Source organism: Neoarius graeffei, chromosome 6 (genome assembly GCF_027579695.1).
Source record: "Neoarius graeffei isolate fNeoGra1 chromosome 6, fNeoGra1.pri, whole genome shotgun sequence".
NCBI lineage: Eukaryota > Metazoa > Chordata > Actinopteri > Siluriformes > Ariidae > Neoarius > Neoarius graeffei.
The window spans coordinates 81,424,794-81,568,972 of NC_083574.1; the positions used below are offsets into that span (position 1 = coordinate 81,424,794).

Here is a 144,179-nt window from a genome sequence, read left to right on the forward strand (position 1 = left end):
TCTTACTCTTAAATGTCTTGATAACAATCAACATATAAAGCCTTTCTGTATAATAACAATCAATTTAAAACAAATCGAAATATTTTTATAAAGTGTCTTGTATATTTGACATGTAATGTGAACTGTTTCTAGATACTGCAGTATGTCTTACGAATGTCATGAAACACAATGTAAATTTTTCTTTCACATACTTTTAAACTTTGTATAATGTTTTTACATGAACTGCTATTGTTAGGTAACCTACATTTTGAGAAGTAAAGCATTATACAATCTTTATAAAAATAAGAGGGTAAATGTGTTTGTGAAGAAGACTCTCCAAAGGAGGAAAAGAACAAGTCTATGAAACATAAATCAATCAGTCAATGAAACATTGATACCTACAAATAGGGCTGAACGATCTATCATTTTCGACCGAAAATCGCGATCTCAGACAACACGATTTTGGGACCATCAAAGCTGCGGTTTTTCTCAGTGCTCCTAAACTGACCCATGTTTTGTTTCGTCAATAAATTGTCCTCATTTTTTAGACTACAGACAAAAAAATTACATCTATGTGTTCAGGAAAGCCTTGTGGCACTCAATGTGAAAGAATTTTGTGAATATCTCCTTCCGTTTTCGTGTAAATCCCCGTTGTTTGGAGGGAGCACTCTGAGGAAAATCTGCCCCTTGTCAGTGTGTTTACATGCACATCCAAATCGAGCTACTGTCGGTAATCGAGCTAAGGGTCCCAGCAGGGGTGCCAGAGAAATCCAATCCTACATGCACATAAGGAAATCGAGCTATTGTGTGAGGTACACACTGCAAAAACCCGGCTTACAAAAACAAGAAAAAAAAGTAATAAAATTAGGAATATTTTACTTAAAATAAGCAAAATTATCTGCCAACAGAACAAGAAAATTTGACTTGGCAAGATTTTTAAAAACAAGTAAATATATCTAGCTTTAGAAACCCCACAGATGTCTTAAAACTAGTGTATTTATACTAAAAACAAGTAAAGTTGTACTACTCATTTTAACATGCTAGATACTTTGTCCTCCAACCAACAGTTTGACTATTTCATCTGGGCATACTGGTGTGCTCTGTTTAAGTAAGTGTTTATACCAACTGAGACCGCCAAATAAATCAAAACAACAAACCAATCCATTTTATAGCCTATTTTTGTTGCCAGATTGACAATACAACAATTCATTTAATTTAGTTATCTGTTTTGTGTTAAGAGATTAAAAGAAAGGATAAGATGCTTGAAATAAGAAATTCTGACTTTGACAAACTTGTCATGGTTAATATAACACCGATGAAATTATGGTAATTCTCATTTTAAGACAGAACTTACTCATAACCAGTAATCTCAATAACTAGTTATAATACCTTATTAAGATAATTGAGGGAAAAAATGCTTAAAGTAAGTGAAATACTCTTACACAAAACCTGCCTGGAAAGGAGAATTATCTTGGCAGACAAATAACAAGCATATTTTGTCTTGATTTAAGATATTTAATCTTGGTTAGATTTTACTTTTTGCAGTGCATTGTGCACCCGAGCCACAGGTGGCGCTACACGCCCCATCGTGTTGGTACACTTCTGGTTGTCATCATGAAGAAGAGCTATTCAAGAGTATAAACAAAGTTATCAGCAGTGTTTCCAGATACTGCTGACGTTTTCCAGCCCAAAACATGTTCAAATCCACCAAAATGCACTTAAAACCGCCCAATCTGGCAACACTGGCAGTTCCGTGTTCACAAGTTCCGTGCTCAAGCTGTTAGGCTTGCTCTAACAGACTGTATGGCTACAAACTGTCCTGCGCAGACCACTGTTTTGTAAGACAACTTATTTTGCACAATTGTATATTTTTCTAAAGTCCATTTTTTGCTTACAAAAAAATATTTTTTTTTGCTTACAATTTAACTTATGTCTTAATAAACACACAAAAAGTTCAATTGTTTTGTTTTTATTGACATTCTTCAGATGTTGGATATATATATATATATATATATATATACACACACACATATTGGAGATATATATAATATCAACATGTATATGTACACACACACACACACACACACACACACACACACAAATACACTGACTTGTTTATGTACACAATTCACAGCTATGCAACAGCTGTACAGATGTATTTGGTGGTACAGTAAGTGAGCTAAATTTTAACAGTGCAAACAATGCCACAAAAAGAAAAGATTCATGCCGTTGTCATGATTCGTTGTCATGCCGACCGAGGCTGTTGTGTTTCCCGCTTGTGGTCTCGTCACTCATCACTTCCGGAAGGGGCAGTGCTGAAGTAAGTAGCTCGACTACATAGCTCGATAGGGTTTACATGCACTAAGTAGCTCATCAGAAATCGCATAATCTAGGTCGTGTAGCTCGATTCCGAGAAATCAAGTTCGGTTCAATTTCAGCCGAATTAAGGTGTATGCATGGCATTTTGAACTTCGATTTCAGTCGAGCAACGGCAGAAATTCGATTCTCTCTATGCGCATGTAAACGCACTGTGTGTCTCTGTGCTCAGCGTGCGGGTGGGGGAGGGGCTGCTCGCTCTCTCTCACACACACACACACAGGAGGGAGGGGCTGCTCCCTATCAGAGAGACACAGGCTTGTAGCTTCATGGCAAGTCACACATTCACACAGTTCAGTGCACCTGCTGCAATAGCGACTGCTACGCGCACTGCATTACTCTCACAATTTCCCACAGGGAATTGTTGGCTCTAGTTATAATTTATAATGCTTATGTACATTCTTTTACAAAAGTGCAATATTTTGATGCTGCTGAGCCATTGATCAACCTTTTTTTTTATGTCTGATATGTTGTAGATGGGAAAAGTAAAAGAAGCAAAAGTTTACTTAAGAAAGATGGCTCTCTATTTTTATTTTAAGTTATTATAACTTGTTCCTCAGGCACTCAATGTTAATAAACAGGCCTACATTTGAAATCTGTTGACCTCAGTTTTCATTCTTGCATTAGCTTTATGGAATTTTTTGTATTAATTAATTTGCACTGAAACTCGATTTAAAGAAAAAAAATTGTGGTTGAAATTGCAATATCTGCCAGAAAAATCGCAATTCAATTTTTTCTTAAAATCATTCAGCCCTACCTACAAACTATGCTTACGTTAGAAGAAGGTTCTTCAGTGACTGAATTTTTGGCTTTAAGGATTTGTGTCCTATTGAGAGCATCACTGTCTGAATAAAATTGAAGGTGTTCCTGAGCTGTGGGGGATACTCTAAATTTAAGGCATATATCAGTCCAAAAATTAGGCACATAGCTTTTGGAAGGTCAAGGCGGTCATCATCCATGGTGACTGCTCCTTCCAAGATGATTGCTGTGGTGGAGGCCTCCAGGTGAAGCGAGTTGGGACAGACCGGTGTGTCTTCAGGTATGACTGTTAAAATCCCAATGGGCACATCAGAAATACCCTGGCAGTCATCACAATCCTAAAAAATAAATAAATAAATAGCAATTGGTTAGAACTCTAAATGGGTTTGTTGGGTTGAGTTTGTTTCATGTGCCTGTGGTAAAACCAATAATATTATGTAGTGGATTCCCCCATTATTTGCCTTTTTGGTTGTTCCCTCCAGGATTCTGTGGCTTTTTATTTTCTTATTTAATGTTTTACATTGTTCTGACTGGTTTGAATTTTAGTGTTTGATTTTCAAAACGAAGATGTTACTGTTTACCACCTCTAGATGGCAGTATAAGACCATGAATAATCCTATGGTAGCCTATGTTAGTGGTAAAACAGAAGTGAAGCAGTAGCTAACATTGAACAAAGAAATGCAGTAGTTACGGCAGAACAGAAGTGTAAATCAAGGCAAATGTGTATAAAACAAAAATTACTCTGTATACGGCTGAAGCTCTTTATCCAAATGTGCAACAATTACATGCTAAAACCAGAGGACAATAGGTGTGTAAAGCAGAGTCTTATACAGATATGGGAGTAGATTTAGGCTACGTTTACATTAGACCGTATCTGTCTCGTTTTCTTCGCGGATGCACTGTCCGTTTACATTAACCCCCCTGGAAAAGCGGGGAAACGGGAATCCGCCAGCGTCCACGTATTCAATCCAGATCGTATCAGCTCCGGTGCTGTGTAAACATTCAGAATACGCGGATACGCTGTGCTGAGCTCTAGCTGGCGTCTCATTGGACAACGTCACTGTGACATCCACCTTCCTGATTCGCTGGCGTTGGTCATGTGACGCGACTGCTGAAAAACGGCGCGGACTTCCGCCTTGTATCACCTTTCATTAAAGAGTATAAAAGTGTGAAAATACTGCAAATACTGATGCAAATACTGCCCACTGTGTAGTTATGATTGTCTTTAGGCTTGCCATCCTTCCACTTGCAAGTAGTAAGTGATATGCGCTGGGATCACACACACAGCGGCTCAGTCCCGAATCGTGGCTTGTTCACTTCACTCGCGCACTCTGTGAGCTGCGCAGGGCCGGAGTGCACACCCTCCAGAGGGCACTCGCTGTTCAGGGTGGAGTGATTTGGAGCGCAGGATGCCTGCGGAGCCGAGCGTATCCGCGTATTGGTGTTGCTGTGTGCACGGCTAACGGTTTTAGTGTAAACGCGAATCATTTTAAGAACGTTAATCTGATGATCCGCTGATTCGACGTAATGTAAACGTAGCCTTAGTTGATTCAATCAGTAGCCTAAATTTAAAAACTGTAGTAAAAGGCTAAGAAGCATGACTTACAGTGAGACTAACTGTGAAACAAAATAAATGTACAGAAATTAAGGAAATTATGAAGGAAATAAAGAGGAAATCTGATTGTTATACAACCAACAGGTTACAGTTATGCACAATTAAATTAACAGGATAGGTTCACCACGTAAATAGAATGAGATACTTACCAAACATGTCTTAAAAAAGTCTGCACTGTCATCTCCAAGGAGGACTGGAAGGCCACGAAGAACCACTGTGTGCCTACCAGTGATGTCTGAGACCTGAAAAGTAATTTAAAAATTAAAGAAGGAAAAAATAATAGAAAAAAGCAAACAAATATACAATCCTTATTATGTATTAAATGCCTGCCTCTGTTTTGAGTTGCTTTAGAAACTCCGAAAGTGTTTGACCAACTATTCCACGCTTTGACTTGAAAATATCAAGGAAGCGTTGAGTATGCTGATCAAGGGCTGTGAAGAATTCTTGCTTCAGATTTTTGCTTGAGATTTGATTGAACTCTGTGAGAATCTAAAAATGATAATGGGACAAAGGAGTTAATAATGTTAGAAACCAAATTTTGTGATGAATTAAGTGCAATACATTTTGATACATGACAAGTTTTAACAGACATGCACCTGAACAGACTAAAAATTACCTGAGACTCTGTGAAGAGAGCAGGTCACCTTTCCATGGTCTCACTCACTGGAGGTTCAGAGTGTACCAACTCCTTTCTTCGCAATGCGAATGTAGAGTCCATCAGCTGAGATATCAGAGTAACACTTGGCCAACGTTTTTTCATCTCATCTACAAGCTCCTTACGTTTATACTCCAAAGTATTCTCATCCTCACCTTGAGGGAAATTGGAAAGAAAATTAATTTCAAAATGCTTGGGTCTTCTGAGACTTTTCAAAGAGTCTTCTTTTCCCCTCTTTGCACCAGATATGGCTACATCTGAACATCCAGCACGGCAGAGTTTGGTACGATAATTGCCCATTTTGAACTTTAGGCTGTTTTTCCAGCCATTCACAGAGCCTGGTTCAGTGAGACATGGGTGTTTCTTGATGAGCGCAGATGCAACATCACTGAAGTCTTCATCCTTGGGATATGCTTTGAAGCTGTACATTGTCTCTGCGAGTTTTTGTAGAATTTCATGCTTCATGTCCCTTGACACTTGGAAGTATGTTTGATCTCTCATGTAGATTAGGTTTCCCTGCCGTAATCTGTACTCTATGTCAACGGGAAAATTGGGAATCTCAAAAGTCTCTGGCCATGGAGATTGTCGAGCAAGTGGTGTTCGATCTTGAGAGGACAAAGACAAAATTTCTGTGTCTGCTGTACTTTGTGTGGGGGATGTCACAAGGGAGATAATTTTCAAGGTAGGTTTCTGAGGCGTCTATATTAGTAAGGTTGACAAGGGCGTTGTCAAAATCCGGGTCCTCATACTGAAGAGAAAACTTGTATTGTAGCCCTAACTTTTCTTCAAGTTGCTGTTCCAATGTGTCTGGCTTGTCAGGGAGTGTAATTTTCCATACGTCATTTTCGTGTAAAATTACCCTAAGGACAGTTCTTGTCTCCATTGTGATTTGCAATCTGTGAAAATATAAAGAACTGTCAGTGTAATCACCAGGATGAAGTAACAGTAGACCACCACTCATCCAACCATCCTTTTTAGCACATTATGTAATGTCTAAGGGTAACAAACATTCTGCCACTAATTCTGTACGCAAATAGAGGATAAGGGTCATTCAAATCAGAGGGCTTCATGACTGATCTAGACGGGACATAACTGCATAGTTCATAAGAGTGTAGATGCTCTGCATACCATGCTGTCTGCTGTTTGCAGACAAAAAAACCCATCAGTGTTAATGACAATTATTTTCTCAATTTGTTTGAATTCAGGAAGACCTGAGCAAGTGCCAGCAGAAACCACCATATCTGGACTGTACATGATGCTATCAATGCAGACAGATGAGGCAGTAAGCACATACAGTAATTTTGGTTGGCATACCGTATGTCTGTTTTATAAAGCCCTGAACACTCTGAGGGAAAGTGGAGACCAATGTACTCCTCACCTTCTCCATCTGAATTGATGGCTTGAAAAATGAGGAGGAATCGAGATGGTATGCATTCATTCTTTGATGTCGAACAGCCAAAGTCATTGGAACATTTTTGAAGTTTTTAGTGTGACGAATTACTTGTTTAAAAAACTTGTGCTTTCCTTCAAAGCGCATCGTCCAAACATCTCTGAGTGGTCCATACAGCTTTATGAGCTGCGAATAGTGTTCCACATAGTGACTTAGGACGCAATGTAAAATGAGGAAACACAGCTAAAAGTAATCGTCTATGCTCTGAGATCTTTGCATCAAGAAAGTCAAGCGATTCATCTGTGAATCTGAATGACACTGCCAGTTCCAGGATGTCTTTTCTAAGCATTAATATCTCCCGTGCTTGGTCATTCTCTGGAATTTCAAAACCAATTAACAGTGGGAGGCGGCACGGTGGTGTAGTGGTTAGCGCTGTTGCCTCACAGCAAGAAGGTCCGGGTTCGAGCCCCGTGGCCAGCGAGGACCTTTCTGTGCGGAGTTTGCATGTTCTCCCCATGTCCGCGTGGGTTTCCTCCGGGTGCTCCGGTTTCCCCAACAGTCCAAAGACATGCAGGTTAGGTTAACTGGTGACTCTAAATTGACCGTAGGTGTGAATGGTTGTCTGTGTCTATGTGTCAGCCCTGTGATGACTTGGCGACTTGTCCAGGGTGTACCCTGCCTTTTGCCCGTAGTCAGCTGGGATAGGCTCCAGCTTGCCTGCGACCCTGTAGAACAGGATAAAGCGGCTAGAAATAATGAGATGAGATTAACAGTGGGAGCAGTCTTATGAATGCCCAGTTCTCATGAGCATTGCCACCAATTGTTCCTCTAGCAGCAAAGGTGGCTGGAATGCTCTGGGGCCGATCAGTTTTGTCACTGAATTTATATGGAAACTCTTTGATGGCTTTGTTCAAGGCAAGGCAAGTTTATTTATATAGCACATTTCATACACAGTGGCAGTTCAATGTGCTTTACAGAAGTAAAAGCAAAACAGTAAACAATAGAAAATAAAATTACATAAAATAAATGGGGAAAAAATAAGAAGAATTAAACAATAGTAGAAATAAAATAATAAAATGAAGTAAAAGTTCAGTAAAAAAACAGCAGAATAAAATAGAATAAAAGTTAAAGTTTAAAACATGCAGAGACTGTAAAAGTTAAGAAAGTTTAAAACATGTAAAGATGACAATATTAATCAGTTAGCAGAAAGCATCTGAGAACAGCTTGGTCTTTAGTCTAGATTTGAAGCTGCCAACAGCAGGAGCATTTTTAATGTCCTCTGGGAGTTGGTTCCATAGCTGTACTGCATATTAGCTAAAAGCTGCTTCACCACACTTTGTTTTAACAACAGGTTTTACCAGTAAATTTTGCTGCTGCGATCTGGTAGATCTGATTGGGTTAGGCCGCTGCAACATATCAGAGAGGTAATTGGGCCCTGTACCATTTAGAGATTTGTACACCAGCAGCAATGCTTTAAAGTCAATTCTGTAGCTTACTGGAAGCCAGTGAAGGGACCTTAGAATTGGAGTAATGTGCTCTATTCTTTTTGTTCGTGTGAAAACCCTAGCTGCTGCATTTTGAATCACCTGAAGTCGTTTGATGGTCTTTTTTGGCAGGCCTGTGAAAAGGCCATTGCAGTGGTCAACCCTACTAGAGATGAAGGCATGTATAAGTTTTTCCAGATCATTTTTTGACATAAGTCCTCTTAGTTTGGAAATGTTTTTTAGGTGATAAAATGCTGATTTAATGATTGCTTTCATGTGACTGTCAAAGTTTAGCTTGCTGTCAATGAAAACACCAAGATTTTTAACCATATCTTTTGTTTTAATCCCCTTTGTGTCAAGAATAGTGGTAATCCTGAGTCTTTCATCTTTTTTCCCCAAATAGAATTACTTCTGTTTTATCTGTGTTCAGCTGAAGAAAATTTTGTGACATCCAGTTGTTGAATTGGTCGATACACTGGTAGAGACATCAAGGGGGGCATAATCATTAGGTGATAGAGCAAAATAAATTTGGGTGTCATCTGCATAGCAGTGATACAAAATTGAGTTGTTCTTGATAACTTGTCCAAGTGGGAGCATATAAAGTTTGAATAGTAATGGTCCAAGAATCGACCCCTGGGGGACACCACAGGTCAAGGACATTGATGTTGAGGTACAATTTCCCATGGTAACAAAGAAGCTTCTATCTTTTAAGTATGATTTTAACCAATTGATAACTTTACCAATCAACCCAACCCAGTGTTCAAGTCGATATAGCAGTATGTTGTGATCAACAGTATCAAAAGCTGCACTGAGGTCCAGTAACACCAGGACCGATGTTTTGCCTGCATCAGTATTAAGACGTATGTAATTTATAACTTTAATCAGCGCTGTTTCAGTGCTGTGATTGGCACAAAATCCTGACTGAAAGTTATCAAAACAGCTGTTTGATATCAAGAAGGCAGTTAATTGATTGAAGACAATTTTTTCAAGGATTTTCCCGATTAATGGTAGATTTGATATTGGCCTGTAGTTGTTTAATACTGAAGCATCCAGATTATTCTTTTTAAGTAGGGGCTTTACAACGGCTTTTTTCAGGGACACAGGAACAATGCCAGTCTCTAGGGATGCATTTATGATCTGAAGCACATCTGTAATTATGAGGTGAAGAACAGACTTAAAAAAGTTGGTGGGCAGAATGTCCAATTCAGATGTTGAGGAACTGAGATTTTGTACAGTTTTTTCAAGAGTCTCGTAATCAATTAAACAAAATTCTGACATTGTGTTGAAGTTGTCTGTCTGTGTCACTGGTGATTGCAGCTTTTCAATTTTTTGCAACGGAGATATATTATGAGCAATGTTCTGCTGTATTTTATCAATTTTACCTTTGAAGAAAGATGCAAACTCATTGCATTTATTACCTGAGAGAAATTCAGGTACTAATTGTGGTGGGGGATTAGTTAGCTTCTCTACTGTTGAAAATAGCACACGGGCATTGTTCATATTCCTGTTGATGATGTTGGAGAAGAAAGACTGTCTTGCTTTACGAATTTCATGATTATATTTACAAAGCATCTCTTCATGGATTTGATAATGGATGTGAAGTTTAGATTTGTGCCATTTTCTTTCAGTCTTTCTACATTGTCTCTTTAGCAATTTAACAGCTGGGTATTGGTTCCATGGTGCTTTCTGCTTGTCATTGACTCTTGATTTTGAATGGAGCAATATCATCCATAATTTGGGTCATATTTAAATTAAAAATTTCCAGTAAATCATCTACAGAGTCTGACATTTTGGTTGAGATCTGAGAGAGAGCTTGCTCAAAGAGAACACGTGTTGTCGTTTATGACTCTCCTACCCATAGTCGTTGAGCTGTTCTGAATGTGAGGAGACATAGAAACATCAGAGAAAACACAGAAATGATCAGATAAGGCCAGGTCAACAACAGTAGTAGAAACAGTAAGACCCTTTGTGATGACGAGGTCAAGGGTATGACCACGAGAGTGGGTCGGCCCCTGTACATGTTGTACTAGGTTGAAGTTGTCAATAAGTGCAAATAGTTCTCTGCATACCTGTCAACCCTCCCGTTTTTCCTGGGAAATCCCTCATTTTGACTTATTTCCCACTGTCTTCCCGTTTTTTTATTTTCCCGAAAATATCCCATATTTTCTATACATTATATAAAAGTCGGTAGGTCCAGAATTCATGACGCGCCTCTGACAGGAGTTTACAGCAGGAAGTCGGGCCATGAATTCACGTCCCCGCCCTCTCCAGTACAGCAGGTGGCAGTCTAGTAATTACACATTGATTTTAATTGCATGTCTGTGAAGAAGACTGTCAGAACCATAGCGCTAGTCTGACCCATTTACATAGAAGACTAGATTCCTCACCGCACACGGCGGCCATCTTACCACAGACAAGGGGTATGAACATAGACATCCTATGGGTATGAAGACTTACGCAAGCACAGCCCAGCACTCACATTATGATTTACAGGAAATCAAAGTACTGACTTTGATGACAAGCTGATGTGTGTCTGTTTTAATTGTAGATGTTTATATCAGTATGTTTAGTTTTATTTTAACTGCACATTGGAGCCTAGTCAAATGAAATTTCAATCTTCTGTGCTAACATATATTGACTTTGACATGATAATCAGCTTTGAATGTTCTTTTTGTAAATGTAAAGATATCTTTTTATCCTTGAAAGTATAACCACGTGATTAATTAAATGCTTTTTTTGGTCACAAACTACCGTGAGTCGCTGTCACTGTTTTATACTATTACTTACTCGGGCAGTGCATTTGTTATTATGCGATGATGTGAGTTTACATTTGTTATTATGCGATGATGCGAGTTTACATTTGTTATTATGCTATGATGTGAGTGCATTAGGTTTTTGAGGTGGATGAAGTATTTCTGAAGTTTCAGAAGTGAGTAAGCTGTTTATTTAACTTTAGCTTCCCCTACGGCCCTATCACATGTAAAAATATTTTCACTAAAAATTGGAAATAAATTGTATGGTTATTTGTCCTAAGACCGCAGTTATCCATAAGTATGCAGTGTTAGGCTTCTCACAGCATAGGAATTTCAGCATGCATCCTGTCTTACGGTCTGTAGTAGACTGAAATATTTTCGCCAAGCTATGCGTATTTTTTTTAAACATAAAATGATTATTCATCATTAATATCATAAATACATACTTCCATTTTTTTTTTATATAACAAACCAAACCGTTTGAATATTGATTGAAATTTGAGGAAGTTACGGTCATCTGAAAAGTACATATCGCTACCAACACAATGTAATGGATAAGCCAGCTGTCTGAGGTAAGATGGCCGCCATGTGCGGACGTTCGACTTCGTTGACGGGTAACGGGGACGAGGCATCTAGTCTTCTATGTAAATCTATGGTCTGACCAAGGTCACTGCTCGGAACTTCTCACAAAACTGAAAGATGGTCGTAATTCTTTCCTCAGGGAGCGAGTTTCAGTAGACGGCGAGACTAGAGACATGAATAAAGAAAGGAGCGAGGCAAAACCAAAAAAGGTGTATTGCCACTACTTGCCCAAATGGCAGGACGAATTTAATTTTGTGAAGAAAAGTCAGTTTGATTACCGACTTTCTGAAATTTTCGGAAAGTTCGACTTTCCAAAATTTTCCCTTATTTTGAGTTAAAATCTGGGAAATATCCCTTTTTTTCAAACCTCAAAGTTGACAGGTATGGTTCTCTGGCTTAAGTGTTTTCAGGATTATCTACATGCAAGTTAAAATCTCATCTCATTATCTCTAGCTGCTTTTCCTGTTCTACAGGGTTGCAGGCAAGCTGGAGCCTATCCCAGCTGACTACGGGCGAAAGGCGGGGTACACCCTGGACAAGTCGCCAGGTCATCACAGGGCTGACACAAAGACACAGACAACCATTCACACTCACATTCACACCTACGGTCAATTTAGAGTCACCAGTTAACCTAAACTGCATGTCTTTGGACTGTGGGGGAAACCGGAGCACCCGGAGGAAACCCACGCGGACACGGGGAGAACATGCAAACTCCACACAGAAAGGCCCTTGTCGGCCACAGGGCTCGAACCCAGGACCTTCTTGCTGTGAGGCGACAGCGCTAACCACTACACCACCGTGCCGCCCGCAAGTTAAAATCCCCAGATATAATAAGACAGTCAAACTCTAAGCAAATGACTGACAACAGTTCACCAAACTCTTCCAGAAAAACTTTGGCTGAATGTCTCGGAGGCCTGTAAATAGTTAATAACAGTATGTTAGAAGAGCATGTAACAAGTGCACATACCATAAGTGTTCAAAGGATGTAAAATCACCAAGTGAGGATTGTTTCCATTGAAAAGAGGCTTTGAATATATTTGCGATCCCTCCATCTTTCCCCTGTCGGGTAGCATTCATGAAATTAAAATTTTGGGGAGCTGCTTCAATAAGGGTGGTAGCACTATTTGCTTGATCCAGCCAAGTTTCAGTTAGAAGCAAAAAATCAAGATTGTGTTTGCAGATAAGATCATTAATTAAAAATTACTTGTTTGAAAGTGATCTAACGTTCAGAAGAGCTAGCTTTATAGAAAGTCTAGAAGTAATATCCGCTTGGGCACTCTGATGATGTTTTGAAACAGGAAGGAGACTAGACTGGTTTATCCCCTGGGTTAAATATGCTCTACAGTATGTTTTCTATTTCTTATCAACACAGGAATAGAGAATGGCATAGGCATACTGGGTCCCAGCTTGTTTTCAAAACTACACCCAATGCAGGGACCCACAGCACATCATACAAGACTCTCTGTATGTTCCATGAGGTTGGGAGGGGGAAGGATTGGAGATGTCATGTATTTTTTTTTTAGATGGTGAAAAAGATTGGTAGCCAGCTGAAAGTCCTGGGCGAACACAATTCAGTCTGTTGGTTGATTTTTGATGAACTGGGTACACTGTTTGTCGCGAATGATTTGGGCTGGAAAAAGAGAGTGCAGCCATTGGCAGCAGTCTCTGCATACCTTTAGGGAAATCCATGCAGGGGGGAGACGGAGATGGTACAATAAAGTCAGAAGAGCGAGACTGAGATTGGGACTTTGGTGAGGTCTTTGTGAGTGTCTCCATGACTGTCTCTGTGATACTTGCATGGGGTCGAGATGTGGATGATGCAGCCTTGGCATGATTGTCTTTGGTTAGGTCCTCAATCTGGATGGGCGATGTAGATATCTGTGGCTGCCCATTGTTCACAACATGCTCACATTCTCCATGTGATTGTTGATGTCCTTGGCAGTCTGCCCCAGATGGTCCTTGGCAGTCTGCCCCAGATGGCTGTGTGTCTTTGTTGAAGCATCTCTGCTGTGCTTGCATGGGTAGTTGTTTTGGCTTTGCAGAGGTTTTGTTGATATCTGTAACTGGGTCAGTCTGTGAGCACTTATCAGCAGTTCTGCCCAATGTTGGCTGAGAAAAGAATGCATGCTGGAGAGAAAGGCTGTAGTGATCAGCCAAAACTTTGGTCCCAATCCGGCTGAGTTCAGTGCTATTTGGCCTGAAGAATTCTCTGCGATTCTAGAAAAGGTTAAAATTGTCTATGAAGTTCATACCAAATGAAAAACAAATTTTTCCAAGCCAGGTGTTAAGACTGAAGAGTCTCGTAAATGCAAAACTTCCCCTTGCAGGGAGTGGGCCACTGATAAAAGATTGTATTCTAGTCTTATAGAGGTCAGAAAAAAGTTTTCTGAAATCATCTTGGACAAACAGCTTGTAACGTTTCTGTGTTGGTGAGTGGAGCACAGAGGACGGCAGGACAGAGATAAGGTTTGACAGCCTGTTTTATTTTCACTTTTCAGTGCAAATATTTTCTACTCTCAGCCACACACGCGCACACATTCCAGTCATCTGGTTGTGGAGAGAGCCCCTTCCGCTCTCCCTCTTGATATAGGGCGCGGTCACTGGGAAGACACACAAACACAGGTTAATTGCTCTCAGGTGTAGTGATTCTGCCACTTACCTTCCCTGACTCCGCCCTCCTGTCACAGACCGGCGCTTGACCACGCCCCCGCTGCCACATACCCCCAGCCGACTCCCCCCCCCCCCGACAGGAGAGGAAGTCCACCACGACCATCTGCGCCCCCGGCCTGTGGACCACCTTGAAATTAAAGGGTTGGAGCGCCAGATACCAACGGGTGATCCGCGTGTTGGCATCTTTCATGCGGTGGAGCCACTGGAGGGGCGCGTGGTCCGAACAGAGGGTGAAAGGGCGCCCCAGCAGGTAGTACTGGAGGGCGAGAACCGCCCACTTGATGGCCAAACACTCTTTCTCTATGGTGCTGTAACGCCCCTCATGCACCGACAGCTTCCTGCTGATATACAGGACAGGGTGGTCCTCCCCCTCCACCTCCTGGGACAAAACCACCCCCAGCCCTCTGTCCGACGCATCGGTCTGCAACATAAAGGGGAGAGAAAAGTCAGGGGAGTGTAGAAGTGGCCCTCCACACAGTGCAGCCTTTACCCCAGAAAAAGCCCACTGGCATTGCTCCGTCCACTGGACCGGATCTGGTGCCCCCTTTTTAGTGAGATCAGTCAGCGGGCTGGTGACGTCCGAATAATTAGGTATAAACCTACGATAATAGCCAGCCAGCCCCATGAACTGTCTCACCCCCTTTTTGGTCTTGGGCCTCGGGCAGGCTGCAATTGCTGCTGTCTTATTAATTTGGGGACGCACCTGCCCGTTGCCCAAGTGGAAGCCCAGATACCGTACTTCCACCTGCCCAATCGCACACTTCTTTGGGTTGGCTGTGAGCCCCACTCGCCTCAGCGACCTAAGGATGGCCCTCAGATGTTCGAGGTGCTGCTGCCAGTCATTACTATAGATAATGATGTCATCTAAATACGCGGCCACATAAGTGGCGTGAGGGCGGAGGACTCTGTCCATCAGCCGCTGAAATGTAGCGGGCACCCCAAACAGCCCAAACGGAAGGGTGACGAATTGGTGTAAACCAAACGGTGTGGAAAAGGCCGTTTTTTTCTCGGGATAGTGGAGTCAAGGGGATCTGCCAATATCCCTTCGTCAAATCCAGTGTCGAATAAAAGCGAGCAGTGCTGAGTCGATCGAGCAACTCATCAATACGAGGCATTGGGTATGCGTCTAATTTAGATACCGCGTTGACTTTTCTATAGTCCACACAGAAACCGGACCGACCCGTCGGCCTTGGGTACCAAGACCACCGGGCTGCTCCAGTCACTGTGGGACTCCTTGACGATGCCCATTTTGAGAATGGTCTGAAGTTCTTCCCGAACCACCTTTTTTTTGTGTTCGGGTAGCCTGTAAGGGCGGCTACGCACTACCACCCCTGGGGGCATCTCTATGTGGTGCTCTATGAGGTTAGTGCGACCGGGCAGGGGCGAGAACACATCCGAAAACTCGGTCTGCAACTGGGCGACCTCCGTGAGTTGGGTCGGGGAGAGGTGGTCTCCACAGGGGAACGGAGAGGTACGTGATGCCAATGTCCCTTTTTGAACCTCCGGCCCCAGCTCCGCCTTCTCCGGAACCACTGACACCAACGCCACGGGGACCTCCTCGTTCCAGAGCTTAAGCAGATTGAGGTGGTAAATCTGTAGCGCCCCACCCCTGTCCGTTTGCCTGACCTCATAGTCGACGTCCCCGACTCGCCGTGTGACCTCAAAGGGTCCTTGCCACTTGGCGATCAATTTGGAGCTCGACATGGGCAACAGTACGAGTACCTTATCTCCCGGTGTGAACTCTCTAAGGCACGTACCCTTGTTGTACAGGCGGGCTTGCCGTTCCTGGGCCTGCCGCAAATTCTCCTGAGTTAGGTGGGTGAGTGTGTGGAGTTTTGCACGCAGGTCCATAACGTACTGAATTTCGTTCTTGCTTTGCGAAGGTCCCTCCTCCCAATTTTCCCACAGCACGTCCAGGCTGCCGCGCGGCTTACGCCCATATAATAATTCGAACGGGGAGAACCCCGTGGAGGCTTGGGGGATCTCTCGCACTGAGAACAACAAGGGTTCAAGCCACTTATCCCAATTACGTGCGTCCTCACTTACGAATTTTTTAATAATATTTTTGAGGGTGCAGTTGAACCGTTCCACTAAACCGTCGGTTTGTGGGTGATGCATGCTGGTGCGGATCGGCTTAATCCCCAATAACCCATACAGTTCGCGCAGTGTTCATGACATAAAGGTAGTGCCTTGATCGGTGAGAATCTCTTTCAGGATTCCAACTCGGGAGATGACGCGGAAGAGCGCCTCTGCAATACTGCGTGCTGAGATATTGCATAGAGGCACTGCTTCCGGGTATCGCGTTGCATAGTCCACTAGAACTAATATAAAGCGGTACCCTCGTGCTGACCGATCTAATGGCCCGACGAGATCCATCCCAATTCTCTCAAATGGGGTCTCAATTAATGGAAGAGGGCGCAAAGGTGCTTTTGGAATGGCTGCTGGATTTACTAACTGGCATTCGCAGCATGCCGTACACCACCTACGGACATCGCCGCGAATCCCCGGCCAATAGAATCGGGCCATTATTCGGGCTAGTGTTTTATCCTGCCCCAAGTGTCCAGCCATGGGATTAAAGTGAGCTGCCTGGAATACCAATTCCCGGCAGCTCTTTGGAATTAAAAGTTGCGTGACTCGCTCTTTAGTTTGAGTGTCCTGCGTCACTCGGTATAATCTATCCTTCATAATCGCGAAGTAGGGGAAGGATGGGGTGGCATTCGGCTGGAGCATTTGACCATCGATTACTCTCACTTGGTCAAACGCATGCCTCAGAGTCTCGTCTCGCGACTGCTCTAATGGGAAATCCGCGAGGGATTCCCCAATAGAGAGAGGAGGAGCCGGCGGCTCCTCGCTCTGACGTGGAAATGATGTAGACGGCTCTGTGACAGCTGCTCCCGCCAAAGCGACACCGGGACCTCCCCCTGTCAAATGGCAGGACCCACTCTTTACTAGGCGTGTCATTAAACCCCAAAATCCCGGCCAATCAGTCCCCAAAATTAAAGAGTGGGTAAGGCGAGGATTAACCGCCGCCTTCACTATAAATTTTTCCCCTCTGAAAATAATGTGGACCGACACCAAAGGATAGCGGTGAACATCCCCATGCACACACAACACCTTCACCCCTTGTGCTCCCCTCAATGCCTCGTTTTGAACCAGGCTTTGGCGAATTGAGGTCTGATTACAACCAGAATCCACCAATGCCTGATATGTAGCCCCTTGGATACTCACCGGTATGCGATACGCTCCGGCCCGACCGAGGGCGGCCTCTGGCACATCGGGGATCCGAACCACCGCGCCCACTTCCATGGCCATGCACTGCTGTTGAAGGTGGCCCGGCTCCCCGCAGCGCCAGCAAACTGGCCCGGGCTTTCCCTCTGCACCGGTGATCTGGGGCTCACTCACCTGAGGTGGGGGAGAGACAGACACAGAAGGGAGAAACGGGAGGGTACCGCGGGTGCGGCGGGCCGGCTGGGGTGGCGCCGGCCCCCGCCTCCGCGGTGGGGGAATGGGGCGAGGACGGGACACAGGAGGAGGGGGAGAGAGAGAGAGAGAAGAGGAAAGAAGAGAAGATGCCATCTGCTGTCCTGCCGCCGGGACAGCCGCCAAATGGTCCTCCGCCAGCTCGACTGCCTGATCCAGCGACACCGGGCGGTGGCACTGGACCCACTCCGCGGTTCCGGCTGGCAAGCGCGCGATGAACTGCTCCAGCACCACCTGATTGATGATCTCCTCGGCGTCGCGGTTGTCGGCCCTCAACCACCGCCAGCAGGCGTCCCGGAGTTGCTGGCCAAACGCGAACGGCCGGCCGACTTCCTCCAAGCGCAACGCATGGAAGCGCTGGCGCTGCTGTTCTGGTGTGCACCCCACGCGCTGGAGGACAGCCCGGCGGAGGTCCCTGTAGGCCAGCCGGCGGTCGGCAGGGAGCTGTAGCGCGGCCAGCTGTGCCTCTCCCGTTAGCAGGGGGAGGAGGCGTGCCGCGTGCTGCTCCGTCGGCCACCCCGAGGCTTCGGCGACTTGCTCGAAGAGCGTGATGAACGCCTCGGGGTCGTCCTGTGGGCCCATCTTGGTGACGGTGAGGGGAGACGGGCCCACGGTAGGAGCACTGGTGGACCCCGCCGACGCGAGGAGGTGCCGGAATGCCTCTCGATCTTCCTGTTGAGCCAGCGCCAGGGCCTCGAATCGCTGTTCTTGCTCCTTTCGGAGGGTGAGTAGCGCCTGGTGCTGGCTTTGCTGGGCCGTGGCGAGGGCGTGGACCAGTTCAGCGAACGGGGAGGACTCCATGGGGCTGTTCGGCTGCTGTGATCCAGATCCCGGGTTTCGGCAACACTGTAACGTTTCTGTGTTGGTGGGTGGAGCACAGAGGACGGCAGGACAGAGATAAGGTTTGACAGCCTGTTTTATTTTCACTTTTCAGTGCAAATATTTTCTACTCTCAGCCACACATGCACACACATTCCAGTCATCTGGTTGTGGAGAGAGCCCCGTCCGCTCTCCCTCCTGATATAGGGCGCGGTCACTGGGAAGACACACAAACACAGGTTAATTGCTCTCAGGTGTAGTGATTCTGCCACTTACCTTCCCTGACTCCGCCCTCCTGTCACAGACCGGCGCTTGACCACGCCCCCATTGCCACACAGCTGTTCTCTGAAAACATAATTTGCTCCCACATGCACAACAATACGTTTGATAGTTTTATGCCCGGACACGAGTTTCAAAATGCTGTCTTTGGTGTCAGAGATGGATGCATTTGGAAGGCAGCAAATAATCATCTCATGTCCTTTTAAATGTCTTACAGTGGAATCACCAAGAACAAGGGTTGTGGGATCAGGTGGTGTTACGAGCTGCTTTTTGCCTCTTCCCACAGCTCTTCGGTTGTGGTGCAATCTCTTTCTATGATGTGCTTGTCCACCTGAAAATTCCGCTTCCACATCCCTGAGGCATTCAAATTTGTTCTGAAGCCTTATGGGCTGTGGATTTTCCATAGGACTGTAAATCCTATTGTAGTTTGTAGACCTGGCTCTATTTCTAATAGCATGACTGTGGAGCATGGGTTGCATAGTATCAGAACGAACTGGTGTTGAGGTAATTACTCTTCTGTTTTTATTTTTGGGCCTGCCACCCATCGTGTGCCAGTTTTCTGTACTCACATTTTGCTCTGTTAGATCGATGTATTCATCCACTCGATCTGCAATGCCATCGGCCTGTTGGGGTGCAATCTCTGCATTCTCAGCCACCGTTTCTGTACTCCTTTCGTGAGATATCCCTCTTAGTTCATCCGTCTTTGGCAGGGCATCAATCTTTGATTCCAGGATAGAAATCCTGTTCTAGTTCTGTGCATTTTCTGCAGGATCTCCTGGATTTCTTGCCCCCTGGCGTTTTGTTTTAAAAGCTAACTTATCTTGTAAAGGTGAAAAATAAAATGAAGAAATAGTAGAAATTAAGTGAAAAAGTAAAAAAATAAAGATCAAGCAGGAGCAAAGCAAAGAAGCATCCTACTCGCTTCACACAAGTCCTAAAAGTAGATAAAGAGAACCCAGTTAAACAAATGAGACAAAAATATCATACTTGGTCATTTATTTATTGAGGAAAATTATTCAATATTACATATCTGTGAGTGGCAAAAGTATATGAAATTAGAAAGTGAAATTAGAGTCAGGTGTTTTCAATCAATGGGATGACAATCAGGTGTGAGTGGGCACCCTGTTTTATTTAATGAACAGGGATCTATCAAAGTCTGATCTTCACAACACATGTTTGTGGAAGTGTATCATGGCATGAACAAAGGAGATTTCTGAGGACCTCAGAAAAAGCATTGTTGATGCTCATCAGGCTGGAAAAGGTTAAAAAACCATGTCTAAAGAGTTTGGACTCCACCAAGCCACAGTCAGATTGATTGTGTAAAAATGGAGGAAATTCAAGACCATTGTTACCCTCCCCAGGAGTGGTCGACCAACAAAGATCACTCTAAAAGCAAGGCGTGTAATAGTCGGCGAGGTCACAAAGGACCCCAGGGTAGGCCTCTCTCACATTGGTTAATGTTCATGAGTCCACCATCTGGACAACACTGAACAACAATGGTATGCATGGCAGGGTTGCAAGGAGAAAGCCACTGCTCTCCAAAAAGAACATTGCTGCTCATCTGCAGTTTGCTAAAGATCACGTGAACAAGCCAGAAGGCTATTGGAAAAATATTTTGATGACAGATGAGAACAAAATAGAAAATTTTGGTTTAAATGAGAAGCGTTATGTTTGGAGAAAGGAAAACACTGCATTCCAGCATAAGAACCTTATCCCATCTGTGAAACATGGTGGTGGTAGTATCATGGTTTGGGCCTGTTTTGCTGCATCTGGGTCAGGACGGCTTGCCAACATTGATGGAACAATGAATTTTGAATTATACCAGTGAATTCTAAAGGAAAATGTCAGGACATCTGTCCATGAACTGAATCTCAAGAGAAGGTGGGTCATGCAGCAAGACAATGACCCTAAGCACACAAGCCGTTCTACGTTACCAAAGAATGGTTAAAGAAGAATAAAGTTAATGTTTTGGAATGGCCAAGTCAAAGTCCTGACCTTAATCCAATTGAAATGTTGTGGAAGGACCTGAAGTGAGCAGTTCATGTGAGGAAACCCACCAGCATCCCAGAGTTGAGGCTGTTCTGTATGGAGGAATGGGCTAAAATTCCTCCAAGCCAGTGTGCAGGACTGATCAACAGTCACCGGAAAAGTTTAGTTGCAGTTATTGCTGCACAAGGGGGTCACACCAGATACTGAAAGCAAAGGTTCATATACTTTTGCTACTCACAGATATGTAATATTGGATCGTTTTCCTCAATAAATAAATGACCAAGTATAATATTTTTGTCTCATTTGTTTAATTGGGTTCTCTTTATCTACCTTTAGGACTTGTGTGAAAATCTGATGTTTTAGGTTATATTTATGCAGAAATATAGACAATTCTAAAGGGTTCACAAACTTTCAAGCACCATTGTGTGCGTGTGTGTGTGTGTGTGTGTGTGTGTGTGTGTGTGTGTAACAGCATGGCTCACTGAATTTTTCTTCCCCAACACATCCATAATTCTCAGATGGTGAGACGACACCTGCCTATCCCAAAGTGTGTGTTCTTTCTTTTTTTTTAAGTTTTGTAACTTCAAAGATGTCATTATTTTGTCTCACAGTCTGATCTACGTTTTCATTTGTCATTCTGTCTTGCAGGGTGGTATGTACGTGTTTCAGCTGTTTGATTACTATGCCTGTAATGGAGCCTGCATCTTCTTCCTTTCTGTGTCTCAGAGCCTGGCTGTGGGCTGGGCCTTTGGTGGGTCACAAACACTTCACATAGTAGCTGTGCTCTCGTTCATTTGTAATTGGTCAAATAGTCAGACTCTGCTTATACATAGTCCATACATTTTAGGAGACGATAATTAATTGGATATTTAGCTACTCATTTTTACCACACATCAATGTGCTTTTTTTTAAAATTGCGGTTATCAGGGTTCCCGCGGGGTCTAAAAAAGTCTAAAATTCAGAAAGTTAAATTTTAGGCCTTAAAATGTCTAAAAAACACACATTTTCATCCCAGGTCTAAAATTTAATTTATCCAAGTCTAAAATTCTTACATCCGCTCAGTCCGTTCCTAGAAGTGCCTGCAAAACATTAATAAAAAATGTGCCGGTTGCGTTGTTGTCTGCCTGCTAAAAAAACTTCAATCACTGACGATCGCGGCAAGTATGCAACGGTCCAGTTTGTCCACTACGCCTACCGTAGTTCTACCTTCTAAGTTCCTGCAGAGTTTATGCAGTCTGTGGCAGTCAGAGAAGGTTAGCGGTTGTGTTGGCAGTGCGATGAAGAGTGTGGATAGCGCGTCGAATAATAGTGAGTAAAGAGGTTCACATACTTTTGCCACTCACAGATATGTAATACTGGATCATTTTCCTCAATAAATAAATGACCAAGTATAATATTTTTGTCTCATTTGTTTAACTGGGTTCGCTTTATCTACTTTTCGGACTTATGTGAAAATCTGATGTTTTAGGTCATATTTATGCAGAAATATAGAAAATTCTAAAGGGTTCACAAACTTTCAAGCACCGCCGTAAGTATGAAAAATGAGAATGTTCTGCGAGCAATAGGCTGAAGCACACGATCGCTAAAAGGAGCTGTGTTGGGCTGGAACGGTGGGTTAAATAGCCGCTCACATTAGCGCGGAGAGCTTTCACACTGTCAGCGGTCTCAAAAGTAGCCGGTCACCGGTGGCAAATCGCCGTCTGTGGCTTGTTATGCCGCCGGCTATTGTCAGTCGAGTCACAAAATTTAATATTAAATATTTCTGACGGCAAAAAAAGTTGTGAACGTAAATTACATCCACTATGTCATGTATGTCCGTTGCCACGTCAACTTTGTTTACATCCTCGACATGAATGCAGTCATTACTGCCCTGTGTTGCCAGATTGGGCGGTTTCCCGCCCAATTGGGCAGTTTTAAGTGCATTTTGGCGGGTTTTGAACATATTTTGGGCTGTAAAACGTCAGCAGTATCTGGCAACATATTTTTTTTACTTAATACAAGAAATTAATGGATGCCAACGTTTTTGCCAAAATGGTATTTTATTTTCCATTGTTTAGGCAGCTTCAGCATCATACTGTGAGATTCTGTTCAAATTGTTTTTTTTCTTCTATGAAGCCTGAGCCATTTATTTTATTAGTTTATAATTATTGTTTAATTTAGTCTTCAGGAGAGACTGCCTGCACACAGTACTAGTATTAATAGTTTTTTTCTTCCATGAAAGCTGAGGCATTTATATTATATTTTAAGTTAACTTCATGTTGTGCTGTGAGGTTCTCTGCACTTTAACTTTTGAACCAACAGGTGCATTTGTATAAGTAAAGCCTATTTTTCTACATTTTTGTAGTCCTGGTAATCTTTTATATTGGTAAAGTTGTTTATAGGACCATTTCTCAGTGTCTTTGTTTTTTTTAATCAATAGTTTTTCAGTAATAACTTAATATTTAACATATCACTCAATTTTAAACAACCCCCCCCCCCCCCCCCCCCCCATGGGCTGCCCCCATAGTCTCCAAAATTTCTGTGGGAAACACTGGCGTGCGTAACAACGCTAATCAAGCTTAAGCTAGACGACCCACCTCAAATACCCGTCCCGGGTAAATGTTATCCCAATTTTAGACGACCTGTTCCAAACTATCCCGCCCCATGAAAAATTCGTACTTGCATCTCTCTCTCTCTCTCTCTCTGTCTCATATATCCCTGCATGCTTTGCGTGCATTATGTCTGCCGCTGGCAGACATTTTACCATTTTGCACCCTGCTGTAAATTATTTGTACCCTGCTATTCTCCCAAACTTTGAAGCCCCTGCACTGTAGACAATCTTAGCATGCACATTACATGTCGTCAACATTACCATGACATGGAGCGCATGAGTCCAGTCAGCGTATTCAGCTTTCTAACAGTGCTTTTTTTTAAAATATATTATTCTCTCCCCAATGGTGTGTCTTTCCTGGCTTTATTATTTAGTATTTATTAATTTTGCATTCATATTTTGCAATGATTTTACACCTCTGTCTCAAATGGCCCCTGTTTGCTCCGCTACTGCTTAAAAACCAGCTGTCTCCCTTGTATACCTCTCGCAAGGTATGACTTGATTTCATTGGTAAATCGCTGCCGCCTTGCGTGAGTTTGCTGTTTAACTGGAAGCAAGTGTGCTACGGGGCTACTACGTATGTTTTAACTATTAGTTTTAAAATATGTGTATGCATTTTTACTGTTAATATGGTTGAAATGGTTGCTACAGCAAGTGGAGGTCTGCGATGCTGTGGTTTGCAGCATGGGGTTCACATGAGCAATCAAGAAAGTCATCATCTGAAAACAGCGCATTATATAATAACACTGTTTTATTACCAGAACACCACTAATCAAAAGTTTAAATCAGTTCTGTTGCAGTTAGGGGAAAAAAACCAAACCCCTACAGACTGCATTTACTGCACAAATGCCCTTTATCACTCTATTGTCTTGTACTTTTGTTGCTATGTGACATAATGTACTAATGTTGCCATATGACATAAATAAGCACACAATCAGTTTGTATCCCTGATAGTCAGTTTACCAATACAAATGACTTTGTTTTGAGAATTGAACTCGATTGTCTTTTTTTGGGAAGGGCAGGGGTAGGGCAGGTTGTAATGCTTCGTGTTGGTCTAAAAAATTTTTCATAATGGTCTTAAAAAGTCTAAAAAAGGTCTAAAATTTAACTTACTGAATCCTGCAAGAACCCTGGGTTAAACAGGAAATGAGCATAAACATCAAAGAAGGGGTTCAAAACTCAGGAGAGGGTGTCCACTGATGGTATGAAGTGGGAATGTCGAGGCTGGTTATTGCAGTTGTACTGAACATGATCAGTTTAATTTGGATCATTTTGATTTGTCCCAATATTTGTCCCTGAGTTAAGAGCACTATGTATAAAATTGGCTGTGAGTCCATTGATTCAAACGGTTTAGTTACAAATTCCTTTAAAATGCTGGCGTACAGAATCAAAAACAAAATCTTCTCTTGTATACTGTAGCTTACTTATTCACATATTGCACTATAAATACAGCACCAGTCCTCACATTGAGAAGTGGAGACAAATGAAGTATACGGCTTTATGCCTGGGATCCTTTGCTAAATGTACAGTTACTGTAAATGTAAAACTGTTTCCACAGGTAAATACAGTATCAGTCAAAAGTCTGGACACCTTCTAATTAATTGGGGTCTTCTTTTGTTTTATTAATTAAGACGCTTCGTGTCTTAAAGTAATGATGGACTGTCGTTTCTCTTTACTGAGCTGAGCGTTTTGTTACAAAATATAGATTACTACAGTTGTGGAATAGGGCTATTTACTGTATTTTTATTCTTGACTATTTACTGTTTGATCTCAAACACATTTAAGAAGGCAGGAAATTGTACTAATTAACTTTTGATGAGGCACACCTGTTAATTGAAAAGCATTCCAGGTGACTACCACATGAAGCTGGTTAAGATAATGCCAATAGTGTGCAAAGCGTCTATGAATGAGCAGGGGTGTCCAAACTTTTGATTGCTACTTTAGGAAACCCATTCAATTTTCATTAAAGACCCCATTAAAACTTTAATACATGCCTGCATTCACCCCATTTATATGCTGTGACTCTTTTCAGGGGCTGAACGAATGTCTAAAATCATTGAAGACATGACAGGGTCATACCCGCATGTCATCTTTAGGCTGTGCTGGAAATACATTACCCCATTTCTTTTATGGTAAGCTTCTGTTTGGCTGTTACACTCTCTTCTTTAACTAAAAGAAGCTTACTCTTAACAGATTAATATTTCATAATACCTCAAACAACCAGTAGATAAAGTAATTTCAGATAATCTGAATAATGCAACTAATAACTTATTTAATTATTAGAGAAGAAGCCACACAATGATTGGATATCCCCGGTCTCACAGTATTTTCTCCACATATCAGTTACAGAGCTCATTTTTACATCCTTCCCTGGTCAATGAAAATTTTTTGCTCTTCAAACAAATACAACATTGCTGCTACCTGCTCCCATTTGTGGACTTTACTGTTGACTACTTATCTCTCTTCCTTTAACCCAAGATATCTTTCATATATTCCATGGTGGAGTACCAGCCTCTGACGTTTAACCGCTGGTATGTGTACCCAGCCTGGGCATATGGGTTGGGCTGGCTGATGGCCCTCTCCTCCATCGTGATGGTTCCTGCATGGGCATTGGGCCGCTTATGGAAAGCAGAGGGTAACCTCAAACAGGTGAGAATAGCCACATAACTTCTCTTCCCTTCATTACATGTTGCTCACCACTTGAATTTTGCACTTTCCTGAGGCCCGTAAAGTTCAAGCAATTTACACTTTTACCCTGTTTGGCACTGACTATTTTGATAAGGGAAAAAAAAATCAATTTTTACAGGCCTGGAGAAAATTCTCACTCTTACACTGTAATTTTACCCAGAATTATTTGGTGCAACTTTAAATATTGCATACCCCATTGTCAGCAGTGAAACACAGCATCTATATCACAATTATACCTTGATAAGTATGGTATGATGCTTTTTGCTTTCACACTGTAGTTCACATCAGTTTAATTATATATGGTATATCATAGTGTTGCTGTCTCAGTTTTGTCTATTTTGTTGTTCTCTGGGTTCTCTAGCTTTCTTCCACCTCCAAAAAAACATCCCAGTAGGTAAATTGGCTAGAATAAATTCCTCCAAGCTGTGAATGTGTGTTACTGTGTGTATGTGCATGTTGCCCAGCAGTGGAGTAACATCCCCTCCAGGCTGTATTCCTGAATTTTGTCCAGTTTTCCTGGGATAAGCTCCAGATCTACCATAACAGTAATCAGGAGAAAGAGGTTAACAAATAAATAAACTCTGGTGCAGGGATGTAATCAGTTGGTCAAAAAGAAGAAGAAACTATATTCAATGAAACTTAGGTTAATTTTATTTTTAGATAGAGACAAAAGTGTGTGTGTTGCTTGCATGAGTGATGCATGATTCTTGGTTGAGTAGGTATGCAGGTCTTTTAGCAAGGGTTATTTATTACGCTGTAATTTTTTTTCCTGGAATGATATCGTCAATTAGTATAGAAATCGATAAAAAATAAACAACTTGTTTTTTCCACAGCGTTGGTGTCAACTGTGCAGTCTGAAGAGCAACTTACCTTTGACCCGTAACCAGAGACCTAACAGGGAAATGACATCAGCTGTTTGACAAAGCCATCAACACTAAGGAACATAAACTACACAATATTGAACAAATAGTGCCATTGTCTTTTCACATACAAATGGAAAAATGACATTTGCTCATCTCATCTCATTATCTCTAGCTGCTTTATCCTGTTCTACAGGGTTGCAGGCAAGCTGGAGCCTATCACAGCTGACTACGGGCAAAAGGCGGGGTACGTCCTGGACAAGTCGCCAGGTCATCACAGGGCCGACACATAGACACAGACAACCATTCACACTTACATTCACACCTACGGTCAATTTAGAGTCACCAGTTAACCTAACCTGCATGTCTTTGGACTGTGGGGGAAACCGGAGCACCCGAAGGAAACCCACGCAGACACGGGGAGAACATGAACTCAGCACAGAAAGGCCCTCACCGTCCAAGGGGCTTGAACCCGGACCTTCTTGCTGTGAGGCGACAGCGCTAACCACTAACCACCATGCCGCCCCCACTCATTTCATTTCAGATATAAAATAAAAAGTTCTGCAAGTCACCACCTCTGCCTCCTGTGTCTCTTTTTCATAATCAAGAGTGTTAATGTGGTGTTAAACCAGGGGAAATACTGGTTCTGTGTGAAAGAAAGGGGGGAAAAAGCTCAATATGGTGTGTAAATTTGACAGTTATATCATGCCTCACATTGAAGAACAACCCAATCAGCAGGGTACAACCATTTTTTTAGACACTGAATTTAACACGGAAGGGAATCATCCAGTATCTTAGTGACCCCCCAAAATTCATAACTCCCCCACTTTTTTTTTTTTTGAAACATCTTTCATGAGCTACATCAAATTGGAAAATTTCCTTTGGTTTATAGTGACCGTTGCCATGTTTTAGTAACCCAGACATTACTTCCCAATCATATTTCACTCTTGCACATGTTGACTCTGTACACTGTCCTGAATCATTGAGACAGGTAGGATTCATAGTTTAACAACAACAATAATAATATCTCATCTCATTATCTCAAGCCGCTTTATCCTTCTACAGGGTCGCAGGCAAGCTGGAGCCTATCCCAGCTGACTACGGGCGAAAGGCGGGGTACACCCTGGACAAGTCGCCAGGTCATCACAGGGCTGACACATAGACACAGACAACCATTCACATTCACACCTACGGTCAATTTAGAGTCACCAGTTAACCTAACCTGCATGTCTTTGGACTGTGGGGGAAACCGGAGCACCCGAAGGAAACCTATGCAGACACGGGGAGAACATGAACTCAGCACAGAAAGGCCCTCACCGGCCACGGGGCTCGAACCCGGACCTTCTTGCTGTGAGGTGACAGCGCTAACCACTAACCACCATGCCGCCCCCACTCATTTCATTTCAGATATAAAAAAGTTCTGCAAGTCACCACCTCTGCCTCCTGTGTCTCTTTTTCATAATCAAGAGTGTTAATGTAGTGTTAAACCAGGAGAAAAACTGGTTCTGTGTGAAAGAAAGGCGGGGAAAAAGCTCAATATGGTGTGTAAATTTGACAGTTATATCATGCCTCACATTGAAGAACAACCCAATCAGCAGGGTACAACCATTTTTTTTAGACACTGAATTTAACACGGAAGGGAATCATCCAGTATCCTAGTGACCCCCCAAAATTCATAACTCCCCCACTTTTTTTTTTTGAAACATCTTTCATGAGCTACATCAAATTGGAAAATTTCCTTTGGTTTATAGTGACCTTTGCCATGTTTCAGTAACCCAGACATTACTTCCCAATCATATTTCACTCTTGCACATGTTGACTCTGTACACTGTCCTGAATCATTGAGACAGGTAGGATTCATAGTTTAACAACAACAACAACAATAATAATAATTATTATTTATTTATTTATTTATTTATTTTTGCTGTCTCTGACCATCTACTTGATAATATATGTAGTGGCATCCATTTGAAACTTTCGATATTTATAATACCAAGTGATGTATGAAAAAAGTTGATTCAATGTAAATGAGACTGAAATTTTAAATTAACAACTGATGAATGATGAGTGAGCAGTATAACTGGCACTGGTCTCATTATAAGGATTTGATTACTGTTTATTCCCAATTTTGTTTGATGAATGCTACGACATGATATTTGATGTCCCAAACTACAAAATAAAGAGTCATGTTCATTCACAAATGCACAATATCCAACATTGAGCCACAAGATGGTCCTGAGGCCTTCTTGGAGCTCAGAAGAGTAGTGAGTGGCATGGCTACTCCCACTCCTGTCGAGGAGCCCAACTCATGGCACAGCAGCTGCCCACTGACATGTAACCGGACCTGAAACAAGCCATCTTGCAACGTGTCTGCCGCACCCTAAAGCAACATGGTTCCACATTCTGACCATGGAGGGGGTCAGCCGGCTGGTTTCAGTCACCCAGCAGCTACTGGCGGTGGCTGATGGCAGAAGAGCATGACGCCAAGAAGCTCACTGATGCAGTGGTGCTAGGGCAGTTCATTGCCTGGTTGCTGAGAGGAACAGCAGAGTGGGCCCAGTGTGACTGTCCAGCATCAATGAAGGATGTGATCTGCTTGGCTGAGAACCTTCGGGAGTCTTTCTGGTGGCAGGCAGTCATCCTGCCCCGTCTCTCTCTCTCCCCCATGTCTTTCTTGTCTCTCCCCTTCTCCTCACACCCCAGATCCCTGTACCACAGAAGCAGGGATCAACTCCCCCACAACCAGTTTAGCGAATGCCTGTTTTCCCTTCCCCCTTCCCTTTATATCTTTGTTTTTTCTCCCTCCTGGGTGAGTGATCCCCGAGCTGTGGGTGAGGAAGTGAATCCTTTGTTGGCACTGTGGGGAACCTGGGCACTTCCAGGACCAGTGCCACATGTTGGAGGTGGGCATATTGGTCAGGATCACTGATGCACCACAGACCGTGGCCCATTGAGTTGGGACATATCTCATCCCTTATCTGGGGGGACAACACCTACCACACATTGGTGGATTCAAATTGTAACCAGACCTCCATCTGCCAAAGTTTGGTTCAAGGCTAGGCATTAGGGGCAGCATATGTGAGGAAGGTCCAGTGTGTGCATGGGGCTATTCAGGAATACCCTGAGGTGTCTGTCAGGATCCAATTTTGGGGAGAAAATCAGTGTCAAGTTGGTGGTTTGTCCCCACCTAACGCATCCACCCATTTTTGGAACAAATTTGCTGGGGTTTAAAATGCTCATGTAGTGCCTGTTTGTGGATGGCTCCAGTGGTAGTCAGACATGGTGTGGGCTGTGTGTAGCTTTAGCTGGGGAGATGATTCCAGGGACCTTCATGTCAGCTCTGTGTAAGGGGGAAATGGAGGGTGGGGAGGGCCCTGCCCCTCCACCCTCCCTTGGGATTCCCCTCAGGGATTTCTCAGTGGAGCAGTCAGAGACTTTGAAACACGCTTTTGACAAAGTGAGAGTAATTGATGGTCAAAAGGTCCAGCCTATCTTTGCTTTTTCCAGTCCTTACTTTTCATTTATTAAGCTGTATCAGCTGTATCGAGTGACAATGGATGCTCAGACACAGGAAGAGACTACTCAGCTGTTCATCCCAATGAGCCATAGGAAACTCCTGTTCCATGTGGCTCTCCATAACCCAATGGCTGGACACTTAGGGCAGGATAATACACTGAGCTGCCTTATGGCTCACCTATATTGGCCAAGCATTTGCTGTGACGTTTGCAGGTCTTATGCGATGTGCTGTGAATGTCAGCCAGTAAATCTACTGGTCACCCCAAAAGTTCCTCTACCACACATCAAGATCCTCTTTGAATGAACTGATATGCATCTCATTGGGCCCTTAGATCAGGATGCATGAGGGCATCACTTAATTTTATTTTAGTCCCCATGGATTATGCAAAGTGATACCTGAAAGCCATGCCACTGTGGATCATTTCCACATGCAATGTTGCAGAGGCACTGTTTTGGATTACAGTATCTCCTGAGTATCGATTCCAAAAGAAATTCTGACTGACCAGGGCACCACAATTATGTCAAGACAAGTTAAGTCAAGTTTATTTGTATCGCGCTTTTAACAATAAGCATGGTCACAAAGCAGCTTTACAGAATTTGAACGACTTAAAACATGAGCTAATTTTATCCCTAATCTATCCCCAATTAACAAGCCTGTGGCGATGGTAGTAAGGAAAAAATCCCTCAGATGACATGAGGAAGAAACCTCAAGAGGAACCAGACTCAAAAGGGAACCCATCCTCATTTGGGCAACAACAGACAACATTAACAGTTTTAACATGAAGTCAGTTTCCTTGATGTTATAAACTCTTCATTGATGGAAATTTGAGTGCAAAACTGTTCATGACAACTGCAGTCCTCAGCCATAAAAGCATTACTGTAGGTGTCCAGAGCATCCTCCTGGTGTGACTTTCAACTGTGCACATGGGCTGTCCTCCACAGGAGCGATGCAATGAGACTTCAAGCAGACACAGGGCACCAGAATGGATCAGGCAGGTCCGATGAGCAGAAGAGGTCAGCATCTCGATCCCAGGACTGACATGTAACTCAGAGGGACAGGCTTGGGGGGCGGGGGGGGGGGGGGGGGGAGGAGAAAACACAGGTTGTTAGGTATGCCCAATGTCACCTGAATAAGTAGGAACAGTATACATATTGCACCAAGTACAAGCAGGGACTCCGGCAACTAACTATGACAGCATAACTAAAAGGGGAGAGCATGGAGGCATGAAGGAGCCCCGGGACATTAAGCAGCCAGCCACTACACCGTCAACAAACTCAAGTGAGCAAGCGAGTGGGGGACTGACAGCATCCATACATCCCAGTTTACCAAAACACTCTATGTCTTAGGACCCTCCAGATCTACTCCTTTACCTCATAAACACCATTAACAAAAGGCTTGACAAAACAGATATGTTTTCAGCCTAGACTTAAACACTGAGACTGTGTCTGATTCCCGAACATTACTTGGAAGGCTGTGTCATAACTGTGAGGCTTTGTAAGAAAAGGCTCTGCCCCCTGATGTAGCCTTCACTATATGATGTACCAGCAAATAGCCTGCACCTTTTGATCCAAGTAGGCGTGGTGGGTCATAGAGGACCATTACAGAAGTTCACTCAGGAACTGTGGTGTGAGACCATTCAGTGCTTTCAAGGTCAATAGTAGTATTTTATAATCAATACGAAATTTGATTGGGAGCCAGTGCAGTGTGGATAAGACAGGGGTGATGTGGTCATATTTTCTAGTTCTTGTAAGGACTCTTGCTGATGCATTTTGAACTAACTGGAACTTGTTTATGCACTTATTGGAACATCCAGACAGTAAGACATTACATAATCCAACCTGGAGTTAACAAAAGCATGAACTAGTTTTTCTGCATCATGTAGTGACATTAAATTTCTTATCTTAGCAATATTTCTGAGATGAAAGAAAGCTATCCGGGTAATATTATCAATGTGAGTTTTCAATGAAAGACTGGAGTCAATAATCACTCCAAGGTATTTTACTGCTGCATGTGAAAAAACAGAAAGGCCATCCAGAGTTACTGTGTAATCAGAAAACTTACAACCCCAATTCCAAAAAAGTTGGGACAAAGTACAAATTGTAAATAAAATGGAATGCAATAATTTACAAATCTCAAAAACTGATATTGTATTCACAATAGAACATAGACAACATATCAAATGTTGAAAGTAAGACATTTTGAAATTTCATGCCAAATATTGGCTCATTTGAAATTTCATGACAGCAACACATCTCAAAAAAGTTGGGACAGGGGCAATAAGAGGCTGGAAAAGTTAAAGGTACAAAAAAGGAACAGCAGGAGGACCAAATTGCAACTCATTAGGTCAATTGGCAATAGGTCATTAACATGACTGGGTATAAAAAGAGCATCTTGGAGTGACAGCGGCTCTCAGAAGTAAAGATGGGAAGAGGATCACCAATCCCCCTAATTCTGCGCCGACAAATAGTGGAGCAATATCAGAAAGGAGTTTGACAGTGTAAAATTGCAAAGAGTTTGAACATATCATCATCTACAGTGCATAATATCATCAAAAGATTCAGAGAATCTGGAAGAATCTCTGTGCGTAAGGGTCAAGGCCGGAAAACCATACTGGGTGCCCGTGATCTTCGGGCCCTTAGACGGCACTGCATCACATACAGGCATGCTTCTGTATTGGAAATCATAAAATGGGCTCAGGAATATTTCCAGAGAACATTATCTGTGAACACAATTCACCGTGCCATCCAACGTTGCCAGCTAAAACTCTATAGTTCAAAGAAGAAGCCATATCTAAACATGATCCAGAAGCGCAGACATCTTCTCTGGGCCAAGGCTCATTTAAAATGGACTGTGGCAAAGTGGAAAACTGTTCTGTGGTCAGACGAATCAAAATTTGAAGTTCTTTATGGAAATCAGGGACACCGTGTCATTCGGACTAAAGAGGAGAAGGACGACCCAAGTTGTTATCAGCGCTCAGTTCAGAAGCCTGCATCTCTGATGGTATGGGGTTGCATTAGTGTATGTGGCATGGGCAGCTTACACATCTGGAAAGACACCATCAATGCTGAAAGGTATATCCAGGTTCTAGAGCAACATATGCTCCCATCCAGATGACGTCTCTTTCAGGGAAGACCTTGCATTTTCCAACATGACAATGCCAAACCACACACTGCATCAATTACAGCATTATGGCTGCGTAGAAGAAGGGTCCGGGTACTGAACTGGCCAGCCTGCAGTCCAGATCTTTCACCCATAGAAAACATTTGCCACATCATAAAACGGAAGATACGACAAAAAAAGACCTAAGACAGTTGAGCAACTAGAATCCTACATTAGACAAGAATGGGTTAACCTTCCTATCCCTAAACTTGAGCAACTTGTCTCCTCAGTCCCCAGACATTTACAGACTGTTGTAAAGAGAAAAGGGGATGTCTCACAGTGGTAAACATGGCCTTGTCCCAACTTTTTTGAGATGTGTTGTCATGAAATTTAAAATCACCTAATTTTTCTCTTTAAATGATACATTTTCTCAGTTTAAACATTTGATATATCATCTATGTTCTATTCTGAATAAAATATGGAATTTTGAAACTTCCACATCATTGCATTCCGTTTTTATTTACAATTTGTACTTTGTCCCAACTTTTTTGGAATCGGGGTTGTACTTCTAGCTGCATGTGGTCCTAGTACAAGTACTTCAGTCTTGTCAGAGTTAAGCAGAAGGAAGTTAATAAGCATCCAGTGTCTAATGTCCTTTACACATTCCTCAGTTCTATTAAGCTGGTGTCTCTCATCAGGTTTTGCAGAAACATACAACTGTGTGTCATCAGCATAACAGTGGAAACTAATACAATGTTTACGAATAATATCACCCAGAGGTAACATATATAGAGAAAAAAGCAGTGGACCCAAGACAGAACCTTGTGGAACACCAAACTTTACCTCAGTATGTCTAGAAAAATCACCATTTACATCAACATACTGATAGCGATCAGTTAAATAAGACCTGAGCCAGGAGAGGGCCATTCCCTTTTATGGGACAATTATGTCATGTACACTTCACAAACTGTGAATTATTGGGATTAAGTCAATCCATACTAGAGCTTCTGACCCACCCAAAGGCAGCCTTTCCCTCTCTGTTCAACTTACAACAATTCATCACCCTTGCAAGGATTACTTGGGGCCCCTGTGATGTTTCAGTGGCTGATGGACCAAATCCTCTGCCTGCATACTGCCTACACCATGTCCTATCAAGATGACAATCATTTATACTAGTGATTGGCAGCAGCACTTTCAACATCTGAGGGCTGTTTTGAAGTTGTTGAGACATTCAGGGCTTATGGAGAACCCAAAGAAGTGTGCAATTTGGAAGGGGGAAGTATAGTAGCTGGGCTTCCATTTGGGTCATGGGCAGTTGCATCCCCAAATTGATAAGACTGCAGCGATTATGGCCTGCTCGATACCTAAGACCAAAGAGGAGGTGAGACAATTTCTGGGGCTGGTTGGCTATTATCACAGGTGCATGCCTCACTATTTGAATGACCCCAGCCTGGTGACTGATCTCACTAAAAAGTGAGCAGCAGATCCAGACCAGTGGACAGAGCCATGCCCCCAGTCTTTCATTCACATAAAAGCTGCATTGTGTATTGGGTCACTGTTACACTTTTCTCTCCCTTTTGTTTTACAGACTGACACATCAGACAGAGAGCTGGGAGCTGTTTTGTCCCAGGTGCTAGAGGGAGAGAAGTGCCCAGTGCTGTACATCAGACAGAAGCTCTCAGTGCAAGAGACTAAGCACAGCACCATCAAGAAGGAGTGTCTAGTCTTCAAGTGAGTGGTCTTCACCCTCAGGTTCTACTTTCGCTGGTACTTGTGACTAGTGACAATAAAGGGCATCATCATCATCATCATCATCATCAGATAGCTGCAGGAGATTTCTTCTCCCACTATGAGGGTGTTCGGTTGCAGATGAGAGTTGTGGTCAATTTCTGAATGGAGGGCAAGACTGTGGGAGGTGAGTGGCAAAGCAATTGTGTGTGTGTGTGTCTAATGTATGTATTTCAGCTGCTTGACTGCTATACCTGTAATAGAATATACGTTGTCTTCACTTGTGCTTCAGTGCCTGGCAGTGGGCTGGAACTTTGGTGGGTTTAAAAACACCTATTTTTAAAATTACTTCAACAATGTTATATCTAATTTCTAGAACATTGGCCATTTTCTTGTATGGCTGAGTTACCAGCACAGTGACTTTAAACTATAAAATGATGATGGCATTCAGTATTTCACTTTAAGTTATTTTTAGCTCGAGTTATTTAGCCCTTTAAAACCAACTTCTGCATGCAGTATACACAAGACAATTACGTACATGCCACAGGGGACTGCATAACAGTTAAACACTTCTAGACTAAAATCCGGAAAGAACTATCTCATTTTCGAAATCAGAACATCCCAGTATGCCCTTCACAATGCTTACTCAGAGATACCTCTGGAATCAACATCACAAAAGAAAACAGCAAAAAAGAGAAATAAACAGTCTTTCCATTTGTGGAGACCATACAAATGACTGGATATCTATTTAGTCACTAATTTTCATTTTTTTAGTTGAAGCTCTAGATTCACAGTTCATAATAACATTTGCATTTATACATGTAAATGTGTGAAAAAGTACAACATTTGTATAAAAATTTACAAACATTAGGGTTAGGCTTGAATTTGTGATCATAGTGCTCCAATAAATTTTGCATAAGATAATTTTCCTCAACTAACACAAAAGCCATGAGAATCATGCAATATGTGACAAAATTCCTCTTCATAGTAATGGGAAAAGTCTTCCCAAGAGTAAAGGGAAACGTCTTGTGGGCATAAGATAAAAGAAAAGAAAAAATATCTAGTGAATATGGATTTCATTTGCTGAAGCAAGACCAGAGCAGCAAGCTTAAAAAAATAAATAAATAAATAAATTAAAATAAAATTAGAACCTTTCAGTCTGAGAGGCATAAAGAAAAATATCCAGTGTTAGGTTATGAATGTGTCGAAAAACTGCACAAATTATGCAGAGCACTCTAGTTTACACATTGTGTCAATATTAAATAAAATTATTTTGGAAGAGTTCAGATTTTTATACATAGTTCTGTGTAGTTTGAAAATAAAAACAGCCTGGGAACTGATTCATAACATTCAACACAGTATGTGTAGACTGATCTGCTCTCCACAAACTCAGTATCAGTATTTTTAATACATGAGTATGTTATTTAGCTGAATAGCAGCCATCTGTAGTCTGATAATGACATCGACTTGACATTTTCAATTTATTGTAGTCTGTTGTACATAAAATATCATATTTTATATTAGAATCACTTCACTGTCTACAGTTATGGTCAGAAGTTTATATACAGTTACATGAATGTCATCTTGGATATGAATTTCATGGCAGTATTTGGGCTTTCAGTAATTTCTTTGAACTGTTCTTTCTGTGACAGAATGTACAGCATACATATTGAATGAAAAAAACACTTGAATTTGGTGTACAAGTTTTCATTTTCTTTGGATTTTCTGAAATCATCACAGGGTCAAAATGATACATACTGGGTAAAAATTTACGTACACTCACTTAGATTATTAATCCAGAGGTGCTGAAACCTCCAAAATGTCTCTTATCTTGCCAAAGGCCGAGGTCTCTGAACTTCCTGTTGGTGATCATGATTGACTACAGCTGGTAGCTTCGATGTGCCTTCATAAGAAATGTTTGTTTACAGCACTCATTGGATTGACCAACACACAGTAAAATGGGAAAGTCCAAGGAGCTCAGTGCAGATCTGAGAAAGAGGATCACAGATATACACCACTCCGGAATGTCTCTTGGAGCCATTTCTAAACAACTGCAAATTTCAATATCAGTTCAAACAATTGTATCCAAGTTACTGTGAGGTGTAGTCACTTTGCCAAGCCACTTTGCTTCAAGAAAACCCAAACTGTCATCCTTAGTTGAAATGAAATTGGTTTGGATGGTCAGGAACCACCATGGCACAGCCCAGCCATGAACTGGAAGCTGATGGATCACTGTCTATAGTTCAGATCACCATGGACTAAGAGGCTGCTATCCAAGAAATAACCCCCTGCTCCAAAATTGACACCTTCAAGCTTAACTAAAGTTTGAAGTTGTCCACACGGACAAAGAAAAAGCCTTCTGGAGGATAGCTGTATGGTCAGATGAGACAAAGACTGAGTTGTTTGGCCACAATGCCCACCATGTACAGAGGGACACTGCACCAGCTGGTGGTGGTGGTAGGATCATCATGTTCTGGGACTGTTTTGCTGCCAGTGGAACTGGTTCATTGCACAAAGTGGATGGCATAATGAAGGAGGACTACCTTGGAATTCTTCAGCATAAACCATTAGTAACTTGAACATGTTTTGGGACTTGGGAGTTACAACAGGACAATGAACCCAAACACCCATCAGAGCTGGTTGTGGAGGATAAAGCAGACTAATATTAAGCTAAAAACAAGCCCTGATTTCAACCCTATTGAAAATATATGGACCATGCTTATAAGCTGAGTCCATGCCAAGAAAAAAAAAATAATTGAACAACTCTACCAATTCTACCATGAAGAGTCATGAAATATCCAACCAGAATTCTGCCAGAAGCTTGTTCATGGTAAACAAAAAATGTTTGGCCAAGGTGACTCTTGTGAAGAGACATTTTACCTCAATATTAGGTGTGCTGTATGCATATTTTTGACACTGTATGCATAATTTTGACCCTGTGTTGAGTTCAGAAAATCCAAAGAAAATTAAAACTTGTGCACCAAGTTCTAGTGTTTTTTAATTTTTTAAAACATTTTTTATATTTAATTATTATTATTTTTTAAATTAAAGATGTATGCTGTAAGCCCAGCGATGACCTGGCAACTTGTTCAGAGTGTACCCCACCTCTCACCCATAATCATCTGGGATAGGCTCCAGCTTGCCTGCAACCCTGTACAGGACAAGTGGCTACAGATAGTGGATGGATGTCTACTGTACATTCTGCCACAGAAAAAGCACAGTTCAAAGAAATTACTGAAAGCCCAGGAGAGAACAGGACAGCCTCCACGTGGCCTCCCCTGCAAGTAGTAAGAAATGGTGCAAGACCAACTCATGAAACTAACGTCACTGAAGAATCATCCAGCTGGCAGACCAAGATACAATCCAATGTCAAGACTAAGGCAGAGAACATCCTCCTTAGGATGGGTGGATACCCCCACCATCGAAAACCAAGGCCTGTCAGTGCTCCAACTCAACGTCGAGGGCCTTACCATCACCAAACTCAAAGTCATCAGACATCTCACCGATTCCAATAAAGTGGTACCAGTAGGTGTTCTCCTGCAAGAGACACACTGGGTTTCTGACGACAACCTCAAGCTGCCTGGGTTCCTCCTCGCTGGGTCCATCCTCAGCAAGACGCATGGAATGGCAACCTTTGTCCGGGAAGGATTAAGTTGGTCAGCCACCAGCCACTCTCCACCTGGCTGCAACATTAAGTGGCTGGTCACCAAAATCCAAGAAACATCTGTTGTGAATGTATACAAGCCCCCACCAACAGCGCTAACTGTATCATCACTTTCACATGTGCCTGCTCCCGCCATCTATGCAGGTGACTTCAACTGCCAACATACAGATTGGGGTTACAACCACACATCACATGATGGTGAAGTGCTGAGTGAGTGGGCTTCTAACATTGAAGCACTGCTGCTCATTGATCCAAAAGAGCCCCCAAGCTTCTTTTCTGCACGCTGGAACTCTTACACCAACCCAGACCTGGCCTTCACCGTATGCTGCAGTAACGACCCGAAACTGGAGAGACGTGCCTTGGACAGGTTCCCTCGTTCACACCACCAACCATCCATCATCAAAGTACCATCGTTGGTACAGCCAGTAGCTGGCAAACTGCTTAGGAGATGGAATTTCAAGAAGGCAAACTGGCAGTTGTTTATGGCAGAAACGGAAAGAAAAACTGCTGGCCTGCTGGACCCAGAAGCAGCCGATGTGGATGCTGCATATGCCGCTAACTGTAAAGTCCTCCTAAGGGCAGCAAAGCACAACATCCCACGTGGCTACAACAAGAGCTACGTCCTGGGCTGGGATGAGGAGTGCAGCTGCCTGCTGCACCAACAGCAGCAGGCGAGCACCAGGGAAGAAATGGACACAACAGCAACAACCTTACTGCAGAAGCTGGATGACACCCAAAGGACTAGGTAGACTGAAGTAGTGGAATCTATCGACTTCACCCACTCTAGCCAGAAGGCATAGCAGACAATCGACCTGCTCTCAGGGAGAAAAACAACACCCCGCAGGTGTCAAGTGACAGCAGATGCCATTGCTTCCCAGCTCCTGAAAAATGGCCACTTCCCAGATGCAGACAAAAACTTCACACAACTGATCTCATATGAGGTATCGTCTCTCTCCAGGGCAGCCAGCATTGATGCCAACCTCTCAGGAGACTTCACAGCAGCTGAACTAAGTGCAGCAATTAACAAACTGAAGCCGGGCAAGTCACCAGGTTGAGACAATATCCACCCAGAGTTTGTCATACACCACCAAAGTGAAAGAACATCTTGCTGGCTATGCTTGTTCTTCTCAGCATGCTTCCGGAGGTCCAAGCTTCCAAAGACCTGGTGCCGTGCTTCCATCATAGCCTTGCGAAAGCTGAACAAACCCTCTGAAGATCCGAAGTCCTACAGGCTCATCTCTCTGTTCTGTGTCCGATATAAGATCCTGGAGAGGCTGATTCACAGCTGCATTGAGCCAGTGGTGGACCCACAACTCCCACCGGAACAAGCTGGCTTCCGCTGAGGCAGGTCAACAGTGGATCAGGTAATCCTACTCACTCAGGACATCGAAGACAGCTTTCAGGATAACGAGAAAGCTGGAGTAGTATTCCTGGACCTGACAACCACCTATGACACAGTGGGGCACCGTAGACTACATTTGAAACTGTTGAGGACAATCCCGGACTGGCACATGGTGAGGTTCATCATGGAGATACTATCGAACCATAGCTTTATCCTACAGACCAGCGATGGCCAGACCAGCAGGCTCCAAAGGCTGAAGAATAGTGTCCTGCAAGGCTCTGTCCTCTCACCAATGTTGTTCAACATCTAAATTCATGACCTGCCGGATATAATATCTACCAAGTATGGCTATGCGGACGATTTGGCCAACATGGAAGGCGATGGAAGATGGTCTCAGCCAAGACATTGGCAACCTGGCAGACTACCTCCAGAAGTGGCACCTTCAGCTCAGCATGGGCAAGACAGTGTCTGCAGCATATCATCTCAACAATCGGGAAGCAAGAAGGGAACTGGACATGTATGTTGGCAACAACTGCCTGGAGTTCCAGCAAGCCCCTGAGTACCTTGGTGTACGCTTGGATTGGACACTGTCCTATAAGCAACACCTGGATGAAGTGAAGGCCAAGGTAACAACAAGGGTCTTGCTCATCCACCGTCTGGCGGGTTGGACTTGGGGAGCTTCCCCCCAGACCCTTCGCATATCCACGCAAGCCCTTGTCCTACCCATAGCCAAATACTGTGCCCCTGCCTGGAGCAGAAGTCCACACGTGAACAAGGTAGATACTGCCATCAACAGCGCCCTCAGGATAGTAACTGGTTATCTGAAACCCACCCCTGTGTCCCACCTGCCAGTCCTTGCTGGAATCGCCCCAGCCAGTCTCCGATGGGATGCAGCTACCCTCACCCTGGCAAGAAAAGCCCGGAAGTACGACTGGCACAACCTGCACAAAGCAACAATAACCCCGGCTCCACCAGGCAGGCTCAAGTCTCATCATCCCTACAACAAGGCAACACAAGAGATGCTACAGTCGATCCCTGAGGACTTGTCCAGAGATGCCTGGCTGGCAGCATCCTGGAAACAGACGTGGGAGATGGCTGGGCCCTCCCGCATCCAACGATACATCAGGGACCCAGGAGGCGGTGTAAAAGGAGAGGACTTGCCATGCCACCTGTGGACCTCGCTGAACCGTCTATGCACTGGGGTCGGCCGCTTCAAGTCATCTCTGAAGAAGTGGGGCCTATCGGACAGTGCAGCATGTGAGTGTGGCGAACCTGAACAGACTGCCGAACACATAATCACCGGCTGCCCCCTATACAGCCCACCCTCAGAAGCTGGTTTCTTCGACTTAGGACCAGAGACGAGGGCATGGCTGCACGACACTGAGTTGGCCATCTGATGATATATGAAAGAGAGAGAGAGAGAGAGAGAGAGAGAGAGAGAGGCTGAAAGCCCAAATATTGCCATGACATTTATTTCCAAGATGACATTCATGTCACGGTATGGAAACTGCTGACCACAACTGTAAATACTGTGAGCTGGTCTAGTGGTTACTGTGTCTGCCTCTCGACTGGGAGATTGTGAGTTCTACTTGTGGTCGGGTCATACTAAAGACAGTTGTCAAAATGGGCCGGGTTAGTACTAGAACAGGAGACTGCCTGGGGAGATCATGTCCGGGCATGGGGAAGGGACTTTGAACTTTTTCACCATGTAAATTGCTAAATAAATAAATAAATGCAGTTCAGTGGTCATTGAATACCTCTGAACACCCTCCTCCTTTCCCAGAGATGTGTGTAACAATGCTACTAACACCAGCATTTAACAACTCATCAGTACTTACTACTTGCAACATAATACACCAGCCCTTTGTGAATAAAATTCAAGACTCCTGATTACAGTACAACCCCCTGGAAATCAGTGGAACGATAGTAATTCAGCTGAGGGATTTTGGTGGGGGAATTTCAACTAATAGGGTTACTCAAGAAGTGTTACATTAAAACTAGCTTTCTCCATCTTCAGGTTGAATAACATTCTCTTCCTACTTATGCTCTTGAAGTGGCTAAAGGATGGTTTATGTTGTAATTACAGTAGTAGTTAATTGGTTTTGTTTGGCAAGTGTGTGTTTCATGCATGAGGTCATCAGGCAATGCTAACTTCCAGTGACATTGGCCAGAGTGCGTGATAAGCATCGTGGGATTTGTCTAATGTAGAAACTACTGTTTTGATGGGGAGAAGATTCATGCTGGTGACAGAGCAACATTCTTGAGGTAATTTAAGTACTGTAACTCAGGGCTGTTTTACTGGCAAAAGGAAGTTACTTACTTAGAAACTTTAATGTCCTTAAAAAGGCAATTTGTCTTACAGCACAACACAAGACGAGACACCAACCACCATCATATCAAACATCCCAACACAAACACACATAAAAAAAAACCACAGTAATAAATAAAATAATTTATACAATAAAAATATGTGCCAGTTATCTTGTAATGTTAGGTGTGTGTTTCCCACATCTTATTCAATTGTGTAATTGCCATAGGAATGAATGAATTCTTTGCTCTATTAGTTCTGATGTTGGGGTATCTATATCTGCGACCAGAAGGAAGTGTCTGGAACTTCACTGAGAGTGGGTGGGTAATGTCAGTACAAATTTTGTCTGCTTTCTGGGTCAGCCTGGACAGGTAGACATGATAAAGATCAGTCTGCTGACACCCAATTATTTTCCCACTTGTTTTAACAATTTTTCCCAGCTTACTTTTGTGTGTCACCTTAGAATGTCCATACCAGCATACAATGCCATAACAAAGAATACTTTCAATAAAAGACTTATAAAACAAAGTCATAATTGTGTTATCTACATTAAACAATTTAATCTTCCTGAGGAAATATAAACGTTGTTGGCCCTTTTTAAAAATCGCATCTACAAATCTATCCCACGATAATTTGTTATCTATAATAAGGCCAAGATATTTATATTCTGTCACCACTTCAATCTCCTCTCCTCCAATAAGTGAGGGGGGAGCTTGCAAGGATTTTTGCCTGAAATCAAAAACCATCTCTTTCGTCTTGGATATGTTGAGGTACAGGTTAGAGACTTTACACCAATCAACAAATTCATCCAACACTGGACCATGTTTGACTTCATCATGATTCAGTAAGCTAACCAGGGCAGTATCATCGGCATATTTAATTATATGACGATCAGAATAGCTACTACGACAGCCGTCTGTATATAAAATAAAAAGCAAGGGTGATAAGACACTCCCTTGTGGAGTGCCAATAGATGTAAAACGCACATCCGACAAGATGTTTCCTACCTTCGCCTGCTGTGCTCTGCCCTGTAAAAAGTCCAAAATCCATGCAATTAATTTAAAATCAAAACAGAAGTCTTGTCTGAGTCTTTCAGCCAAGATGTTGTACTAAATGTCTTAAAAAGTATTAAATGCAGAGGTGCCAATGATAGTGGCATATATGTTTTTGTTAAAAATAATTATTTCTTGATGAGGGATTTGTTTTTCTCTGAATAAATTCATTTCAATAAAGGTTGCATTTTTCTTTTCTTTTTTTTTCAGTGTAAGATAAAGCTTCTTCACCAAAAGGTGGATTTTTTTTTCTAACCCTTTTTACTAATCTTTACAAGGGATGTCAATAATTGTGGAGGGCACTGTATATATGAAGTCCACTCTCAGCATTCCCTAAAATCAATTATGTATGTGCGTCTTAATTATAAATATAACACATCTCACCTGTTCTCTCTCCCACTTTGTCTTTTCAGTTCAGTTTTGACCACACCCCTTCACAGTTTAGCCAAGGTGACCTGTGGGCATAAATATGGACAATTGTTTGCCCCTCCGCCCCTTTTTTTTAAAGTCTGGGAGAAGTACAGACAACAGCTCAAAGTGTCAAACTGGGCTGTGGAGCCAGGAATCAAAGAGACAGCAGTTCAGCATAGCAGGAGACAGCACTTCATTAAGAGATGTTGAAAAATAGAAAATTAGAAGCGAGGGGACTCTGGGACAGTAAAATTGAATTCCTTCTGGCTGTAGCAGGAGACATCGTGGGTCTGGGCAATGTTTGGAGATTCCCCTACCTCTGCTACAGGAATGGAGGAGGTAAGAGCACTGAAAGGGGTATTATGTTGTCTATTGGCTCTTTTTATACTGTATGTTGTATTAATGATTCATCATGCTTTCTCTGACTTAAAAATTTTATAAAACATTCAACTACAAGAACAGGATTTTAGTATGTACAAATATTTTGTAACTAATTTGGAGGTCGGCATGGTTTGCATGTTATTAGGGGTGTTTTTGGTGCCCTACTTGGTGTTTGCTGTGACCTGTGGTTTGCCCCTCTTCCTTCTGGAAACTGCTGTGGGACAGTACACACAAGAGGGGGGCATCACATGCTGGCAACATATCTGCCCACTGGCTGAGGGTAAGTGACACAAGGGTGCATTGTACTCATTACATTATCATTACATTATATTAATGGCATTTAGTAGATGCTCTTATCCAGAGCAATGTACAACATACCCAGAGCAGCCTGAGGAGCAGTTGCGGGTTAGGGTGCTCAAGGGCACTTCAGCCATTCCTGCTGGTCCAGGGAATCGAACTGGTGACCTTTTGGTCTCAAAACTGCTTCTCTAACCTTGAGGCCATGGCTTCCCTCAGTAGTCATAGACCCTGTTTACACGTAGCCGGGTATCTGTAAAAACGGATATTTATTTATGCGGTTGCACCCATCATTTACACGTAAACGGAGGTTTCAGTCACTGAAAATGGCTGCTTTCGAAATCTCCAGGTAAAGTGGAGATTTATGAAAACTCCATTTTCATGCCTGCGTGTAAATAGTGGAAAACGGACTTTTCTCCGTGCTATAGGGAAAACGGAGTTTTAGCATTGTGATCTGATGGTCCCTCCTCCTTGGCTTTCAGATCTCTGGTTGGCTTTCTATTAGTTTGACATGTTTTTGACAGCCTTCCCTGGCTGTTTTTGAGTATTGTGTAAACGGAATTACTTTCTAGTACGGGGGAGGAGACTATACCCATTTTCATAAATACCCAGCTACGTGTAAACAAAGTAATAAACTACCTCATGGATCTGTGTTCAAGTTCAACTTGTGACATATTAATTATGCAGCCATCAACTTGTGTGTGTGTGTGTGTGTCTTGAACTTCATCTTTTTGTGCCTCAGTTAGACATGCAGAAGGGTGATCATGTGAGCCACTCAAAGTCCTTACACTTGTAGAAGGAATGTGTAGAAAAACTACATAAATTATGTATGGCACTCTAGTTTACACATTGTCAATATTAAATAAAACTCTGCTGGAAGAATTCAGTTTTTTACACGGTTATGTATAGGTTTTGAAAATTAACCCAACTTGTGAATTTGTGCACAATATTCAAAACAGTATGTGTTGACTGATCTGCTCTACACATACTCAGGATCAGAGGGTTTTTTTTTTTTTTTGGTTTGGTTTTAAATGCATGCACTATTTGATTTAGCCAAACAGCCTGCACATAGTCTGATCATGACATTGATTTGACACTTTTTTCATTTCATTGTATACTCTTGTACATAAAATATCAGATTTTATATTACAATCTCTTCACTATGTGAATCACTCAAAAAATAAACAAAAATGTCTGCAGCTCAGTGGTCACTGAACACCTCTGAACATCCTCTCAATTTCTAGAGATTATATGAATAAAACTGCTAATGCCAGCCATTGAGAAACTTATCATTATTTATTGCTCACAGTATAATACACCAGCCCTCTGCAGATAAAATTGAAGACCTCTGATTACAACCTCCTGGAAATCAGTAGCATGATAGTAACTCAAGTGAGGGATTTCACTGGGGGAATTTTAACTAATAGGCCATTTGCAGGAATTGGTCACGTGTCAATTTTCCCCATAGCAACAAGCCCGTGGTGGGCAAGCTAACTTGACATTCCTTAACAACCATAAGAATTTGACTGGCGATGCGAAGCAATCCATTTCTATAATAGCTGTTTTTACCTTTTCTACTGTCTTTTTTGACCCAAATTTTCATGTGTACTTGGAAAACGTTTGTGGTTTTAACTTCTGTCGTAAGTTAAAGCGAATCATTGGCCGTATTGGCCGAATCATTTAGTTTTTTGGACTCAAGTTGGTTGCTGCTGAAAGTGTAGGATCTCATGGTCAAAAAACCTGGACAGGGTGCAAACTACAGTAAGCAAATGATAAAGATAGAAAAGGAGAAATTATAAGTTATAAACATACCTGAGAAATCCACCATTTCGCACGTGAATTTCTTTCGGCAGCGACCAACTTAAGTCCAAAAAATTCTCTTTTATGTTCAATTATTCACTTTAACTTATGACAGAAGTTAAAACCACAAACTTTTTCCAAGTACACATGAAAATTCGGGTCAAAAAAGACAGTAGAAAAGGTAAAAACAGCTATTATAGAAATGGATTGCTTCGCACCGCCAGTCAAACTCTTATGGTTGTCAAGGAATGTCAAGTTAGCTTGCCCACCACAGGTTTGTTGCTATGGGGAAAATTGACATGTGACCAATTCCTGCAAATGGCCTATGGGGTTACTCAAGTATGTTACACTGTAAGTCTTACTCTAAGTAGTGTTACATTAATGCAAGCTCTCTCTATTTTCAACTTGAATAACATTTACCTTCCTACTTGTTTTTCATCTCATCTCATCTCATTATCTGTAGCCGCTTTATCCTTCTACAGGGTCGCAGGCAAGCTGGAGCCTATCCCAGCTGACTACGGGCGAAAGGCGGGGTACACCCTGGACAAGTCACCAGGTCATCACAGGGCTGACACATAGACACAGACAACCATTCACACTCACATTCACACCTACGGTCAATTTAGAGTCACCAGTTAACCTAACCTGCATGTCTTTGGACTGTGGGAGAAACCGGAGCACCTGGAGGAAACCCACGCGGACACGGGGAGAACATGCAAACTCCGCACAGAAAGGCCCTCGCCGGCCCCAGGGCTCGAACCCAGGACCTTCTTGCTGTGAGGCGACAGCGCTAACCACTACACCACCGTGCCGCCCTCCTACTTGTTTTTAACAACTATATTCAAAGTGCTCTTGAAGTGGGTAAAGGCTGGTTTATGTTGTAAATACAGTAGTAGTTAATTGGCTTTGGTTGGCAAGTGTGCGTTTCATGCATTATGACACTGGGTAATGCTAAATTCCTGTGACTTTGGCCAGCATGTGTGATAAGCATCATGGAACTTGTACAAGTTCGAAACTACCATTTTGACAATGAGAGGATTCGTGCTGGTGACAGCTAGAGTAAAATTATTGAGGTAACTTGTCACTGAAATTGTTTCCTAAAATATTTTTACATGCAAAAATGATATCTTCTGTTGTTATTTTTGTCCCCCACCCAAATGAAGCTTGGCAGGGGATATAGAAACAGGTTCTGGCTGTCCGTCCATCCAATCACGTTTTCGTTTCTGGGCCATATCTTTAAAACTACTGAAGATATCTTCATGAAACTTTGTATACATATCAAGCAACATGTGAACTGGTGCCTTTTGATATATTGGATTTAAAAAAAAGTATCTTCAAATTTTTACATAAAAATTAGATTTTGATTTAGTTTCTAAGAGCAATGTTCGTTGCCGGAGCATATATCCAAAAGTATTCATGATACGGATTTGAAACTTGGTATACATGTTAACAAGGTGATGTAGATGTACCTTTACTAAGAAATTTGAGAAAATTTTGACTAAGAAATTTGAGAATTGTATTTTTCATGTTTCTATGGAAACAATTTCAGACTTATGCCGCTTTTCCACTACCAACATGGCTGAGTTGGGCTGAGTCGAGCTGAGTGGGGCTGTTGGAGTTGCATTTCGACTACAACCACGCTGAACTGTGCTGGCTGGAAGTGGGTGGACACATTGGGTGGAGTTAGCGAAAGTGGGTGGACGTCACGTGATGTTGTTAGGCGGCGCAAACAGTGACATCAATGATCTTTTAAGCGGTAGTCTCACGACCCGGATAGTAAACAATAAACATGGAGTCGTTAGTGTTGCTAGTCTTGGTGCTGTGGCTTGTTGTCGCCGACAACGCCAACAGACACTGGCAAGAGCGTATAGATGAGGCGAGGCACATAAGGCTTCAGAAATTCTCGTAATTCGTAATTATTCTTCTTCCGGGTTTACGGTGTTTACAGATCCCAGCGTGCTCGCGGGGCGTGTGTGGGCATGTGAGGACACTCCTCCTCACCAATCAGTGCACAGGGGAGTGTCTCCTCACGCCCCTAGCCCCACTCGGCTCGGTTTGGCTCACTTCAGCCCTACTCCAAAACTGTGTGAGTTTTGGGTGCTAAGCAGGGCTGAAGCGAGCTGAGTTGTGCTGCTCTAAGGTAGTCGAAATGCGAGCCGTGTCGGGCTAAAGTGAGCTGAAGCGAGCTGAAGTGAGCTGAAAAAGGGTAGTGGAAAAGGGCCATTAGTCTCTCAGGTTACTCTTAGGGGTAGGTTTTGTTTCGGGAGCAGAAGTTGAAAACTATGAGTGGTATGGTCTTGAAAGTTGGTATGTGTTGATTATGTAATGTATGTGTGCCTTTTGATACTAAGAAATGTGAGAAATTTAAATTTTTATCTCAACTTGACCAAAGGTCTGGTGGGCTTATGCCATGGGCTGCTGAGGTCAGTGTAGAGAGGCAGGGTTGGTTTCCTGGAGCAGAACTTGAAAAATGTGATGAATAATATCTTGAAACTTGGTATATAGTTGGTGTGTATATAGGGCGGGGGATATAGGTGACTGTCTTCTTGTTAATTCTGGTTTGGTTTCTAAAAGAACTGCTAGACTGAATTTTACTTGATATCAATATTTGATGTTTAGACAAATTTGCTAACTTTGATATCAAAATGCCACAGGCAGCTAAATTACATGGCAAAAATTGAGTGGGCAGATTTTTTTAAGATGCAAATTTAACTTGAGATATTTTATGTAGTGTGCCATTTTTAATTGCATTTACTTTGTACTTTATTATTAAAGAACCTGGCTAATATTATCTAACATAACGTAAGTGAGAGGTGGGGTACACCCTGGGCAGGTCGCCAATCTAATGTTGTGAGCTAGTCATGTCTGTTTGATAATGCAAAATAGTAATTTGGCTAGTGGGCTTTGACCTTGCCCCTTGGGTGCTTTGGAGAAATGCAATCCCAGATATAGTAGAGGCAAAATTTTAAAACTCGTTTTATGTGGTTCCAGAACTCATGGAATAACACACAGGCAACACTCTCATAATTTAACAACATCGGGTGAGTTTGTTTTAATCAGAACTTTTCAGCTATCTTTAATACCACACACACCAGCACTGTGCTGGTTCTCTCTCTGGCAAGCCACACATTAGTGGATAGCCCCGGTTCCTGTTCTAGCACACGAAAAAATAAAAAATAAATAAATAAATAAATAAATAAACGCACATTAGTGGATTGTTAGTGATTTTATACGTGAGATTCTTCATGTGTTACCATCTGGTTCTACCTGACTCCTCTCTGTCCACAGCCAACAATCACACCCCGCTGAAACAACATATTAATACAGACTACATGTCAGTGCTTCAAAAGAACATCAAAACACATTCAATGAATCTTTATGCACTCAAAAATCATCAGTTGTTTGGCATAAACATACTTATTAGATTAGGCCTAGGACAGGATACATTCACATGATTTAAAATACTGATTAGTCTACCCTTTAGATGGGCACACACACATAAAACACACTAGTCTGGCAATAAATTGATTCTTAAAGAACTTTTCTCTTACTAAGGAGCATCCCCTGTGTTCTGCCCACATGTGTATGTGTGCATTTCCTGAATGTTTCATTGTTTCAGTTTGCATAAACATTCATTTGTACCGGTAGCAAAGATTTTTTTTCAACAGCACCAATAACATACTGAGGATTTTTTTTTTTTTTTTGGGGGGGGAGACTTTAAGCGGTCAGTTCATAACATTTTCATTGTTCTTAGTTCCAAGGAAGACTCCTTTTCTTGGGAATCTGTTTAAGGTCAGTCAAAGGTAAACCATTGTGTCTTAGGGGTCAGATGCTCAGCAAGGTGCCAGGCACACTGGGTTTAACATAAACATCTTGTCCATTTTACCAGTTTCCCAGGGTTGTATGATCACCTTGGTAGAGATAATGAAACAACAGTAATCTGTGTAGTGTTTGAAACTCCTTTAAGTTACCAATTTGCTGTGTCCAAATATGACTGAAAATAAAATAATCTGAAGTTTTGTGGGTGGCTGTTGATAAAATAAACATTCCTGATTATTTCACCATGGCTGGGTTTTGATCCTACATATCTATGACCAGAATATTTCTGTTTATCTGAGACTCTGGAATGTTTGTATTAATTCACAAGATACAGTGGAGCAAGACCATTAAGGCATTTAAAAATGAGTAAACGTCTTAAATTTAAATCTAAAAGACACCGGTTTCCAATGTAGCTGTTTAAAAACCACTGTGAGCTCACATTCTTGTACATGTCACGATTCATGCAGTAGCATTTTTCATTTTCTGTAAACCAGATAAGAGTCTTGCAGTAATCCAAATGAGTTGACAAAAATGGACGTGTAGGTTTCTTACTATCAGGAGTTGAGAGAATGTAACAGACCTTGAATATGTTTTTGAAAGTGATAGAATGCTGTTTTGCAGACAGTACTTATGTGGGTCCTAAAACTGAGGTTGCTATTAACAAAAAACACCCAGCTTTTTTACTCAGTGTTTCGCCTTTACAGACAGGGACATCAACTCACCCAGGATGTTGGTTTTATCATTATTTAACTGCAGAAACATGACACCCCCAGGATTGACATTCAACACATCACATATTGCTCTTCTATCCTCTAACACAACAAATTTCTCAAGGGCTTTGAGAATCAGCCAGTTGTAGCTTCTAGACAATTGTATGTTTCCAACTCTGGGGGCACAGTTTAAGGAAGGCACACGTATGTGTTTAAATTTCAGGTGTTCATATACTTGAGGTCATACAGTGCTTTCCCTTTGCAGTGTTTGGAACCTTATTCCCTGTGGTCTGTAACTTACTGGCTCTACTGTATGTCCTCTTTCAGGTGTTGGCTATGCAGGCCAAGTGATTGAACTGTATAGCTGCATGTGTTACATCATGATCCTGGCCTGGGCACTGCTCTATTTGATCTTCTCCTTCAAGTACCAGCTTCCCTGGGCCAGTTGTGACAACATCTGGAACACAAGTACGTGCTCATACAAATATGAAATGCTATCAAAAGTGTCTTAAATTGATGAAGCTGATCATCTGCTAGCCTAGCTATATAAGCAATGTGACACTTATTTACATTTTTCTATTTTCTTAAACAGCTTTTTTTTTCTGCTTGAGGCTACCTTGGGCCCTGTGATGACCTGGCGACTTGTCCAGGGTGTACCCCGCCTTTCGCCCGTGGTCAGCTGGGATGGGCTCCAGCTTGCCTGCGACCCTGTAGAAGGATAAAGCGGCTAGAGATAATGAGATGAGAATGAGATGAGAGGCTACCTTGAAGACTAGTTCAGGAAAGCCAACTGAGCAAAAATAAGTGTTGCCAGGCAAAAAAACCTCACCCAGCAGCACTTATTTTATACCTATATGTTGATAATGGTAATATTTTTCAACCATCAGCTGTCAGGTTATAGTCCTATGAAAGTCCATGACCTTGAGTTTGACATTTCAAAGTCATTCAAGTTCAAAGGTCATGGCAGCAACTGAAGGTTCATATGGGACTTCTTATATGTTGATAATGGTAAACATCTGGCTATCACGAACCATTTTAAAGTTATAGCCCTTTGAAAACCCACGACCTTCAGTTGGACCTTTCAGGGTCACTCAAGGGCAAAGATAATGGTGCCAAATAAAAGCCCATATGGCACTCCTTATAAGTTGATAATGTTAAATATCTGTCTACCATCAACTGTTTTCAAGTTACAGCCCTCTGAAAATCAGTGACCTTGAGTTTGACCTTTCAAGGTCACTCAAGGTCAAAGATCATGTTGCCAAATTAAAGACCATATAGGAGTTCCTATATGCTCATAATATTAAACATCTCTCTATCGGCAACCATTTTTGAGTTATAATGGAAAATGTTATTTTGACTGAAATGTTGACCTTTCTAGTGACCTTGACCTTCACCTTGACCCGATTACCCCCAAAATGTAATCAAGTAATCTACAGACCATTGCCGACCTACCCTGAAAATTTGAAGTCAATCGGTGCAAGTGTCTGGACACTACATTGTTAACAGTCACACAAACAAACAAACCGCACTGATTTACGATACCTTGCCCCACTTATTCCATTGTGGGTGAGGTAATAATGCTGCATGTTTTAATGATGCCCTTTATTGTCACTAGTCACATGTACCAGAGAAATTAGCCGTCAAGCTGTCCGTACATATACAACATACAATTGACATAGGGTAGACAGGACAGGAAGACAGGGAAGAAGATAAAAAGGAAACACAACATGAGGAGAGATAAGGAAAAAATACCCCCCCACTATGCTCCTGTCAGGAGTAGAGTGTGGGAACATTTAAAAAAACTTTGCACATAAGCACACAACAACACAAGTACACTTTAAACATGGGACTTGAGGGGGGGAATCAGGGGTAGGGGGGGAGGGGGGAGGGGAGGAGGTAATCCAGCGCAAGCAAGCATCCGTCTGCTCCTGCAGCCATGAAGGTGCTGGTCACGCACCCGCTTGTCACACTGGGGGTAAAAATGGCGACCACGGAAAGTTAGAGAAGGAATGCGAGAGTGTCTCCCGGCAGTGACCTTCAGGGGGAAATGTTTCCTCAGCAACGGCCTGAACTGAGGCCGGTGCTGTCTCAGGGAGCCGAATGTTGATAAGATATAAATTGTTTGGTCTTTCCAGACGCAGTCTTTGCACGTCCACACCACTCGTCCATATCTGTCCATTCCGTCCATTCTATTCAAATTCAAATTGATCTCCGAAAAACGTATTCCTTGCAAAGCTGAAAGCTGCTCCGAGATAACCATTTTGTGGTTAAAGTTCTGAATGTCCACAATCCGAGTGCCAACAGCTTTGCCCACCACTCCAATCATATCGGGCAGCTTTGTGGGGCTTTGAACAGCTGTCACCGTTGTCTGATTTCCTCGATATACCAGGGCAATGCCTAATCCAATCAGCAAAAGTCCTGTAATCATGGTTCCGAATAGGTAGGTATCTTCAATGTCCTCCACAGAAAGAATTGCCAGGCACACGACCCGCCACCGCTCCCACATGTCCATCGTGTAACCAGCCGCAAATGTTCCGGCAGGACAGACGGGTTCCCCCGAACCCAGGCTTCTCGTCGAGAAAACTGTGTCAATTTCATTAGGAGACCAGTTTATCAATTCCATGCTTTTTTTAGTTTAGAAAGTAATGCAGGGAGAGTCTCTTCAAAAAGTACAGCAAATGAGACAAGACACAGAAGCACAAACAGAAAAAAAAGGACGGAGAGGGAGAGCAGAATGCGACCGCCTTCCGTGGAAGCACAGAGAGAAAAAGAGGCTCAGGTGGCACAGTCTAAGGTTTTACACTAAACATGGGTTACTGTCTGTGTGGATGTACTTCCTATGTGTGTAGGTATTCTTTTAACATTAGTTTTCTCCCCCCATTCAAAAACATTTTAGTAAGTGGATTAACTGCTCTAAAGTGTGCACTGGTGTGAATGAGCATACACGTGGTTGTGTATGTGATTCCCAGTAATTGATGGGAGTTGTATCCAGGTTACCTTGCATCAATGTTCCCAAGACAGGCTCTGAATTGACTGCCATCCTATCCAGGATAAATTTGTATTTCATATGAATTCAAATTTTCTTGTTAATTCTCTATGAAATCTGTTGATTATAGCAGAAAAAAAATCAGAGTTATTTATGATGCAACACTTAAAGCATATACGCAGAGCCATGGCCTCACTTTTGTTTATAAATGCCTTGAGACCTCAAGAATGGCACAGGAATAGTTTTAAGTGTGAACAATAAATCTAATATAGTAATTTTTACGATTAAAGTGATTTATATAGGTAGCAGTCTAAATGAATGACCTTGATGTCTGTAACGTGACAGCAGGAAGTCTATTGGTCTCATCGCCATTTCTGCTATACTAAGTAGAAGCACAGGTAAGGACTACCTGCATGGCGTTACTGCCTGATGCACCTCCGACGGTAACAATGGGGTAACTGCAGGGTCATCAGCCGGAAGCCACCCTTCATTGATGTTTTGCTCCATTATTCCCGGAACATCTCACGGTGGTGGAGCAATGACAGGGATGTCTCCCTGCCGCCCCCTGCAGCCACCCCAGGACCCCTCTTTCCCCCACAACATGTCCTTCCTTCTCAGCCACAGCCAGAAACTGGCTCTTTCCGCCTCTTCTGCCAAGTCCCTGGATGCTCTCTTCAGCTTTGTTCCGGTCACTCCAATCTTCCTGAGGAGGCGCTGGATGGATGTTCCAATGAACCCCCTGCAGCCAACCTCCACAGGGTAGATAATGGTCGACCATCCAGCTTCTCGGCACTCGGCTACCAGCTCGGTGTATTTGTCCCTCTTCCTTTCAAAAGCAGCCTCCATTCCTCCTTCCCAAGGGACGGTTAGCTCTACCAGGATTGCTGTCTTGACTGCAGGGGACCACAGGATGATGTCTGGTCTCAGAGAGGTGGTGGTTATCTCTGGTGGAAACTTGAGCTGCCGATCAAGGTCCACCCTTAAGTTCCAGTCACGTCCAGGTGTTAACAGTGGTGATCTCTCCCTCTGGCTGATGTTCTGAGCTCCAGCCCCTTGTCCAATGAAGCAGATCAGCGTCCATGTCTTGGAAGGAGGGTCTTTGGCTGCTTCCATCCTCTGCACCTCAAGGACTTCCGTGAGCTTCCGCAGGACCAGATCGTGCCGCCACCTGTACCTACCCTGAGCCAGGGCTATCTTGCAACTGGACAGGATATGTTGTAAACTTGGGTTTAGGGCGTTGCAGAGCTGACAACTTTCCTCTGAGCCGTACCACTGACTCAGATTGCTTGGGCTGGGGAGGGTGTCATAGGTGGCCCGAATGAGGAAACTAAGCCTTGCTTGAGGCATCTTCCACACGTCGGGCCACTTGATGGTCCTATTGACGACTCCTTCCCAGGTTGTCCATCGCCCTTGCTGTGGTTGGCTGAGTGCCTTGATCTTATATTGCTCTTCCTCGTGCCTGACCACCTCTTCAATCACCAGCTCTTTCCTCTCCTTTCTTGTAGCCTTGGACCAAAACTTGGCTGTTCCCCACCCCAAACCAGCTCTCCCTGACTGTGTCCTGCCCACAACTTTGGTGTGCATAAGCCTGCTGATGGCCTGGTTGACAGCCTCCTCTGCCTTCCATTTGCGTCCTGTTCGGACCGGTGCCTTGGTGTTTCTTACAAACGGGTCAGTTGAGTCTCTCAGCTCTAGCACGAGCCTTGCCTTCTCCTGTCTGTAGCCTAGGTTAATGGACTTCAGTGGCAACTGAAGTGTGGTTTTCCCAAATAGGCCTATGTTGGAAAGGCTTCGGGGTAAACCAAGCCACTTGCGGATGAAACTGTTGGCTTTAGCATCCATCTTCATTACTGTGGATGAGGTGATCTCACACAACTTCAGGGGCCACATCAGGCGCTGATAGAGGGTGACTTGATAACACCAGACTTTGAGCTTCCCTGGGAGGTGGCACTTGTCAATCTTCTCCAGCCCATCCGTAAGCTGATGCATAATGGTGGCAGGCATATGGGTGTCAGACAGCTCAGCTGTATACAGCCTTCCCAAGCTTCGGACTGGTTGTTCAGCCAACAATGGGATCCTTTCTCCATCCACTATGAAGGAGATGAGGTCATTTCTGGCTCCCTTCCGGATCGACAAACTGCGGGACTTTGATGGTTTGATTCTCATTCTGGCCCATCCAAGGAGTTCTTCAAACCTCTTTAAGACCCTGGCAGTACACGGCGCTGTTTGTAGCAGGCTTGTTACATCATCCATGTAACTCCGCAAGGCTGGTAGTCGCTGGCCTGACTGTGATCTTATTCCTGGCCCCATCTACCTACTGCCAATCAGAATCACCTCGAAGGCTGCCGTAAAGATGATGGGAGAAATTGAGCAGCCCATTGCGATGCCTTTCTCAAGTTGGTGCCAGCTGGTGGTAATGTCCTGTGTGGAGTAGCAAACTTGAAAACTGTTAAAGTAGTTGGATACCAGCCTCTGAATGCAGGTTGGCATGTGGAAGAATTCTAAGGCAAAGGTGATGAGCTGGTGAGGGACAGAACCATAGGCGTTTTCCAGATCCAGCCATACAACATGCAGGTCGGACTTCTCACACTTGGCTGTCTGAATCTGGTTCCAAATCATTGTTGAATGTTCCACACAGCCTGGGAATCCTGGGATGCCTGCCTTTTGGCAGCTGGTGTCGATGTACTTGTTCTCTAGGAGATAGCTAGTCACTCTCTTCGCCACCACTGAGAAGAAAATCTTCCCTTCCACATTCAGTAGGGCAATTCCTCTGAACTGGTTGATGTTATGGGAATCCTGTTCTTTTGGGATGAAGGTGGTTATTGCCTTGGTCTACTCAGATGGGATGGCTTGGGTCTTCCAGACGACTCTCATCAGTTTCCAAAGGAACTTCAATACCATAGGGCAGCTCTTGTATACCCTATAAAGCACACCATTCAGGCCTGGTGCTGAGGCAGATCTTGCTTTTTCTACCACTTGCCTGATCTCCGCCCACCTTGGTGGTGTTGTATCGAACTGGGATTCAGGCTCGGCAGGACGGGGCACATATCCTGGTGAACCAAGAGGAATGTTCCTCTCCTGATCACTTAGCTGGCTTTTCATGTGCTCTTCAAGCTCCTGTGGTGTGGCTTCCAGCCTCCCATTCTTTTTCTCCTCAAGGAGACCCCTGGCAAACTTGAAGGGGTCCTGGAAGAACTTCACCCTCTCTTTCTCTTTCCTACTTCTCCATCTTCAAATCCGCTCCACCCTCCGCAAGGTTGCAAGCCTCCCTCTGATTTGGACCCAGAGTGCCTTGAATCCTTCCTTCTCATTGTCTTCAGCCTTCCTCCAGGCCTTCCTGAGGGACCTCCTCTCCTTCACGAGATTGTATATCTCCTTCTCTCGGCTCCCTGGCCGTGGTCTTCCTCCGGACCATTTCCCCAAACCTCTCCTTACCTTCATATATGATGTTACCAAAGAGGTTCAGCTTGGTGGTTACGTTGCCTTGCAGCGACTTCCCAAGGATGACATGCAGATCATGATCGAAACTTCTCCATGCCTCTTTGTCACTGGCTTTGGGCCACCTGACTTTAGGTTGTCGAACAGGCTTCTCCCTCCTTATTCGTGTCAGGGGTTCACTGCTAGGGGTCTCCTCCTGCTGCTCATTGTGTAGGGTGGGCACTAGATGTTGTCTGTGCTCCTGCTGCTGGGAAAGGTGCTCTTCTTCCCTCTGGCCATCTGCAATATTGGAAACAGTAGCACTGTGGTGCTCAACCAGGCTCTGTCTCCTACTTGTCTGATCTGCTAGGGCAGCGCAAGATTGCATCTGGCTTACTCCACCACACTTTGTCTTCCCCTGATGGATGCGCAGGCCCCTATGAGTTGTCACGTTCGCCCAACTGCAGCTACATTTTCTCAGGGCCCTTTGCTCATTAGTAATTGCCGTTCCAGTTCATACCATGTTTGGTCCATCTTCCATCCCACCTCTCGGTGGACCTTCAGGCTGTTTTTCCTTTCTTGTGCTCATAGTTACAGTAGTTAGGCTGTCCAAAGTCATCTTGATAAGGACTTGTGGAGTGGGTAACTAGCCCGTCCACACCCGGTGCAGTCTTTCCTGCTGCCAGTCAGTCTTCCCTGACCACCCTCCAGTCTTTCCTGGATGCCAACTGCTCTATTCGCAGTAGTCACTGGTAATCCAGAAAAACTAGATAGAAGCAGAGCTAAAACACAGAGCTGACTGTAACTCTGATCCTCCAGTTTGAGCTAATTTATCACCATGCCACGTACTGTAGATGTGTTTTTGGCCAGTGCAGCAACACAACAGGTGGATTGATGTTGCATTCATGACTCCAACTCTCATTTGGATAAAAAAACAACAAAAACAACACATTGTTTACCTGCATTTAGCTTAATACATGTAACTTGTATTGTGTGTTTAAGTTACCAGTATAAGATTATTTAATTTGCTTCAGAATGTGATTGTCTTAGTTCATTTGATTTTATTTAATTAGCCTTTTATGTTTCATCAGTGAAAATGCATGCATGTACATGTATGTTGCATAAGTTATAACACTTATCCTGTTTTAATGAGTCAACCCACAATCAGTGAAGTCAAAGCAGTCTCAGTTGAGCAAGTCGGTAACGGTATTTCTTACTTTCACCATAAATTTTTATTTATATGACTTTGGTCTATAGCTGTAAAAGGCCTCAGCCTTAAAGGACATGGGACATGAAACATAAATGCACGCTATATCAGTTTCTTTCCATTAAAAATATGAAATAATTGCATCAACAAACACAAAATTATCTATTAAATTCAGCAAAATCGTTATATTCGTGATGATTATATGGCATTTCTGCTCGAGCTCTGATATGCATATTTTACAACCGGAAGAGCCGCTGTCACGTGATCATACGTCACAAAAACTTTCGGGTACAGCACAAGCGGGTAGATGAATATGGAGAAGTGTGAATCATGATGACGAATGTGACAAAATAGTTTTTGTGTCTTGGATGACAAGAAAATTGTTTCGTTTTTAGAGTGTTTAACGTACATTGAACATCATGGTGTATTGCGACCTCCCAGTCAGTCAGACGCGCTGTTACTCCTGTTAGCAATGTAGCTAGGCTCAGCATGACCAATGGTATTTTTTGGGGCTGTAGTTAGATGCGACCAAACTCTTCCACGTTTTTCCTGTTTACATAGGTTTATATGACCAGTGACATGAAACAAAGTTCAGTTACACAAATTGAAACGTGGTGATTTTCTGTGCTATGGAAAGTCCGCACTATAATGACAGGCGTACTAACACCTTCTGCGTGCTTCGACAGCGCATTGATACCTTCACTCGGAGTTGTACCATTATTTTTTTAGACAGGGCATTCGCCCGCCTGGCCGTGCCCGACGAGGAGTGCTCTCGGCCGGCTTGGGAGGCAGACGGCAGCCCCTCCTGGAAGTGTGGTTTTACCATGGGCCTCATGCGGTAAGGATTAGTATTATAATTTTGGGTGTATCAATTATTGATTATCATAATTCTGACTCGTTTCACCATTTTGAATGTTTTCATCTCGGACTCTGGAAGCATTGTATCTCAATCAATCTCGAAAAATATCAGCAAAAAAAACCTAGCTTGCAACGGACTTTAGCTAGATCTATGATGAACTTTCAATGTATGATACAAAAATAATACTTCTTTCAACAGATCATTAGCCTTTGAGCAGAATTGTTTTTAACTTACCAGGAAGTGTTATCGAGCCGACTGCTTTCAGTTTCATGGGGATTGAATGAACTCTCACTCTCAGAATCATCTGACCCGTCAGAGTAAAGACAAGATCCATGTTCATGTGAATTTCCAGCTATCGGTTCGAATTGATAGGGTCTAACTTCACATCTCTGTGAAACATCAGGAATGTCACTGTCGATGGTGTCCATTTCGGTAACCTGTTTACATTAGATACCCAAGCGCTGGCTCCTTGAAAAGTTTGTGACGTTACGGGTCACGTGACCGCTTAGCTAATTAACGAATCATTGTTTTACGCTGATGTATAAAAAAGTTGAATAATGTGATGATTTTCACATTTTTGACGCCCTGCAGTGATTTAGATGGCATTTCTTATGTCCTTTATACATAATTATACCCAGAAAAAAATCCATGTCCCATGTCCTTTAAAACCGGTTACCGCAGTGACGTCATGCGCTCAGGGCTGGCTGGCTCAGCGGGGCAGCTCGAATGCCAAATTTGTGGTCAATGATGGAGATACTATCCACTCAGAAATTTATTTAAAAATAAAGGTCCTGCGTATCTGCTTTAAGATATGTTTATTGTCACTGTACAAGTACAATGAGATCATTGACCAGCAGCTGTTACAGGACTTGCACTGTGATTTCTTCAGGTTCCTCATGAAAAACTTCTGAAGAACATTTTTGGCCATCAATGTCCTGTTGAAGGACCATGACAGGTCTTGGCTGATATCGACTCCAAGGAACCCGGAGCTCTGAATCATTGATGCTGAGGGTGGTGACTGATTTGTTTGAGTCTCCTGAAGTCTCAGATGATTTAGTTTTCCTTGAATAGAGGTTTTTTTTTGTCTCGATTCCAGCTTTTCAGGTTCTCAAACACTTCCCTGTAGCCTGACTCATTGTTGGAGATCATGGTGTCATCTGCCAAACTTTATGATATTGGAATCATAGAGAAGGTTGCAGTCATATGTGAAGAGGGAGTATAGGACAGCACACAGCCCTGGGGTGCTCCACTGTTCAGTGTTATGGGGGAAGAGGATTGCTTACCCATGCCACTGTCTTGTGGTCTTGTTTAGTTAATGGCCAGCTTGTTGGGGGCATGGTGTTAAATGCTGAGCTGTAATCAATGAACAGCATCTTGACATAGCTGTCCCACTGTCCCAAGTGTGAATTGCCAATTAGACAGTGTCCTCAGTTGACCTATTTGCCCTGCAAGCAAATTGGGATTTGTCTAGGGAAGGGGGATGTTACTTTTTAATGTTTTAAGGGAAGTCGTTCAAAACTCTTCATAATTAAGGGGGGCAAAGCCTCTGGGCAATAGTCATTCAGGGACCTGACCGCTGCTTGTTTGGAATAGGGATACATAGTCCATTTGTAACATTGTTCATTTAACCAGTGCTAATTTAGTATTAGCTGGCGGGAGGGCGGCGGCACGGTGGTGTAGTGGTTAGCGCTGTCGCCTCACAGCAAGAAGGTCCTGGGTTCGAGCCCCGGGGCCGGCGAGGGCCTTTCTGTGTGGAGTTTGCATGTTCTCCCCGTGTCCGCGTGGGTTTCCTCCGGGTGCTCCGGTTTCCCCCACAGTCCAAAGACATGCAGGTTAGGTTAACTGGTGACTCTAAATTGACCGTAGGTGTGAATGTGAGTGTGAATGGTTGTCTGTGTCTATGTGTCAGCCCTGTGATGACCTGGCGACTTGTCCAGGGTGTACCCCGCCTTTCGCCCGTAGTCAGCTGGGATAGGCTCCAGCTTGCCTGCGACCCTGTAGAAGGATAAAGCGGCTAGAGATAATGAGTGAGAGTGAATGAGTGGTGGGAGGGCACACACTCCCCAGCCACTTTATTAGGAATGTCCATACACCTGCTGTTTTATGCAGTTATCTAATCAGCCAATCCCTTGACAGCAGCACAATGCATAAAATCATGCAGATACAAATCAAGAGCTTCGGTTAATGTTTACTTCAAATATCAGAATGGGGAAAAATCGTGATCTCTGTGACTTTCACTGTGGCATGGGTGTTGGTTTGAGCCAGATGGACAGGTTTGAGTATTTCAGAAACTGCTGACCTCCTGGGGTTTTCACACAAAACAGTCTCTAGAATTTACACAGAATGGTGTGAAAAAAAGTGAGCAACATTTCTGTGGGTCGAAAAGCCTTGTTGATAAGAGAGGTCAGAGGAAAATGGCCTGATTAGTTTGAGTTTCCAGGAATGATGTAAAAACTCATAGCAACTCTTTACAACTATGGTGAGCAGAAAAGTATCTCAGCATGCAACAGCAGAAGACCACATTGGGTTCCACTCCTGCAGCCAACAACAGGAATCTTAGCATCAAGAACAAATTCCTATTAAAGTGACCAGTGAGTGTATACTGTAGTGAGAAACACTACCGTAAATTTCCATTGTGGATGGAGAGATCTATACTTCAGTGTTATCAATTCTAAGTCTGGAGAGGACATTTGTTCAGTAATGTCTGTGAAGGTGCACCAAGCATTGCTGAAATATATGCGCACACTGCGGCCTTTGTCCTTTCTGGATTCAGTGGTCTGGTTTGATCACTAAATAGACTGACCTGCTAACTCAATAGCCACATTGGGGATGTTAGCATTTAGCCAGGTTTTGGTAAAAAAAAATGAGGTGCAGCTTTTCATTGCATGTGAAGAAATCCATAGTCTCAGCTTCATGGTTTTGTTGACTGTGGACTAGGTGTTTGTGATGAACAGGCTGGGTAGACTTGGTTTCTTCTCAAGCTGTTTAGCCGGATGTGAATGCCTGCTTGCTTGCCCTGGGTCTTCTCTTGTTTTGTCCTGTGCTATCTCCTCAGCAGGGTGGTAATCCAGAAAGGTAACAATGTGCAGAGTAGCTTGTCTGGATTGTTGGGAGGTGGAGGTAGAATAAAACCTTTTCCTCCAAGATCTAGCCTTTCTTGTAGACTGTATGTTATGTGAGCTCATCCTGACTAAACTGGCTTAGTGAGGAGAGCCCCAGGCCACTACGTCCATGCTCACCTCCATCTTGGAATCACATCATGATGGTAGCAACAGAATGATTTCAGAAGTCTACAGAAACATTCGGTGTGGCAATTGACAGAGGAATGCATCCAATCTAATCTTCATACAGCAAGATGATGACCCAGCACACACTGCCAACACAAAAGAAGAATTCAATAAGGGGAGTAGAAGGTTTTAGACTGGCCAAAATCAGTCACCAGACCTTAGCCCAGTTGAGCATTTTACCTCTTGAAGAGAAAACTGAAGAGAAAACCCACCACCCCACCCCCAAAACAAACAACTAAAAGAAGCTGCAGGACAAGCCTGGAAAAGCTTCACAAATGAAGAATGCAACAGTTTAACAGTCAAGCTCCAGTTAGTTCAAAATACAGTAGCAAGAGTCCTTACTAGAACTAGAAAATATGACCACATCACCCCTGTCTTATCCACACTACATTGACTCCCAATCAAATTTCTTATTGATTATAAAATACTACTATTGACCTTCAAAGCATTGAATGGTCTCACACCACAGTACCTGAGTGAACTTCCAGTCCTTTATGACCTGCCATGCCTACATAGATCAAAAGGTGCAGGCTATCTCCTGGTACCTCGTATAGTGAAGGCTACATCAGGGGGCAGAGCCTTTTCTTACAAAGCCCCACAGTTATGGAACAGCCTTCCAAGTAGTGTTTGGGACTTGGACACAGTCTCAGCGTTTAACTCTAGGCTGAAAACATATTTGCTTAGTCAAGCCTTTTGTTAATGGTGTTTATGAAGTAAAGGTGTAGATCTGGAGGGTCCTCAGATATAGAGTGTTTTGGTAAACTGGGATGTATGGATGCTGTCAGTCCCCTACTCGCTTGCTCACTCGAGTTTGTTGACCGTGTAGTGGCTGGCTGCTTTGTCATGGGGCTCCCTTATGCCAGTGTTTACCTTCTGGCTCTCTCCTTTTAGTTATGCTGTCATGGTTAGTTTTGACGGAGTCCCTGCTTGTACTCAACGCAAAATGTATACTGTACCTATTTATTCAGGTGACATTGGGCATACCGAGCAACCTGTGTTTTCTCTCTCCCCCCGCCCAATCTGTCCCTCTGAGTTACATGTCAATCCTGGGATCAAGGTGCTGACCTCTTCTGCTCCTCGGACCTGCCTGATCCATCCTAATGCCCTATGTCTGGCTGGAGTCTCATCACATCGCTCCTGTGGAGGACGGCCCCATATGGACAGTTGAAAGTCACACTTGGAAGACACTCTGGACACTTACAGTAATGCTTTTGTGGCTGAGGACTACAGTTGGCTTGCTAACTTTGGAACTGCAGTTGTCATGAACAGTTTTGCACTCAAGTTTCCATTAATGAAGAGTTATAACATCAATGAAACCGACTTCATGTTAAAACTGTGAATGTTATAGTCATGTTGTCTGTTGTTGTCCAGGTGAGGATTGGGTCACTTTTAGGTCTGGTTCCTCTCAAGGTTTCTTCCTCATGTCATCTGGGGGAGTTTTTCCTTGCAACTGTTGCCACGGGCTTGCTCACTGGGGATAGATTAAGGATAAAAATTGCCCGTGTCTTGGGTTATTCAGATTCTGTAAAGCTGCTTTGGGACAATGTCTATTGTTAAAAGCGCTATACAAATAGACTTGACTTGACAGTTTGGTGATGGCACAGGTTCACCAGCTTGATGCAGTTATTGTAAGCAAGGGATTTGCGGCCAAATATTAAGCATTATTTACTTTAATTTAAGGCAATGTTTTCAAATACTTTTTCTCAAGTACAAAATGTCAAACTTTAAGTTGTAACCAGTGTTGTGTGTAACGCATTACAAAGTAATGCGTTACAGTAATGTAACTACTTTTTTCGGGTGAAAAGTAGTGTAACGCACTACCACCGAAAATTTGGTAATGAAATGTAGTTCCTTTTCCAATTCGGCAAAACGTTACTTTCCGTAGGGACATATTTGACGGCAACACCGCTTCTCAGCTTCACGCTTGCGCAATAGTCTCTCATTTCACACAGCTCTCATTTCACACAGTAGGGCATAAGTAGAGGCTGATGGCATGATGAAGACAGCAAGCAGCGAGAAGCAGCCAGCAATAACTTTTGAGGGATGGAAGTATTCTCATTACTTTGAACTCATTGAAACAAAGGGGAGGAATGTGAGTGTTAGGTGTAAACTCTGCCCTGGCCAGAAAGTTTTATCCACTGCCATTGATTCAACTGCTGACCTTTCTAAGCATTTGAAAGGAAAACATGCTAACATGAAGCTTGTAGCTCAGGATCCCCAGGGAAATGATGATGGGCCAAGCCCAAATAAGCAGCTAAAACTTCATTTTCACGAGGTAACTAAACAACAGTTGGACAAACTTGTCGCTTCATTCATCATTGAAGAAATGTTGCCCATCAATACTTATTATTAAAAAAACAAGATGGCTTCCACTGCATGTGCAGGTGCTGCAGGCAGAAGCAAAATTCGAATAAAACCTAAAATCTATCGCACAGATTCAGGAGAGGTCATTGTGGAAGATGAGTTTTTAAACTTTCTTTTTATTAAGATCAAAACTGTGAAACAGGATGAGATTGTTTTGATGGCTGTGGACCATTTTGGATCAGAATGGATTACAAATTCTACCAAACTGCTCTTTGAGTTATGCCCTGGTACCACTCGCAAGTTTGTGGCCCACAATGGGCCACAAAAAGATTCAAAGAATGTTAGGAGTTGCCTTAAGCTCCTTAATGAAGCTGGTGAAAACGTTCCTCGGTTTGTTTCCCACCATCTTGATGAATTACCACCTGTGACTTTTAGCAGCCTTGATGTTTCGTGTCTGCTTGGTAAGATTGAACAACTGAGTGCAGATATTAACACCATGAAACAGGCTGTGTCCTTGCAGACTAACATCTGCAATGATCTGCGAATTATCACTGCAGACATAAACCAACGTCTGGACATTATTGAACAGCCTAGAGCAAATCAGGACAGAGGGCCTACTTTCCAAACCAACAAGTCTGGAACAAGTCAGAGAGTGTCTATTCATCAAGTCTGTGAGAAGACCCAAGATGGTATGGAGTGCCAGATCAGTGAGGAAGACTCAAGCCAGAAGGTGGAGAATTCTGCCTCGAGCCTGGATGGACCAATCTGCACTGCAAAGGTACATCATAATGTGGCATGGAGTGAAGTGGCTGCTACCTCACCCTGGATCCTGGTCCAGGGCACTAGGAGCAACAACCGACGTAAACAGGTTCCTGTAAATGCTGCTGTTAACACCAAGCCTTGCCTGAATCATCCCAAAGGAAAGAAGACTGGTGGTATTGTTGGGACTGGTACTGGTGGAGATATTCAAGTCATAAAGTCTAAGCTGGTGAGTGTGTTTGCAACAAAATTTTCACCTGGTGTAGACTCTGAGACTTTGACTAGTTATAGGGAAAATAAACTTGGACGCCAGGTAACCTGTCAAAAGTTAGAAACTGTGCAAAGTTGATTCAGTTCCTTTAAAATAACTGCAGAATGTAAAGACGTGAGTGAAATGTATAACCCAGAGCTGTGGCCTGAAGGCACTTTTGTGCGTCGATTCTATGAGGCACGTAAACCCAAGCCCACAGTGGGGCTACAGGCAGTGATGAATGTGCCTTCAATGGGGGCTGGGGTGTATGATGCCCAGTGTTAGCTACAGTGATGGTGATCAGAGTGGTGTCTTACAACTCACGAGGCTTACGCCTAGGACAGTCTGCTGGGGACAGAGCACATCGTGCTGTTGTTGACCAGCTACTGGAGACCACTGACATTCTCTGTTTGCAAGAGACATTTTTAGCCAAACAGGACCTTGATAAACTTAATTCTGTAAACAGTGACTTTCATGGAGTAGGAGAGTCCACAACAGATCTGAGCAGTCAAGTGCTGCTCGGTAGAATTCCTGGTGGTGTGGCCATTTTGTGGCGCAAGAACTATGATCCAATGATTAGTGTTATTAGATTAGAGGTGGACTGGTGTATCGCAATTAAAATTGTGCATGATATGAATGTTTTTATTATTTTAAATGTTTATACCCCATATGACTGCTATAAAAATGATGATGAATATATGAATAGATTGGCATTTTTAAATTCTTATATTAAGGAGTGTACATGTGCAAATGTTTTTGTGATGGGTGATTTTAATGCAGATATTTCTGATGAGAAATCTCTCTTTGGTCGGCATTTGATGCAGTTTTGTCATGACAGTAAACTGTTTTTTTTCCAGTATGAAATTACTCCCTGTAGATAGTTTTACTTATATCAGTGAAGCATGGCACACAACGTCCTGGCTGGATCATGTAGTCTGTACAGCTGATGCTCATGAAAGTTTGGAAAAAGTAGAAATTTTGTATGGGCTCACTACCACTGATCACTTGCCTGTCTCTATGATGATAAATGTTGATAACTTATCTGACTACAGCAGTTTAACACAAGATGGCGCCAACGGGACCAAAGTAAATTGGGCTAAACTATCCAAAGAGGATGTTTTATATTATTGTTGGAGGTCAGATGTTCTCTTAAGGGAGTTACAGCTGCCAATGAATGCTGTTTTATGTTCAGATATTAACTGTGATGTCACTCATTGTAATGATCTTTGTAAAATGTACAACAGCATAGTGAGTGCTATACACGAGTCCAGTAGACCTCTACATACTCACCCCAAAAGGGCTAACAACATCAAGCCTGGTTGGAAAAAGTATGTGGCTGACCATCAAGAAGCTGCTAAGATGGCTCATAGGGCCTGGGTTATAGCTGGTAGGCCTAAACATGGACCAGACTTGGAGCATAAGAAACTTGCCAATGCTAGATATAAATATGCAGTGCGCTTTGTTGAGAAGTATGAGCAAGCCTTAAGAGCTCACTCTATGGCCCAAAACCTGCTTGGTAACAATGTCATTGAGTTCTGGAAAGAGGTAAAAATTACAAATAGAGCTAAAGCAGTACTATCATGCCACATTGAAGGTGTATCTGGTGCAGATAATATAGCAAAGCGGTGGAGACAACAATATGCAGCTTTGTTTAATTGCATCAAAAGTGAACCCTATTGTGTAGGTAAGCTAAATGAGGAAGTGATTCACTTTACACCTAATGAAGTTTCTCATGCTATAAAGCAACTAGCCGATAATAAATCTAGTGGCAATGATAATATCACTGCTGAACATCTTAAATTAGCCAGCCCCAGAATTGCAGCATTGTTGTCTATTTGCTTCACAGGACTGATGACACATGGGGTGCTACCTGACACTATGCTCACAGTTACATTAGTGCCAGTTATAAAGGACAAGGCAGGTAAAATAGGTAGTTTGGACAACTACAGGCCCATTGCCTTAGCCAGCATTCTTCCCAAGGTTTTAGAGAAGATGCTGCTAGACAGACTGTGTGAGTTTATCTATACCACAGAAAATCAATTTGGTTTTAAGCCTATGCACAGTACAGATCTCTGTATATATGCCTTGAAAGAAACTGTTGAATCCTATAGGAAAAATGGCTCAACAGTATTTCTGGGGTTTATTGATGCTTCTAAGGCATTCGACAGAGTGAATCACCATAAGCTCTTCACTAAACTCATGCTTAGAGGTGTACCTGGATGCATCATATGTATTCTGGTTTATTGGTACGGTAGACAACATATGCAGGTGAAATGGGGAAATAGTCTATCCTCTCCCTTCAGTGTCGGTAATGGAGTGAGACAAGGGGGACTTCTATCCCCTGCTCTGTTCAACCTTTACATGGACAGTTTGTCCAAACAACTGGGTATGTGTAAGACAGGATGCCTGATGGGGAATACTGTCTTAAACCATCTGATGTATGCAGATGATCTGGCTATTATGTCACCCAGCACTGTTGGGTTCCAGCAGCTCCTGAATATATGCTCTGAGTATGGTGTTGAGTTTGATGTACAGTATAATGCAAAAAAGAGTGTTGTGCTGATATGTAGGACCAAGGAGGATCATAAAGTGTCCTTTCCAACGTTTTACCTTTCAGGACAATTATTATGTGTATCAAGCTGTATAAAATATCTTGGGCACATCATCACTGACAAGTTGGAAGATGATGATATGTATAGGCAGAGATGAATGTTGTATGTTCAAGCAAACATGTTAGTAAGAAAATTTCACTATTGTTCTGATGATGTGAAAATAATCTTGTTTCGTGCCTATTGTACCCCTATGTATGCAGACCCATTATGGGCCAGTTACAAAAAAGAGACTCTTCGTAAACTCCAGGTAGCATATAATGACTGTCTGAGGATATTGCTGAAAAAGCCCAGGAGTTGCAGTGCTAGTAAACTGTTTTGTGATTCAGGTCTAAGCTCTTTACAGGCTCTCTTGAGGAACCTAATGTTTAAGTTCATGTTTCGGCTGGATAAGTCTCAAAACTGTATTATAATGACTCTCACAAGCCCCAGATGCAGCTCTGTCAGATATCAGTCATATTTGCGGAAACATTGGTATGGATGCCTGTTAAGACCGTCATGATTGATAATATGTTTGTATGTATCTGTGTTTTTTTTTATGTATGTGTATGTCTTGTTATTGGGCCTAGAGCCTGTAATAAAGTTTATAATAATACTGTTGAATCTCCCAGTTTCAGAAAGATACTTAGCAAGATACCACTAACAGGAGACAGACACCCATGGTCAGATCGTAAAACTTTTACACACTATCTGGATGAATGTTATCTGAAAATGGAGACTGAATTAAAGACATCTTTCGAGAGTTTGCAGTATGTGTCAACCACAGTGGATATATGGAGTAGCCGTAACAGAAGCTTTTTGGGAATCACTGTGCACTGGATCAATCCACAAAACTTTAATTGTGAGAAAGCTGCCATCGCTTGCAGAAGAATTAAGGGAAGACATACATATGATGTTATAGGCTTTGAATTGGAACAAATTCACTCAGCGTTTGGCCTTTCACATAGGATCACCGCCACCGTTACAGACAATGGGTCGAATTTTGTTAAAGCTTTTAAGATGTATGCACCCCCCCCGAGCCTGACGAGGAGGAAGATGAAGAGCAATGTGTAGTTTTCACAGATATGGAAGAGTTGCTTGGCACCACAGAGGGTCAGTTTTCTCTTCCTCCGCATTTTAGGTGTGTCTCGCATACACTCAGCTTGATCTCATGCAATGACATCGACAAATGACGGTCATCAAACAGTGACTCAAAAATTGTGTACAGGAGTGCCACGGCGAAGTGCACTGCTCTTTGGACAAAGGCAAGCCATTCTACCGTGGCCTCTGAGACTGTCGATGAAATATGTGGGAAAAAAATTGTGCCTACATCAACAAGGTGGAATTCATACCACGATGCCTTGTCCCGTATCATTGAAATACCGGCCCAGGATTTGAATACGCTTTGTACGAGACTGGACTGCAGAGCCCCAACAGAGCGCGAACATCTATTTCTAAAAGAATACTGCACTGTTTTGAAACCGCTGACAATAGCACTTGACATCTTGCAAGGCGAAGATAACTGTTACTATGGGAGTCTTCTACCAACCCTGGAGATCCTGATGACCAGGATGCTGGCTCTTCAAAATGGACTGTCGAGGATGACCACAGGCCAACCGGGGGTAATTGTACAGGTAAGCCAATTCTTAATATTCTAACTTAAAGTTAGTATCCTAGACATATGCTTATCCATAACGTGCATTTCTTCGTAAATATTCTAAATTTTGATACATGCATTAATTACGCTTCGATAGAGTGAGTCATGAGCCTGAAAATAGGCTTAGGCTACAGTATGTCTTTTCATTTTGCCCTAGGCCATCAAGATACAATTTGCACCAGTGTTGGAGAGCAGCGAAGCTTTATTGGCTGCCTTGACGTTGCCGAAATTTAAAGTATGATGGATAGGGGCAGCGGAGTGGAGACAAGAAGCACGTGCGCTTCTCGTCGCGGAGTGTCGCACTATACCACAGGATGCAGAGCCAGCTGAGAATAAAAACCGAGAAGTTGCCGCACACAGCAGTGCCAATGAGAAGGACTTTTTTTCTTTTGATGATGAGGAGGATGAAATCATGTCCTTTTAGCGCAGATGCAGAGGTACTTGAGTACATGAGATCAGGCTCAGAGTTAGGAGTCCTCAACCGTTTCCCCAGAGTGAAAGCTGTGTTCATGAAATACAACACTGCCACACCATCCAGTGCACCAGTGGAAAGGCTGTTCAGCCTGGGAGGTTTTGTGCTGACCCCCAGAAGAAACAGACTTTCCGATAAACATTTTGAAAGACTACTCCTGATGAGGTATAATCACACATTTTGTGCTGATCTAGAATAAGTTGACTGCCACCCATGCTATAGCTTTGGCCTTTGCACAATACTTTTTTTTCTATCTTTTTCTTGCCATGATCACACTGTGAAGAAGGGTAAGCAGTAACCTTTTTTAATGTTGGGGCTAGTTTTGTGTTAAGTTGTAGGCCTATTATGCCATTTTATTTGATTTACTCAAGCCATCAACATCAAACTATTTTGAGGTTATTCTATTTTTCTGTTGGATTTATATGAGGCATGTTTTATTTTGAGACATATGAGTCATTTTGAAGTTGTCATCACGTTCCTAAGGAGCCTATATTGAGGCTGTTATTTGCTGCTGTTTCACAGGGCTTTGGTGGTGAAGCCTGTAGCCAAATATGTTCATGTCAAGTGCAGAATAAAGAGCATAAAAGAAATGCCTGTTATGTCATCAATAGAACTTTCTGTAGGCGGTCTACAGTAGGCCTACACATTTAGGAACAATGTGGAGTACTGCCCAGACTCAAGCAACACAAAAGTAACGTAAAAAGTTACTTTACATAGAAGGTAACCAAGTAAAGCAACGGATTACTTTTTAAAGAAGTAACGAGTTAAGAGCAAACACTACTTTTTAAAAGTAACTTCCCCAACACTGGTTGTAACACATCTAGATGTGAATATCATGAAATAAAGCAGGATTTTTTTTAATCTTCTTTTTCTTTTGGCTGTTCCCGATTAGGGGTCGCCACAGCGGATCTTTCATCTCCATTGCTCCTTGTCTTCCGCATCCTTCTCTACCACACCTGCCACTTTCATGTCCTCTCTCACCACATCCATGTATCTCCTCTTTGGCCTTCCTCGTTTTTGTTTGCCTGGCAGCTCCATCCTCAAAATTCTCCTTCCCACATGCTCTGCATCTCTCCTCAGGATGTGCCCTTACCATCTCAGTCTCATCTCTCTTAGCTTAATTCCCAAGCTCGCCACACGTGCTGTCCCTCATCCTGTCCAACCTCGTCACTCCCATCGCAAACTTTAACATCCTCAACTCCACCACCTCCAACTTTGCCTCCTGCCTCTTCGTTAAGGGCACAGTCTCCAATCCATACATCACAGCTGGTCTCACTACTGTCTTATACAGTACATCTTACCTTTCACTTTTGCTGGGACTTTCCTATCACAAATGACTCCCAAAATCCTTCTCCAACTGCTCCACCCTGCCTGGACTTTATTTCTCACCTCACTATCGCAGCCCCCATATTTTTCTGCACAGTTGACCCCAAGGTACTTGAATTCACCAACTTTCTTTACGTCTACTCCTTGCATCTTCACTACACTCTCATCCCCATTCTCATTAATGCACATGTATTCTGTTTTGCTACTGCTCACCTTCATTCCTCTTTGTTCCAATGCATACCTCCATCTCTCCAAACCCAACTCGACCTCCTTTCTACTTTCACCACATATCACAATATCATCCGCAAACATCATGTTCCATGGTGACTCTTACCTTATTTTGTCCGTCAAGCTATCCATCACAATGGCAAACAAAAAAGGACTCAAAGCAGATCCTTGATGGAGTCCCACATTCACCTTGAACCATTCAGTTGTTCCAACTGCACACCTCACTGCTGTTTCACTGTTCTCATACATGTCTTGCACCACTCTAATATACTTTTCATTCACTCCACTCTTTCTCATACAATACCATAACTCATCTCTTGGCACTCTATCGTATGCCTTCTCCAGGTCTACAAACACACAATGTAGCTTTCTCTGGCCTTCTTTGTACTTCTCCATTAACATTCTTAAAGCAAAAATTGCATCCGACATGCTCTTCCTTGGCATAAACCCGTACTGCTGTTCACAGATTGCTACCTCTCTTCTCAATCTTGCCTCCAATACCCTTTCCCATAGCTTCAAGGCGTGGCTCATCAATTTTATTCCTCTGTAATTACTGCAGCTCTGTACAACCCTGATTCCAAAAAAGTTGGGACAAAGTACAAATTGTAAATAAAAACGGAATGCAATAATTTACAAATCTCAAACTGATATTGTATTCACAGTAGAACATAGACAACATATCAAATGTCGAAAGTGAGACATTTTGAAATTTCATGCCAAATATTGGCTCATTTGAAATTTCATGACAGCAACAAATCTCAAAAAAGTTGGGACAGGGGCAATAAGAGGCTGGAAAAGTTAAAGGTACAAAAAAGGAACAGCTGGAGGACCGAATTACAACTCATTAGGTCAATTGGCAATAGGTCATTAACGTGACTGGGTTTAAAAAGAGCATCTTGGAGTGGCAGCGGCTCTCAGAAGTAAAGATGGGAAGAGGATCACCAATCCCCCTAATTCTGTGCCGACAAATAGTGGAGCAATATCAGAAAGGAGTTCGACAGTGTAAAATTGCAGATTATAGTGCAGATTATAATTCAGAATTCATTGTTCCATCAATGATGGCAAGCTGTCCTGGCCCAAATGCAGCAAAACAGGCCCAAACCATGATACTACCACCACCACCATGTTTCACAGATGGGATAAAGTTCTTATGCTGGAATGCAGTGTTTTCCTTTCTCCAAACATAACGCTTCTCATTTAAACCAAAAAGTTCTATTTTGGTCTCATCCGTCCACAAAACATTTTTCCAATAGCCTTACGGCTTGTCCACGTGATCTTTAGCAAACTGCAGCTGAGCAGGAATGTTCTTTTTGGAGAGCAGTGGCTTTCTCCTTGCAACCCTGCCATGCATACCATTGTTATTCAGTGTTCTCCTGATGGTGGACTCATGAATATTAGCCAATTTGAGAGAGGCCTTCAGTTGCTTAGAAGTTACCCTGGGGTCCTTTGTGACCTCGCTGACTATTACATGCCTTGCTCTTGGAGTGATCTTTGTTGGTCGACCACTCCTGGGGAGGGTAACAGTGGTCTTGAATTTCCTCCATTTGTACACAATCTGTCTGACTCTGGACTGGTGGAGTCCAAACTCTTTAGAGATGGTTTTGTAACCTTTTCCAGCCTGATGAGCGTTAACAACCCTTTTTCTGAGGTTCTCAGAAATCTTTGTTTGTGCCATGATACACTTCCAGAAACATGTGTTGTGAAGATCAGACTTTGGTAGATCCCTGTTCTTTAAATAAAACATGGTGCCCACTCAGACCTGATTGTCATCCCATTGATTTGAAAACACCTGACTCTAATTTCACCTTCAAATTAACTGCGACTCCTAGAGGTTCACATACTTTTGCCACTCACAGATATGTAATATTGGATCATTTCCCTCAATAAATAAATGACCAAGTATAATATTTTTGTCTCATTTGTTTATCTGGGTTCTCTTTATCTACTTTTAGGACTTGCGTGAAAATCTGATGATGTTTTAGGTCATATTTATGGAGAAATATAGAAAATTCTAAAGGCTTCACAAACTTTCAAGCACCACTGTAATAAGCATATCTTTTTATGGTGGTGTAGTGGTTAGAACCATTGCCTCACAGCAAGAAAGTCCTGGGTTCGAGCCCAGCAGCCGAGGACAGCCTTTCTGTGTGGAGTTTGCATTTTCTCCCTGTGTCTGCATGGGTTTCCTCTGGGTGCTCCGGCTTCCCCCACAGTCCAAAGACATGCAGGTTAGGCTAATTGGTGGCTCTAAATTGACCGTAGGTGTGAATGTGAGTGTGATTGGTTGTTTGTCTCTGTGTCAGCCCTGTGATGATCTGGCAACTTATCCAGGGTGTACCCCGCCTCTCACCCATAGTCAGCTGGGATAGGCTCCAGCTTGCCTCTGACCCTGGCCAGGATAAGTGGTTACAGATAATGGATGGATATCTTTATTTTTAAGCTCATCACAACCTCCCCCATTTTTACTACTTTGACATAACCTGGAGACTATCTCTCCCCATACCCTGTAATCCTTCTCTGCTGGGTAACTTAAGAGTATAGCCTGCTACAATTTACAAAATGTTTTAATATATTTTAAAGGCAAAATTCACACACACACACACAAAAAAAATTTATATATATATATATATATATATATATATATATATACACACACACACACACACACACACACACACACGTACATACAGGTGCTGGTCATATAATTAGAATATCATGAAAAAGTTGATTTATTTCAGTAATTCCATTCAAAAAGTGAAACTTGTACAGTATATTATATTCATTCATTACACACAGACTGATATATTTCAAGTGTTTTTTTATTTTATTTTAATGATTATAACGGACAACTAATGAAAACCCCAAATTCTGTATCTCAGAAAATTAGAATATTGTGAAAAGGTTCAATATTGAAGACACCTGGTTCCACACTCTAATCAGCTAATTAACTCAGAACACCTGCAAAGGCCTTTAAATGGTCTCTCAGTCTAGTTCTGTAGGCTACACAATCATGGGAAAGACTGCTGACTTGACAGTTGTCCAAAAGACGACCACTGACACCTTGCACAAGGAGGGCAAGACACAAAAGGTCATTGCTAAAGAGGCTGGCTGTTCACAGAGCTCTGTGTCCAAGCACATTAATAGAGAGGTGAAGGGAAGGAAAAGATCTCATCTCATTACCTGTAGCCGCTTTATCCTGTTCTACAGGGTCGCAGGCAAGCTGGAGCCTATCCCAGTTGACTACGGGTGAAAGGCGGGGTACACCCTGGACAAGTTGCCAGGTCATCACAGGGCTGACACATGGACACAGACAACCATTCACACTCACATTCACACCTACGGTCAATTTAGAGTCACCAGTTAACCTAACCTGCATGTCTTTGGACTGTGGGGGAAACCGGAGCACCCGGAGGAAACCCACACGGACACAGGCAGAACATGCAAACTCCGCACAGAAAGGCCCTCGCTGGCCACGGGGCTCGAACCCGGACCTTCTTGCTGTGAGGCGACAGCGCTAACCACTACACCACCGTGCCACCCCGGAAGGAAAAGATGTGGTAGAAAAAAGTGTACAAGCAATAGAGATAACCGCACCCTGGAGAGGATTGTGAAACAAAACCCATTCAAAAATGTGGGGGAGATTCACAAAGAGTGGACTGCAGCTGGAGTCAGTGCTTCAAGAACTACCACGCACAGATGTATGCAAGACATGGGTTTCAGCTGTTGCATTCCTTGTGTCAAGCCACTCTTGAACAAGAGACAGCATCAGAAGCGTCTCGCCTGGGCTAAAGATAAAAAGGACTGTACTGCTGCTGAGTGGTCCAAAGTTATGTTCTCTGATGAAAGTAAAGTTTGCATTTCCTTTGGAAATCAAGGTCCCAGAGTCTGGAGGAAGAGAGCAGAGGCACAGAATCCACATTGCTTGAGGTCCAGTGTAAAGTTTCCACAGTCAGTGATGGTTTAGGGTGCCATGTCATCTGCTGGTGTTGGTCCACTGTGTTTTCTGAGGTCCAAGGTCAACACAGCCGTGTACCAGGAAGTTTTAGAGCACTTCATGCTTCCTGCTGCTGACCAACTTTATGGAGATGCAGATTTCATTTTCCAACAGGACTTGGCACCTGCACACAGTGCCAAAGCTACCAGTACCTGGTTTAAGGACCATCGTATCCCTGTTCTTAGTTGGCCAGCAAACTCGCCTGACCTTAACCCCATAGAAAATCTCTGGGGTATTGTGAAGAGGAAGATGTGATACACCAGACCCAACAATGCAGAAGAGCTGAAGGCCACTATCAGAGCAACCTGGGCTCTCATAACACCTGAGCAGTGCCACAGACTGATCGACTCCATGCCACGCCGCATTGCTGCAGTAATTCAGGCAAAAGGAGCCACAACTAAGTATTGAGTGCTGTACATGCTCATACTTTTCATGTTCATACTTTTCAGTTGGCCAACATTTCTAAAAATCCTTTTTTTGTATTGGTCTTAAGTAATATTCTAATTTTCTGAGATACTGAATTTGGGATTTTCATTAGTTGTCAGTTATAATCATCAAAATTAGAAGAAATAAACATTTGAAATATATCAGTCTGGGTGTAATGAATGAATATAATATACAAGTTTCACTTTCTGAATGGAATTACTGAAATAAATCAACTTTTTCATGATATTCTAATTATATGACCAGCACGTGTGCGTGTGTGTGTATATAAACATGAACTATGAACACTAATGGAGTATACAGACATTAACATGATAATTTGTGTATATTCCGTTCTCTCTTCCTCAGACAGCTGTATTACTGTTGTAAATAATGCCAACTGGACCAGACGGGTCAACTCAACATCAGCAGCCACTGAGTTTTGGGAGTAAGTGTCATATACATGCAAATGTAGTAAAGCTTTTAATCAACATCATTTCAGCAGTTCCAAAATTTAGCTGAGATGGACTATGTATTAAATCCATACTGAGTTACACAAGTTACAGAGAATATTATGCTATCATTTATTTCCATGATATTACTGTACAGGCGAAGAGTGCTTTCTATCTCTAAAGGTATTGATGAAGTAGGTAACATCAACTGGGAGATTCTGCTGTGTCTAATTGCAGTGTGGATCATATGCTATTTCTCTATATGGAAAGGAGTCAAGTCCACTGGGAAGGTGAATGTGTGCTTAGGTTCCATTATTGGCTATTCAAATAAATATGTTACCATTAAAACCATATCAGTTTCTGAATTCATTTTTTCTACTTTGTTCTAGTTCAGTTTCTATTGCATTTTTTAGTCAATAATCATGATTAAGTCATAAACACTTAAAAAAAATTCAACAATGGAACTCATTTTACATGACATTACTTAATGTGTTTTCCGTCCACTGTTCTGAGGTGGTGTATTTCACAGCCACATTCCCCTATGTAATGTTGCTGGTGTTGCTGATTCGTGGACTGACTCTCCCTGGAGCCATGCAGGGTGTTATTTTCTACCTCTATCCTGACTTCCAGCGACTGTTGGAGCCTCAGGTGCTGTAAGCGCACAACACACAAATAGACACAGGACTAACAATTTACACAGTGTTACTTTTACAGACCTTGATTATTAAAATACTTTACCACTCTTATAATGGAATGATTTGAGTTGTCTGTTCTTTAAAAAAAACAAACAAACAAACAACAAAATCTGTCAGTATTTAAAAAAAAAAAATTCTTGTTTACTTTTAAAAGTTTGGCTTGACTGCAAAATTTGACAAAACCAAATTTATGATTGATAACTGTTAATAATAAAGTGACTTTCAAGCCCATTAACAAAGTAATTGTTTCTCACTGCCTTCAAAATTTTGTTTGTGTGGGTGTGCAGGTATGGATGGAGGCAGCCAGTCAAATTATCTTCTCTTATAGTATAGGTGTGGGAATATTGACTGTGCTAAGCAGCTACAACCAATACAACAACAACTGCTACAGGTGACCTGAATGTTGTGTAACCTAACATTTCTCTCCCATTCACTAATAATAATAATAATAATAATAATAATAATAAAATGTTTTCCACATTAACTTTTACAGGACTAAAAACAAGTGTTGCCAGGCAAAACAAACCTTACCTGGTAGCACTTCTGATGAATATGAAGGAAGATATCATGCAAAAAAAAAAAAAAAAAGAAGGTACCCTATGGGTACATGTGGCTACTGCTTATAAATAAAATTGTTTTCGGATACCATGTCCATACAGTAAATATAGCTGTATGTTTACTCTACGAGGCAGTAGCCACAAAAATGAAGTGTAATCCAAAAATGAACAATTTAAAAATCACAGAAGTAAAATATACCAAGTGTCTGTTCTTTATATTATTCTACTCTTACCCCTTACAGTTTTCAAAACTGAAACCTCAGAACCGAGGCTGACATACACACTCTATCGCCATGACCCAAACTCTTATTTCCAGGAAATGGCCCAGCGCTAGAGCTCAGTGGAACTCACTTTCCCTCTGTAATAAGCATAAACATGTCTGAAAGCGATTTCTTTAGTCTAGTCCATTTATTTCAAATGGTGAACCGAATTGTCGACACTCACCGGCCATTTTAATCGGAGCATGCGCAGTGTGCGACTGTTACACTCTTACATTCTTACAGCATGATGACATAGTGGCTAGCGCCTCTATGAGGCAGTAGACACACACACAAAAGAAATTGACCTTTTTGTTGACCTTGACCATATGACCCTCAAAATATTGGAGGCTCTATTTGAGAACAATGCTCATCTATCCTGAAAGTTTAATGAAGATTGATCCAGCCATTTTCCCATAATATTGTTAACAAAAAAAAACAAAGAAACCCGACTGAAAAAAAAAATACCTCGCCCCGCTTACTCCGTAGCCAGCGAGGTAATAAGGCACCATAAATCTCATCTCATTATCTCTAGCCGCTTTATCCTTCTACAGGGTCGCAGGCAAGCTGGAGCCTATCCCAGGTGACTACGGGCGAAAGGCGGGGTACACCCTGGACAAGTCGCCAGGTCATCACAGGGCTGACACATAGACACAGACAACCATTCACACTCACATTCACACCTACGGTCAGTTTAGAGTCACCAGTTAACCTAACCTGCATGTCTTTGGACTGTGGGGGAAACCGGAGCACCCGGAGGAAACCCACGCGGACACGGGGAGAACATGCAAACTCCACACAGAAAGGCCCTCGTCGGCCCCAGGGCTCGAACCCAGGACCTTCTTGCTGTGAGGCGACAGTGCTAACCACTACACCACCGTGCCGCCGCACCATAAATTAACCTGAATAAATTTGCAACATGTTATTGAATGGAGATAATAAGGTCATTGGTATAAATACTGAAACTTGAATAAATTAGCCACCATATACTGATTAATTTAATGATGCATCATAATGCAGGTGGCTTACTTATATTATTGTTGTTTTTTTTTAAACAGTGATTCGTGTGTTAAGGCTAAAGCCGATGGTTTAAGGTTAAGTAATGCAGTTAATCTTAGTTCCCTGTACCTTAATGTAAAGCATGATATTATTATTATTATTATTATTATTATTATACACAGTTCCTTTCTGAGACACAAGCATTCAGCTGTAAGGCATCTTGATTTCAGCCATGCACAGTAGAATAACAATGTGATGATACTTGACCGCAGTTCCTTGCTCAGTGTAGTACATTTGTCTTGAAAATCATCCCTTTGTTAAAAACTCCAGCAACACAAAGTGCTACTGTGATTGTGGGGAGGGACTGTCTAGTCATCAGAACTTTTTCAGCCTCGCTGGCTCATCACTGGTCATAAAACTACTAGTAAAAGTAATCACTTAAAGAATTTTGATCGTGATATGATCTAAAAAAGGCCTGATAGTCACAGTTGTGAATAATAAAATATATTAGCAAGAATATCATAGATATTATGCCTCACTGACTGTAATATAATTGTTTATCTGTGTTTTAGGGACTGCTTTTGGCTGTGTCTGCTAAACAGTGGTACCAGTATTGTAGCAGGCTTTGCAGTGTTCTCAGTTCTGGGCTTCATGGCTCATGTGCAAGGTGTTCCTATAGATGATGTGGCAGAGTCAGGTATTACTTGTGTGAAGAAAAAAAAAAAAAGTATAAATTGTGTGTGCACTCACTGACCATTTTATTAGGAACACTCATACCCCTGCTGTTTTATGCAGTTGTCTAATCAGCCAATTCCTTGACAGCAGCACAGTGCATAAAATCATGCAGATACAAATCAATCACTTCAGTTAATGTTCACTTCAAACATCAGAATGGCAAAAATTGTGATCTCTGTGACTTCATTGTGGCATAGCCGCTGGTGTCCGATGAAACTGCTGATCTCCTGGGGCTTTCACACCCAACAGGCTGTACAGTTTACACAGAATGGTGCAAAAAGAGAACAAAACCTTGAGTGAGCAACAGTTCTATGAGTGGAAATGCCTTGTTGAAAGAGGTCAGAGGAAAATGGCCTGGCTGGTTCGAGCTGCCAGGAAGGACATAGTAACTCATAGAAATCACTCTTTACAACTGCAGTGAGCAGAAAAGTATCTCAGCATGCAACAGCAGAAGATGATATTGGGTTCCACTCCTGCCAGCCAAGAACAGGAATTTTAGAATCAAGAACAAGTTCTTATTAAAGTGGCGTGTGTGTATCTCTCTCTCTCTCTCTCTCTCTCTCTCTGTGTGCATACACACACACACGCGCACACACACACACACACACAGTGGGGCAAAAAAAGTATTTAGTCAGTCACCAATTGTGCAAGTTCTCCCACTTAAAAAGATGAGAGAGCCCTGTAATTTTCATCATACGTATAACTCAACTATGAGAGACAAAATGAGAAAAAAAAAATCCAGAAAATCACATTTTCTGATTTTTAAATAATTTATTTGCAAATTATGGTGGAAAATAAGTATTTGGTCAATAACAAAAGTTCATCTCAATACTTTGTTATATACCCTTTGTTGGCAATGACAGAGGTCAAACGGTTTCTGTAAGTCTTCACAAGGTTTTCACACACTGTTGCTGGTATTTTGGCCCATTCCTCCATGCAGATCTCCTCTAGAGCAGTCAGTACGTTTACATGCACATCCAAATCGAGCTGCTGTCGGTAATTGAGCAAAGGGTCCCAGCAGGGGTGCCAGAGAAATCCAATCCTACATGCACAAGTGAAATCGGGCTATTGTGCAAGGTGCATTGTGCACCCGAGCCACACGTGGCGCTACACGCCCCATCGTGTTGGTACACTTCCGGTTGTCGTCATGAAGAAGAGCTATAGTGTTGCCAGATACTGCTGACGTGTTCCAGTCCAAAACATGTTCAAATCTGCTAAAATGCACTTAAAACCCCCAATCTGGCAACACTAGCCGTGTTCAAGCTGTTAGGCTTGCTCTAACAGACTATGGCTATAAACTGTCCGGCGCAGACCACTGTTTTGTAAGACAACTTATTTTGCACAATAATATTTTTCTAAAGTCCATTTTTTGCTTACAAAAAAATATTTTTTTTTGCTTAAAATTTAACTTATGTCTTAATAAACACACAAAAAGTTCAATTGTTTTGTTTTTATTGACATTCTTCAGATGTTGGACACACACACACACACACACACATATATATATATATATACACACACACACACACACACACACACACAAATACAATGACTTGTTTATGTACACAATTCACAGCTATGCAACAGCTGTACAGATGTATTTGGTGATACAGTAAGTGAGCTAAATTTTAACAGTGCAAACAATGCCACAAAAAGAAAAGATTCATGCCGTTGTCATGATTCGTTGTCATGCCGACCGAGGCTGTTGTGTTTCCCGCTTGTGGTCTCGTCACTCGTCACTTCCGGAAGTAGCTCGACAAGTAGCTCGATAGGGTATACATGCACAAAGTAGCTCGGCAGAAATCGCATAAACTAGGTCGTGTAGCTCGATTCCGAGAAATCAAGTTCGGTTCAATTTCAGCCGAATTAAGGTGTATACATGGCATTTTGAACTTCAATTTCAGTCGAGCAACGGCAGAAATTCGATTCTCTCTATGTGCATGTAAACGTAGTGAGTGATGTTTTGGGGCTGTCACTGGGCAACATGGACTTTCAACTCCCTCCAAACATTTTCTATGGGGTTGAGATCTGGAGACTGGCTAGGCCACTCCAAGACCTTGAAATGCTTCTTACGAAGCCACTCCTTCGTTGCCCGGGCAGTGTGTTTGGGATCATTGTCATGCTGAAAGACCCAGCCACGTTTCATCTTCAATGCCCTTGCTGATGGAAGGAGGTTTTCACTCAAAATCTCATGATACATGGCCTCATTCATTCTTTCCTTTAAACAGATCAGTCATCCTGGTCCCTTTGCAAAAAAACAGCCCCAAAGCATGATGTTTCCACCCCCATGCTTCACAGTAGGTATGGTGTTCTTTGGATGCAACTCCGCATTCTTTCACCTCCAAACACGACAAGTTGAGTTTTTACAAAAAGTTCTATTTTGGTTTCATCTGACATTCTCCCAATCCTCTTCTGGATCATGCAAATGCTCTCTAGCAAACTTCAGATGGGCCTGGACATGTACTGGCTTAAGCAGGGGGACACGTCTGGCACTGCAGGATTTGAGTCGCTGGCGGCGTAGTGTGTTACTGATGGTAGCCTTTGTTACCTTGGTCCCAGCTCTCTGCAGGTCATTCACTAGGTCCTCCCATGTGGTTCTGGGATTTTTGCTCACCGTTCTTGTGATCATTTTGACCCCACGGGGTGAGATCTTGCATGGAGCCCCAGATCGAGGGAGATTATCAGTGGTCTTGCATGTCTTCCATTTTCTAATAATTGCTCCAACAGTTGATTTCTTCACACCAAGCTGCTTAGCAGATTCAGTCTTCCCAGCCTGGTGCAGGTCTACAATTTTGTTTCTGGTGTCCTTTGATAGCTCTTTGGTCTTGGCCATAGTGGAGTTTGGAGTGTGACTGTTTGAGGTAGTGGACAGGTGTCTTTTTATACTGATAACGAATTCAGACAGGTGCCATTAATACAGGTAATGAGTGGAGGACAGAGGAGCCTCTTAAAGAAGAAGTTACAGGTCTGTGAGAGCCAGAAATCTTGCTTGTTTGTAGGTGACCAAATACTTATTTTACCGAGGAATTTACCAATTAATTCATTAAAAATCCTATAATGTGATTTCCTGGATTCTTTCCCCCCATTCTGTCCCTCATAGTTGAAGTGTACCTATGGTGAAAATTACAGGCCTCTCTCATCTTTTTAAGTAGGAGAACTTGCACAATTGGTGGCTGACTAAATACTTTTTTGCCCCTCTGTGTGTGTGTGTGTGTGTGTGTGTGTGTGTGTATATAATTATATATATATATATATATATATATATATATATATATATATATATATATATATATATATATATATATACACACACAGTATATTTTTTATATATTTTGTGATATCACAAGAGGTTGACTGGCTCTCAGCGGGACCCTTCAATTAGTGCAAGGACACAAAGGTTAGAATAAATAATGTTATGCCAGGGGATCAAACAGAAAAGGTATCTCAAAGTCCAATGTTCAAACGAGGATGGATTCCCAAAAGTCAAACTCAATGTCTCTGGCTTTAGAACAACAAAATTATAGGCATGTTTCCTTCAGTCCAATATCCTTTTCACAGAACAAACAAAATCTTCTGCCTTACTTTGAGTCCAATCAACAATCCCTGTAGTCTTCAGCCTGGTGGCAGCCCAGTAGCAGGCGTTCATAACACAGGTAAGTATTTCAGTGCAAAAATCCCTCAGGTAAGAATTCCAGATAAGAATTTCAATGAATACTCTGCCCAGCAGGATCCACTCAGCAAGAGAGTCCATGAACCTCGCTCCTCTCTCCTCCACCTTCACACAGAGTTTTGAGCTCCCACAAAGCCCTCTTGCTCATTAGGCCCTCATTGGCCACAGGTGTGTTACCGTATTGGGTGCTGGGGGGTGAAGTTCCTAACTCCACCACCAGATGGAGTTATAGCTGCCAGTGGTTGGAGCCATCTGTGTGGAATATAGCGCCCCCCAAGACGCAGCCTCTCGGGATAATACACATCCCCCCCCCCCCCCCCTCAGGACTGACGTCCTCGTTGGGCTGAAGGTCGCGAAGAGGGCATCTCACCGGGACAGGGCATCCGCATTGCCATGGCGCCTGCCAGCCCTGTGGACAACAGAGAAGTTAAACGCTTGCAAGCTTAAAAACCATCTGGTAACCCTACTGTTTGTCTCCTTGTTCTTGGCCATCCACTGCAGAGGGGCGTGGCCAGAGATCACCATGAAACGCCAGCCCAGGAGGTAATATCGTAGGGACTCCAGGGCCCAGGTAATGGCAAAACGCTCCTTTTCAACTGTTGAATAGTTCTTCTCTCTTGGGAGTAGTTTTCTGCTTAGATATAGGATGGGATGTTCCTCACCTTCATGCACTTAAGCGAGTACAGCCCCCAGCCCCACCTCTGAAGCGTCTGTCTGAACAACGAACTCCCTCTTGAAGTTTGGTGCCACCAGAACCAGACTGTAACAGAGGGCCTGCTTCAGGTTGATGAAGGCCGCCTCTGCCACGGGATTCCACTTCACCATTCTTGAGTGCCGTTTGGTTGTCAGATCTGTCAGGGGTGCAGCAATGGAGGCAAAATTGGCAATAAAACGCTGGTAGTAGGCCCAAAAACGACCTCACCTGCTTCTTTGTGAGGGGTCGCGGCCAGTCCTGTATGGCCCGCAGCTTCGCTTCCTGTGACTTGACCAGTCCCCAGCCCATGGTGTACCCCAGGTAATTGGTTTCACTGAAGGCCAGCCTGCATTTTTTCAGGTTTGCCGTCAGACCTGCATCTTCTTCTGTAGCTGCAACTCCTCTGGCTTCAGTTGGTTGGCTTTCCTTTGTTCCTCCAGGAGGGCTGCACTCACCTGCATTTGGGCTTGCTGCCCTGCAATAAGGGCCTTCAAAATTTCTTCCATCTTCTTATGCGGTGGGCCTATGGCTAACTGGGAAAATTGAGCAATCAAATGTTCAGTGTCCTCCATGCACTATTATTGATGATTGAAGTGCCCGCATCCTCCACCATATGTGATATCACGAGAGGTTGACTGGCTCTTAGCGGGACCCTTCAATTAGTGCGAGGACACAAAGGTTAGAATAAATCAAGATTTTTTAATGTTATGCCAGGGGATCAAACAGAAAAGGTATCTCAAAGTCCAATGTTCAAACGAGGATGGATTCCCAAAAGTCAAACTCAAACAATGTCTCTGGCTTTAGAACAACAAAATTATAGGCAGGTTTCCTTCAGTCCAATATCCTTTTCACAGAACAAACAAAATCTTCTGCCTTACTTTGAGTCCAGTCAACAATCCCTGTAGTCTTCAGCCCGGTGGCAGCCCAGTAGCAGGCATTCGTAACACAGGTAAGTATTTCAGTGCAAAAATCCCTCAGGTAAGAATTCCAGATAAGAATTTCAATGAATGATCCACTCAGCAAGAGAGTCCATGAACCTCACTCCTCCACCTTCATACTGAGAGTTTTGAGCTCTCACAAAGCCTTCTTGCTCATTAGGCCCTCATTGGCCACAGGTGTGTTGCCATGGTGGGTGCTGGGGGTGAAGTTCCTAACTCCACCACCAGATGGAGTTATAGCTGCCAGTGGTTGGCGCCATCTGCGTGGAATATAGCGTCCCTCCAAGACGCAGCCTCTCGGGATGTCACAAAATATAAATATATATATATATATATATATATATATATATATATATATATATATACACACTGACCAAAACTTCCAACACAATACTCAGGTTTATTATGATACATGCCATTTTCTCATGATAGATTTAACAATACACAATAAATATCAAGGTTTAACTCAAATACACAATTTTTGAGTCATGAACGAAAAAACAATTAGTCCTGGTTTGAAATTCATAACATCAAATCAAACTTTGATTCTGGATCATCAAAGTCAGTATCTTGTATGGCCTCCTCTAGTGTCACACACAGCCTGAATTCTCAGATGCACTGAGTTGATCAGTTGCCAGATTTCAGCATGTGTGATTTGTTCCCATTCCTCTCGAAGTGCCTGGCACAACTGTAGGATTGTGTAGGGTTCTGGATCACGCCTTCTCACTCGACGATCCAGAATATCCCATAGGTGCTTTATAGGGTTTAAATCTGGGGAAAACTTGGGCCAATCAAGACACTGAACATTGTTCTGCTTCAGGTATTCCTGACAGATTCTGGTGACATGTGGTCTTGCATGTCCTGTTGCAGCATTAAGCAGTAGCGAGTCACCAGTGAAACTGCGACAGGGGCCAAAATGTCATCATGGTAATGTGCCGCATTGAGGTTTCCATAGATGAAAACAAGCTCAGTCTTGTCTGCTAATTATTCCAGCCCAAACCATGACAGCTGGTCCACCCCAGCGGTCATGCTCCAGGACATTAGCGTCAGCATAATGTTCCTGTCACCTACACCTAACATGCACTCTGCCATCAGTAACACTCAACTTGAACCTTGATTCATCAGAAAACAGGACCCTGTTCCACCTGAGCACATTCCAGCCCAAATGTGCCCTTGCCCATTCCAGATGGACATGGCGACAAGCGGGAGTCAACACCAGACCACGACTGGGACATCGGTTGTGCAGCCCGGTTTCACGTAAGTGATTGCTTATTGTTTGGTCACTGATCCTGCTCTGGTGACAACCTCTGGTCTGTGCAGCGGTGACTGTGGCTGGCAGGAAGCGATTGTGAAGTTGCTGGAGACTAATATGGCGGTCCTGCTGAGGGGTGGTGACATGTGGTCTGGGAGTGCATGGTCAGTCGTCAGTGCTTTCTGTGTCATCATACCAGCTCCAGAGACACGAAATGGTCAACACATTGATGCCCAGAGCCCTTGCAACCCGTCTTTGTGACATTCCGCCAACAAGTATACTGAAGGCTCTTTTGGCTAATTTTGACATAGTCGTGCCATGGTCAAACATTGCACCAGTACAATGCCAATGAGTATTTAAATTGCCCATTGCTGTGGCTATTTATTGACCAAGTTCAAGGAGGATTGGTCAATGAGTTCTACTCAACCTGAGTGAAGTCGCAAACTTCTAAACAATGTGCATTCAAGTGGAACGAACTGCCCATACAACAAAATAAAAACAATCTCATGAGTTTTTAAGATGTACTTTAGGCATCATTACCCAAAACCATGATCTTATTCTGCGTACACAAAATATTTCAAAATTTGAAGAAGTGTTGTGTTGGAAGTTTTGGTCAGTACGTGTGTGTGTGTGTGTGTGTGTGTATATATATATATATATATATATATATATAAATCTCCTTCTCACCCCCGGCGGGGGGGTGGTATCCATGTCATCCTCAAGCTCGGGTCCTCTACCAGAGGCCTGGGAGTTTGAGGGTTCTGCGCAGTATCTTCGATGTTCCTAGGACTGCACTCTTCTGGACTGAGGCTTCAGATGTTGTTCCTGGGATTTGCTGGAGCCACTCTCCCAGTTTGGGGGTTACTGCCCCAAGTGCCCCCACTACCACAGGGACCACGCAACCCTTGACCTTCCACATCCATTCCAGCTGCTCTTTCAACCCTTGATACTTCTCAAGTTTCTCATGTTCCTTCTTCCTGATGTTGGCGTCAGCTGGGATCGCCACATCTATCACCACCACCCTCTTCTGCTCTTTGTCCACCACCACTATGTCCGGTTGGTTAGCCAGGATCTGTTTGTCAGTCTGGAAGCTGAAGTCCCACAGAACCTTGGCCCTGTTGTTCTCAGCCACCTTCTGTGGTATGGCCCATTGGGACTTGGGTACTTCTATTCCATACTGGTTGCAGATGTTCCTGTATACTATATGCCACTGTGGCCTGTGGCCACTGGGTTGTGCCTCTCCATGTACACTGATCCAGCTAGCATCTTACACCCTGCTACTATGTGCTGGACTGTTTCAGGGGCTTCTTTGCACAGTCCGCATCTTGGGTCTGATCTACTCTGGTAGATCCTGGCCTCTATGGCTCTTGTGCTTATGGCCTGTTCTTGTGCTGCCATGATTAGTGCCTCTGTGCTGTCTGTCAGTCCTGCATGATCCAGCCACTGGTAGGATTTATTGATATCAGCCACTTCCTCTATCTGACGGTGGTACATGCCATGTAGGGGTTTGTCTCTCCAGGTTGTCTGTTCCTCCTCCTCCTCCTCTGCACTCTCATCAGGGTTCTGCTGCCTGAGACATTCACTTAGCAGTTCATCCTTTGGGGCCATCTTTCTGATGTATTCTCGGATTTTCGATGTTTCATCCTGGACCGTGGTCTTGACGCTCACTAGCCCTCGGCCTCCCTCTTTCTGCTTAGTGTATAGTCTCAGGGTGCTGGACTTGGGGTGGAACCCTCCATGCATGGTGAGGAGCTTTCTAGTCTTGATATCTGTGGCTTCTATCTCCTCCTTTGGCCAGTTTATGATACCAGCGGGGTATCTGATGACTGGTAGTGCGTACATGTTGATGGCTCAGACCTTGTTCTTACCATTCAGCTGACTTTTCAGGACCTGCCTTACTCTCTGGAGGTATTTGGCTGTGGTTGACTTCCTTGTGGCCTCTTCATGGTTTCCATTAGCCTGTGGAATGCCAAGGTACTTGTAGCTGTCTTGGATATCACCTATGTTGCCCTCTGGTAGGTCAGTCCCCTCAGTCCGGATGATCTTGCCTCTCTTTGAGACCATCCGGCCACACTTGTCCAATCCGAATGACATCCCTATGTCATCGCTATAGATCCGGGTGGTGTGGATCAGCGAGTCTATTTCTTGCTCGTTCCTGGCATACAGCTTGATGTCATCCATGTAGAGCAGGTGGCTGATTGTTGCCCCACTACAGAATCGGTACCCGTAGCCGCTCTTCGTGATGATCCGACTGAGGGGGTTCAGGCCTATGCAGAACAGCAGTGGTGATAGCGCATCTCCTTGGTATATGCCGCACTTGATGTTGACTTGGGCAATGGGTTTTGAGTTGGCCTCTAGGGTTGTCTTCCACATTTCCATTGAGTTCTGGATGAAGGTCCTTAGGTTCCTGTTGATCTTGTACAGTTCCAGACATTCCAGTATCCATGTGTGTGGCATTGAGTCGTAGGCTTTCTTGTAGTCAATCCAGGCAGTGCACAGGTTGGTCTGTCTCTTCTTACAGTCTCGGGCGACTGTTCTATCGACCAGTAGCTGGTGCTTGGCTCCTCTGGTGTTACTGCCAATTCCTTTCTGTGCCTCGCTCATGTATTGAGCCACATGCTTACTCATTTTTGCCGCAATGATGCCTGACAGGGCCTTCCATGTTGTGCAGAGACAGGTAATTGGCCGGTAGTTGGATGGGATGGGTCCCTTCTGGGGGTCCTTCATGATTAGGACTGTCCTGCCTTGGGTTAGCCATTCTGGGTGGGTTCCATCCCTCAGCAGCTGGTTCATCTGTGCTGCTAGGCGTTCATGGAGTGCAGTTAGCTTCTTCAGCCAGTACATATGGATCATATCGGGGCCTGGTGCTGTCCAGCTCTTCATCTTTGACACTCTTTCTTGGATGTCTGCCATTGAGATGGTTACTGGTTCCTGTTCTGGGAGGTTGCTGTGGTCAGCTCTTAGGTCCACTAACCATTGGGCATCGGTGTTGTGTGATGCCTTTCTTTCCCATATGGCTTTCCAGTATTTTTCCATCTCAGCTCTTGGTGGGTCTGACTGGTTGTTGTTCCCCTGCCACTGAGAGTACACCTTGGCTGGTTCAGTGGAGAACAGCTTGTTTATTCTCCTGGCCTCTCCCTCCTTGGTGTATCTCTTCAACTGGGTGGCCAGAGCTGTTAGTCGCTGTTTGGCAGTTTCGAGTGCCTCTGGTATGGAGAGTGAGTTGTACTTCCTGGGTGCCCCTTTATTCACCATGTTCCCTTTCTGTAATTCAGCTAGCTGGCTAACTTCTCTCCATGCTGCCTTTATCTTGGCCTCTAATCGTCTCTTCCATGGTGGATACTGAGCCCACCTTGTGTCCAAGCATCTCCATGATTACTGTTGCTGTACTGTGTATCAGCTTGTTGGTCTCAGTGATGGTTCTTGTGGAGATTGTCTTCAGAGCAGCATTCACATCTACTAGTAGATCTTCTGAAGGTACTTGGCAACTCAGCTTCGGTATTCGTTGGGGGCTCCAGGTTTCCAGTTGGGTCACGATCTTCCTTCTCAGGTCAGCAGCTCTTGTGTTGAGGCTGTTAGTTGTTGGGGCTTGGTACCCAATCTCTGGTTGTGGGGATGATGACATCTCCCCGCTGACCTGTCTTCCTGGCTCCCCCTTGCCGTAGCAAGGGGGTTGATTGTGGGTTTCGAAGTATCCAATGGTCCCACATTTGCTGCATGTATCCCCTCTCTCTGGGATTGCTTGTATAGTAGCATTCCAGCAAATCCGTATTTTCTGTCCTCGTCCATCGATGTCTTGTTCCAGTAGCCCATTTCTCATCAGTTTGCCCTGGACCCGGGCGACGGTATATATATATATATATATATATATATATATATATATATATATATATATATAAAAAACACACACTGCAAAATTAGCAGGTTCTCTGGTTTTATTATTTATATGTACTGTATGTGTTGGAGAAGCATGAACATTTTTTTGTTTTATTCCATAAACTACTGACATTTCCCCCAAATTCCACATACAAGTATTGCCACTTAAAGCATTTAATTGCAACAAATGGCATTGACAACTGGTAAAAAAATAACAGATGAAGCACTTTCAGACCTTGAATAATGCATAGAAATCAAGATCATATTCAATTTTAAACAACACACTACTAATATATTAGTGCTTAGGTTGAGTTGAGATATCAATATTTGGTGGAATAACCCTGACATTAAATGACAGCTTTCATGCATCTTGGCATGCTCTCCACCAGCCTTTCACATTGCTCCTTGGTGACTGTCACTCCTGTTGCAAAAAATCAATCAGCTCAGCTTTGTTTCATGGCTAGTGACCATCCATCTTCATCCTGATCACATTCCAGAGGTTTTTGTGGGGTTCTGGTCTGACGATTAGGCTGGCCATGACAGGGACTTGATCTTGTGATCTTCCGTTCACACCTTGATTGACTGGTTGTGTGGTATGGAGCATTATTCTGCTGGAAAACCAAATACTTGCAGTTAGGGAATACTGTCAGAGCAGAAGGAAGCATGTTTTCTTCCATGATAACCTTGTACATGGTTTGACTCATTGTCCTTCACAAATAAAAATCTGCCCCCATTCCAGCTTTGCTGAAGCACCCCTAGATCATCACCAATCCCCCACCAAATTTCATAATGGGTGTCAGACACTGGCTTGTAGGCCTCTCCAGGTCTGTCTCACCATTAGATGACCAGGTAATGGGGAAAAGCTGAAAATTGAACTCCTCAGAGAAGATGACCTTACTCCAGTCCTCCCTAGTCCAGTCCTTATGGTCTTTCGCAAACCCCAGCTTGGCTCTTTGTTTTTCATTGATAAAAGGATTTTTTTTCTAGATTTGCATAACTTCAACCCTGCCCAGAGGTGCCTATTTCAAACCATCCTTGCTGTGCACTTAACTCCAGATGCCATTTGCCATTCTTTTTGTAGGTCACTTGATGTCATCCTATGGCTGTTGAGTGACATTCGAAAGAGTTGACAATCATCTTGCTCAGTGGAGAGTCATTTCTTCCCTCTGCCAGTCAGTAACTTTGTTGTCCCCAATGTCTGCTGCTTGACTTTGTTCTTATGAACTCCTGTTTTTGAAATTTTGAAGATGGAAGCAATCAGACTCACTGTATCCCTCTGCCAGTAAAGCCAGAATTGAACCCTTCTTTTTCTCACTCAAAACTTTTCTTTTTAACTCTTTTAGCATGATGAAATATCTCATCTCATCTCATTATCTCTAGCCGCTTTATCCTTCTACAGGGTCGCAGGCAAGCTGGAGCCTATCCCAGCTGACTACGGGCAAAAGGCGGGGTACACCCTGGACAAGTCGCCAGGTCATCACAGGGCTGACACACAGACAACCATTCACACTCACATTCACACCTACGGTCAATTTAGAGTCACCAGTTAACCTAACCTGCATGTCTTTGGACTGTGGGGGAAACCGGAGCACCCGGAAGAAACCCACGCGGACACGGGGAGAACATGCAAACTCCACACAGAAAGGCCCTCGCCGGCCCCGGGGCTCGAACCCAGGACCTTCTTGCTGTGAGGCGACAGCGCTAACCACTACACCACCGTGCCGCCCCATGATGAAATATATATATATATATATATATATTCCAAACCCCAGCTCCAATATATCACCCAGGTCAGAATTATGCTCTTTACTGCTAATCTTTCTCTCCAAGTTTTGTCATGTAAAGGTTTTTGGGTCCCTTTTCCATCTTCAAAGCCCTTAATCCCAGCACTGTCAGATTGTCATTGCCTTTAGCCATGCTGCACATTCACCCTGTTTTTCATGTCTTCCAGTTAAGTCCACTGTTTTCCAGGCCTCTCTACCCCCCACCCCCATTATTGAGGGTGAGGCCTTCATTGTGAAAAGCCTTCTCAAGGTTTACCAGAAGGGGTGCAGACTGCAGTATTTGGTCAATTGGTAGGGCTACAGGCCACCAGAGGAGGGAAGCTGGGTCCTGGCACAGTTCATGTTCACTCAAATGCTGATTAAGGACTTCCATTGTTGAGCCCCTGGGTTCTTGTCTCAAATGCCCAGAGGTGCCCATAGGGGAGGGGTACAGTCAGTCTGGCCCAGAGCTTGCAGGTCCTGAGCTGGGTTTTGCTACTGGTTTCCAGTTGCTCCACTCCATGTTTTACCCAAGACCTGCTCTTACTCCCACCTGCTGATGATTTGTTAATCAGCAGCAGTACTTAGTCATGGGATTCAGTCTTTATGGAATTATTTTCTGGCCTGTATTAAGACTTTGGTGGATATTTTTCTTGGATGTTTGGGTCTGTATGAGGTTTTTTGAATTATGGAATTTTGTCTGGTTGGAACTTTGCTCTGGATTGGTTTTTGACCTGTGTGACACTTTTGCTCTGCTCTAGACCTTCTGTGCCATGAAAACTGTTAATGTGCTCTGCCTGAACTTCTGCTCTGACTGTACAATGACCATGTGTGCTAGTATCTACCATTTTCTGTTACTGTTGAGAATTGTATATTTGTGTTAAGACTCATTAAAGCCATCTTGTTTTCAGAACTGTTTGCGTCTGCTTTTGGGTCCAAATTTGGCTATAGGCTGTGACAGGTTCTTGACCTATAGATTACTAGCCTTGTCAAATGTGGCTACTTACTATATTTTTGGGGTGTTTTTTTATAATTAATAAATTGCTTAATCTTTTTTATTGTTTGGTCTCAAATGCATTAAGAAAGCAAAAAATTATTGCATACCTTCAAACCTGTTTGCAGGAAGAATGGGAGAAAATATGACCTGAAATGCTTCATCACATGCCCTGTGTCCAAAATTGCTCCCTACTGAGGGTGCCATTTTGTAGTGTTGTCTGAAATGATAGTAATTTATTGCACACTATATAGTGCACTCAAAGTATCCCAAAATGCATCATGAAAAGTAGTATACAACTGATGGTCACTAACCAAGCAATATATCCTATCATGCACTGCAGTTGCACTGAAAGAAATCAAGTCTCAAATTTGATTTAATAAAAGGTAGCAGCAAAGATTATTCAGCTTTGTTTTAAAAGAACTGAAAGATGCAGGTACTTTGTATTTATTAATGTGGGGAAATATGCTCAGTATATGTATTCATCACAAAAATACATGCACATATTTATTTTGAAAACCCACCAGCTGCCTGATCTACCATGTTTTAATTGTGCAGCAGTAATGACGTAAATGCCAGCGTGACGGACAAGTGTCCGAAAGTGTTTTTTTTTTTTTTCTTTCATTTTACTGATGAGCTTACTATATAGTCATTCCCTATGTAGGGAGAAGTGAGCGATTTTGGACACAGGGTTGGTGTCTTCAGTCCCTAAACATCTGTTAAGTGTTGAGAAGGACTGGCAACATTACAAAGTGGTAAATGCTTATGGTCACAATTTGTTTTTAAATATGTTGGCAGAGCATTTTTTTAACATAGTTACTGTGAGACCAAATGGTCTCCCAGTGGCCAGATTTGGTCTCCTAGTCAATGCCAAACCAGCTTCACTGGGAGACCAAATTTTAAACCAAGTTATGTTAGATTGATGCTGAAAGGTAAAACTGAAATGGGATTATGGGAGATGCTTGAATTGCTGGTCCAATTCATAAGACTGTGTTTTCTTTGGATTGGAATGTTTAAGAAATATTGAAGTTGGGTTGTCAAGACTGTTCCAATTTCCAAATTATAGACTAAATATACAGTTATTTGATACTATGTTTCACACTGAGCAATAAAATTGAAGATTTTCTTATTTCTTATTTTTCACTGTTTCTTAAAATACATATTATGAAAGTTGATAAAACAATAACTTAAACTCATAGTGTAATTTTAGTATTTTACCATACTTCTGATGAAGTTATGGTAACTTGGCACTGCATTAACTAGGTTGATATTATACTGGCTGAAACGAGGATTCGTAATGCGGCAATTTGCATCACAGAATATGCCGCAGCAGTGCAGCCGCATGGACTCTGGGGCCTGTGATTGTATTGCCCAGACCAGTTGGTCTCCTAGTGGAAAATCCTTAAAAAATGCTCTGGTTGAAAGAGCATGTCAGAACAAAATTGAAATGTTTGGTTTAAAAAAAAAATATTTGAGGTAAAGTATGATGTGCAGTAGAGCCCTGCACTCCCGCGGGACCCGACGCAAAGCAGTGCGGCGTGGGACAAATTTTGAAAGCTCATTGTGGGCGCGGACGGGAGGGGGAGTGCACAATGCGGGAGCGAGTGGGAGAGGTGATAAGCTGCAGTCCCGCTAACTAAAAACGTGTTTAAAATAAAATTTATAAATTATTAATTTATGTCTATCATATATCATTTGTGCTGGATATTTTATTTGGCATTAATAAAAACATTTTAAGGTGCCTAAATTTGCGGATGTGGTCTAATCTCGCGTACGTTTCCGATTCCTTTCTGCTCTTCCGTGTTTGAGATCTCCGATCATGTCAGAAGAGCAGAGCTCCTCTAGTGAAGCTCACAGTGCTTCAGAAGTAAGTGCTGCTTTAAAAAGAGGTACATTTACTGTTAAAAAGTCAAGAGTATTAGTCCTAAGTATTAAAAAGTATTTAAAAAAGTATTAAAAAGTATTAACTAGTATTAAAAAGGACTGTGTATCGCACAGATTGTTCAATTTAAAGCTAGAAATAGACAGTGTATAATCTGAGGAGCTGGTTGTGGTTGCGCAGCACTTCATCGCGGTTGGACTCATAACGCCACAGACTCGGAAGTAGGAGTGCGAGTGTGCAAAGCGAGAGCTGTCAATCAAAGCGAGAGCTGTCAATCAAAGTGAGAGCTGTCAATCATGAGCGCACACAGCGCTCAACTTGGAATGTGTCAGCAGAATGTCAGAGTCTAAACAATAAACTTACAATAAATGAAGGATCGGTCAGTGGAGAGCTCAGCTAAGCTCAGCATGTTTAATTCCCCAAGCCAATGACAAGAACTTTCGTGAGAAATAACGTGAACGTCTGCATCATGTGGGATTTGGGGGCGGGAGCGGGACAAAATATGGCAGGCGCGGGCGGGAGCGGGACTGAAAATCATAATTCTTTGCGGGAGCGGGCGGGAACGGGACTGCACAATGCGGGAGCGGGCGGGAGCGGGACTGAAAATTCTGTCCCGCGCAGACCTCTAATGTGCAGTTATTGTTTTGACTGCAATGCATTTCAAATACAGTATTTACAAAACATTGCTTTTTCCACTTTAAATTTCAACATACCATACTGACTTTTTCTGATTTGAGTGAATCAATTTTAACGAACAAAATTTACATTTCAATTTCTTTCCCGTTTCTGCTTCATTCTGGTCTTTCACTGATCAGATCGGTGCATTCAGTCTTCTGTTAGTTGTCTCAGAAATGGTTCTTTTCTTTACTTTTGGAACAGACTTGAAATGAGTTCCCTTGAGTGCAGTCTTAATTTTAGGGAAATGGGAGGGGGGGCAAATGGTGTTTAGATCAGGTGAATAGGGAGAGTGTTTCTCAGCCAAAAACTGCTTCACTGGGACCACCTTGTATGCTGGCACATTGTCCTGGTTAAGGATGAAACTATTTTCCCACAACTGTGGTCTCTTCTTCTGACCCTTTCTTGCAAAGTTTCTAGGAACCATTTGTACTGTAATTGTGTTGGTTTGTTGTTGCTCCATCTGGACCCCAATTCTTCGTAGGGGAGAGCGGGGTAAGATGAGCCACTTTTTACATTTTTCATCATAACTACATGTTAAAGCCATTTTTGCTTCCAATCTACACACCATACCAAATTTCAAAGTGTACTGTTACTATCTGAGCAAAAAATAATTGATAAGCTCTTATGGTTAGAGTGATATTACCTCTTGAAAAAAAAATGTCAAGTGGCTCAACTTACCCCATGCACGGGGTAAGATGAGCCACTGTGTGGGGTAAATTGAGCCAACACAAAACATGTTAGATTAACAAAGTAAACAACTTTTATTATTAGAAATGCAATCAATGAATCAAGTCAAGTCAATCAAGTGGGGGATAGGGCCGTTGCATAGAGAAGGGGAGATGAAGAGAGAGGTGATAGAATGAGATGGGATAGGGAGGGATAGATAGATGGATCAAGAGAGAGATATGCGTAGATAGATAGAAAGAGGGATGGTTAGAGAGGGAATGAGAGACATACTATATTATAGAAATTACTAAAACAATAGAACAGTGCCAAAAAATCTTATTTCTTTCAGTAGGTTAAAACATTGCTAAAACATGCAGCAATCATTCCATCAATCATTCAATCATTTCATCATTATTCAATGTTCCAAGCCTTCAAATTGCAAGGGAACACCATTTGCCTCTCCCTCCGTGCTGTCCCCCCAACAGTAAAGGGGCGGGGCAATTTTTTCACAATATCCTGTCTTGACAGGACAGCCTCATCTTTCTCTTTGAAGACAAAGGTTGGCTTTCTTGCAGAGCCATGGCATGACCGGCTTCTTTTGAGAAATCTTGCCTCTATTTCGAAGACATCCAATTTGATTATCTGGCCAATGAAGAAATGCACTTTCTTCTTCCCCGTGAATTTTGCCACAACATAATCCCCCACATCTAACAACTGGTCTTCCTCATCTGATGTCATATATATGTTGTTGTCATATATGACCAGTAAATGTGAAAACTTAAGTGTCATCCATATTGGGTAAGCTCAGCCACCAATGGGGTAAGTTGAGCCAGTGGCTCAACTTGCCCCACATCTAATGGCTCATCTTACCCCATGGCCACCATTTTGTAGAAAAATGCTAATAAAGGGGATTAGGCTAATCAAAATTATTTTTATTAGTATTCATATCATAGCTTAGAAAGCCACTAACTTAACACTAATGTGTCTAAATATTATTCTACTTTTGTCTTCTCTAAATCATCTTCACTGTGGACAAACATGGAATTGACTTAGAAAGCACAAAAACACATTTTTATAAATATCTCCCTCACTTAGTTTGACATGTGGTGCTCCTCTCCACAAGTGTAAGTAAATGGTCCCGCCCCCCCTTTGAATGTGGTCACATGGTCAAATTTGTTTACTGTTTCTTAGAAACAGGGGGTGGCTCATCTTACCCCCTGGCTCATCTTACCCCGCTCTCCCCTAATTATATCCCCTTAATGTCAAAAAAATCAACATGGACTTGAATATGGAGCTTTCTTCATCTTTGATGGTGTTTTCCAATGCATTGTGTTCAAGGTGGAGCAATTTTTGGCTAAGAAACACATCATAGTACTTGACCACCCTCCCTATGGAGCACTTGCATGTGACGTCACATCCGCTCCAGATTGTAGACAAACGCCATCTTGTCAGTTAAACGCCATATTTCCACCGTCTTTTCGACACTGACTTTCATTATTTTTCGCCGAAATATTGAAATATTACCATGCCACAATGCTGGAGAGTTGCATGGCATATAAATGCCACAACAGGAGAGGTCAGAAAATTGGAAGTTAGTTTCATAGGCTGCCACGGGACCCTGACAGGCGTCCAAAATGGATTGCTGCTATCGGCCGGGCTGATCCAAACAACAAGAACAAGGCATGGGTACCGACTGGAGGGAACGATCACTGGCGCCTGTGCAGTGACCATTTCATCTCAGGTTCGTCATGTATTTATTTCAGTATATCCATGTGGTTATTTGCAGCATAAGTTTATGACTTGCTCTAATAAAAAATTCTGGGAAGTGGGAGCCTGAGAAAAGGGTTGGGGCAGGGTGGATTGGGTCTTTAGCGGTGTGGTACGAAAAAAAACAGTAAAGAACTTATAAGAATTTACCACTGTCTTAGTAGTAAATCCTTATAAATATAAGGATAAATCCTTATAAGGATTTATAAATAAATATATATGCCATGTATGATTCAACCATAATCGGCTGGTCAGTGCTATGCTAGATACTACTGATATATCTAGCATCAGTTCTAGTGCTCAATACTTAAGTGACTTACTCGTCCAATGAGGATTGTTATTTTCTTCTTTACAAGATGCCACATCTTAGGGGGGCTGACAAATCCTGAATTTCTGTAGAGATAACTGTCCAAAGATTTATAAGCATGCAGTGCTTCACCACTGAACAGCGAGGGAAAGTTGATGAGGTAATTATACATGTCCGGGTATTCCACCTCCGGCAGTTCCATATCCACTGACACGGTCATGAAAACTACGTCCGGTAAGCCATAAGGGTCACTAATCTGTAGATCGTTTATTTTAGACATATATCTAGTTATCTGTTCATTAGAAAAATGAGCTGTGTAATCCGTCGGTTGAAATTGATCCATTCTGTACACGAGTGCAGCAGTATTCAGCTGTGTTGTTTGCCGACAAGATGGCGGCTGTTAACTTTCCGGTTACGTGACTGCAAGATCTCTATTCACCTTGTCCAGCACCATGTGCCTCCACCCCTAAAAGAAAAAAAAAAATCAAGCTTGCACTTAAGGCAACTTGTTTTGAGTCTGTTCCAGCAGTGATGGACAATGATGGAGCTTCTGAGACAACTAACAGAAGAAGCCCTACTGCATTGCCTTGATCAGTGGAAGACTAGAATGCAGCAGTGTGTAGTTGCAGATGGGGGAATATGTTAAGGGGGAAAGGAATTGAAATATAAAGTTCCTTCTTTAAAATTGAATTACAGCATTAGTCTTATTCAATAGCTACACTTTTGATATATAAATTTCTGATTCCAATTTCTTTCCCTCAGGTCCTGGCCTAGCTTTTGTAGCTTATCCTCAGGCTGTGGCTTTGATGCCTTTGCCTCAGCTGTGGGCTGTTTGCTTCTTCATTATGATTATTCTGCTTGGTCTGGACTCACAGGTGCATGTACACACATCAATAGACACTGTATTTAGGATTTCATAATAATGGCTGAAATAATTAAGCAATATTGCACAAGCAAGAGCGTGGTTATACTGAATATCAGCATTGGCTGTGATTTTCGCTATAGGCACAAGCCTGTAGTGCAAGTGTCCTAGGTAGTAGTGGCTGTGCCATGCATTGTAGATGCTAGTGGCCTCTGTGATGGTGCTTTGACTAAATAGAAATAGGTTTGAACAGTTAAACTGTAAAGTATATTGCTCTACTTGTATTGTTTCAGTTTGTTTCAATGGAGGCGATCATTACATCAGCGATGGACGTGTTTCCAAAAGTGCTACGTAGAACTGGATGCCGAGAAATCTTCCTGCTCCTTTTCTGTATTGTCTGCTTCTTGGGTCAATTCATCATGGTCACAGAGGTGGGGATAATTTAAAAACAAACAAAAAAAAGTGTGGAAATGGAAAGAAACTTGCCAGTGACTGGAGTCAAAACTATGTATGGTAAAAGACTAAATTGGCAATAGCTATTGTGGGATCTTAACATAGTATGAGGCAATGAGAATAAATAAGATGCACAGAAATAATTTCTCAAATATTATGAAATACACTCATCAGCCGCTTTATTGTGTACACCTTGCTAGTATTAAAAACCACAAGTTGGCCTAGTGGTTAGCGTGTCCACCTCTTGATCAGGAGATCGCGAGTTCTAGTTGCGATTGGGTCATACCAAAGACCATCATAAAAATTGTACCTACTACTGTCTGGCAAGGCATGCTATGATACACATCTGAGTGGATAGTCAAACTCTCATGGTTACCAGAGGACTAGCCCCCCACTGTAACTCTAGCTGTAGAGGTCGAGGGCTATGGAGCTCGGTGCCACCCAATGCACCTGATTGGATGGTGTGGGAAGGACTTTAGACTTGCTAGTACTGGGTTGGACCTCCTTTTGCCTTCAGAACTGCCTTAATTGTTAGAGCTTTGTGACATGGCACATTATGCTGCTGGAAGTAGCCATCAGAAGATGGGTACACTGTGGTCATAATAGGATGGACATGGTCAGCAACAATACTCAGGTAGACTGCGGTGTTTAAATGATGCTCTGTTGGTACTAAAAGGCTCAGAGTAAGCAATGAAAATATTCCCCACACCATTATACCATCAGCACCCTGGACTGTTGATACAAGGCAGGATAGATCCATGCTTTTATGTTTACACAATTCTGACCCTACCATCCAAATGTTGCAGAAGAAATGGAGACTCATCAGATGAGGCAATGCTCTTCCAATCTTCTATTGTTCAATTTTGGTGAGCCCGTGCAAATTGTAGCCTCAGTTTCCTGTTCTTAGCAGATAGGAGTGGCACCTGGTGTGGTCTTCTGCTGCTGTTGCCCATTTGCTTCAAGATTTGATGTGCTGTGCATTCAGAGATAGTCTTCTGCATACCTTTGTTGTAATGAGTAGTTATTTGAGTTATTGTTGCCTGTCTGTCATCTCAAACCAGTCTGGCCAGTCTCCTCTGATTTCTGGCATCAACAAGCCATTTTTACACAGAGATCTGCTGCTCACTGGATATTTTATTTTTTGGACCATTCTCTTGTAAACCCTAGAGATGGTTGTGTGAAAATCCCAGTAGATCAGCGGTTTCTAAAATACTCAGACCAGCCCATCTAGCACCAACAACCATGACACGTTCAAAGTCACTTAAATCACCTTTCTTCCCCATTCTGATGCTCAGTTTGAGGTTCTGCAGATTGGATTGACCATGTCTATATGCTTAAATGCAGTGAGTTCCTGCCATTTGATTGGCTGAATTACCGTAGATATTTGCATTAACGAGCAGTTGAACAGGTATACCTAATATAGTGGCCGGTGAGTGTATGTTTTATTTAAGTCTCATTTAAGTCAGGATGTGTGGTTTCTGAACAACTTTTGGCTGTGTCTGCTGAACAGCATTAGAAGTGTAGCTTTTTATCCCCCGTTGGCTGAAAGGTCCAAAGAGGGATTATGTTGTGGCGATGTCTGTCCCGGGAAGGGTACTTACCTTCTGAAATCAACTCCTCTCACCATTTTTGGAGGAATTTCATGAAACTTGGCAGGATTCCTTGTAATATGTCACTAATACGCAGATTGCAATTTTGTTCAATTCAGTCACATTTTACCAGAGTTATGGCATAGTTGCCAGCAGTGGATATTGTGCTCTCAGAGCACTCTTGTTTAACATTGAGATTGGGAAGCCATGGCCTAATGGTAAGAGAACCAGGTTTGGAACTAAAAAGTTGCTGGTTCGATTTCCTGGACCAGCAGGAATGGCTGAAGTGCCCTTGAGCAAGGCACATCACCCCTAACTGCTCCCAAGGCTGCTCTGGGTATGTTGTATGTTGCTCTGGATAAGAACATCTGCTAAATGCCATTAATGTAATGCAATGAGATTCAGCAGACAAATAAAGAATTTCATATATTTACATATTTATTCATACACTTGCATATTATGATAGAATAATGTGGCTATAGGCAAATCTAAAATACAAGAGTAAGGCACACTGGGTTTCTTTCCTATTAAATCGGACTTTATTGAATTATTTCAAAGCTTCATACATCAAGATCTCAGCAACTTGCACAACACTGACATGGACATCAGCCCCTCCAACACATCCATCAGTCTTATGTAAGACTACTCCTTTCTCTCCCAAAGCATGACCCCCCCCCCCCCCCCCCCCCCAGTTTTGAAACAAGGAAGGTGTCATTGTCTCGCTACATTTTCATTTGTGATTCTATCTTGCAGGGTGGTATGTACGTGTTTCAGCTGTTTGACTATTATGCCTGTAATGGAGCCTGCATCATCTTCCTTTCTGTGTTTCAGTCTCTGGCTGTGGGCTGGGCCTTTGGTGGGTCACAAACACTTCACATAGTAGCTGTGCTCTTAAAGCATATATGTAGAACCATGGCCTCACTTTCATTTATAAATGCATTGAGACCTCAAGAATGGCACAGGAATAGTTTTAAGCTTTAACAATAAATCAAACATAGTAATTTTTACAATTATGGTGATTTATATAGGTAACGGTCTGAGTGAATGACCTTGACATCTGTAGCGTCACAACAGGAAGTCTATCGGTCTCCTCGCCATTTCCACTATACTAAAACCCAGAGCTGACCGCAACTCCGATCCTCCATTTTGAGCTAATTTATCATCATGCCATATAGATGTGTTGCTGACCGGTAAGCAACATGACAGAAGGTGGATTTACGTTGCATTCATGGCCCAAGAATGTTCAAACTGTAAAGATTTGGACGCATTTTGTGAGAAGTTCACGGGCATGTTGGGCGCCTATGAAGTGGTTTCTGCTCTACACATTTTACTGAAGACTCGTACGAGACCTCTGATCTGTTGAGGAGCATTGGCTATAATCCCATATTGAAAGAGGGTGTAGTCCCAACAATTAAAGAAAAATAAAACAAGAAAAGGAAAGTTTATTTTATTTTTTTTAAGTGAGTTTAGTTGCGGCGGCACGGTGGTGTAGTGGTTAGCGCTGTCGCCTCACAGCAAGAAGGTCCTGGGTTCGAGCCCCGTGGCCGGCGAGGGCCTTTCTGTGCGGAGTTTGCATGTTCTCCCCGTGTCCGCGTGGGTTTCCTCCGGGTGCTCCGGTTTCCCCCACAGTCCAAAGACATGCAGGTTAGGTTAACTGGTGACTCTAAATTGACCGTAGGTGTGAATGTGAGTGTGAATGGTTGTCTGTGTCTATGTGTCAGCCCTGTGATGACCTGGCGACTTGTCCAGGGTGTACCCCGCCTTTCGCCCGTAGTCAGCTGGGATAGGCTCCAGCTTGCCTGCGACCCTGTAGAAGGATAAAGCGGCTAGAGATAATGAGATGAGATGAGATGAGTTTAGTTGCACCACTCCTCCTGGAGCGTGAGTCGAGGATTGCTGCTAAAACCTTGGATGGAACGGGATGGGACATATCGCTTGGGCAGTGACCTCCCCACGGTTGTTGCTAAAACCGGTGACATCCCGTTCTGTCCCGGGTTGTAGTAATTGCCTGAGCCAAGCAGTAATGGCGGAACACACAGTATGAACAAAACAGTGAATAAGTGGAACAGCCGTCTTATTTCTAAACTGGATATTGCTGCCATCTTGCCCTTATGTAGAAGAAGTGAATGAATGGAGAACTGAACGAACAACTGAAAGTCAGATTGTTTCAAAACAATCAGCCACAAGCTCGGCCTTCAAGAAGCGAGAACACAAACAGGTAAGCTTCGACTCTTATTTGGATTAAAAAAAAAACACGTTGTTTACCTGCATTTAGATTAATACATGTAACTTATATTGTGTGTTTAAGTTACTGGTATAAGATTATTTAATTTGCTTCAGAATGTGATTGTCTCAGTTTATCTGATTATTTAATTAGCCTTTTACGTTTTATCAGTGAAAATGCATGCATGCACATGTATGTTGCATAAGTTATAACACCTATCCTGTTTTAATGAGTCAACCCACAATCAGTGAAGTCAAATCAGTCTTAGTGAAGCAAGTCAGTAAATTTCTTACTTTCACCATAAGTTTTTATTTATATGACTTTGGTCTATAGCTGTAAAAGGCCTTCGCCTTAAAACCAGTTACCGCTATGACATCACGGACTCGGGCATGGCTGGCTCAGCAGGGCAGCTCAAATGCCAACTTTGCGGTCAATTTTAACTCTCAAAAATATATATTTTTTATTCCCATTTATGCAGCATACAAGAGTCAAGGATGGAGAAACTATCCACTCAGAAATTTATTTAAAAATAAAGGTTCTGCATATCTCCTTTAAATTCATTTGTAATTGGTAAAACAATCAATTTGCTTGTACGTAGTCCACACATTTTAGGGGTCGATAATTAATTGGATAGTTTGTGCTTTTTCTTTACAATTAAACAGGAAATGAGACTAAACATCAAAGAACAGGTTCAAAATACAGGAGAGGGTGCCCACTGGTGGTCTGGAATGGGAATTTCAAGGCTTGTTATTACAGTTGTACTGAACATGATCATTTTATAATGAGGAGGAAGACAGTTTATCCAAATATTAAGGTGCCCTTATAAATTGCTGTGATTCCTTTGTTTAAGCATATCAGACTGGCCATGCTGTGAAAATCGTGCAGGCAGATGTTCATCGAAGTGTCCAAATCTGTCATTGTTTAACAATAGAATATGTTCTATCATGAATACTATCATTAAAAAGCTTATTTCTGCTTTCCAAATAAATTCATCTTGTTAAGATCTGTTCAGTACTTTGGGAGTAACAGCAGGTTGAATTTGGTACAACAGAGTGCACACTCTGATTGCGTGACATGGGGAAACTGCCGGTGATTTGTGAGTCATGGGAAAGCAGTCAGTCTGTCTCTCCTAATCAGTTTCTGACTGGATTACTCGTGAATATCAATCGGAACTTTTATAGGGATGTTCTCTAGCTCTCACTGTTTCTGAAGATGAATCCAGCAAAATTTTCTTTCTGCTGGTTTTGATATGATTCACAAGAGACTTTGAGGTGAGTTTTTATAGCTTTACCTACTTGTTTTTTTTTAAATAAAACTGATTCATGTAAATAAATAACTATTTTAGAATGTAACTGCAATTGTTTTGATAAAATATTGAGATCTTAGTGGCCAGAATGATTAAACAAACAAACAAACAAACAAACAAACAAACAAACAAACAAACAAAAAGGAAATCAGAAACATGAGTGTCAATTTCAGTTCAATTAAATGGAATTGTTTATTGGATGTGGCTCACAGTTTTTTTTTTTTCGAGGTTAGATTTGAAAGCTGTGAATATTAATTGAAATAAGAATAATTTATGTACTTTCATATAAACACTAGTTGGCCCTACTTTTGTTAAAAATGATAAAATACAAAGTTCTGTCCACATGCTTTGAGTATTTTGAATTGATGTGCTGCAACCATTTTGCTTAAGAAAGGATGTCAAAATCATCTGTGAAAAAATGTTAATTGTTTAATGCTGATTTAAGCATATTTTTATAATTAACATTGATTTCTTCTTCTTTGTGATGTATAAATGAGTGTTAAGATCAATTATATTGCACAGATAATGGCATTTGGTGAAACTTTGAAGAAGAGAGTTGACCGACTTAACGGTTTTTCATAATCAGCATAATTAATGCTAATTAAATAATTTGCATTATTTATTTTTACTAATTTTTCAAATTTTGTATTTGGTATACAACCATCTATGTGCCTGCCAATCTCCATGTAAATATCTTGAAAAATAAGTTAAGAGAAAAAAAAATTGATATCCATTAATGAGGCCCATTTTGGACTGTGATCCTCATACAGAATATTACCTCAGCTTTCTAAAAATTAAGCTGTTTTTTCAATCTTTGATTCATAATATCTCAAGAAGAGAAACTTTTTTTTTTCTCATCTCATTATCTCTAGCCGCTTTATCCTGTTCAACAGGGTCGCAGGCAAGCTGGAGCCTATCCCAGCTGACTACGGGCGAAAGGCGGGGTACACCCTGGACAAGTCGCCAGGTCATCACAGGGCTGACACATAGCCCTGTGATGGAAATCAGAAACATGAGTGTCAATTCCCGCCACGCCTACTTAGATCAAAAGGTGCAGGCTATCTGCTGGTACCTCGTATAGTGAAGGCTACATCAGGGGGCAGAGCCTTTTCTTACAAAGCCCCACTGTTATGGAACAGCCTTCCAAGTAATGTTCGGGAATCAGACACAGTCTCAGCATTTAAGTCTAGGCTGAAAACATATCTGTTTAGTCAAGCCTTTTGTTAATGGTGTTTATGAGGTAAAGGAGTAGATCTGGAGGGTCCTCAGACATAGAGTGTTTTGGTAAACTGGGATGTATGGATGCTGTCAATCCCCACTCGCTTGCTCACTCGAGTTTGTTGACGGTGCAGTGGCTGGCTGCTTTATGTCCCGGGGCTCCCTCATGCCTGTGTTACCTTCTGGCTCTCTCCTTTTAGTTATGCTGTCATAGTTAGTTGCCGGAGTCCCTGCTTGTACTCGGTGCAATATGTATACTGTTCCTACTTATTCAGGTGACATTGGGCATACCTAACCACCTGTGTTTTCTTTCTCTCTCCCCCCCCCCCAAATCTGTCCCTCTGAGTTACATGGAGTCAACAGGAAATCTTTTGGTGGAGACGGTGGGGACCTCGACTGGCTATCGTAGCCTGCAGGGAATCGGCCGTCAGACATTCTGTCGCATGTCCCAGACCCGGTGAAATGTAACTGAATTGTCTTGGCCAGGCCTAAGGGTCCCATCTGCATCTCATCATTGCTGAGGAGTGTGCTCCCATCACCCAATCAAGCATCCAGCCAGAGCAGGTCATGATATATTTTTTACCATATTAACATGCCATTGTGCGTCATGCCTGATGTAAAGACTCTCGTCTCTGCGAGCCTACCACACAGATTTAATACTTGTCATTTTTAGGGCATACCTAACAACGTGTTTTCTTTCTCTCTCTCTCTCTCTCTCTCTCTCTCTCCCCCCCCCATCTGTCCCTCTGAGTTACATGTTGATCCTGGGATTGAGATGCTGGCCTCTTCTGCCCCTCGGACCTGCTTGATCCATCCTGGTGCCCTGTGTCTGGTCGGAGTTTTATCGCCCCACTCCTGTGAAGGACGGCCCCATGAGGACAGTTGAGGGTTATACCTGTTAAAACTGTTAATATTATAGTCAGGCTGTCTGTTGTTGCCCAAATGAGGATGGGTTCCCTTTTGAGTCTGGTTCCTCTCGAGGTTTCTTCCTCATGTCGTCTGAGGGAGTTTTTCCTTGCCACCGTCGCCACAGGCTTGCTCATTGGGGATAGATTAGGGATAAAATTAGCTCATGTTTTAAGTCGCTCAAATTCTGTAAAGCTGCTTTGCGACAATGTTTATTGTTAAAAGCGCTGTACAAATAAACTTGATTTGATTTGATTTGACATAGACATTCACACCCTACGGTCAATTTAGAGTCACCAGTTAACCTAACCTGCATGTCTTTGGACTGTGGGGGAAACCGGAGCACCCAGAGAAAACCCACGCGGACACGGGGAGAACATGCAAACTCCACACAGAAAGGCCCTCACTGGCCACAGGGCTCGAACCCGGACCTTCTTGCTGTGAGGCAACAGCGCTAACCACTACACCACCGTGCCGCCCACATACTTTTTAGAGAATTAAAAAAAAAATGTTCAGCATTCAATTCTGAATTCAATGAGATCCGTTTCAAGCAATTTGGATTGAATTTGAATTTTCACCTGATATGCCTACTTTGTTTCAAACAGTTGAGATCAAAATTCCTTTCAGATGCTGGAGTACAGAATCAGAACCAAAATAATCTAACTTGTGTAGTGTAACTTACTTATTCATTCATTGCACTATAAATACAGCATCACTTCTCACACTGAGAAATGGGGACAAATGTAGTATAAGGTGTTAAGCCTGGGACCCTTTGCTGAATGTATAGGTAAAGGTAAATCCTTTTCTATAGGTAAAGACAGTACCACTCAAAAGTCTGGACACCTAATTCATTGGGTTTTTCTTTATTTTTATCAATTAAGATACTTTATGTTGTAAAGTAATGATTGACCGCCATTTCTTTTTTTTTTAGTTGAATGGTTATTAACATAATATGGATTACTACAGTTGTGAAATAGGGCTATGTACTGTGTTTTTATTATTTGATCTCAAACGCATTAAGAAGGCAATAAATTCCACTAATTACGTTTTCATGAGTCACACCTGTTAATTGGAAAGCATTCCAGGTGACTACCTCATGAACCTGGTTAAGATAATGCCAATAGTGTGCAAAGCGTCAAGGTGAAAGGTGGCTACATTGAAAAATCGAAAATATGATTTTTCAGTATTGTTCTACGTATAATGTAGAAAATAGTCAAAATACAGGAAAAAAATCCTATGATTGAGTTTGTGTGTCCAAACTTTTGATTGGTACTGTAGGTAACCCATTAAATCTCCATTAAAGACCCCATTAAAACTTTAGTACATGCCTACATTCACCCCATTTATTTGCTGTGACCTTTTTTTCAGGGGCTGAACAAATGTCTGAGATCATTGAAGACATGACAGGGTCATACCCTCATGCCATCTTTAGGCTGTGCTGGAAATACATTACCCCATTTCTTTTTGTGGTAAGCTTCTGTTTGACTATTACAATGTTGTCTTTCACAAAAATAACCTTACTCTTATCAGATTAACTAATATTTTATAGTGTCGCAAATAACCAGTAGATAAAGCCCACTCACAACCCCCTCACCCTGATGCCTGTCAGTTGCCAGCCTCTTATGAGGTCTCGCAATATTTGCTCCACATATCAGTTCAGAGCTGCCCCAAGCCTTTATGGGGACCTCAGAAGAATTTGATTTTGGGGGGCCCACTACTTCGCACCAATACTATTGACCGCCAATGCTTGCTCATTCACACACTGTAAATCTAACACACCCATTATCAATTTTATTAGTTGTATTTGGGAATGTATAGTTGTCCTTTATAGGCGGTGGCCCTTTACTTATCAAGTCAGTCCTTTGAGTCAGCCCTGTGATGATCTGGCAGCTTGTCCAGGGTGTAGCCCACCTCTCGCCCATAGTCAGCTGGGATACGGTAGGATCCAGCTTGCCTGCGACCCTGCACAGGATAAGTGAATATGGATAATAGATAGATATTCATCAGGAAAATGCTCCTCATTTGCAGAGAAGGAATGAGCTAAGATGAAGAAAAAAATAATAATAAAAGCTATCCATGTCATGTCATCTTAAAGGGTAATGTAACTGTCTGTCAACAACAAAAGGATATCACAAAAGGCTTGGTTTATCCATAATATTAGCCTGAGAAAATGACCCTTTGTTGAAAACTCACCTGCTATATTATCATCAGCTAAGGAGGCACTGACACTTGGGGAAATATCAGAGGCAGGTAGTGATGGTTGTGCTCCAAAAAAACTTCAACAATGTTTCTTGGCAAATTTCATATAGTATAAATATACAGTTGATTTGAACAGAATGAGTTTATTTCACCAAAATAGCTTATTCAACAGTAAAAACAACTCTTAACCCACTAGTTAACTGAGGGGTAATGATATTGGAATATAATAGTAAAGACCCCAAAACAATAACATTAAATCATGTTAGGCTGTAATCAGTACAAAGTTTATGGAACATAAGCTTATTTATTACAGAAATATGAACCTTGCAACCAGTTGTTTTTACACAGAAGTAAAAAAAAAAAGTCTAACGAGTTAATTAATGTTGCATTATAATATGTCAATACCATCAAGGCTACTTAGGAATGTTTAATCAAACGTGAGCTTTCCTAAGATGAGGCTAGGCTATGTTTTTAACTGACAAGCAAGCTAATGTTAGGTTATAACCCTCTGTATACTGTCTATGCCAGGGGTGTCAAACTCATTTTCATAGAGGGCCACATCATTGAATTTATAGGTTACCGAGGGCCACATAATTGGTGAACATGTGTTCAAAAAGTGCAACCATGAAATCTGTATTGCAGTATGATTGGTTTATTCATAATTGGTTTTAAATGTAACATTTCATTGAGAGTAAACCATGACTAAACAGAAATATTGGCCTATGTGAAATTTTGAAGCTGTGAAATAATTGTCCTAACCACTCTAAAACAGTGTGGCTGAAAAAAATTAAAAATAAACATATAGCCTACAACAGTAACATTTTCAAATGCAACTTCTATTAGTTAACTGATCAATATTCATTCATAGACTGACATTGATGCGAATAAACTGCAGTCAACAATGTACACAACAATGTCCATAACACTTGTTTTTGCTCACCACTAAAAGAAACAACTGTGGTTAAGAAAGGTACAGTGTGTGTGAGTGAGAGAGAGAGAGAGAGAGAGAGGGGAGAGATAGAGTGAGAGAATAAGTGTGTGTGTGTGTGTGTGAGAGAGAGCATTTCAGTTGCTTTTCCCAGACATTTGGTATCTATTGCTCTTCACCAACTCATCAAAATCAGGATTTAGTTTCTGCACAGTTGAAATTTTCATGATACGATTAAGGTGGCTGTGTATAAGTCGAGATCTCAATGCAGTTTTGTTTAGATTCATAACAGAAAATGCTTGTTCACAGAGATAAGTTGTCCCAAACATACAGAGGAGTCTGGCTGCAAAAGCAATCAGGCTGGGATAATGGGACCCAAGGCCCTGGTAAAACATTTCGAGGTCCACTGTATTAAAATGTTGCTGTAATACCGTGTTGCACTGCAAATCAATAAGCTCCAGCTGGAGATATGTAAATGGCACCTCGGCAGCGCTCATGGTGAACAGAGAGGTAAACACTGAGAACTGGCTTTCAGGTGGGTGGAATTCATGAAAGCGGCTGTGGAATTCATTCTTTAGCGCAGCAATCTTCTCTCTATAACGCCGGACCAAGCGAGGAGCAGAAGTAGACTGCAAGGCCAGAGAAGGGAAATGTACGAGGTTACTTTGAGACAGTTGTGTTTCCCAAAGGCCAAGTTTGCGCTTGAAAGCTCAAACACTGGCGTACAAGTCAGTAACCAGTTTGTTACGACCTTGCATTGTCATATTTAAGTCATTCAAATGCCCTGTCATGTCGACCATAAATGCGAGATCGCAAATCCAGTCCGGATCACTTAACTCAGTCACAGTTTTCCCTTTCCAAGTCATAAATTCAGCTATTTGTTCTTGCAGTTCAAAGAAACGTTTCAATACAGTCCCACGACTTAGCCAGCGCATTTCGGTGTGGTATGGTAGAGAGTGGTGAATATTGTAGAAGTCGGCAAGGAGAGTATCAAATTGGTGATGATTGATTGAGTCCTTTTGCTCGAATGAAGTTGACGGTGTCAATGACAACCGACATTACATTGTCCATTTTTAATGTTTTGCAACAGAGCGCTTCTCTGTGTATAATGCAGTGGAAATTCCAAAATTCACCACCTCCACACTGCTGCACTTTGTCTCTGAATTTGGCCACAACTCCAGCTTTCAACACCAACAACACCAATCACTGATAATGCACCATCAGTCTCAAGACTTGCAGCACGGGCCCAGTCCACTCCCACGTTATCCAAAGACATGACAAGACTGCTGAAGATGTCGCTAGCCTTCGTAGTGTCCGTCATGGCCACCAGGTCAACAAATTCCTCTGTGATGTTACAATTGGAGTCAACACATCGAATAAAAATCGCCAGCTGTGCTACATCTGTTACATCTGTACTTTCGTCAATTGCGATGGAGAAAGCAACAAAGTCGTGAATTCTTGTAGTAAGCTGTTGTGTCAGCTGTCCAGCAATGTCATCAATTCGAGAGGTCACAGTGTTTCTAGAAAGGCTAATGTTGGTGAAAGCCTGACGCTTATCCGGGCATACAAGCTCTGCTGCTTTCACCATACAAGTTTTCACAAATTCACCATCAGAAAATGGCTTTGAAGACTGTGCTATCTCATTGGCTATTAGATAGCTGGCTTTCATGGCAGCCTCACTTGTTTCGGAACTCCTCCTGAATACAGACTGCTGCTTTTTTTAAGCTATCCACCAACTCCTTCAGTTTATCCTCCCACAACTGTCCAGTAAAATGATCAAACTTTTCTGCATGAGCAGTTTGGTAATGTCTACGAATATTGTACTCCTTTGGTACAGCAACTTGCTGCGAGCATATTAAACATATTGGCTTACTGTTAACTTCCCAAAAGAAGTAGGTATTTGTCCATTTTTCCTGAAAAATCCGACATTCTTTGTTTACTTTCTTTTTCTTAGACAACATTTTCCTGTCATCAAGAAGCTAGCTCGCGATCTCTCTTCGGTCAGGAATGTGGAACGTTGACAAGCCGTTTACTAGAATTAGATTGTCGCCATCTAGTGGCTGGATGATGAACTACGTTTTACGGGAATGATAGCTAGTTGACACAAAAATACAGGGAGTGACGTGGGGGCCGTTTAAAATCATTGTGCGGGCCGTATGTTTGACACCCCTGGTCTACGCTTACAACATAACATCCATCCGTTATCCATAACCACTTATCCTGTGCAAGGTCACGGGCAAGCTGGAACCTATCCCAGCTGACTATGGGTGAGAGGTGGGCTACACCCTGGACAAGTTGCCAAATTATCACACATAGAGACAACTATTCACACTCACATTCACACCTACTGTCAATTTAGAGCCACCAATTAGCCTAACCTGCACGTCTTTGAACTGTGGGGGAAACCGGAGCACCCGGAGGAAACCCACACAGATATGGGGAGAACATGCAACTCCACACAGAAAGACCCCTCATCAGCCACTGGGCTCGAACCCAGAACCTTCTTGTTGTGAGGTGACAGTGCTAACCACTACACCACCATGCCACCCTACAACATAACATTGTAAGCATATAGAAAAGTTCAAGTTTGATTAAATACCAAACTGATAATCAATTACAGAGCTCATTTTCATTTCCTTTCCTGGTTAATGAAAAATGTGTCCTCTTCACACCAATACAACATTGCTGCTACCTGCTCCCATTTGTTGGCTTTACTGTTGACTAATTATCTCTTCCTTTAACCCAAGGTATCTTTCATATATTCTGTGGTTGAGTACCAACCTCTGACGTTTAACCGCTGGTATGTGTACCCAGCCTGGGCATATGGGTTAGGCTGGCTGATGGCCCTCTCCTCCATCTTGCTGGTTCCTGCATGGGCATTGGGCCTGTTATGGAAAGCAGAAGGTAACCTCAAGCAGGTGAGAATAGCCACATAACCTTTTGGGCTTCCAGTTGTTATATGTTGCTCAGTGCTTGGATTTTACACTTGCCTGATGCCCTGAAAGTTTCAACAACTTTTACCCTGTTTGGCATTGACTATATTTTGATAAGGAAAAAAACGAGTTTTCACAGGCCTGGGGAAATTCTCACGATTGCCTTGTGATTTTACCCAGAATTATTCAATGTAAATTTAAAATATTGCATAGCCCATTGTCTGCAGTGAAACACAGCATCTAGATTGCAATAATACCTTGATAAGTATGGTCTTATGCCTTTTGCTTTAAAATGGTACTTTGCATCATCTTAGTTATATACAGTATTGTATATCAACTGGTGTTGCTGTCTCAGTTGTGCAGTGTCTGCATGGGTTTCCTCAACATTTTCTAGTTTCCTTCCACCTCCTAAAACCATCCAAGTAGGTAAATTGGCTATTCTAAATTGCTCCTAGCTGTGAATGTGTGTATGTTGCCCGGCAGTGAACTAGCATCTCTTCCAGGCTGTATTCCTGACTTTTGTCCAGTTTTCCTGGGATAAGCTCCAGATTCACCATAACACTGATCAGGAGAAAGAGGTTAACAGATAAACTCAGGTACAGGTTTTGACCAGGATGTAATCAGTTGGTACAAAAAGAAGAAACTGTTTAGTGACACTTTAGGTTCATTTCACTTTTGGATAGAGAAATTTAGAAGTGTGGGTGTGTTGCACGCATGATTGATGCATGATTCTTGGTTGAGTAGGTGTGCAGATCTTTTAGCAAGGGTTATTTATTACACTGTAATTGCTTCTGGTATAATATAGTAAATTACCATGTACTGTGCATAAAATAACAACTTGCTTCTTTCCAAAGCGTTGGTGTCAACTGTGCAGTCCGAAGAGCAACTTACCTTTGACCCATAACCAGAGAGCTAAAAGGCAGTTAATGACATCAGCTGTTTGACAAAGCCATCAACACTAAGGAACATAAACTATATAATGTTGAATAAATAGTGCCATTGTCTTTTCACATACAAATGAACAAATGACACTTGTTAATTCTATAAATGGAATTCAAATAATACTCTGAATTAGCAGGACTGTACCTGATGGAACATATTACCTCTATGTAAATTGTGAAACAATATTTGAATTTCTTGATAAGGGGGAGAGGGAAAAAAAAAAAAACTACTGTGAGCTGTGGTTGAATGCATGAAAACAAAGACAAACTCCGTGTCCAAAATCGCTCACTCATTCACTACTCCCTATATAGGGAATTACTATATAGAGGACTATACAGTGAGCTCATTGATAAAATGAAAGAGCGCTTTTGGACACTTGTCCATCGCGCTGGTATTTACATCATTACTATTGCACAATTAAAACATGCCAGATCAGGTGGCTGGTGGGTTTTCAAAATAATAAATACATGCATGTATTTTTGTGATAAATACATATTATACTGAGTGTATTTCCCACATTAATAAATACAATGTTCCTGCACCTTTCAGCTCTTTTAAATCAAGGCTGAATACTTTCTTCTTTGCCGCTGCCTTGTATTAAATCAGATTTGAGACTTTTAATTTGATTTCTTTCAGCGTGACCACAATGCATGATGGGATATATTGCTTGGTTAGTGACCACTGGTTGTACACTACTTTTCATGATGCATTTTGGGATACTTTGAGTGCACTATATAGTGTGTAAATAATCCTCACTAAGGTTTCAGGCAGCACTACAAAATGGCATCCTCACTATATAGTGAGTAGGGAGCGATTTCAGACACAGGGAAAGTGTGTTAATCCATTTGTGCCAACATTTTTCTGACATTTAATTTAGTTGAATGCCTGCCAACTTTATTCACTGGTAAGAAAACAGATTGCAATTGCACAAGTGCCTTAATTGCAGTAGTCAGGACAAAGCCACATACTGATGAAGCAAAAGACCTTGCTCTGACCTTGACCCTGTTAGGATCAATTCCAAAAGCTAATCAGTTCATGTACTGATTTTAAAATAATAATTCAGTATAAATCCTACAAACCACCCACTTGTTCTTAAATGATTGCACAGGTGGATGGATAACCTGAAAATATAAGAAAGAGAAAAAAATACTCACTCTTCTCAGAAAGTGGAATTATATTAATGTTTTAGACCTTTTGGTCCTGCAGTTTTGCATTTGTAATTTGTCGGATCTTGGCTATGCTGGTTGGGTAAAACATTCATTTAATTTAAGATATAAAATAAAAGTTCTTCAAGTCACCACCACTGCCTCCTGTGTCTCTTTTTCACAATCAAGCATGTTAATATGGTGCTACATCAGGAGAGGACACTTATTGATAGATAAGAATCTACTGTCCTGAGGTGGTGATGGTACACCTTGCAGATGGACTCGGAGAAAGAGCTTTCCACTCTCCCATTTTACTCTTGCACATGCTGACTCTGTAAACTATCCTGATTCATGATTAAACTACAACAATAATTCTTTTTTTTTTTCAGTTTCTGAACATTTGAGATTCCATGTAGTGACATACTTTTGAACCTTTCAATATTTATGGTACCTTTACAGATACCAAGTGATGTATGGAAAAAATAGTTGATTCAAATGTAAATAAAACCAAACTTTTAACAATTGATGAATGATGAGTGACTAGTATAACAGATACTGGTGCTATGATAAGTATTTGATTACTATTGCCAGTTTTATTTGATAAATGCTAGGGATGAGCGAGTACAGCATTATCTGTATCTGTTAGCCATATGAATTACCTGTATCCGTATCTGTACTCGGAGTGGGCGGGATTTAACCAGGAAGTGGGTCTGGTTGTCTTGAAACGGGCGGGGCTTTAACCAGTATGTTATTTTAAGCATGCAATTGATATGGGTTGATCAGAAATTGTTATATTTATTGCTGATTAGAAAACTATTTACAGGACAACATCAGCATTGAGCTTCAGATCAATGGTTTTGATCACGATAGCAAACGAACTATTTACAGAACAAGTTTTGCAACAATGAATACAACACATGCGGTTGCAATTATGAAATGAAATGTAATGAACAAGAGTTTTCATACTCAACATAACTTTCTTTTTTTAACTTTTTAATTTTTTTATGGTCAGTGTGATTTTTTTTTTGGTTCTTTTTTTTATTATTATTTTTTATTTCCACACCAGGTCTGTGTGTGTGTGTGTGTGTGTGTGTGTGTGTGTGTGTGTGTGTGTAGCTTAGTTTGTAATCTTATTTATACCACTACTACCTAGAAAGTGTCAGACACTCAGTGCGTGAAGTAAAATAAAACTGGTTAGAGCCAACTGACGGTTTAAAAAAAAAAACTCCGACGACTGGCAGTGTGTGTGTGTGTGTAGCTTAATTTGTAATACTTATACCACTACTACCTTTATTTTTACATGAATTACAGCAAGAAAGTGTCAGACACTCAATGCGTTAAGTCAAAAAAACTGTTTTTAACCGACGGTTAAAAAAAGAAAAAAAAATCTCTGACAGGCAGAGACGCAACACAAGTCGCTTTCTACCAAGCACCACGTCTGAACGAACCCACATTTACCAGAACTCTACTGGTTATAAGTAAGTACAAACTGAAATAAAAACAAACTTGAAGCTGAAGAAACCCGAAACGTTAACAGAAAAGAGCCACGAACCTGAGTGATTGAGGGAGAGACAGAGAGCTGTTCTCTGTGTGAGTGAGCAGAGCGGTGTGTGTAGGGGAGGGGCGCTGTGATGCTGTGTGAGGATTTTCATTCAGGCCGAGCACAGATATTGACTCGTATTCCTCGTATAATACTCGTACTTGGCAAAAGTGCTTTATCCGTACCGGATACTCGTTTCAGCCGAGTATCCGGCTCAACTCTAATAAATGCTACCACATGATCTTTGATGTCCCAAACCACAAAATAATGAGTCATGTTCATTCACAAATGCACAGTTTCCAAAATGGGGCCTCAAGATGGTCTGGAGGACTTCTTGGAGCTCAGAAGAGTAGCGAGTGGCATTGCTGCTCCTGTTTGGAGAGGCCCAGCTCATGGCACAGCAGCTGCCCACAGACCATATGTTGGAGTGTTTGGACCTGTAATGTGGTATATCAGCCACACCCCAGAGCAGCATGGTTTTGCACTCTGACCATGGATGGGGTTGACTGGCCAGTCTTGTTTGCCAAGCAGCTGCTGGAGGTGGTTGAGGGCAGAAGAGTACGATGCTGAGGGGATCATTGACACCATGGTGGTGGGGCAGTCTGATGCCTGGTTGCTGAGGGGAACAACATAGTGTTTCCAGTGCTGCTGTCCAGCATTGCTGAAGGACGTGACCTGCTTGGCTCAGGACCATCTGGTTTCTAGTGGCAGGAGGGCATCCTGCCTCTTCTCTCCCTCTTGTCTTGTTTCTCCCCTTCTCCCTGCACCTCCTGTCCCTTTACCACAGAAGCAGGGGTTGACTCCCCCCACAGCCAGTTCTTTGAACCCTTGGTTTCTGTTTCTTCTCCCTTCCAGGTTAGTGATCCCAGAGCTGTGGGTGCCTGAGGGAAGCAGGACCTATGTTGGTGCTGTGGGGAGCCTGGGCATTTCCAGGACCAATGCCACATAATGGAGGTTGGGGCATTGGTCTGGATTCCTGTCATGCTGCAGACTGCCCCTGATTGAGTTGGAATATACCACATACCTGTGAGTATTGAAGGGGGTACAGTGTCTTGCAAAAGTATTCATCCCCCTTGGTGTTTGTTCTGCTTTGTTGCATTATAAGCTGGAATTAAAATGGATTTCTAGAGGGTTAGCACCATTTGATTTACACAACATGCCTACCACTTTAAAGGTGCATTTTTTTCCATTATGATACAAACAGCAGTAAGATGGAAAAACAGAAATCTGGAGTGTGCATAGGTATTCACCCCTTTCATATGAAACCCCTAAATAAGAGCTGCTCCAACCAATTCACTTCATAAGTCATATAATTAGTTGATTAAGATTCCCCTGTGTGCAATCAAACTGTCACATGATCTGTCACATGCTGTCTGTATAAATCAACCTGTTCTGGAAGGACCCTGACTCTCCAGCACTACCAAGCAAGCAACATGAAAACCAAGGAGCCTCCAAACAGGTCAGAGACAAAGTTGAGAAGTACAGATCAGGATTACGTTATAAAAATATCCCAAACTTTGCATATCCCAGGGAGCACCATAAAATATGTTAGAGCAAAATGGAAAGAATATGGGACCACTACAGACCTGACAAGAGAAGGCCACCTACCAAAACTCACAGACATCAAGGAGGGCATTAATCAGAGATGCAACAAAAATATCAAAGATAATACTGAAGGTGAAAGATGGACAAAGTGGGCTCTGGACCAAAGATGAAATGGACCATCCAGACTGTTGCCAGCAACAAGTCCAAAAGCCAGGGTCTGTGATGGTATAAGATGGGTGATGGTCAGGTGTCCACAAGCCTATGGCCATATAGTGCACTTTGGTCTGAAGCCACGTAGCAACTCACTTAACACTTCATCTACCGTAGATACTCACCTTTCTGTCCGTTGGAAAATGGAGAATTTGTAATAATAATAATAATAATAATAATAATTCTAGATAAATAGACAAATTACATTCTTTCTGTAAACAATGACAAGTCCCAGCATGATCTAGAAATGATATAAAGTATAATGAAGTTTATTCAGCAGGTAGACTGCGTTTATGAAACTTTTGGTGTGTATTTTCTCAAATTATCATCATGATGTTTGTATAATGTTATCATTAGCAATGATTAAAAATGAACTATTAAAATAATTAACTAGCTGAATATCTGTGAAACTGAATTCTATGAAGCATTTTAAATAGTAAAAAAAAGACTGTACTTATGTAAGGCTTTTTAAAATTACAATTAAATATATATCTATATTTTTTTAATCCACAAGTTTCTTTTATTTTGAGAGCTGAAATAAACTATGTATGTCTGACTTTGTGTAAAAACTAGTGTCCTAATGTCCGTTGTTTATTTGTAATCCTGATTGAATAATGGATAGCTTGAGTAAATACTAGGTGTGAGGGTTATTTTTATTTTCTGCTCTGCCAGAAGAGGGCAGAAAAAGCAAAGCAGTGGCAATCTGGGTGAACTTGTGACTCATTGCATCCATAAACATTGGGCAAAATATAACCTGAGGTTGAATAAATGGATGACCTGTTAACATGGGGGAGAAAAAAAAGTTTCTTGCATGTTGATCATCTTAATGAGCACATTAGGACTCATTTAATATTTTAAATACAGTATATGTGTAATATAAGATATATAAGTGTAATAAATTATATATATTATATAATCATTTTAGAAACTAGGTATAAAGCTCATGGCTGAAAAGGAAGACAAGAACTTCTGCAGAGAGTGTGTTTGTAAGGTGTCTATGGAGGGGAGGTGAAACTGGTTGTGCATGAGAGAGGGTGGTGCATTTGTTGAAAAGTTCTGCTTTCTGACTCACATCATGACATGCAGAGTGACGCAGAGGCTTTCCAGTAAAAAGGAAAATGTGTTCATGCATGTAAATGAACAAAGACACGTTTACAAGCAGATGATATAACACATTTTATCCATCCATCCATCCATCCATCCATTATCTGTAACTGCTTATCCTGTGCAGGTTCGCAGGCAAGCTGGAGCTAATCCCAGCTGACTATGGGCAAAAGGTGGGGCACACCCTGGACAAGTCACCAAATCATCACAGGGCTGACACATAGAGACAAACAACCATTCACACTCACATTCACACCTATGGTCAATTTAGAGCCTCCAATTAGTCTAACCTGCATGTCTTTGGACTGTGGGGGAAACCAGAGCACCCGGAGGAAACCCACGCAGACACGGAAGAACATGCAAACTCCACACAGAAAGGCCCCATGAGCCACTGGGCTCAAACCCAGAACCTTTTTGCTGTGAGGCGACAGTACTAACCACTACACCACCATGCTGCCGGTAACACATTTCAATTTTATTGAACTCTACATACTATTTAATTAATTTTATCTTCCTGATACTCCTCTTATTATATTTTCTAAAATAAAAAATAAATATTGTATCCCCTATCTGCATTTATATGTTTCATTTTCATGAAGAATTATAAAGATAATTGATCTTATATTCTTGATTCAATCCTCAACAAACACTCACTAATATGTTCAGTGCTAAAAGACAGAAAAATATATACTACTACTACTACTACTACTAATGATAATAATAATAATAATAATAATAATAATAATAATAATAATAAGTAGAAGAAGAAGAAGAAGAGTATGAAGAATAAGAAGACATGTTTCAGTAGTTTAAAATGTAAAAACATTTATTTTTCATCACATTTATCTACATAACCCTTTTATAAAAGGTAATAATACATTGCAGGAACAAAAGTAAAAAAAAAAAAGAATAATTGCAAAATTATATATATATATTTTATATAAATTCATATATTTAATATTCAAAATACATTGCATATATGAAATAGCACAATTCCTTCATTAGATAGTGATATTTTCAAAAGTTGATGAGTTGGCTATTTATTTATTCATTTATTTAAATTGTGTATTGCTTGACTTCTACATTTAGGGAAATTCAAGCATGGGAATATCAAATCTGTCTAATTTAAGACCCTGCAATCATTTGTGAGGCACATTTGAATGTTGACTTTGGGATTTGAAGCTTTAGCAAGAAAAATAGTTTTATTTTGGCACTTACAGTATTACAGTTCTGGTCTATAAAGCAAATGCTTTTCTACAAGGCATTTGTGGTATCATTAAAGAAGAAGAACAAACAAATCAAATACTTTCACCTCATCACAACAAGGCACAGAGCACATTACAAAACAAAAACATTCATAAATTTATTGCCCAAATGTACAGATACAAAACACTAATGCTGTACATACGACCTTCAACACCGGCTTAAAAAAGTTTGCATTTGACCGAGGTCAACTCGTATTCATTCTCTTGATCTTTTAATACTGTCACATATGAAAATAACTCTGCATAATTTATACAGTAAGATGCTTTTAATGCCTAGTTGACCGTTGATTAAAAAATAATAGCAAATAGGTCTGACAAACGCACAGCGTTCGCGAATCTGAGGATCACACTGGTTTCAACCTTTTGTGTTGTTTTAAATGTTAACTTGTTTAATTCATTCAATTTTTTTAAAGAGGTACTTTGCATAATGTCCACATTCAACTGTTCAGTGATTTAAGTAGCTACAGGTAATGACTTAATAAAACAAAGTTACTGTCTTCAGGAACATCATTTAATATGTAATGACATTTAAGTAACGTGTGAGATGAGCTATAGTTGATTGAATTTTTAACTGGAAAATAAGATACAAATACAAATCTATCCTTATAAACACAGTGAGGTACAGCGGTGAAAGTAAAACCACTTTGGGCTGCTTTCGAAATTAACACTAAGTGGATTGAAATATATCGTCTGCTTCACAGGCAGTTTTCACATCAGCACTGACTCGGTGGTTTGGCTTTAAATACTGCTTGTTCGTCTTTTACAATGTTTGATTGGTTTTCACAAGACCAACCACGAGCCTTTGGCAGGTGATCATCTTTCACCCGTGCATTGCTACATTAGACTGAAATTCATAGGAATAAAAGTCAGCCTTTTACTGACTTTCCTACTTTATCGGAATGATATTTTTGAGATTGTGGTGATTGACACTATGGCTAGCCAATAGAACATTTCTGGCAAGAGAGAGCTCCTGGGAATGTTACTTTTGAGATTGTGGTGACTGAAATGGACAAAACTCTGTGCAAACCTACACTTGTTTTCCTCAGCTATGGCCACTGTATCAGAATTCCAGTTAGGAGGAAGTGTGAGAGAGAAACAGCTGAACCTGAACCTTCCAGTTGCCTTTTTTCTTTTTTTTCCTGCTAGGTATCCTTCCTGTGATGCAATTTGATTTTTAGACGCGTTTTAGCGGAGTCCCTGAACAAAATACATAGATGACCAGACCACATTTTGCTGAAAATATTGGAATGTTATTAACATCTGTATTAGCAGAGAGAATGTTGTCACAGTGTCACAGTGATTCTTGATTTATAATTTCAGTTAGATTTTTTTTTTTTTGTGCTATAATGCTTGTCTAAACTCTAGCATGGCATGGGATATGCCCCAATAGTGGGACTGGAGACGTTTCACATTTTCACACCAAGACCATTTATAGCTGTGGAATTTGTGAGAGTTTGTATCCATATTGGGTAGGTGCATGTGTGTCGAGGGGATTTTTATTTTTTTTGGCCCATACTGTTTACAGGAATAGAAAGATGCAAAAAAAAAACACTCCAGACAAACAGACAAAAAACAGTTACTTGTCCTGTGAATAAGTAGTACTCCATTTCGAAGTGGATCAATGCAACATCCAGTTTTAGGTTCATTCTTTCTCCTTTCCTTTTTCCCTTCTGCAATAAGTTTCTTGATTTAGCCCTGATTCTCCTTCATTTTTCAAATTTAGTCACATTTTCTCCTTTTTCATGCCGTTCTTTTTCAATTTGCCTTCCTTCTGAGTGCAGCTTGGGTTTGGCATGTGGCTTCTAGAATGAACTGATAGGAATTAGTAGTAACTGCCCAGGTGGGAGGGCATATGAGCATTGGGATGTCTTGGCACACTGGCACTGGGGTAGATGCCTGCCGTAGGTGAGCTCCAGTAAGGGTTAGAAGGGCCAAAAAAATTGGATGAAGTGACAGGCATGGAAGGTGGGTGCGGTGAGACGAAGTTGACCTTCTGCTGGTGAGCATGGTAAGGAGGCACATAGGCCAAGTCAGACGGGTATTTGTACATGGAAGACTCAGTGGGGTGAGGCTGCAGGGCCTGGGCGATGCCATGGAAGTCGAACTTGTAGGCGTATCGCTTGCCATGCACCTTGGTCATGATGTTTTTGTCATAGTAGTAACGCAGTGCACGGCTCAGCTTGTCATAGTTCATGTTGGGCTTGCTCTTGCGCTCTCCCCAGCGCCGTGCAACCTCGTCTGGGTCGGTCATCTTGAACTCGCCATTGGTCCCTTCCCACGTGATACAGCCAGCATTGGCGCTGTCGGATAGTAGCTCCAAGAGGAACTGCCACAGCTGGATTTGGCCTGAGCCTGGACATGTATAAACATATAGGACCACAGTAAAAAAGAATGCCAGAACAAGAGGTAATGTGTAATGGAATGTTGAGCAATTCTGGCTACATTTGCTTTCCATTATCCAAAACTGAGAAAATAAGCAAATCCAGTGTTATGTTCCAGCCATAAAAACAACATTATCTTTCTTTTTTTTTTTTTTTTTTACCTGGATTGGCAAGTCGACTGCTTGTTGGTCCTAAGATCTGATATGGATCTGAGAAACAAAACAAGGATTAAGTATTGTAGAACACATTTCATTATTCAGGAGCTTGTATACTTTCTCTGAGTGTTGCATGACTGTCAATTGATTGTGTATGCAGTTTTTGTTACCTGGCTGAGGCCGAGTTTGTTCAGTGCTCTTAGATACATTCTGTGAAACCACAGTAGGGGAGCCTGGGTGAGAAAAAGGGAGGGTGAGGTCAAACATCAAGTTGATGTCACTTTACATATTAGTTTTTGTCCAAAGAAAACAAAACTAGCAGCTGGCGCCATCACAAAGTGCTTAGTACAGCATGAAAGAAATATGTCCTAGAATTGAATCCTTAGTCAGTCCTCTTCCATCCCGAAGATTACTACATAAATATATTTAACAGTTATTCCACGAAATCGAGTCGTACTTGAGCTGATAGCCGATGAGGCGCGTAGCACTGAGTTGGCTATAAGCCATGTACGACGAGATTGAGTGGAATAACTGATTTATTCTATCCACATTTGCTGGATTTTCAGAAACAGAGCATTTTTATTTTCATTTTTTTGCAAATTTGATAAATAAAAACTTTATACAAAATGTCCAACAAAATCATTTCCACATAGAATGTAAACAAACTGATGAAATGACAGGAGCAAATTGTTAGAAATGCTACAATCAAGTCAAGTCAGCTTTATTGTCAAATATGCTATACATGCTCGACATACAGTACAGATGAAATTTCAGTCCTCTCTGACCCACAGTGCAAACAATAATAATTCTTGAAAAATGAAAAAGATACCTTTTTTTTACCATCAAATACTTTCATTCCACATTTTGCTGAATTTTTTTTTTTTTGCATTTTTTTTTGGGTTTTGGGTTTAAGTAGTATTTATTTCATCCTCGGTTGGTTCAGCAACATGCTTCGCCATTTTGTTTTTCTCTACTCACAGTATATGAGTTAATAGCCAAGTAGTAGAATAGCCAATCAGAGCGGGTGATTGCTCATATCCAGTGAATGTGGATTTTATACACACACACACACACACACACACACACACACACACACACACACATATATATATATATATATATATATATAATTATCTCTCATTATCTCTAGCCGCTTTATCCTTCTACAGGGTCACAGGCAAGCTGGAGCCTATCCCAGCTGACTACGGGCGAAAGGCGGGGTTCACCCTGGACAAGTCGCCAGGTCATCACAGGGCTGACACTTATGCTGTGTTCACATATATACCGGTACGATAGTGGTATAACTGTATCGATACAAAGTATACCGGTACAGTTTAGTGCATCTGTCCACACTAGCGAGAAATGTTGCGGTTTTCTTTCACGGTACTTGAAATGCGCGTGCGCGAAATGTTTCCGTGGTTACCGAGTAACTTCCTTCCGAGAATATGGCAGATGAAACAACGTGTGTGTGCTTTTTGTTGTCAATGTACAGTCTGTATTTCTGGTGGTCATTTATTCAGTCAAATTGTATAAAACGCGCGAGGCAGTTGAGAAAGAAACAAAGAAAACGAATCTCCCTTTCTCCCCCTCACTTTCTCCCTCTTCCCTTCTCTTCCCCTCCCTTTCTCCCTCTTTCCTTCTCTTCCCCTCCCTTTCTCTCCCTTTTCCCCTCTTCCTCCTTTCTTCCTCCCTCTTTCCCCCTCCCTCCCTCCCTCCCTTTCTCCCCCCTTTCTTTGCTCCATGTAGCTCCACGGTCGTTTCGTTTTCGCATGCACATTATATTTGTATCAATTCAGAACCACTTCATCTGTCCACACTACAGCGAAGCACTACAGTACCTATACTGTACCGGTACGAAACCCATACATTTGTGGGTTTCCTATACAGTTATACCGCTACAGTACCGGTATAGTTGCTACTGTGGATAGGTGTTGTGGTATGAAAGTAGTATCGTATCGGTACAAAATCCCTAGTGTGGACAGGGTAATAGACACAACCATTCACACTCACATTCACACCTACGGTCAATTTAGAGTCACCAGTTAACCTAACCTGCATGTCTTTGGACTGTAGGGGAAACCGGAGCACCCGGAGGAAACCCACGTGGACATGGGGAGAACATGGAAACTCCACACAGAAAGGCCCTCCTGGACCTTCTTGCTGTGAGGCGACAGCGCTAACCACTACACCACCGTGTTGCCGTTATATACTAGTGCATCTCAAAAAATTTGAATATTGTGAAAAAGTTCAATATTTTCCATCAGTTATTTAAGAAAGTGAAAATGCTATATATTATAGACTCATTACACATAAACTAAAATGTTTCAAGCATTTTTCTATTTTAATTTTAATCAGTATGGCATACAGTACAAAAACATTAAAAAAAACATCTCAAAATATTAGAATATTTAATTTCGAGTTTGAGTAAAACAGTATGAACACAGTGTATCTCTCGGTCTAGTTCAGTACACGCAACCACAATCATGGGGAAGACTGCTGACTTGACTGTTGTCCAGAAGGTGATCACTGATGCCCTCCACAAGGAGGGTAAGCCACAAAAGGTCATTGCTGAAAAGGGTGGCTGGAAAAGGTGCACAAGCAACAGGGATGGCCGCAGTCTTGAGAGGATTGTCAAGAAAAGTTGATTCAAGAATTTGGGAGAGCTTCACAAGGAGTGGACTGAGGCTGGTGTCAGTGTATCAAGACCCATCACGAACAGACATCTTCAAGAAAGGGGATACAACTTTCGCATTCCTAATATCAAGCTACTCCTGAGCCAGAGACAATGTCAGAAGTGTCTTATCTGGGCTAAGGAGAGAAAGAAATGGACTGTTGCTCAGTGGTCCAAAGTCCTCTTTTCAGATGAAAGTACATTTTGCATTTAATTTGGAAATCACGGTTCTAGAGTCTAGAGGAAGAGTGGAGAGGCACAGAATCCAAGGTGTTTGAAGCCCAGTGTAAAGTTTCCACAGTCTGTGATGGTTTGGGGTGCCATGTCATCTGCTGGTGTTGGTCCACTGTATTTTATCAAGTCCAGAGTCAACACAGCCATCTACCAGGAGATTTTAGAGCACTTCATGCTTCCATCTGCTGACAAGCTTTATGGAGATGCCGATTTCCTTTTCCAGCAGGACTTAGCACCTACCCACAGTGCCAAAACCACTACCAAATGGTTTGCTGACCATGATATTACTGTGTTTGAATGGCCAGTCAACTTGCCTGACCTGAACCCCATAGAGAATCTATGGAGTATTGTCAAGAGGAAGATGAGAAACACCCGACCCAAAAATACAGATATGCTGAAGGCCACTATCAAAGCTACCTGGGCTTCAATAACACCTCAGCAGTGCCACAGACTGATCACCTCCATGCCACACCGCATTGATACAGTAATTCATGGTAAAGGAGCCCCAACCAAGTACTGAGTGTACAAATGAATATACTTTTCAGAAGTTGGACATTTCTGTATTGTAAATCAATTTTTTGATTGATCTTAGGGAATATTCTAATAATTTGAGATACTGGATGTCTGATTTTCATGAGCTATAAGCCATAATCATCAACATTAAAACAAAAAAAGGCTTTAAATATTTCACTTTACATGTAATAAATATAGAAAGTTTACCTTTTTGAATTAAATTATGAAAAAAAGGAACTTTTTCATGGTATTCTAATTTTTTGAGATGCACTTGTGTGTGTGTGTGTGTGTGTGTGTGTGTGTGTGTGTGTGTGTGTGTGTGTGTGTGTGTGTAGTGCTGATAGTGCTGAGTGTAAATGAGTACACCCCCTTTGAAAAGTAACATTGTAAACAATATCTCAATGAACACAAACAATTTCCAAAATGTTGACAAGACAAAGTTTAATATAACATCTGTTTAACTTGTAACGTGAAAGTAAGGTTAATAATATTACAGATTACACATTTTTTTCAGTTTTACTCAAATTAGGGTGGTGCAAAAATGAGTACACCCCACAACAAAAACTACATCTAGTACTTTGTATGGCCTCCATGATTTTTAATGACAGCACCAAGTCTTCTAGCTATGGAATGAACAAGTTGGCGACATTTTGCAACATCAATCTTTTTTCCATTCTTCAACAATGACCTCTTTTAGTGACTGGATGCTGGATGGAGAGTGATGCTCAACTTGTCTCTTCAGAATTTCCCAAAGAAAATAATTTCTTTACACCACAAAGGTGAAGGCTACAAGAAGATCAGCAAAGCTTTACTTATCAGTCAGAATACTGTAGCAAAAGTGGTACAAAAATTTAAGAAAGATGGAACTGCAATCATCTCACAGAGATGTCCAGGTTGTCCACGGAAGTTAACACCTCGACAGGAGCTTCTTCTGGTGAGAAGGGTTGAAGAAAATCGGCATACAAGTTCACTGCAGTTATCTAAAGAAGTAGAAAGCCAAACTGGGGTGAATATTTCCTGTGACATAATACGGCGTACACTGCAGAGGAATGGCATGCATGGAGGCCGTCCACGAAAGAAGCCTCTCCTAAAGCCCAGGCACAAAATAGCCCGCCTAGAGTTTTCCAGGGCCCATGCTGACAAAGATGAAGACTACTGGGACTCTATACTCTGGAGTGATGAGACCAAGATAAATGTTTTTGGAACTGATGGCTTCAAAACTGTATGGCGTCACAAAGGTGAGGAATACAAAGAAAAATGCATGGTGCCTACAGTGAAACATGGTGGTGGCAGTGTCCTTATGTGGGGCTGCATGAGTGCTGCTGGTGTCGGGGAGCTGCATTTCATTGATGGCATCATGAATTCACAGATGTATTGCTCTATACTGAAAGAGAAGATGCTACCATCACTCTGTGCCCTTGGTCGTTGTGCACTTTTCCAACATGACTAAACACACATCTAAGGCCACTGTTGGATTTCTGAAGAAGAACAGGGTGAAAGTGATTCAGTGGCCAAGTACAGTATGTCTCCTGATCTGAACCCAATCGAACACCTATGGGGAATTCTGAAGAGACAGGTTGAGCATCACTCTCCATCCGGCATCCAGTCACTTAAAGAGGTCATTGTTGAAGAATGGAAAAATGATTGATGTTGCAAGATGTCACCAACTTGTTCATTCCATGCCTAGAAGACTTCATGCTGTCATTAAAAATCATGGAGGCCATACAAAGTACTAGATGTAGTTGTTTTTGTTGTGGGGTTTACTCATTTTTGCACCACCCTAATTTGAGTAAAACTGAAACATGTGTAATCTAAGTTATATTATTAACCTTCCTTTCACGTTATAAGTTAAACAGATGTTATATTAAACTTTGTCTTGTCAACATTTTGGAAATTGTTTGTGTTCATTGAGATATTGTTTAAAATGTTACTTTTCAAAGGGGGTGTACTCATTTACGCTCAGCACTGTATATATAAAGCTAAACTGTATGCTATATACTCACACTACAAAATAAATAATGACTTTGTAAACTGTTAATTAAAGGATCTTAGCTTTCTCAATGGGAACCCTCCCTCAAGGGAAATCCTGTGTTGCTGGATTCTGTAGTTTTAAGATTTGCGGTAGAGGGACTGAAAAAAAAACATTTAGGGTGATAGATCCAACTCCAAATAAGTCTGTACTCAATGTTTTTCTTCCTCACCTTTACCACTGTGCATGTTGTTTGACCAGCCTGTCCGCCGTACAGCATCATATGAGGCATCTGAGGAGAAGATAAAGACAATTAAGTGAACTTTTTTTTTTTGGTTTGACTATTTAAGGTTATTACTCATATTGTTCTCTCCAAAATATTAGATGTATGGAAAATCGGGGGGGGGGGGGGGGGGGGGGTGTCTCAGTAAATGCATTATTAATAGTATTATCTAAAAAGGACCTTCAAATCCTTACTGACAAAATAAGTAGTTTGTAGTTTCTTATGTAAATGAGAAAAAGAAAGGAAGAGATCTTTATGAAGATATATAGCTCTGGCTAAACGTGTGTGGTTTTATCTGGCTTTCAGCATGGCCAAAGTCACTACCATAAATTATACTGAAGCACATTTCATCTGACTGGCCAGATTTTAAAAACACACAGACACTCAGACAGAAAACCCATAATAAACCACTTCCATGTAGGTTTAAATCATTTTGGAATCTGTGCCTCTCAGAAATAAAAAATTCCATCATCAATATCTGCATCAATACCACAAAAGTAGCTATTCTAGCTCTAAACGTTCTGTTTTCTGGTTTACTTTAAGGCATAACCTGAACATGGACAGTCTCAAAAGGGAAAAGGAGTGAAGAGAAAAAGTCATCAGATGGCAGGAAATCAAGGAGACGCTTGTATCTTTCCCATGGATGTTCTGAACAGACATAGCATTCTCATACGTAGTTTTAAAACAGTCTCGTTGTGCCTGAAGCATAATGCTGTTTCTTCTGTCCAACACGGAAATTAGCCAGCTATCACTGCTAATTATTATTCTCATTCTTCAGACAGTCCGGCTGCCCTTCTGGCCTTAATTAATGATGAAGTGACTGATTGCTTTCAGCATCAAGTTGCACAAATTTTGACCAAGACATAGTAGCAAGGCCACAAAAATGTACAAAGACTGATGGACCTCCATGCAAATTCCAGGACACAGGTCTGTTTATTTTTCTTCGAGGTTTGAAAATTTCAAGCCCTGCAATGAATCACTAGTCCACATTAGAAGTGTAAAAAAAATATATTTTTTTGTAGGAAAATAGTAATCCTTCAAATCAATCTGAATTAAAATAAATCTAAATTATGGTCATGTGTTTCTTGATTTGGAAATTTCTACAGTCTAAAGAGTATCACAGTTGCTCCTTATGGGACCATATTATCTGTTACTCTCTGTCCTAATGGAAACCTCTCTCACAAAACTCAGACCTGATTGTTACTCCAGTAGGATTCCGATAAGGAAAGCACTTCAGAGGACTTCTTTTTTTTTCTTTTCTTTCCCCTGAGTACCTCACAGTTGCCCTGCTGGTTCGTATGATCCAGCACTGCCATCTTCTGGTGGTTATCCATAAAATTCTATTCTGGGAGGGTCTTAAATACATTAACTACTGAAAACAAAGTAAACGTTTGGCTTGGAATGAGTTAACAAAACTAAATGGCCCACTTCTTTCAAAATCACAACACATCTTTAGCCAACATTCCTCAGTGAAAACAAAACTGAGGGATGGTGACTGTGCTGCAGAAGGCTTTCTGAATCTCACAGGCAAGCATAATAAGCATGAAAGGAGTTATAAAATGATGTTTCACCCAAAATTGTATGTATCAGAGCAGAGAGCATGGGGGGAAAAAAACATCATGATGTAATTCAGCATTTTGCTTCATTTTATTGATATCGTTGCCTACCAGTTATGGTTAATATTGAAAGTGATTCAACAAAAGGTTCTATTGATGTTTCACAGTAATTCATTTTCATCACTCTTTCTAGTTTTCATTATAGTTTTTCCGACTCAGCGTCTCAATATCCTCATGTTTATCTTTGTCTCTAGCGTAATCTAGTACAAGACCTGGTCCAACAGGGGAAAGAAGGATAGAGAGAAGGAGGGAGAGAGTCCTGAGAGAGTTACGTTTCCTGCTTGCTGAGACTGCACACACAACCTCTCTTTGTTTTCCTGGCCCCTTTTTTCCCTCGCTTTTTTTCACCCCCTCCACTGTGAAAAAACACACACCAGTCTACCTCCTTCCAGGAGAAGGCCCACAATCCAGTTGGGAATGAGCAGGGGGGGGAGAAAGAGAGACAGGAGAGGGAGCAGACGAAATACACGGTCGGAATTTGAAAAGAAAACAGTGGCGGTGGACATTACTACTGTCTGATAGGCCCAAAAGAGTTGGAGGTAGATTAACTTAAAATATAGCCAAGGAAAGACCAGTAAGGTTTCCTCACTAAGCTCCCAAAGCTCAAATGCTGGAGAACTGACAGACTCCTGCTGCTAATTTACTTTTAATTTAAACAGGGTAAAAAGTGAGACATCTTGATTCAGAAATGCTTACTTGACATTTTATTTAACATAATTTTAAAAGATAATGAAATAGACTGAAATGAAAGTTGAGCTCAGAATTTCTCACTGTGCTTTCCCACTGTGCTCACTTTGTTCATCTCAGCTGTGCTGCTCTGGGTGTGGTGGTTCCTCAGAGACCAGACTGCAGTGCGTCGAAAACTTAGCCATTACACAACTAGCCAGCCATCTAGACTACTATGGTTCCTAAATTGTGTGCTTCGCTCAGGACTGTATAGGTACCAAAAATATCCCATTTATATTGCCCATGTTTTGTCTTGTGTGTTGTATTATAGTCCAATAGACATGATGTTTCATTGGACAATTTACAAAATGTACACTACCACTGGTAAAGTATGATACCTGCATTCAAAATGACTAATGCACTGAACATAATCAGCGGTGGCTGATTGTGAAATTAGAAATGAGGGCTAAAATCTAAAATGTATATTCGGCCAAAACATGGTATTTCCCCACTAAAGTGTCTCACCGTTGTGGAAAAAATTAACTTTCACATATAAGAATTGAGTATATTCATACCTGGAGCATCACTGAACCTTGCAACATTGTTGGTTTCCATTGCTTAAGGCTTTTGGCAGGATGTTATGATAGTATTTGACCAGCCATGAACTGTTTTCATACAGATTCTTCATCAGAACTGAGCTGTGTACTTTTCTAAGAAATGAAACCCTTTGGATGATGTAACATGACATCATAAACATTGTTGCATCAGCCAAAATCTTTGTATTTTCTAACAGTGGACAGATGATGCAATATTGCACAATGAAAAATAACCCTTTTTTGATCAAGAAATCAAAATATAAGCCAATAATAAGTAAGGCAATTTTCATACCGAAATTTGGCAGCAATTTTTGTCGTGTCCATAACCTTTCCAAGCTCAAAAATTGCAACTTTAAATGAACTTATATTAAAAATTATTTTGGCTTTCTTGCTTAACTAATGAAGATGTTTAAAACTGATAAAGATTATTGTTCTATGATAAATACATTAAGTGATAGAACTGCCTGGTTACAGACATTACAAATTTTTGTTTCCTCAAAATTCAGAATTTGAATCCCGATACATTTTTATATGTGATCTTTGCTTGCAAAAAAGTAATCATTCCAGGAGTCATAATCAAAAACGAGTGGAACAAGTTAATTTTAATTCTTAAACTCTGTTGTTTGCACTATTTTACAAGCATATAACAAAGAATACCCTTTGCAATTTAGAATTTTTGGCAAAAGCACCTCTCTCTGTTATTCAGACATAACTTTCTCTAATATCCACCATTTTTTTTTAAATTGAAGTACTAAAATTTAGCTAAGGAAATGCTCTAATAGGATAAATAGATTTTAGTAAAAAAAAAATGAATCAAAAACCCAATTTATTTTAGTTTGAAAATACATAAAAAATGAGACAGCGTAACGCTCAAAAATGGCCATTTTTGGATGATGTTTGTATTACAACTCAAAAATGCTTTAAGATATGCACGTGAAATTTGGTGACCATTAAAAGTGGTCAACGTCAACAATCTTGAATATCAAAAACAAATTCTAGATGATTTAGTTAGTCTTTTACCTGTGTATAACGTTAAAAAAATGGACGAATACCATGTTTTGGCCGATTATATCCTGAGGCCTTTAGTGAATTTAACACTGATTCTTATGACCCTAAGGCATAATAAGAATGACATTAACCAAACAGCTACATGCAACCTTAATGGCAGATAAGCAGATACGTGTGATTTATAATTTGTCAGTGTTTGTATTTACCTATTGTGCTGTGATTCCTCCAAATATCAAACATGGTTAACAGATATTTCATGAATGTATCCCATTCATTTAAACCAAAAACACTCACATCAAAACCTTTCTGTGAAATGGTTTACTTGGGCACTAAATGGTTAAATGCATACATAAGGATGCCAATGACCTTTTCTTCACAGCAAAAAAAATAAATAAATAAAAAGAATGGAATAATAATCAAAGTCAAAGTCCCTCCTGTGCCAGGACCTGGTCTTCCCAGGCAGTCCCAGTACTAACAAGGCCCTTAAGGTGCACTGGGTGGTGCCAGTCTCCGTTTCTATAGCCCTTGGCCTATCGGCTATTACATAGCTAGGGTTATAGTGAGAGGCCATTCCTCTGGTAACTGCAAGAGAGTTTGACTCCCTACTCACATCTGTATTGCAGTGTGCCTTGCCAGACGGCAGTAAGTACCAGTTTTATAATGGTCTTTGGTATGAATCGACCGCCAGTAGAACTCATGATCAAGAAGTGGACATGCTAATCACTAATCCAGCTCACTGTATTGAATAAATAATAATAATAATAATAATAATAATAATAATAATAATAAATTATGCAATATAAAAACTTTTTCCTCAGCCAGTAATAACAAGATGATATCAGGACCACTTGGCTGGACAAAGGTGAAATGTTCTTGCCATCAACTTTCTTCCCATTTTTATCGACTGTGCTCTATACACTTGGCCACAATCAGCAAGCTGAATGCGGCCAAAGAAAAGGCTGGTCATATTCTTTTATTTGCATATTTATCCTTGTGTAAAAGCATGGTAAGAAAAAGGTACTATCATATTCCGGATTTGTTTGTTAATGTTAGCAACTGTTTCACCACAGTGATGCTATTTTAGGTTACTCAACAGTTAGGTCAAACCACAGTTTGTTTTTGCTATGAAACAGAGGGAATGGAATTTAATAAAAGATTAAAACAAACACAAATTCAATCATATTGCCTACTGTAATCATATTTAGAAGAAGAGTGTTACATTATTATTATTATTATTATTATTATTATTATTATTATTATTATTATTACTTTTTATTGTAGAATACAGAGAGACAAATGCAATACAAGAAAGGGTGCTACCATAATGTTATGGGTTACAGTTCATATGGACTCTTTGTTACTATCTAATCATCAGTGATGTTTGTACGGTACTAATAGCTCTAATGAGGGGTTCAGAGAGTCCTCAGCATGGTTCAGATAGGCTGCGTTTCCTCAGGCACTTATCAAGACAGACACTGTTCTGGACTGAGCAAGATACCCCTGCTGTCAGGACCTATGGGCTATCAGTGTTTTTACAGGCCTGGCAAAGAGTATCATAGCCATAGCACAAGCTCTTATTGCTAGATTCATTTTTCAGGCAAGTCTCTTGTCTTTCTCATTGTGCCTTGTTTGTCTACGAAGTGACGTGCTCAAACTATTTATAAGAAATTGTACAATAATACCTTATATTCATTCATTCATTTGTCCATTTTAATTTATTCATTTCAGCTGGTCAGAGTCATCATGGATCCAAAACCAATCACAGCTAATGCCTTTGTATTTGCTAAGAATCAGATATTTTTGACCGTTTTGCCTATTTAGAGTATGTACAATATATAAACCTCTTATACATAAGTAGATAAAGTGGTCAATAAAAACTGTTATACCATACTACTCTTGAATTCTTGAGACTTATTGGCCAGAAGATATTGATTAATTTTCTTTAACAACATTGCTTTGACAGGCATATCACAGGTTTATATTAATCCTCTCATTTGAATAGTTTCTATATTAGTAATCAAAACAGATCAGTGGCACAGTGGTGTAGTGGTTAACACTGCACTGCACAGCAAGAAGGTCCTGGGTTTGAACCCAGCGGCCAGTGGGGGGTTTTCTGTATGGAGCTTGCGTGTTATCCCCGTGTCTGCATGGGTTTCCTCTGGGTGCTCCAGTTTCTCTCTCAGTTCAAAGACACGAGGTTAGGTTAACTGGTTACTCACTGTCCAGAGGTGTGAATGTGCGTGTGAATTGTTGAGAAGAAAATCTCTATAATAATCTGATAGAAGACAACAGGAAACCACTAATGTAACGTTCCCTAGAAACTCTGATGGATGTCAGAGCTGGATCTGCTGTAAGGCAGAACACTAAAAGAAGAAGAAGAACTAACACAGATACTTGCAGTATAGTGGACACTTCACACATATAGATTTTGTAAATGTTTGTATTTGGTGAACAACTATTAATGGTTCTATATATAAGTAAAAACAGGAACTACCTGATATTCCACACCATTGAATGTAACTGTAAATAGCTAAAAAGTATGCTGTTCTGTAATAAATTAAAATTGTTAGAATTGGCAAATTGCTGTGGAAAAGAGAATCAACCTCAGTATGGTAACAATACCTCTACTTTGTGTTGGGCCTCATCACACCACCACAGCATTGATTATTTTCCTATTACAACACATATCTGATTGTTTTAGTCTCAAATAATGTCACCAAAGAATTAGAATAAAACTCATTCATCAGAAATGCCAAACATTTCTGTGCCAAAATTATTTACAATCAAACAGCAAAGGAGAACTCAAATTAAAATATCTGGTTCAGATATTTAACAGAGGCGGCACGGTGGTGTAGTGGTTAGCGCTGTCGCCTCACAGCAAGAAGGTCCTGGGTTCGAGCCCCGGGGCCGGCGAGGGCCTTTCTGTGTGGAGTTTGCATGTTCTCCCCGTGTCCGCGTGGGTTTCCTCCGGGTGCTCCGGTTTCCCCCACAGTCCAAAGACATGCAGGTTAGGTTAACTGGTGACTCTAAATTGACCGTAGGTGTGAATGGTTGTCTGTGTCTATGTGTCAGCCCTGTGATGACCTGGCGACTTGTCCAGGGTGTACCCCGCCTTTCGCCCGTAGTCAGCTGGGATAGGCTCCAGCTTGCCTGCGACCCTGTAGAAGGATAAAGCGGCTAGAGATAATGAGATGAGATGAGATATTTAACAGTTATTCCACGAAATCGAGTCGTACATGAGCTGACGAAATGTGTAGCGCCGAGTTGGCTATAAGCCATGTAGAACGAGATTGAGTGGAATAACTCATCTCATCTCATCTCATTATCTCTAGCCACTTTATCCTGTTCTACAGGGTCGCAGGCAAGCTGGAGCCTATCCCAGCTGACTACGGGCGAAAGGCGGGGTACACCCTGGACAAGTCGCCAGGTCATCACAGGGCTGACACATAGACACAGACAACCATTCACACTCACATTCACACCTACGGTCAATTTAGAGTCACCAGTTAACCTAACCTGCATGTCTTTGGACTGTGGGGGAAACTGGAGCACCCAGAGGAAACCCACGTGGACACGGGGAGAACGTGCAAACTCCGCACAGAAAGGCCCTCGCCGGCCACGGGGCTCGAACCTGGACCTTCTTTTCTTGCTGTGAGGTGACAGAGCTAACCACTACACCACCATGCCGCCTGAAAAATGATATAATAATAATAATTCTTGAAAAATAAAAATGTTCTTACCATCAAATACTTTTATTGCATATTTTGTTGCCTTTTGTTTTTGTTTGCATTTTTGGGGGTTTTGTTTTTGAGTAGAGTTTTTATTTCGTCCTTTGTTGGTTCCGCAACATGTGCCACCATTTTCTTCTTGTTCTTTAGGCAGTTGGCAAACCAACTTAAAGGTGCATTACCACCACTGACTGGGCTGGAGAGTGGAACAGGATATATTGGGGGGGGGGGGGGGGGGGGGGGATGGGACGACGGGATGGGATGACTATATTCTTTTAGCTATTTCTGTTTCTTTTAAATACTTGATAACAAAGTGATATATCTGACTTGATGCGTGCCGCCATTTTGTTTTTCTCTACTCACGGTATATGAGCCTAGTAATAGAGTAGTCAATCAGAGTGCACAATTGCTCGTATCCAGTGAATGTGGATAGAATAATTTACATCATGTGCTGGAATTCTAACAAGCCAGAGTGATTTTATTTCAATTTATTTCAAGATTTAAGCAAAGCTCCAAAGCTCCTCACTCTAACCTTGACTATTAGTAACCTCTCAAACGTTTTGCCTTGTGCAAATGTACCATTTTGCAGCTATGACACCATGCTGGAATGAAGAGAATAACACAGCATCACAGGAAGAACATTTCCACCAAGGGAACAAAGTACTGTGGGATATGTTTATACTGAATAATACAATTCAGATCAACATACTCAGCACTATATTTAACGAGAATGTTAAATTTAGAACAATTAAAGATTATTTTGCTTGTCCTACATAGAACACCATAACATTATTTCTCTATAATGAAGGTTTCCAAGTCAAACCCATTTACTTCTTGGAGAACCATTAATTATTCACAGAACCCATGGCATTTAGGTCAGCATACACAACAAATTGATTAAAGGTTAAAATAAATTACTCCTGGCCCAGTACACAAGAATCTAATGTATCTTTTGAGAGCTAAATTTGATTCATTTTGACTGGCAATTACAATTACATTTTCTGGAATGAAATGGCCTTAATAGTTTTCTTGGAAATGAGGTAATGCCATAAATCTTGATCAGAGCATAATTTAGTAAGTGCGAATAATAACTGCAAACAAACTCCTACAGCCACTTTGAAGACACTAATAATAATAATAATAATAATAATAATAATAAAAGTAATGATGCATATAAACGAAATCAAGCCGTTGCTTTACACCAAACCCTTACAGTGTAAAACTAATATTATCTAATATAAACACTCAAGAGAACACAACAGCCCATTTAACTAAGCGGTTCTGTTCTGCTATTGTGGCATGGACTTGCAACATTCAAAACCACACAAATGCAAACGATTCACTCAAATCATATTCTGTTCCTTTTTACTGGGGCCGATGACACCTGTCTCTCAACTCCATATCTGGTCCTCTCTGTCAGTCTCTCTCCCTCCTTCTCCCTCAGTACTGGCTTTGGGAACCAAGGCACGTGCCTTTTGTCTTGCTAATTCTCTGCTCTTTGAAAAGGTCCTCGGCCTGCACTTCACATTCAGGTGGAAGCTGAATGGCTGATTCAACAGCCACGCTGTCTTTATTTACACAGAACAAAAACAGCACCTGCTGAGCGCCCGGCCTTTGGCCCTTGTACACACACTCAGACAGAAAGAGAGAAAGAGAGATAGAGACCGAGAGCTCACTGATCAGATATCACCCTCTGCTCCCATGTATTGGTAAGGAAATTAATGGGTTTATGTTTAAAGCTGATGGGTTACATTCACCTGTAACTGTTGCTGAGAGAAACTGTTCAATTATTAGGCCTTGTGTATTAAATGTATTAATAGATCGTTCACGAGAGCATTTACACGTGATGTTCATGAATATACAGTTAGTATGGAAAAATGTTTGTATCCCATAAAATCTCCAAAGACTGTGTGGATTTATTTATAAGGTCAGTGTGATCTTTAATTGATCATCTTCAAAAAACGTATAATTGGTGATGGGTTATGACAATTTTTAATCAGAGATAATGTTCTCAATTTAGAACTGTGCATTTATTTCAATTAATTACTTCAATTACTTCAATTAGCTACATGAATTTAACGAAAAATTTGGGACTTTTTTGAAATATTTCATATTAAAACAAAACCCAACAACAACAACAATCCAAGACACATCCACAAATTAAGAGAAAGACACAAGTAATGGCACCCTATAAAATGAGGAAGGACAAATCTCAAACCCCACCCCCACCACTGTTTCGCCATTTAGTCATCATTTTCAAATCCTTGCCTTTTACAGAGTTTTGTGGGTGTCACTACATATAAATGACCTTTGCCATGAATGCACTTTGTGATATAGGGCTGAATGGTGTAATGGTGTTTTATATATATATATATATATATATATATATATATATATATATATATAAAGGTTTGGGTCATGAAAAAAATTGAAAAGATTGATAAATAAGGCCCAATGCTATGTTTATCTTTTTAAAGGTAATTTCAAGTACAGTTGTAAGCTGCAGGGTAAAGAAGGAAAATAAGCAAAGCAGTATAAAGTGTCAGTCAATCTTACCTTCTTTGGCAGCCAGACGAGGAGACTGGTCAGTGTGAGATGGTGTATTATACGATAGTGATGAGCTACCTGCAATATATAAGAGAATAAACTATTAAAAGTCATGTATTAAATGCTTTCTAGAGTGTTTATACTGTTTATATTGTTTGTTTTTTCAATTATTCTATTTTTATTCTATTTTTATTTATTGCATTGCCATGGGTCAGAGAGGACTGATATTTCATCTGTGCTGTATGTCGAGCATGTATAGCATATTTGACAATAAAGTTGACTTGACTTTAGTATAAAGCCAAACTGTAGATCAAACTAACATGTTTATTAAAGTGTAATAACAGAGTAATTACTGTGTAATTACTGCTCATTGGGTGTTGCTTTGGTAATAAAACAAATTGATTTGTCACATTTCCAAATTGCAACTTAGCCAACCCCTCACAAACAGAATCACAGCTCAAATTCAGGTATATATATATATATATATATATATATATATATATATATATATATATATATATATATATAAAACCAAAAGTATTGTTATTGATGGATTATTCATTTATTTATTTATTTATTTTAGTATTTGAGCACTAGGTTTTTTAATAGTGGTACTGAGATAAAGAGCACAGAGATGATATTGTTGATATATTTCGGGTGTTGAAGTGGATAAAGGGTGTGTGAACACGTGTGTCTTATGGGGGAAGTCGAGGGGACCTTGCACACATATTTTAACCTCCAGCTCCCCCACCCCCAGCACTGTGGTGCTGAGACCCCAGAACAGGGCAGCCATTGTGTAGGGTGCAGTCCCCATGCAGCAATCAAACACTGCTGCCCCAAAAGAAAAATAAACCCCCGCATGGCCGTGGGCGAGAGAGAGAGAGAGAGAGAGAGAGAGAAGTAAATGGGAAGGACAAGGCAAACAGACATAGAGGGAAAAATAGATAAAGTGTAACATGGACTGCTTTAAGACTTCAAGATGAATTCACATCGAAAACATTTCTGGTTTTAGCTTTTTGCCTTTACACACTTCCTTTTACTACAGTGTTAATCTACAATATTATGCCCGGTCTCGTGAGATAGGTTCAGTATCCATTATGACCCCGACCAGGATAAAGTAATGACTTGAGCTGAATGAATGAATAATCTTAAATATTAAGACTGAATGGACTGAAAAGCTAAAATAAGCAGAAATAATCCATTGGTGTTAGTTCAGTGTGACACTGTACTATGTTTCATTTTTAAGTGAAGGGGTCTGTAATTACAGCTGGCAAAATAACCAATTTCCCAACATTGTACACATGGATATTCTTGTGAAAAAGAAAGTCTTCTGTATGGACCTCAATAGAGTCAATAGAGTCGCAAGCAATGTGGATTGGACAGAAGAACATTTACACTATGGACATTTGTTGAGTCCGGTGTCAATTCAAATTAGGACTTACTTGACAAACTTCAAAAATACACTATATAGTATATAGTATAATAAAGTGCATTAGTTCATATGCATGTACTGTATATGCAAGCTTGTAGTACTCGAGTTCAGGACTCGGACTCGAGTCCAGTTCATGCCCTAATTTTAAGGACTCATGACTTGACTAGGACATGAGCACTGATGACTCAGAATTGGACTCAGACTCATGCATTAACTGCATTTAGACTAGTAAATTGGATACGAGGACTCAGACTTTTTCTTTATTTTTTGTAATATGCCATAATAATTTAGCATAAGATATTTATATCTGTGGGCGGCACGGTGGTGTAGTGGTTAGCGCTGTCGCCTCACAGCAAGAAGGTTCTGGGTTTGAGCCCCGTGGCCGGCGAGGGCCTTTCTGTGTGGAGTTTGCATGTTCTCCCCGTGTCCGCGTGGGTTTCCTCCGGGTGCTCCGGTTTCCCCCACAGTCCAAAGACATGCAGGTTAGGTTAACTGGTGACTCTAAATTGACCGTAGGTGTGAATGTGAGTGTGAATGGTTGTCTGTGTCTATGTGTCAGCCCTGTGATGACCTGGCGACTTGTCCAGGGTGTACCCCGCCTTTCGCCCATAGTCAGCTGGGATAGGCTCCAGCTTGCCTGTGACCCTGTAGAACAGGATAAAGTGGCTAGAGAGATAATGAGATGAGATATTTATATCTACATTAATTTTTATACTAATTTCATGCAAGAGAATGCACATTCACCTGTTCATACGTCATGTTCAGGAACAAACTAACATTAATGGCGCTAAAATACTTGGAGAGAACGCCCCTAGGATTGTCTGCTTTGCTTATACAGACTTCTCGTATACAGTGGGAAAAAATGCACTGTGTTCCATATGTAGAAGAACTATCGAGGAGACAATGGGGACAACCTCGAACTTTGTCATTTGGCGAGACTCCACCCAGAGAAGTAAGTGACATGCTATGTTCATTGCTCTGCTGATAGCAGGGCTTGCTGAGCGATGAACTAGCTCGTGTTAACCCTCTCTCATGCAATTTGCCCTGTTGATAGTGGGCGGGGCTTGCTGAGCGATGAACAAGCTTTTTATCTGTAGCTTATTAACAAAAATTAGGGCAATTGTACTGCATGCGACAATCACCGGGGCATATCTCTCCTTTCCCTCACGTGGAAGATACTGGCACGCGTCTCTCTAAACAGGATGCTAGAGCAGCTGGTTGAGTCTATACTCCCTGAATTGCAATGTGGGTTTAGGGCTGGGAGAGGAACCGCCGACATGATCTTTGTCATGAGGCAGATTCAAGAAAAATGTAGAGAACAGAACATGGACCTTTACATGGTATTCATAGATCTTACAAAGGCATTTGACACCATCAACCATGACGGCCTTTGGATAATCCTGCAAAAGCTTGGCTGTCCTGAAAGCTTCGTAATGATCATCAGGTCCTTCCACGAGGGGATGCTTGCTCGAGTACAAGAGTGTGGGGAGTTATCAGATCCATTTCCTGTTACAAACGGAACCAAGCAAGGCTGTCTTCTTGCTCCAACTCTCTTCTCTGTTATGTTCTTGCTGATGCTACTAGATGCCTTTCATGACATGGACAGGGGCATATACATACAGTTTCGCACAGACGGTGGCCTGCTTAATCTTAGATGCCTTCAATCCCATACTAAGACGCTGCCCTTGATGATTCGTGAACTTCTCTATGTGGATGATTGTGCCCTGGTTGCTCACACACTTGAGGACATCCAGCAAATAACAAGTGCACTCGATCGTGTATCTGAAAGGTTTGGTTTGACAGTCAGCCTTAAGAAGACAGAGGCTATGTATCGACCCTCTCCAAACCGAATCCACACAGATCCAGTTATTACCATCAACCATGCACCTCTTAAGTCTGTTGTGAAATTCTGCTACCTGGGTAGCTTCTTGTCTAACTCATCAACCATCGATGACGAGATAACACAGTGCATAGCTAAAGCTAGCAGCTCCTTTGGGAGGCTAAGACGGAGACTGTGGGACGAACATGACATCCGGCTATGCACGAAAGTCAAAGTATACAAAGCTGTGGTCCTAACCACCCTTCTTTATGGATGTGAGACCTGGACAACTTATCGTCGTCATATTAAAGTCCTGGAACAGTTCCAACAACGCTGCTTGAGATCAATATGTGGTATCAAGTGGCAGGACAAGGTCACCAACGTCAAGGTCCTTGAACGCTGCAGCATCACTAGTGTTGAATGCTAAATAATCAAAGCACAGCTTTGCTGGGCTGGACACCTCATCAGGATGGAGGATGCCAGGATCCCTAAAGCACATTTCTTCAGTCAACTGACCAATGGTAAGAAAGAAGTTGGAAGACCAAGACTAAGGTATAAAGACACCTTGAAGCAAAATCTCAAGGCATGTGGAATCTGCCCTAACGCCTGGGAAGCAACTGCCCAAGAACGTATGACATGGCGCAGCACCTATCTTAAGGGGGTACAGACGTTTGAGGAAAGCAGAACAAAACACCTTGAAGATCAAAGGGCCAGAAGGAAGACCAACTCCACCAACACAGCTGCATCAACACTTTACATTTGTAGAACCTGTAATCGGGCCTGCCGTTCAAGGATTGGTCTCCACTCGAAAAAAACTCATCAGTCGCAGGATACTCATATGTTGCCCTTGACATGAGAATCCATCATCATCATCATCATCACCAGGCTTTCGTCTAAACGGGGGAACAGGGGCGCTGTGCCCTCTTACTCTCGGCGTGCTCCCCCTTACCGACTCCATGAAAACATCCCAGCAACACTACGTGACAATGTGTCTGATCATCAAATACGTTATAATTGCTCCAAAAATATTCCAATCATAGTAGATACACCGCCAGACGGTGCAAAAACAATCTGAATTGGCGTTTTCTAGACTGAGGCACCATGTTGTTTAGTTGTTTACTTGTCGCGGCTGCTCTCGCGAGATTTGACATGAGTTACAT

The 144,179-nt window shown here is 41.8% G+C and overlaps 3 protein-coding genes across 7 annotated transcripts in view; 2 read left to right on the forward strand and 1 right to left on the reverse strand.

The window, feature by feature from the left end:
* The first annotated feature begins 21,516 nt into the window (after positions 1-21,516).
* LOC132887530 (sodium- and chloride-dependent GABA transporter 2-like) lies at positions 21,517-27,489 on the forward strand. Its single transcript, XM_060922998.1, has 3 exons — positions 21,517-21,581; positions 25,899-26,069; positions 26,942-27,489. The coding sequence occupies exons 1-3, from the start codon at positions 21,522-21,524 to the stop codon at positions 27,026-27,028; spliced, it is 318 nt and encodes a 105-aa protein (XP_060778981.1). The 5' UTR covers positions 21,517-21,521; the 3' UTR covers positions 27,029-27,489.
* A 16,803-nt stretch (positions 27,490-44,292) lies between these two features.
* Positions 44,293-114,594, forward strand: LOC132888109 (sodium- and chloride-dependent GABA transporter 3-like). The gene is made up of 14 exons (XM_060924105.1): positions 44,293-44,428; positions 44,616-44,750; positions 51,424-51,564; positions 77,220-77,298; positions 77,460-77,592; positions 77,816-77,950; positions 78,285-78,388; positions 80,383-80,507; positions 99,795-99,907; positions 100,188-100,325; positions 102,690-102,792; positions 108,959-109,059; positions 113,465-113,635; positions 114,505-114,594. The coding sequence occupies exons 1-14, from the start codon at positions 44,293-44,295 to the stop codon at positions 114,592-114,594; spliced, it is 1,704 nt and encodes a 567-aa protein (XP_060780088.1).
* A 6,350-nt stretch (positions 114,595-120,944) lies between these two features.
* Positions 120,945-144,179, reverse strand: part of fli1 (Fli-1 proto-oncogene, ETS transcription factor) — a 45,320-nt gene continuing 22,085 nt past the window's right edge. For all 5 annotated transcript variants that reach the window (XM_060924106.1, XM_060924107.1, XM_060924110.1 and 2 more), the window contains 5 exons: positions 139,778-139,846; positions 129,557-129,616; positions 124,108-124,170; positions 123,944-123,991; positions 120,945-123,753 (listed from right to left, as the gene is read on the reverse strand). In XM_060924106.1, the coding sequence (XP_060780089.1) occupies positions 123,224-123,753; positions 123,944-123,991; positions 124,108-124,170; positions 129,557-129,616; positions 139,778-139,846 (770 nt within the window). In that variant the 3' untranslated portion in view covers positions 120,945-123,223. The remainder of the gene's footprint in view (positions 123,754-123,943; positions 123,992-124,107; positions 124,171-129,556; positions 129,617-139,777; positions 139,847-144,179) is intronic.

Excerpts from the sequence above, each read along its gene's own strand:
- LOC132887530 (XM_060922998.1), top strand. The coding sequence starts at position 21,522 with ATGGAGCCTGCATCTTCTTCCTTTCTGTGTCTCAGAGCCTGGCTGTGG. Across the intron at positions 21,582-25,898 it reads GGCTGTGGGCTGGGCCTTTG|ATATCTTTCATATATTCCAT; the intron begins GTGGGTCACAAA and ends CTTTAACCCAAG. Across the intron at positions 26,070-26,941 it reads CAGAGGGTAACCTCAAACAG|CGTTGGTGTCAACTGTGCAG; the intron begins GTGAGAATAGCC and ends TTTTTTCCACAG.
- LOC132888109 (XM_060924105.1), top strand. The coding sequence starts at position 44,293 with ATGTTGAAAAATAGAAAATTAGAAGCGAGGGGACTCTGGGACAGTAAA. Across the intron at positions 51,565-77,219 it reads TGACAACATCTGGAACACAA|ACAGCTGTATTACTGTTGTA; the intron begins GTACGTGCTCAT and ends TCTCTTCCTCAG. Across the intron at positions 113,636-114,504 it reads CAGAAGGTAACCTCAAGCAG|CGTTGGTGTCAACTGTGCAG; the intron begins GTGAGAATAGCC and ends TTCTTTCCAAAG.